The 144,179-nt window shown below is 42.3% G+C and overlaps 1 protein-coding gene across 1 annotated transcript; it reads right to left on the bottom strand.

Moving 5' to 3' along the window:
• Positions 1–25,992: 25,992 nt before the first annotated feature.
• Positions 25,993–95,904, bottom strand: FHL3 (four and a half LIM domains 3). Its single transcript, XM_063454955.1, has 6 exons — positions 95,710–95,904; positions 44,207–44,379; positions 42,426–42,600; positions 33,685–33,854; positions 32,950–33,136; positions 25,993–27,258 (listed from the first exon to the last, which is right to left on the bottom strand). Exons 2-6 carry the CDS (start codon positions 44,360–44,362, stop codon positions 27,107–27,109), a joined length of 840 nt encoding a protein of 279 aa, XP_063311025.1. The 5' UTR covers positions 44,363–44,379; positions 95,710–95,904; the 3' UTR covers positions 25,993–27,106.
• Positions 95,905–144,179: the final 48,275 nt, after the last annotated feature.

Raw genomic sequence — 144,179 nt, 5'->3', positions numbered from 1 at the left:
TGGGGGGCATCGGAGACACTAGACCAGGCATGCACACACGCCTAGCTGTCCCTGGACATCAGTGCCAATACACTCCCATGCGCATGAGCACCATAGTCCGACAGACACTGGGACACAAAGGGGGACACGGGTCTCGCTCATGAGGCCAAGGAGCCCCACAGCCAACAGGACACTCGAAGTGCTCATCACCAGACACCACCGCACACCTTTCTCCCCAAGGTCACACTCCACTGAGGGCTCCTTTAACACTTAGGAACCAAGAACCATAAAACTACACCCGATTCTGATATACTCATGTTGTTTGTATTTTGCTGCTTTTACTGTTATCACTGCTATGTTTTAACTACTTTGTTTCTCGTGATGCATCCTTCCTCTTAGTGTACGTGCAGACCATACCATGGACGGCGCCCAACAACACACCCAGGACGATACAGACAGCGGACAGACAGATGCCTCTTAGACGCCACAAGTACATAACCACGACATGGCGGCACCGACCCACCACACTCGAACCTCCACAAGATGTGTGAAATGACGGAACCGACAGAAACACCAGAGACATGGACCGACCACCACCTACCAAGGTACACACACTAGCATTAGAACTGCCTGCTGGCGACTCTACTAGAGAGACCGCCAACCCCTGACGACACTACACCTCGCGGGCAAGACTACCCACCGATCGGATAGACGCTCACCCCCGCTTACTGCTGGCCACGATATAAGTCCTCTACCCTCTTACCCCCACCTCTCTGATTTCTCCAGTCCTCCCTCCCCACCTATCCTTCCCTTGGATAAGGGACCAGACACCTACCTCCCTCCCCCCCCCCTCCACCTCTCAGCCCAACGGCCTGGGACTGCTCGGGTGCGCGGCCCCCATTCACCGGCGCTCCCTACCCCCATCCCATACCATATAGGTACAACACCGACACAATGCCCACACACTTACGATGCGTATCCATCAACGCCAAAGGGCTGAACTCACCCACCAAGAGACACAGCATACTAAGGTGGGCACACAAACAGAACATAGACATCCTACTCATACAGGAAACCCACTTTACAGCCCGCCGCGCCTTTCCCCTGACAAATAGGTACTACACGAAAAGCTATTTGGCCCCCTCACCAGACTCCAAAACAAAGGGTGTAGCTATCATCCTGAGAGCCAACTGCCCCCTCTCAGACGTGGTTTGTAACAGGGACCCATCTACGCTCCCACGACACCAGACGCCTCATTCTGGCAACACCTGTCAACACACCTCAACACCTACTCCAATGCTCGTCTCATAATAGGGGGGACTGCAATGCAGTCCACACCCCTGCCATTGACAGGACATCCACCAAAGCCACGCGCACCCGCCCATCACAAACCGACACTCTGTTCCACCAATTCCTGACATCACGAAACCTTATTGACATATGGAGGGCGCAACACCCAACCACAAGAGACTTCACGTTCTATTCCCACCCGCACGGCACGTATTCCCGTATAGACCACTTTCTAGTGACCCCCAACCTAGTACCCCAGGTGACCAAATCGGAAATAGGCTCCATATCAAGGTCCGACCATGCGGAAATAGCCATTACCCTGACCCTACCGACGATACACAAGCAATGGACATGGAGGCTGAACCCTCTCCTCCTACATGATAAACTAATTAAAGATCAAACTACCAAAGATTAAAAGATTATTTTGACCTAAACGCACAGGCAGACACCACACCCGCAATAATATGGGCCGCTCATAAAGTGGTCATCAGAGGCACTCTCATCAGCTTAGCTACCCACAAGAAAAAACATGCACAGCAGCAAATTACCGAAGCGATGACAGAACTCCGCCGCCTAGAAACCCTACACAAAAAGACTCCTCACCCCACTACGCTAACTAAACTAACAGCAATAAGGGACCTGCTCAAAAGCCTCACACAGAAAGACACCGCTAAAGCCTTGATGTGGCTAAAACGCACATACTATGAGAAAGGGAACAAGGCGGACACCATGCTGGCCCGCCGCCTCAAGCAACGAATGGCTACCAAACAGATCTCGGCTATACGCTGTCAGGATCGGGACAGGGATCCAACACGCAGGGTACAAAGAGTGGAAAGGTACGTATACCGGGCCTTAGAATGGCCGGACTAACGTACCGAGAGTAATAGAGAATAGTCAGAGACAAGCCGAGGTCGAGGGAACGAGAAGACAGATAAGCGAGAGACAAGCCGGGTCAAGGGATAACAGAGAAGCAGGGTAGTACAACAAGCCGAGTCAAAACCAAATAGAGCAAACTAGAATACCAGAGCACTGAGTGACTAGACAAGCTAGAACCACGACAGGGCAATGAGCTGAAGAGAGAAGTAAGCTTAAATACCCTGGCTCTGGATGGTAATCACGCCTCTGACAAGTGCCGATTGGATATCGGACACTTGAGTGACAGGTCGCTCGTGATAGCGTCATGACGTCACGTATTGAGCGTCTTGCTAGAAAAGGATGTGGATTCCTCGCGGCCGGTGTTTAAGTGGCTGGATGGACCGCGAGGAACGGAGGAAACAGCTCGCCTGGACGGATAAACCACCAAGTCTCTACCTCCCTTAGAGGTAGAGACCTCAGGTACCCTGACAGTACCCCCCCTCTCAGATACGCCCACCGGGCGGAAGAAACCGGGGCGAGATGGGAAGCGGAGGTGAAATGCTCTGCGAAGGCGAGAAGCATGAACGTCCTCCTGAGGTACCCAACTCCTCTCCTCAGGACCATATCCCCTCCAGTTGACCAGATATTGCAATTTTCCCCTTGAAATTCTGGAATCAACGATGGAGCTTACCTCGTACTCCTCCCGACCCTCCACCTGAACAGGACGAGGCGAGGAGACCTTAGAGGAGAATTTGTTGCAAATAAGGGGTTTCAACAAGGAGACATGAAAGGAGTTAGGAATGCGTAAGGCAGGTGGCAGAGCAAGGCGATACGCAACCGGATTGATACGAGTGAGAACCCTGTAAGGGCCTATGTAGCGAGGAGCAAATTTCATAGATGGAACTTTTAGTCGAATATTCTTAGTACTTAGCCATACCCTATCCCCAGGAACAAAAACAGGAGCCGCTCTTCTATGCTTGTCAGCGTGTTTCTTGAACAACGAGGAACTATGTAACAGAATTTGCCGAGTCTGATCCCATAATTTCTTCAGGTTGGCGACATGATCATCAACCGACGGTATCCCCTGAGAAGAGGAAACCGAAGGAAAAATCGAGGGATGAAAGCCATAGTTCATGAAGAAAGGGCTAGAGCGAGTTGAATCGCAAACAAGGTTATTGTGTGCGAACTCCGCCCAAGGAATCAGACCGACCCAATCGTCCTGGTGTTCGGAAACAAAGCAACGCAGATACTGTTCGATCTTTTGATTGGTACGTTCAGCAGCTCCGTTAGACTGAGGGTGATAGGCCGAGGAGAAGTTCAATTTGATGCCCATTTGAGAACAAAAGGATCTCCAGAAACGTGAGACAAATTGAGAGCCTCTATCAGAAACAATCTCCGAAGGAATCCCATGTAGGCGAAAAACCTCTCTTGCAAAAATCTCCGCCAATTCAGGAGAAGTCGGAAGTTTAGGTAATGGCACGAAATGGGCCATCTTAGTAAATCTATCCACTACCGTGAGAATAACAGTCTGTCTCTTGGAAGCAGGCAAATCAACGATAAAGTCTATGGACAAACAGGACCAAGGTTTCTCAGGAATGTCCAAGGGGTGTAACAGGCCACATGGAGATGCATGAGGTAGTTTAGTCTTGGCACAAGTTTCACAAGCTGCAACGAACTCCTCAATATCTTTCCGGAGTGAAGGCCACCAGAAATCCTTGGATATCAAAGAGTATGTCTTGCGAATACCAGGATGACCAGCTATTTTACTTTCGTGAAAACACTGTAAGAGCTCCAGTTGAAGTTCAGGAGGAACAAAGTTTCTTCCCTCAGGAGTGTCTCCGGGAGCTAGATGTTGTGACTTCAAGATCTGGTCAAGTAGCGGAGAATGAATTTTGAGACTGGTATTAGCAATAATATTGCATTTGGGTACAATGGAGGACATAAGTGGTTCAACTGAAGCAGAGGGCTCATATTGGCGAGATAGCGCATCGGCTTTAGAATTCTTTGACCCAGGTCTGTAAGTCAGAACGTAATTGAAATGGGTAAGAAACAACGACCAACGAGCCTGCCTGGAGGACAACCGCTTAGCCTCTCCGATATAAGACAAATTTTTGTGGTCAGTTAGAATGGTAACAGGATGTAATGTACCTTCCAATAAATGTCTCCACTCTTTCAAAGCCTTGATAACCGCTAGTAATTCTCTGTCACCAATGTCATATCTGCTTTCAGTACCGGTCAATTTTTTAGAGAAAAATCCACATGGATGTAATGGTTTATCAACCCCCAACCTTTGAGATAGGACAGCACCTAAACCAGTCTCTGATGCGTCTACCTCAAGTAGAAAAGGCAGAGAAGTGTCGGGGTGAACTAAAATTGGAGCGGAAGCGAAAAGCTCCTTGAGAGTTTTGAACGCAAGGAGAGCTTCAGTAGTCCAATTCTTAGTATCAGCCCCCTGTTTGGTCATATTAGTGATAGGTGCGATAATGGAAGAATAGCCCTTAATAAAGCGCCTGTAATAATTAGAAAAACCAATAAATCTCTGTATGGCTTTAAGACCTTTGGGTAAAGGCCACTCTAGAATGGATTGGAGCTTATCCGGATCCATCTTAAATCCCTCCCCAGAGATCACATAGCCGAGAAAGGTTACCTGGGTTTGATCAAAGCTACATTTCTCCAACTTGCAGTACAAGCCATGCTGGAGAAGCTTGTGCAAAACCCTCCTGACTTGCTTGTGATGAGTCTCAATCTCACTAGAATGAATGAGTATATCATCTAGGTATACAATGACGCAATCTTGCTGAAATTCCCTAAGAACCTCGTTTATCAGATCCTGGAATACAGCTGGCGCGTTGCATAACCCAAAAGGCATAACAGTATATTCATAGTGACCATATCGAGTATTGAATGCCGTCATCCACTCATGTCCCTGCTGGATTCTCACCAAGTTATATGCCCCTCTGAGGTCTAACTTGGTGAAAATTGTAGAGCCCTTCAAACGATCGAAGAGTTCGGTGATCAAGGGAATCGGGTAGGCATTTTTAATGGTTATCTTATTCAAGCCTCGATAATCAATACAAGGTCTCAAAGAACCATCTTTCTTTTTAACAAAAAAAAATCCAGCCCCGGCAGGGGAGGAGGACCTCCTGATGAATCCCTTGTCTAAATTCTCGTGAATATACTCCTCTAGAACTGAGTTCTCTTTTGTAGATAACGGGTATACATGACCTCTGGGAGGCATGGTACCAGGGAGTAGGTTAATTTTGCAATCAAAGGACCTGTGTGGGGGTAAGGTATCGGCTTTCTTTTTGTCAAATACTGCCTTTAAATCTAGATACTGAGGCGGAATTTGTGTCTCTGTAGGATTGTCAGAGGTATTCGAAGTATTGGTTAATCCGAGAGGTAAGACCTTCCGCAAGCATTTTTCTTGACAATTCTCTCCCCACGAAACTATCTCCCCTGACTCCCAATTAATAATAGGGTTGTGTCTCCTCAACCAGGAGTACCCCAGGACTATGGGAATAGACGGAGAAGAAATGAGCATTAAGGATATATCCTCTTTATGTAGGATGCCAACAGTTAAGTTAATCGGTATGGTCTCATGGAAAATAACAGGCTCAAGTAACGGTCTACCATCGATGGCCTCAACAGCCAGTGGTGTCTCTTTTAACTGGGATGGGATAGCATGCTTGGCAACAAAACCCTGATCTATAAAGCTCTCAGCAGCTCCAGAATCGATTAGTGCCATAGTCTTTACTACTCCCTTCTCCCACCTCAAAGAAACGGGTAACAGAAGCCTGAACTCTTTGTAATTGCGAATAGAGGACAAAGTAGAAACACCCAAGGCCTGTCCTCTAGAGAAACTTAGGTGCGAGCGTTTCCCGAACGATTAGGACAATTTAGGCGTAAATGTCCTCTGACTCCACAATACATACATAAACCCTCCCTTCTTCTGTACTGTCTCTCTCTCTCTGTGAGATGAGTACTGCCTATCTGCATAGGTTCAGAAATACGTAAGTCCTCGAACTCAGAATTTTGAAAGGTAGGCGCTAGTTTAAAGGAGGGTCTACGGGTCCTATCTCGAGTGTTCTGCCTCTCTCTTATGCGTTCATCAATACGAGATATAAAAGAAATTAAATCCTCCAAATTCTCAGGGAGTTCTCTAGTAGCGACTTCGTCAAGAATTACATCTGATAACCCATTCAGAAACACATCTATATAAGCCTGTTCGTTCCACTTAACTTCTGCCGCCAAGGACCTGAACTCTAGTGCATAGTCCACAAGTGTTCGATTGTCCTGTCTAAGGCGCAACAGTAATCTAGCTGCATTGACCTTTCTACCAGGAGGGTCAAAAGTTCTTCTAAACGCAGCTACAAAGGCATTATAATTATAGACTAGTGGATTATCATTCTCCCATAAAGGATTGGCCCATCTCAGAGCTCTCTCAATGAGTAAAGTAATAACAAATCCAACCTTCGCTCTATCTGTAGGATAAGAGCGGGGTTGTAATTCGAAATGGATGCTAATCTGGTTCAGAAAACCACGGCACTTCTCCGGTGACCCGCCATAATGTACTGGTGGGGTAATACGGGAAGAAGCACCTACAGTGGCTACCTCTAGACCTGAGACTGCAGGAGAAATAGAAGGAGTACGTGTCTCCTCAGGTGGGTTACTAGCCCGAGACAAAAGTGCCTGTAGTGCTAGAGCCATCTGATCCATCCTATGCTCCATGGCGTCAAACCTGGGATCAGAAGAACCAAGCTGACTGTTTGTACCTGCAGGATCCATTGGCCCTGTCGTAATGTCAGGATCGGGACAGGGATCCAACACGCAGGGTACAAAGAGTGGAAAGGTACGTATACCGGGCCTTAGAATGGCCGGACTAACGTACCGAGAGTAATAGAGAATAGTCAGAGACAAGCCGAGGTCGAGGGAACGAGAAGACAGATAAGCGAGAGACAAGCCGGGTCAAGGGATAACAGAGAAGCAGGGTAGTACAACAAGCCGAGTCAAAACCAAATAGAGCAAACTAGAATACCAGAGCACTGAGTGACTAGACAAGCTAGAACCACGACAGGGCAATGAGCTGAAGAGAGAAGTAAGCTTAAATACCCTGGCTCTGGATGGTAATCACGCCTCTGACAAGTGCCGATTGGATATCGGACACTTGAGTGACAGGTCGCTCGTGATAGCGTCATGACGTCACGTATTGAGCGTCTTGCTAGAAAAGGATGTGGATTCCTCGCGGCCGGTGTTTAAGTGGCTGGATGGACCGCGAGGAACGGAGGAAACAGCTCGCCTGGACGGATAAACCACCAAGTCTCTACCTCCCTTAGAGGTAGAGACCTCAGGTACCCTGACATACGCACCTCAGGGGGCAACATTAGCGATTGTCCAACACAAATCGGCAACATCTTCCAAGATTACTACACCAACCTATATAACCACACCCACCAAACCCAAATCGACGTAGAGTCCCTACACACCCGCATAGACGAGTTCCTACAGCACGTGGCACTGCCATCTATGACCCAGGAGGCTAAAGCCGCCATGGGTCAGGAGGTCACGGTGGAGGAGATGGCGCGGGCTCTCGGATCCTTTAAACCCAACAAGAGTCCGGGCCCTGATGGCTACTCAGCCCTATACTATAAGGAATTTAGCCCTCTCCTACTACCCCATCTATGTAAAGTATTTAACGCCACGCTAAGGGGGGAGACCCTCCCACCCGACATGACTAGCGCACACATCTGCCTCTTACCAAAACCCGGAAAGGACCATCTGGAACCCTCTCACTATAGGCCAATCTCCCTACTTAACGTCGATCTTAAACTCATGACTCATACACCCAGATCAGGTGGGATTTATCCCGCATAGACAGGCGGCGGATAACACACGACGAGCCATAGACCTCATATGGCTCGCTAACCATAGACGAATCCCCACGGCAGTAATCTCACTCGACGCCGAAAAGGCTTTCGATCGCCTAACGTGGCCGTTCCTACATCAAACCCTAACACACATAGGACTACCGCCAGAATTCACTTCATTCTTAACTGCGGTCTACCACGCCCCTCAAGGAGCACTCCTACTACCTAACATACCACCCCCCCGCTTCTCCATCACTAATGGCACGCGCCAGGGTTGCCCTCTGTCGCCCCTGTTGTTTGCCCTCTCCTTGGAGCCCTTACTCCAAACGGTGCGCGCCAGCGCGGAAGTAGAGGGGATCACAGTAAGAGATGAAACATTCAAGATCTCGGCGTACGCCGATGATATCCTATTGACTCTGACCAACCCAGTACACTCACTAGGGCCCTTCCTAACCATAGTACGAGAATACTCTGAAATCTCGGGCTACAAACTTAACTTAAACAAATCCGAACTGCTCCCTATACAACTAGACCCCGCTACACTAGAAAGGATCCGCCACACATTCCCGCTCCGGATCTGCCACTCGGCAATCTCCTACCTGGGAATTCAACTACCAGCGGATGTTTCATCCCTATACGCCACAAACTACACCCCCATACTACGCAAAGCACATGAAGACCTGATTAAATGGAAACCCCTAGGGATATCATGGATAGGACGCGTGACCTCCATTAAGATGAACCTATTACCCAGGTTCCTCTACCTCTTTCAAACCCTCCCAATCCCACTGCACAAACCAGACTTTAAAACCCTCCAGTCGGACATCGACGCGTTCATATGGAACGGACGCAAACCTAGGGTACGCAGGAGCACGCTATATGTCCCCAAGAAAACCGGAGGCCTAGGCCTACCGAACTTCCTACACTACCACACAGCAGCTCACCTAGCGCAGATTCAGCACTGGCATGTACCACCTGGAAAGAAAAGATGGGTGGACTTAGAACACCTGATCTTCGGACGGGACCACCCGTCCCTATACATGTGGACACCCAGACCACATAGACCCCTACCACCACCGACGGCACCGGCGATCACTCACGCATTAGACCTATGGGATAAGACGAAGGACAAATATGATCTATCATCTTTCCTCTCCCCGATGACCCCGATTTGGAGGAACAGACTGTTCCCCCCGGGACTCACCCCCGCACACTTTGCCAAGTTTGAACAAAGAGACATCTCTAGAATAGGGCACCTCTACCAGGGTAACGACACCATTCAATTCACGGACATTAGCGAATCCTCATCCCTAACGACGTTCGATTATTTCCGCTACATCCAACTACGTAGCTTTGCAGCAACACCAAGCATCAAGCAGGCAGGGACAGCCCCGTTCACCAAATTTGAACGTGACTGCACGATCCACCCAAACAGAAAAGGCCAAATTTCAGACCTATACCTGACCATTGCCAACCACCCCACACAACGATCCCTTCCATACACGGCAGCATGGGAGAAGGACCTAGGCCCACCGACAGAACCGACAGATTGGTCGGACATCTGGGAAGCAACGGCCTCTGTCTCTATATGCGTAACACACGCGGAGCAAGCATATAAAATGCTATTTCGGTGGTACCTCACACCACAACGCCTAGCCTCCATGCGCCAGACACCATCTAACACATGCTGGAAGCTATGCGGGGAAACGGGGACGTTCCTCCATTGCTGGTGGACGTGTCCGAAACTCCGACCGCTCTGGCACAGCACCACCCAATTAATCACTAAACTGCTTCACAAACCATGCCCGGCGGACCCCTGGGCCCTGTTGCTATCCAAACCCATAGACACATTCACGAGATCGGAAAACAAGCTAATCGCCAAAATTGCGCTAGATACCCGCAGGGCAATAGCAGAGCTGTGGTCCACGACCCGTATCCCATCACAAGACATGATAACAAGAAAGATAGTTGAGAACTCGCAAATGGATAAACTGACAGCACAGCTCCGAGACACCCCCAAACATTACCACAAAGTCTGGGACCCATGGCTAGAAGGTGACACAACCATCCCCTGGTAGCCTGCCCATGTCGACAGGGTACCAGCCAAAAATTTGACAGACACCTAACTCACTAACACATGACTTTCGCATCAGGTACACCGCGATTCCCACATCCAACTCCATATGCCCCATACCCTCCCCCGGCCGAGGGGTGGGGGAGCCGTGCCCGAGCGGTCCTCAGGCTGTACCCTCAACCTCAACCCTAACCCCCCAAGGCCAAGTTACCTACGTGAACACCAGCCAACCGGACTCACCTCTTCACCCCAGCCATCCACAACACAAGCAGAAGCCACGCATACCCATGGCACAGGGAATCACATGGATAACCACTCCACTAACACATACAAAGACGAACCTGACATAAAGGGCCCTATACCGGAACTCACTAGATAGAACACAAAGAAACCATCCCCGTCCCCCACCCCACGTACCAGGAGTCGGACGGATCAGACATCAAGATCCACAACTGGATGACCTTCGCAACCCACCCCCGATACCCATAACACACACCGCCAACGTTGGTGTTCAAACATACACGACTTGCAGACACAACTCTGAACAAAACCACCCAGAGCAAATTGACAGATCGTGACTAAACAGCAACTAGGACGAGACGATACGTTCTTACCCCAGCTGGACACCTGATCCAAATAGACTCCCCCCCCCTCCCGACCCAGACAAGTCCTCACACCGAGGCGACACAGATAAATCTAAAAGCAGACCTACGTCTAACATAGGAGCAACGAGATGACTCTGTAGGGCTAATCGGTGTCAAATTGCCAACATATACTATTGAACTGCATTTCTCTGTGGCGTACCCTGCGATGGTACGAATTGAAAGGATGGCACTGCTATACCCCATCCCCACCCCCCCCTCTTATTTTCTGTACCCCCCCCCTAAACATTGGAATATATGCAAAACCGACAAATAAAGAATGAAAAAAAAAAAAACGGGTGGGACACCATCGATATATGGACTCTCACAGTCAACAAGCAACCGTCCGCTAAATTGCTTACGGTTGGTTCTATGAATCTACACACTTATTCAAGGTGCGCAAAATTCTGAAGAACTTTCCATCAGCGGCCACATTTCTGCATGTGGTACGGGACATGTTGATGGGGGAGGTTGGTTTGGGCTGCATGGCGGCCTGTTTGCCTCTGTTCTGTTGCTCAAATTTAGAGTTTCACTGCAGGGGGTGGTCCCAAAGAGGGAAGTGGGCAAGTTACGCCTGATACACCTCCTGTCCTACAAGGGTCATTCAGTTAATGCGGACATTGACCGGGAGCTCTGCTCTGTGTCCTACACTACATTTGATAGGGCGGCGGACATGGTCAGGAAGGCGCCTGGGGTGCTGTTGGCCAAATTGGATATTAAGGCAGCATTTCGGTTGGTTGCTGATTTGAAGGGGAGTTTTATGTCAATCTTTGTTTGCCGATGGGTTGTTCCACCTCCTGTGCCTATTTCGAGAATTTCAGTACTTTTCTGGAATGGATGGTTAGGGTGGAGTCTGAGTGCAATTGCCTGGTCCATTACGATTTCTTGTGTGTGGGTTCAAGCTCCTCAGGGGATTGCTTGCATGTCCTGCGGATGATGCGGTGGGTAGCTCAATCTTTTGGGGTTCCGTTGGCTGAGAAGACGACAGAGGGTGTCTTGCCACAGTTTTTGTGTTTGGATATTGATACGGTGCAAGGGATGTGCAGATTGCCGGCAGACAAGTTCCGGGTCTTGATGGAGGTGCTGGGAAACGTGTTACTGGCCAAGAAGATCACACTTTGGCAGATGCAGTCGCTGATTGGGAAGCTTAATTTCGCATGCAGGATTATTCCTCTCAAAGGCCACGGCGGGCATCCGGGATGGACATCAATTCCTGAGAGTATGGCAGGCCGTGAGAGTGGATTTGCTGGTGCGGTCCTGGCCGCAGGGTGGGAGCTGTATATGGATGCCTCGGGTAGCATGGGGTTCGGGGCATATTTTCGGGGGAAATGGTGCATGGTGCAGTGGCCTGAGGGTTGGCGGGCTTCCAGTTTCATCAGGAACTGTTCCCACATTGGTGGTTGTGCTCTCTGGTGTTCCAGGCAACACTATCTGCCCAGTGGGTCACCTCTCTGGGTATCTGCCAGGGTGCCTGGTAGAGCAAGGGTCCTTGGATACAGCCTGGTAGTCAAGGCTACAACTGTCAAGTCAGTTTCCAACTTTCCAAAAATCAGTGTTTAGTGAATATACACCTATACCTGACTCTCACAGGTGTTTCCTAAATCAATAGACTGAATCTGACCTTTAGACTAGCTTACATTTGCCATTCCTCTTTCCAGAGTAGAGTAAATAACATGTCATTTTACTTGGCTTGCATGGAACACCCAAGATTACTTTAGAATGTAATGAAAAATTCTTTATTTTTGATGTGCATGAATACATGGATAATGCTCATGTACGTTAAATAAGGCAGTATAGAAAGTTTTATCCAGCATGTAAGACACTAGTCTGCACATTGCAATGGGGGTACTAGGAAGAAATAAAGCAAAATAATGGAGCATAACAGTTGCATTGGGTGCCTAGTAATTGGGGAGACAAGCTAAACTCTGATCTGATCAGCAACATGAATTTACCGCCCCCATAGGGTCCTCTTTGTGGATGGGACAGTATATATATATATATATCAATATCATCAGAGATTAGTAGAAAGGCATAATAAAACATTAAGATGTGAAATCCAACAATAAAAAAGGTAGTCAGTATCCCCACAGTTCTCTGCAGGGTAGATATGCTTGGCATAGAGAGAACCACATGAGGTCCCACTCCTCAGTCGATGCCTGTTCGGGGCAGGATACAGTCCCTCAGTATGATGCTGTAGGGTGCGGCTCTCCCACTCTCTTCCATGCTGGGTGTTGGGGGTAGGTGAGTGTCCTGCTTCTTGTTGTGAGTGGGTCAGTTGTACCCTCTGTCTCCATACCGGCTACAGGCCTTGAGGGGTGCCCGAGCTCCAAGGGTCTTCCACTGCTGGTGATGTACTATCAGGCAGGTGCTGCCAGGAGGCTGTAGTGTTTGGGTCTGAGGCCCCTATTGACAGCGCTGTGTGTGGAATTGCACTAGTACCGCGGAAGTCTGTGCGTTGCGGAGCTGTTGTTCACTGCGCCCTCTTGTTTTGCCTCCTTCTGGGCTTTGTCTCCTTGGGAAAGCCTTGGGGGAGCTTTATCAATAGGGATTGCCGGACGGGGTCACTCCAGAAATCTGCTGCTCATTTGGCAGGAGGAGTAAGTCTTTGTGCGCCAAGCTTCGCCCAGAACTGCTGGCATATGAGGTCAAAGGCTGCGAAGAGCGTATTCATGGTTGTTGGACGGTAGCAGCAGCCATCTTTAACTGTTGAGTGTCAACACCCGACCGCTGGGACTTTGCTTCAATTGATGTGGCTGGTTAGAAGATACGGTGTGCTTATGGTGGCTGGGATATCCCCCCCTCCCCCCGCACTCCCCCCGGTTCAGCAGGGGGGGAGGGCAGGGATGCAAGGCTAGAATTTTTTTACGCAAGGCGACCCGCAGGACAGGAGAGAGGCCGCCTCTTTTGCTGAGCAACTCCATCAGGCCCGGTTGAGATTGCTGTTAACAGCATGAGTTAGCTCCGCACAAACCCCCCACACCTGTTCATGGGTCAGGAGGGTCTCAGTTTGGATGGTTTCGGCAGGCTGGTGGGCATAAATCCCGCTTAAATTGGCAGTTGAGCCCGGAGCGTGTGTTAAACACGACCAGTCGCCATGAGGTTCAGGCCCCGCTCCCTGTCCTTTTATTTTAAGTAAGACAGTTTCCTTCCAGTAACCTTACCCTGTAACCAACCCTGAGCCAAGGGTCAACACTACTATTTTTATGTAAGATGATCAATGTGATGAGTGGAAGAAGATGCCGCAAATTGTGGATAAAGAAAGATTCAGCCTCTGCCATTTTCTGTTATAAATCTATGTCTACTTCAGGCAACGTGGCCCCTATTTTTTCCCTAGGTGTAACATACAAACTGAGAATATGTGGTCAAATAAAAAACAAACAAACAGAGATACTTTAATATAGAGAATAGACTAGATTATATTTAGATGTCATAAACAGAAATGCAGTAGTGGCACTTCAAAAATTGCAGACAGGCAGAGTACACAGATTCACACTACTGATGTGAAACTAATAATGAATTTATGAACTTGCCTCTCCTGTCTGCCCTGCCCCCATTACTGAATAAAAACATCACATGTACATCACATGTATATTTTGGCAGGTACATGCAATTTCTTGAGAATTTATACAAGGCGGGGACTGCCTTTTCTCCTTGCCTTTTTAGCAGCTAAAGTTTCATCAATACTTCAAATGGATCCTCACATCTTCATTGCCTCTCAAATTGGGGATGAATGTGGCACAATTATTAAAAGAAAACTATTTCCGAATGCTTTATGCATCCCTTTGTTTTTAACTGAGTAGAAAGTTAAAAAAAATACTTTGGGGAGGGGGAAGGCGTAAAAATTAGGCACTGCTTTTTTGTCTGTCATGAAACTATCCATCTGTTTTCACTCATCCTATTGTCCCCTTGTTCTTAATATAAAATATTTTTAAGACAAATAAACATTCTATTGCTTATTGCCAGACTCCAATTACTAGTAGTTCAGCAGTGTCGCCTCTCCCCAGAATCATCCATAAACATCAACGGGAAATAGTGAAATGATTTTCTATTTTTACTGGTTTGTTTATAAAGACATCATATATTTAGCAATGCTGAGCAATATGGAGGAAAGTCCAGGCAAAAATTAGGTCATAGTTTAAATAAAATATGTGATCCATGAAACAACTACTCTATAATGGTCACAGAAAAGCAAACAATTCTCTGTTATGAATTTGAATTATGGTACGCTATCACATATCAAACAGGGTGTGAAATTTACCAAGAGGGAGTGAAAAAATGGACCTGTGATTTATATATATATATATATATATATATATATATATATATATATATATATATATATATACACATATACACAAACACATTTGTTTTACCTTTCTTAGGCAACAATGAGTTAACACAGTTTCCCAGCAGGCATTCAGGATAATTTTGAACAGCGCTTCCACTGAGCAGGCATGGTGCTGCAAATGCACATGACATGGGATAAAATCCAGATGTGTCCCACACTCCCTCCCCACCCTCAACCCCAGCCCTTTAGAAATCTTGTTTCATTTCCTTTTTTGGCTAAAACCTCAGAGCTCCCAATCCATTTCAGGGGCACCCTGTAGTCTGTTTGTAATAATCTCAGAGTTGTGTTAATAGACCTTTGTTTAAGACCTTTGTTTAACTCCATTGAATTGTTGTCCGCTCCTGGAGCACAGCATTTTGACTCAACTAAAAGTTTGTGACCTAAAATAACTGAAATAGCAAAAATGTGTTCCATAACAGCCAATAAAGCATACGCTTCACTGACAAAAGTGTAGTAAATGGAAAACTTAAAGGGACTCTCCAGTGCCAGGAAAACAAATCTGTTTTAATAACCCTGCAGTGCCCCCTGGCTCCCACCCCCCATCCTATGTTGCTGAAGAGGTTAAAATCCCTTCAGTGACTTACCTGAATCCAGTGCTGATGTCCCTCAGCGCTGGGTCAGGCTCCGCCCAACCTCCTAATGGCCGCACGCGTGCATTAGACCGCCCCATAGGAAAGCATTATTCAATGCTTTCCTGCTAGGATTTCGGTGACGCTGGAGGTCATCATGCATAGCGTGAGGATGTCCAGCGTCCTTTAAAACACTTTTTGTGTTCTATGAACACGGAAGACCCTCTAGTGGCTGTCTGATAGACATCCACTAGAGGAGGACTTAACCCTGCAAGGTAATTATTGCAGTTTATAAAAACTGCAATAATTATACTTGCAGGATTAAGGGTGATGAGAGTTGGCACCCAGACCACGCCAATGGGCACAAGTGATCTGGGTGCCTGGAGTGTCCTTTTTATGGGTTACTCCAAGCATCATAACCCTGTCAGCTCATATATTGATTATCATACCAGGAGGAGCCTGGCCCAGTTCCCTGGTATCGTGGCAAACTGTTTAGCTATATTCCATTCAATGACAATAGTAGTGTTTATTTATGAATGAAAGGATCATTCCTAGCACTGTAGTGTGTCTAGTCACCTTTTAGTTAACCATCCACTCCCCCAAGGTTTAAAAGGTATTTTTCTTACCTTTTATCCCACATTGGGCTGCTCTCTCCGCAACTCTCTGCAATCCTTATGACCTCAGCCAATCCAATGCTTTCCCATAGAAGGCCTGTGCATATATCACCACCTTGCGCCAATCAAATGCTCTCTAGATACATTTGAATGAGAACCGTGTCTGACTCGGTTCTCACAGGGGAAGCACCTCTAGTGGCTGTCTCTATGAACTATCTGATTGAACATAGCAGAGTTTCACTTGGCCGTTTCTGTGGAGCGACTCTAGTAGCTGTCAGTATTTAAAGCCTGCAAATAAACATTGCAGAATGCCAATGGTTTACATTGCAGGGTTATAATGAGATGGACATTGGCATGAAGTCGTCTGGGTTCCCACAGTGTCCCTTTATCCAGGGCCTGCCTTAGGGGTGTCCGAGCTATGCAGCCACACAGGGCACCGTGGACCAGGGGGCGCCATGTGGCCGACACAGCTTGCACATGACCTGTGTCAGGGGAGCTAAAACAGGTACCCAGCCAGAGGATTTCATTATTCTCTACCTATATAAAAAAAAAAATTGAAGCAGGGCTTACCAGTAGGTGGGGCGGGGCTTATGGCGAGGCAGAGGCAGGGCTAATACCTACCCAAAGCCCCTGGTAACTGCTGCACAGGAAGAGGGAAGAAGGAAGGAGTCCCTGCTTCCCTAACAACCAACTGCATCAACTCCCCCTTCCAGCCATTCTGGAAAGAGGTGTGTGTGTGTGTGTGAGAGACTGCCTGTGTGTGACCGTTTGTGTGTGTGTGTGTGTGTGACTGTCTGCCTGTGTGACTGTCTTTCTGACTGCTTGCCTGTGTGTCTGCCTGCCTGTGTGTGTGTGTGTGTATGACTGTCTGTCTGTGTGTGACTGTCTGCCTGTGTGTGTGTGTGTGTGTGACTGTCTGTCTGTGTGACTGCCTGTGTGTGTGACTGTCTGTGTGACTGCCTGTGTGTGACTATTTGCCTGTGTGTGTGTGACTGACTGCCTGCCTGTGTGTGTGTTTGTGTGTGTCAATGTGTCTGTGTGACTGCCTTCCTATGTGTGTGACTGTCTGCCTGTCTGTGTGTGACTGTCTGCCTGTCTGTGTGTGACTGTCCGCCTGTGTGTGTGTGTGTGTGTGTGTGTGTGTGTGAGACTGTCTGCCTGTGTGTGTGACTGTCTGCATGTGTATGTGACTTTCTGCCTGTGTGTAACAGTCTGCCTGTGTGTGTGTGTGTGTGTGACTGTCTGCCTGTGTGTGTGACTGTCTGCCTGTGTGGACATCCAATTGTGTGTGCTGCTGTAGCTGTGCCGTTGTGTTTGCCTGTGCCTGTATGTGTGACTATCTGCCTTTAACTGAGTGTGTGTACTTGAGTGCGTGCGTGAGTGTCTGCATGCCTGTAACCGAGTGTGTATGACTGTCTGCTTGTAATGAAGTATGTGTGACTGTCTGCTTTTGACTGTGTGCCTGTAACTGTTTGTGATTGTGTGCCTGCAACTGTGTGTGACTGTCAGCCTGTAACTGAGCATGTGTGACTGTCTGCCTGTAACTGTGTGTGTGTGACTAGCTGCCTGTAAATGAGCGTGTCTGACTGTCTGCTTGTAATTGTTTGTGTGACTGTCTGCATGTGCCTGTGTGTGTGACTGCAACTTGGTGGGGGCGCAGTGAAGACTTTTCACACTGGGCGCCTAATGGCCTAAGGCCGGCCCTGCCCTTATCTAATTATGATGAATTGAAACTAAATTAGAAAACTTAAGGTTGAACTCATTCAATTTATAGTTAACACACTGATTAGTTGTGTCATTTAGTTATACTTTTTGTTAAAAGCAGAAAACCTTTCATATGGGTCAGGTGCATGTGTATATTTTTCTCCCAGTTTCTAATGTTAATTAATGGACAAAGTGAGAATAATATCTTATTCAAAGTCCTCATTTGTTTTTCAATTGTAAAAAAAGTATTTACCGGTCTGAAATGGCCTTGTAGGCAAGAGTTTAGTATAATATTGCAAAATTTCTATATTGCAGTGAGTGCTTTCCATTAAAAAGTTACAAAATCCTACAAATAATGACTGCAAATTAATAAACTGATTACGTGACTGGCTCAGCCTGCAAGATCTTAACATGTTCCTTTACATTTTTTTCATTTTTGTGTCGTCTCTCTCAATACTTGATGTATCCTGAAGGCCTTTTCATGTAACTGACTTTATTTTGGACAGGTAGCCAAATTAAGCTTGAAAAAAATAATTTGCAGAAAGTATTAGGGAGTGAGAACCCAGGGTGTCTATACACTTAACCAGTGTACCAGAATGCAGCATTATTAATGATATAACAGGTTGCTGTTATAGACGAATTTGCACACTTGCTGGTATTTCTTTGATATTGTTTTGTTCTTTGACAATATACCAATTTATTCGTGTTTTGCATACATTTTTTGCACAAATGAATTGGTATATTGTCAAGGAACTATATATACTCACATACTATTATATCAACAATTATTATTAATATTATAATAATATAATTATAAAGCGCCAACAAGTTTAAAGGGATAAACCAGACGTGGACCCCTTGCTCACGGTGCCTAGGGAGATATCAGCTATGCCTCACTGATGATGCCTAACAAGGCTGAAACGATCGTCTGGGGTTGCTGTGTCTCTCGTGCAGAGGGAACTTGCTGGCATTTCGGAACTGGACCGCCCCTATGGGTGGGAGGGACCAGTCTGATATGTTTCAGAGATGTTCTCTCTGTAATGGCACAAGATGAGCTAAAACCAGCTTGAGAACTGAGCGGGGACCCACCGAAGGGCAGGCTATTTCAGCTGCTGCCCGTTCTCAGTATTCTCTTGCGGCCCATTTTTTTTACTCTAAAGCGCCAACAGGTTCTGTAGCGCTGTACAATGGGTGGACTAATAGACATGTATTTGTAACCAGACAAGTTTGACGCACACAGGGATTGAGGGCCCTGCACAAAGGCAGAATTTAATTCTTCACTGTGAGGGGTAAGATGTGCTGCCTAATTGCCAGCTCAAGATTAAAGGAAGATTAAAGAAACTGCAGAAAGAAAAATATTTTGGACAAATTAAATGAAAGCTCTTGGTCAAAACCAATATAAATTGAAAAATATAAAATTCAGTATCATTGAGAATAGCCCGTACTGCAGTTACATTTACAATCCATACTGAATGTGATTTTTTTTTTAAGGTTGCTATGGCTGGACCTGTTATTTAGATCAGAGTTAGGCAACCTTTTGCACCCATTATGTTGTGGACTACATCTACCCTGATGCTTTGCCAGCATTATGGCTGAAAAAAGTATTATAACTAATCCACAACTTCTGGAGTGGCAAGATTGGCTACCCCTGATCTAGATTATTAGAGGTCTCTAGCAAATCATGTCAGTGAATCTGGGACACAAACTACAACTTGGGATCCATAAAATAACATCACTCAGCAATTCTGTTATCATGTATCTTTATGTGTTCTGTAAGGAATCACTTGAAGGTGTGTTTTATTACCATTGCAAGACTCACTTGCATCTTACAAATCATTCCACTTTTGTGGAATTAATGGGAGCTTCATGCTCCTGTACCACTTCTCTCCTATTTGAAGAAGATTTTTTTTTTCCTTCAAGTTGTTTAACACACTCAGAGTTAGACGCTTTTATCCTGACTTTCTGTGTAGTCTATTCAGAATCCTAATCCCAGGTACAGTTTTGAGTTTAAAATGAATCATCTTTATCAGTTCCATTAACTGGCTGAGAGTTGGACCTTGACAGACTGATGTCCACATTCATCATGCAGTAAATAATCTGTCAAATAGTTGCAATACTTATAGTTGCAATAGTTTTTTCTTTACAATGCCTCTGAGGCCCGGACTGGCCATCATGTATGCCCAATGGTCTGCGATGGCCATAGGCCAAGGCCGGCATGGGAGATCAAAGGATCAATGGCTTAAACCATTTGACTCCTTACTCTGTGAGGGCACCACATGCCTGGATTGTTCCTTTAAAAATAATCTACCAGTTCCTCTTCCGAGATTAGGCTCTGGATCCGCTCCTGACACACACAAATATACTACACACACTCTATAACCCCTGCACTTACACAAACACACTACTCACTCTCCAAGCCACCTATATACACACACTACACCATCTGCACATACTTACATTTGTATTACAGTCTGTATCCCCTATATACACACTACAACCCCCACACGTACACTCACAAACACTACACAAACTCTATACTGCCTATGAACACACACTACACCCCATGCACACACACACTCTATACCTCTATATATACACAATACGCCCCCTGTACTTACACATAACATACTATACACACACTCTGTACCCCCTATAAACACACTACACCCCCGATGCACACATACACACACTATATCCCCTATATATACACACTGTACACCTCCTATGCACACACTATACCCCTATACACACACTATAGCCCCTATATGTACATTACCGCACCTATAAATACCTGCACTAACACCCCTATATTCATACACACACAATGCCCCTGAAGCCCCTAGATACACACACAGTACAGCCCTTACATACACACACAGCACCTCTTAGGCCCACACACTTTACAGGCTATATAAACATGCACACACACGATTCACAGCCCAGAAACACACACACTACAGCCACTAGCACACATAGTACACAACAAACAGACCCCTTTACACACTACAACACAAACCACATAACATAATAAATGAATATCAAAAAGAGGGGAAGTTAATATAAATTATACCATTATGTCTGCATTACTATCTTTGCAAATATATGCAAAATATCTGGTGCTGTGTCACACAATGTCTCAGTGGATGGTTGCAGTTCTGTCACAGCCTATAAATGTGTCTGTTGATGTCCTGGAAATACAGTCATAACCTACACATATACAACCTAAACGATAAAAGCGTTACTTGTACTATGCGTAGTTTTTCTAATGGGAATTGTTCCAAGAGTAATTGTTCTATCAGTAATTGTTCTTAGAGGAATTGTTCTGTGGGTTGTTTTATTGGCAGGTGTTCTTTGAGTTGGTTATTAAGTTCTAACTCACTTCCATTAAACAGAAAACCTTGTCACAGCATATTTTTGTTTCGCAACTTCAAAAAGTAGTAAAAGGATATAAGTTCATATTGCAGTTCTGTGTACATATCTTTTTAGATTTTGTTCTCATACCATGTTCCCTCATTTCGGTTGTATTTCATGCAATTGTTAGCTTAAACCAAGGTAGACCATTAGGTAGGTTCTAATTAATGTTTTCCCATGGTGGTTAAACAAACATGCTTAGTTTTTTTGCTTTGTTTGTGATGTGCTAATTATGATGACTAAAACACCAAATAAAGGTGATCAGGATAAATAGTGTCAATGTATCTGTATATAAAAAGATACACAGTAGTTACAAATATGCGCGTTTCCAAAGGTAACACATGGAAAAAGGACAATCAAGTGTTTTAAATAGCATAAAAAAGTGCTACAAAACAATACACCAAGGAAAGTAGTAGGTGAACTTATCTTGCATGTAAACAACTTTTTAGCAACTTTTTAACTATGCTTCGAGATAGCAAATAAGATATCATAGTATATTACCGTTTATTACAAAACACTGGTTTTAGTGTCTTTCATCCTGCCCCTCAAGGCTTGGATCATTGTAAGCACTTCCATCTTTGGTCAAAGAATCCCCTCATCACTCTTCTCAGAATAAGCTCAGCAAATCCGATGCTTTCTCATAGGAAAGCATTCAGAGGTTATAGCTCATGCACTGCAAAACACTGGCTCAATGTTAATGCTATGGGGAGTGCTCAGTGACTCCATGTAGAGCATGGAAACAATGAATGTAGGTGTGGCAGCACTGAAATAGGAAGCAACTCTAGTGGCCGTTTGAGTAACTGAACTTAGAGGAGATACTAGGCCAGAATGTAAACACTGCCTTGTCTCTGAAAACGCAGTACTTTCATTAAAAAGCCTGCAGGGACAGGCTATAGACACCAGAACCACTACATTATCACTACCACTACATTATGCTGCTTACTACTTCATCCCTTTCATTAATAAAAATCAGTGTGTATGGGCTGGGTGCCCTTGTAGCGTACTCTGTTGAAGTTAGGGAATCTCATGTTTCTGTTGCAACTCACATACACAAGATACAATGCCAAGGTAGTCATAATCCACAGAAATAGTTTATTACATAAAATTTAAGGAACATTTAAAAGACTGCAAACATTAGACAGGAGTATAAACATGACATAAACAGACAAAAATGCCTAAGGTACACGATACTTAATCACTCTATCCGAAACCTAGCAAACTCTGATATGCCCGCATCAAAGTCTGTAAAATAATATTTTTTACAATGAAATAGAATATATATTTTTTTTTTTGGGGGGGGGGGGGGGGGGGAAACAAAACAAAACATGCATTATATAATAATGTGTGGAGATACTGAATATCCAGCAACATTCTGAAATGTGCTGCTTTGTAATATGCTGCAAGTCCCAACAGCTGGAAATTGTTAAAAATAGTTATATTGTGAAAGTTTAGCTGCTACAATATATTATGATGAAAAGTAAGGATATGGAAAGCTTGTGTTAAAATCATAACTTCTGATCACGAGAATCTATATAAAGCCATAGTCTAAGATAGGATTCTTAACATCTGACATTTGTTTAAAGTCTGCACGTATATTCGATTTGCAATTATATTTAATACGTTTTCTTTTACTATCAGGGATGTTCACTAAACTCCAATTTTAGTGAATTGAATCCCGCAAAAATAGTTGTGCTGTAAATATTCACCAGTTCAGCTCATCAAAGCTTTATTATTTCACTTAAATGTTAAAATTTGGATTTAATTTGCTAAAATTTGAAGAACCTCGCCTACACGTGAAATAAAAAATCTTTTTGCATCTTTTTTTTGTGCTTAATGTCACAGTTTGGTTGTAAAATCACCCTTGCCCTGCCCTTCTTTGTTTAGTAAACCTATCATCAGATGAATGGTAAGGCAACAGTGTACAGTTTAACCAATGGTAATCGTAAACCAGTAATACTAAAAGGCTTAATGATTCCAAATTGTGATACAGAAAAAGCAAAATTGGTAAAATAAAAAAAGTCTCAATGTTGGTTAATAAAGATGCATGGGTCATACCTATTTTGTTCTTCTGAAGGAAATTCTTTAAGAATTCCCAGATTCATCATATTGTGGCAAAAACAATATTTCCCTTGACAGCTATTTAAAAAAACAAACAAAAAAAAAACAGTAAAGTAAATGATGTAATCTTGCAGAATTATTCAAAACACAAACTATGTTTTTTCTAAGTAATTTTAGTTGATTCAAAAACAAATATTTTTTCTGTGTGGGGTGTGTGAATGTTTAGAAAAATATAAAAGAGATATGTTACATATACATATACCGTAATTATAAATGAGGATAAATGAAGATGAATATACTAAACAATTTTACTAAAAATAAACAAAAAACAGTATTTAAACTTTAAAGTATAGAGCATTATTTCAATGTAGCAATACATATTTCAACACATATGGTAAAACCTATTAGCGAAACGTATTCACTAGACTGCAAATATTGTAAAGCGCTACAGAATCTGTTGGCACTATATAAATGGAGATAATAATAACTGGGAACGGTGAGAAATTGACCAGAGATCTTCAAAAAGTCAAGAGGGAAATATGTATTTCAAGAAATTTTTCAATAGTTACCTGACTAAAATTAGCAATTCCCCTGTAACCCTACCTACACAATGATTGGTTTAGTGAGTAACTACCATAAATAAACATTTTTGAGATCCCCTTGTCTACACAGTTTTAGTGGTACTGGGACAGTACATAATTCCCACAGGGTATATCTAATTCAAACTACATATCGCAAATAAAATGGTGTGCAATTTGCTGACCACCTATTGGTGACATCCCTTAATAGCTTCATGTATAAATGAATTATCCTGCATTGTTGAATTTAGTTTAGCATGTAATAGAGTGGCTATATCACATATTTAGCCTGTCAATTATGGAACATTTATTTTCTTTACCCATTTTGTATTAGCACGCGAGTAAAAAGTGAAAATTTGGTCATCTTTGTCTGGAAACACAAGGTACAGTTAGATATGGCCAACGACAAGCACATCTTAAAACATTCCCTTGACTTTAAAACAGCACTGTAACTTCTAAAGTTTGGACATTTTTTACAAAGTGGCAGATCTTATGACTTTAATTACCCAAAAGATGAATATACAATAGTGCAAATCTGCAGTCTATAAAAATTCCTACATGATCTTCCATACACCTTCTCTCGTGTTATGAGGTACCAGCTCCAATCAGCCATCAGGAATAACAGCTGATGGTAAATGTCAATATATGGGAAGGATAAGCTAAGTAATGCTCCACCATTTTCCATCTATTGCATGAGTATTATCAATGTTCGCCATATTGCATGTGGTAACACAGGTGAAAAGTGTCCTTGTTTGCCAAATGCTTATAATGTTAGGTTTCGTCAATGATTTCAATCAGATGAACAATGGAAGTATGCGATTAAGGACATTAAATTTCAACTTTATTAAAGAAGATGATGATGTAATTGATTCTAGTATAATTTCCTCATGCGTATTCATTAAAGATTCATTCCATGAAGCATAACCACTGCTTAGGAGCTTTGGGCAGTATTGTAGCGAGTGGAGGCAAACCCCAGTTAAAAAGTAAAAATGTTCAGGGAGCTAGACCTGATTGAATAGCCTGCATAATGGCCTATTTAACTACTTAAAACAATCTCACTGAAGCCTAACGACTTCTTAACTACAAATCTTAGCATACTTAATACTCACTACGAGTGTCCTATTAATTACCTTACTAGTAGCATTTACTCTGCTATAACCACGCTAGATGAACGGCTAGCAAATGCTTGTGAATCTTAAAAGGTCTCAGGGACCCACTGTTCAGCAATGTCTGACAATCCTGATGCATAACTTAACCTATTTTTCTATTTTTATCTTGTCTCAAGCGTTGAACATTCCTCTAAGCTACAGCGCATGCAGTTGACCCCTCATGTTAATATATTAAAAATGTGCAAAGTACCTAAATACCCCAATGTTATTAATGTCATTAAAACGTATGTGGAATGCCGTCGGGGTACCACACATTCACTGTTATACCTTCATGCACTACAAAAATAAAGAATTTAAAAAAAAAAAAAAAAAGTAAAAATGTTCTAAAGTGGTTTGACGCCTTACTTTTGGGAGTGGGGGGCAGAACACACCCTACACCATAACCACTACAGTGTGATATAGTGGTTATGGTGCATGGAGTGTTCTTGTAAATCAGTAATTGAGGAGAACTGACAAAGTAATTGAAAAGTTTAAGCCAAAATAGATAAGCAGGAAAAAAGTCTGGAGATTTTAAAATGTTTACATATCTGCTAATATGGTCTAAAATATGTGATCCCCATTTCAAGTGTATACAAATTTAGTGTAAACGTTATGCAAAACGAAGGCAATCATTTTTAAATAATGTCCTTTAGCTCACTTGAGCGTAAGGACATATTTATATAACACCAATCCACTTTATCACCTATGAGGCCTTGCTTATAACTCCCATTTCAAACAAACACATTGCACTTCACAATGTTCTGGCCGTAACTGAAGTGCAATTTTCATTTTCCTATATAATAATTATTCCTATTGTGAAGACAGAGTATAACTTATTTTCGAGCAGTAAAACAATGTGTTCCCACCAGAGATAGATTTTTATTTTTAATATAAATTGATGAATATTTTTCCAGATGTATTCTATAATGTAGTCTATATTAAGCATAGTTCTGGAAACTCGTTTGAATATTTATTTTATTCTATGCTGCTAGATCAAGCCATTTGGTACCCAGAAATGCTACTCTGCTTTCTATTGAACTGGTAAAACCTTGACTCCGTTACATAACAAATACACTTGTTCACTTTATACAATAGTTACCGAAATGAAGTAGACAATTTTACAGTTGAAATATGGTTGTTGAGAAAAAAAAATAAAAACATTAATTCTCACCAAAGATATTTGTTACATATAAGATGTCCTTTTATTTGCCAAAACTCCAGTTATAAAATGCTGTTGCTCACTATGAATCTAGAAGAGAAATCTGTTCCCACCACTATTTTGATATCATATTTTGTCTTTCAACAGATGCCAAGGAGTGCCATAGATGTGCCAGGTAACGCAAAACAAAGAGGAAAGAAAAAATGCAGACAACACCTGAATAGAGATACAATTTCACAGAAAGTTGCTTCCACGTCTGGAAAGCCTAGATATTAATTAGTCCTTAATAGAACTTTTTGTGAAATGTAAACTTAGAATCTCTTATAATTCCACTAATCCTTAGAGAAATATTGTGCCTTTAACACTGACTTTGAAGTTCACTGAGCATATTTATAGAGGACAAAAAGGGCTGAGGCATCTAACGTGATAATTTCATTAATAACTTTAGAAAAATATTTTTTTTTATCCTTTCAGTGTGAAAGGATTTTTTTAATACTCAGGATAACATGCCTATAATTTCTGATTTGCGGTATTTTAGCAGCACAGGCATCCTTTGCGTAACACTTAGCTTGACTTAACAATAAAATAGAGAAATACACACGGATAATGATGAGGAGCCAAAGCCATAGAGATATAAAATTGTTGTGCAAAATCTAAAAGCCTGTTATAATAAAGGAAATATCTTGGTTTTTGATTTGCTTCATGCTGTGGTTTCTGACAAGGATATTTGTAGCGTACTGCTCCACAAATCTTTGCAGAAAGCCAGACAAATGGATATGCCCTAGTGCAGGTAAATATTGATAGATTTGCAAGTTTAAAGGTCGCTGTTACAGCCTCGGCACAGAATGTCCTCATTGTCCGGGATAAATCCCTTGCCAACAAGAGATGTAGAGCAGCGTGAGCAGTTAAAGCAACTATGATGCCAATGTCGGTCTTCAAAGGACACATACTTGCCACCCCCGAAACCTGAAAGAACAAAAATAAATTACGTTAGAGCACAAAATGATTGCATCCCAAATCTCAATTTTTTAAACAAAACCTTTTGATATCAAAGAGCATTTTGTAACAATCTCATGTGTAAGCTACTGTTTCTTAAAAATAAGCTGCCATTTTGGAGCAGGAATTAATTAGAACAAATCAAAATGCAGCCTATTATGAAAGAATATTCACAACTGGGTTTATTTCCATTTTTAATTTGTCTATTAATAAATTAGAAGGAACAAAGATAAAGTGCATCTTTCAAATGTGTGGTAGAAATAACTTATTCACTGCATGCACTGTAGTAGTTAGGGGGCCAGAAGTCCCCTGGTACCTCCGTTGTAAGCAGTCAAAACATTTTAGAACGGTTTGATTTCGTTTGCTGATACTTGTCTTAACTACTTTCTATGGAGAGTCAGAAGCTCTCTATATTATTTAATTATTTATATAGCTCCAGCAAATTCTGTAGCGCTGTACTATCTGAGCTAAGTCAGTGATGCAGTGCTCAGATCACTGAATAAGAACAATCAGCTGGCATTCTCAGCCAATGAGCTAGCACGCATCTTCAGAGCTTAATTTAGGCAAGCTAACAGAATCTCTTGCTTAGGAGAGTAGGAACTAGTTCTAAAACAGTTTGACTATTACAATGCAAAAGGGGGGTGGAGTGACAGGGCATTCCTCATATCATAAACACTACAGCGCGCTGTGTTGTTATAGTGCTTGGAGTGTTTCTTTGATTTTTATATCCAAGGCCTCTAACATGTTGAGGAATTAATTTACTGATCCATTTCAATTAAGTACAGAAAATATTAAGTTAAACAAAAATACACCCGTCTATATCAAAGTGCTAAGTATTTGGAAAAACTGGGTTGAATTAAATTTTAAAACATGAGCACACAGAGTCTCAAGAGGAGATCCTGCACAATCTATAAATAAAGACATTATTGTGGGCCAGATTGGAAAGCTGCCAGTTGCATTCTTACTGCCTTTCAAAAAAAGAACATTATTTGAATATGTGTCAGTGAAATCCCTAAACCTTTCCCGTCACCGTTTCTGAGTTGTGTGCATACATTAAAAGTATGCATTCGTATGGTTCAAAGCCTGGATGAATTTTAAAGGGACTTGAGTAAAATGTAAATAGCATTTCAATAATATGCAATTTAGAGGAGAAAAAAAAAGTTAAAACTATGCATATATAGTAGACATTTGGCTTCTACCAAGTCAAGATAGTTGCCAGGATTAAGAATTGTGGCACCAAAGATATATACCGGTATATGTAAAGGCTTGGCCTGCAGTTGTGGGAGGGGCATGGTACCTATTTAAACCCCCCTACTCACCTTCCTCCGTCCCGTCCGTTTTCTTAGCGACTCGCATGTCGTTACCTCCCCCTCTTACCTGGTCCTCGTGGCTCCATTGCCTGGCCTGCTGCTTCCCTGCTGCTCGTTTTTATTCGCGGTCCTCCTGGGCTCTGCACTGGCATTTACCATTATCTTCCTGCTTGCTGGTGTCTCGGGGTGCAGGTGGAGATGTATTTGCAGGTACTGCTTGTCGTCGGCACAGCACCGTCGCGGAAGCATGGTGTGGGTGTTTGGGGCTTGCTGTCGACTTGCTGTACGTCTCTTTCCGGCATTGTTGGCTGACGGCCCCCCTTGCTGCCCGCGGTGCTGTCGCTTGTGCACTTATGCACTCACTTGCGGTCGTGCATCCATGTGGCCATACTAATGCGTGTTGGGTGCAGTTAGGAGAACAGGTAGGAACCCATATATAGGTCAAACTATTCAGGGCCAGTATACAATATATTTCTGCTTAACTTAATTTTGCACAGGAGTGCGCAGCAGCCCCTTTACCTATACTTGTGCATGGTTCATGGGTCACACTTTGCCCTAGATAACCTCCCAGGAACGTTTAGCTGGGTGTGTTTTTTCATGTTTTAATATCATGTGCTTAAATGGCGACTGCCTACCACTATATAAGTGCTACTTTAATTTCACTATAGTTCACAGTTTAGTGAATAATCCCCTTGGTGTCTCCACTGCCTTTTCCTTTTAACACTGTATGTTTAAGAACAGTATGCTCTGACTCTAATATTATTATTTATAGTACGCCATACTAATTTACCCCCCACCCCCCCCAGATAGAATAAATAGATATAATATAAAAAATAATACTGGTATTATTTAATCTATATCTTTATTAAAATTATAAAATAAAAAAATAAAAAAGTGGGGATGTATCTCGTTCATGTTCCCTTCCCTGCTGTTCTGATACGCAGTCTTAAACTACGTAGTTGCTGCTAATAAACGGTCTGACCCGGGTTTACCTTTGGGTTTTCATTTCTATGCTTGGCTGGGCCACGTCTGCCCGCCATACCCATGCTGCATTATTTTCCTGAAGGAGCGTTATGTTTTTGTTGCCGGTCGTTTGTTCTGGCCCTTATGAGCCCGGTGGGGCATGCGTTTTCTGTTCCTGTTTTTTCCATGTATACTCTCTACAGCCTGTCCACCTGGACTCCGACGGGCTCACTCTGCCCTCCTGTCAGGTCGGACCTACGTTTCTTACTCGTACCCCACCCCCTATTTCTTTTCGCTGACACAGTATGTTCCCTCTCTCACTCATTACCCTCCCCTCTTAGTTAGCTGTTGCTGGCTATCAGGGTCCTAGGTGTCCACTAGTGGTAATTCCCCCTGGCTTCTTTGCCTTAGGTTAGTGGTCCCGCGAGGCCAACACCCATCCTCACACTTGGAGGTACTACGCCCCTCGGGCCAAATCATAGTTAGTCGCCTCGCATTGTGGCAACAGGAGGGCCTCACCTGTCACTCCCATTCTATCTTATGTTTAACTGTCACCGAGAGGCCGACACCCCACCACAATGTTCAGTGGCCACGTTATCCCCTGGCGCCAATGCATAGATAGAGCCTCTCACGCCGCTTGGCATCTAGCAGGGCCTCACATGTCACCAAACCTAGTTTTTAATTGTTTCGCCTTTTTGGCTTTAGCTAGTATGCCAGCACTCCCGCACACGCTCGCACTTGGTCTCGTGACCCCTGTGGGGTTTACACCACCACGATTTCTGTTGCCTACTGCCGAGCTCATTCCTTTCAGCCTGTCCGCTTGGACTCAGACATGCTTACTCTGCTTTCTGTTACGATCGGCCCTGCGGTATTTCCTCGTTCACCCTCACGTTTTTCGATACATGTTCAGCACATCCGTCCTCTCTCACACTACCTTCCCTCCCCTCTTATTTAGCTGTGGCTGTCTGTCAGGGTCTTAGGCTCCACTAGTTGGTAATTACCCCCTGGCTTCTTTGCCTTAGATTAGTGGTCCCGTGAGGCCAACACCCATCCACATACTCTGAGGTACTACGCCCCTCGGGCCAAATCATAGTTAGTCGCCTCGCATTGTGGCATAGGGAGGGCCTCACCTGTCACTCCCATTCTATCTTATGTCTACCTGTCACCGAGAGGCCAACACCCCGCCACAACGTTCAGTGGCCACGTTATCCCCTTGCGCCAACTCATAGATAGAGCCTTTCACGCCGCTTGGCCTCGAGCAGGGCCTCACCTGTCACCAAACCCAGTTTTTAATTGCTTCGCCTTTTGGCATTAGCTAGTATGCCAGCACACACACACACACATTGGGTCACTTATGCGCTGCCTATTCGTCTCATTTTCTAGCAGGTCTCCGCTGCTAGGCGTTGGCGTGGTATTGTCCGCCCGGGCTCTCTGGTATGGTCTGGTACCCATCACGCTGTGGTGCTTGCGGCTACTCTGTTTCGCCTCCTGGTTGTCTTCGCTGCCGTCGTCTATGGGACATGCTGGATGGCAGTTTGGGGTAACTGGCATCTGCCACTTTGGCTGGTTCTGATCCAGACTTCCTGCACCTTTCGGGGGCCCAGCCACGGGCTGCCAGCGTGGTTAGCTCGTGGTCATCATCTTTCACATCTGGCTTTTTCCACTGCTCGCAGTTCATGTGTTCGGGCCTTCTTCCCCTTTGAGGCTCCTTCTTCGCATATGCAGATACCGTTTCTGTAGCTATGTTGTCTGCATTTTGGTTTCGTTTTTTGTTGTTTTTTTTCTTTTGCCACCTCTACTTGCATCAACTCTACAAATCCGGTACACAACTCCACATGTTGTACTGGTTTACCATTCATACGCAGTTTCATGTCCTCATACCAGACTATTTAGCATACTCAAGGCGTTTCAGGTTCCAGGAAATTTCAAATTTACAGATTTCACATCGTCATCCAAGTATCTCATTCCCTATCAGACTTAAATGCCTGTCACTACGAACCGGGCATCAACCTTTAATGTAGGGCAATAACTGCTTGATCCAAGGAAAATCTGACTGCCATTCTGGGGTCAAGAAGGAATTGGCAGCGCTTCAAACTGGGTTTTTCGCCTTCTTTTGTATCAATCGTTTAAACATAAATGTGAGGAAGGCTGTATTTGATGGCCACTAGTCACTTTAACTTTGTAATCTAGTTGTTGAGCTGCTATTCCAGCTTCCAAAGTTTCTTGGGTCTCACATACTTTCCCCCAGCCACCACGTCCTCCTTGCAGCATTATCTTAGGAAGTCTCACCTATTCATGCAGTCTATTGATCACCTTCTCTCCCCCACATTTAGTCTACCCTAGGGGGACAATACGTTTAATATACCTTGCTTCCCCTGGCACAATTAAGAGTGCCGGTTAAAGTGCTGGGCAACTATTTCCTCGCTCGGCATTTATCATACAGCTAGGCAATTAGGTTTTGTTGATTGTTTTTAATTTCTGACCCATTTTTTGCCCTCTTTTATAACAGGCCTACCACGTCGTCGGTTCCGGCACACCTCAACCGACTTATTTCCCTTTTACTTCCTATACGGCCTTATTTGCCCCTCACACAAATGTAAAGGCTTGGCCTGCAGTTGAGGGAGGGGCATGGTACCTATTTACCTTCACCTTCCTCCATCCCGTACATTTTCTTAGCGACTCGCATGTCCCCACCCTCCACTCCCTCTATCTATACTTTCATTACACCTCATGGGTGGGCCCTCTTTTATAACAGGCCTACCACGCCGTCGGTTCCGGCACACCTCAACCAACTTATTTCTCTTTTACTTCCTATACGGCCTTATTTGCCCCTCACACAAATATATATATATATATATATTATATATCTTTGGTGCCACAATTCTTAATCCTGGCAACTATCTTGACTTGGTAGAAGCCAAATGTCTACTACCAGGAGGCAGATCTTTTTAATTTATGCAAAATTGTAAGTGAAGCTAAAGGACATATAAGAGCATCTAATGATGTCATAATAGCCAATAAATGCTTAAGCGTTGATTTGGGGAATTGATCGTACACAGAATGCAGGGCCAGCACCATAGTTTTACAATAAACAAGTGTGCTACTAGAGCCATAGAAATCTATGACAGGAATATATATAAGGTTCTCCAGCGGCCTACATATCTTCCCCCTGTTTTCTTCCTCTTTGGCTCCACAGTGTGAGGAAGGTTCAGCTGGGCGGCCGGTGATAGGCTTATAGAGTTGGCTGATGCTCTCACCCAATCACAGGCTGCCCATTATGATAAATAGTACATTAATAGGGGGTTCACCATCTGGCTCCATTTGAAAATCCTTTGGCTTTGTATCTAATATATTGTCTTCCATCTAGGAGTACCCTGCAGAAACATACCTGTGATTGGTTTAATACACCCAGCACATTTTTTGGCATACAGGTTTCCAAAGCATTTGATGCAGTATGGCTTCTCATCCTGGGAAGTGAATTGTTGCCCAGCCAGCTGGGTTTTACATCCAGTGCAGACAAAGCATTCCTTGTGCCATGGCTCATCCCGGTAAGTGATTCCTCCTTTTGTCAATGACTGCAGAGAACAGATAGAAGATATATTGGACACTAAGCAGACAATCATTGTTGGTAATCACCATGAGAATTTAATTACTTTAAATTTAAGTACTTCTGAATTAAATATATAGTCTTGCACCGTACCATCTCCGCTTTTATCAGTTCCATGAAACTACTACCACTTCTTGTTTATAGGATAATAAGTCATTACTACCCTTAAAGCTTTACAGAATTAATATTTAAAGATTATGTAGTCATCCAAAATATAACCATAGAAGTGCCAAATTATTTTCATAATGCATACTGTGCAAAAACACAAAAGAAAAAAATAAAGCAAGGCAAGTACAAACCCAAAGATCATGGTATGTAATCTCTCTGGCACTTGATCATTTAATAATTATAGTTATATTTTTCTTGATGCATTGTTTTGAATTGGAAGAGGGAGCAGTAATAAAGAACAGCTAATGTACCTGATACATATAGAGAATCATCACAATAAAAAGCTTTAATTTAAATCATCAAATTGAAATGATTTTGAATAGTCAACGTTAAGTTGGTTCACATTACCTTTTTGCAATGTGTGCAGCGTGGGGCAAACTTGCTCTCATAGCACGGAATGCAATAGTGAGCTTGATTCTCTGGGATGAAAGAACGAGAGCCAATGGGTTGCTTACAGCTATTGCATATAAAGCAGTGTTCATGCCAAGTCTGCCCATTGTATTCCAATTTGCGGGAACCTACAGAGAGAACACATGTCTGATTAAAGACCAATGCAAGATTACTGTAATGGCCTGTATGAGTTTACTTATAGGGTGCCAACAAAGTGTTTGACTTTATGAAAAGGAATGCAAACATATAATAAAGAAGGAACAACTATAATTCAAATTAACTAAAATATAGACACAGAACCACACAAAAAACTATTTAACAAAGAGAATCATTACATCCAAAGCAGTTCTGATATTGTTTCCTTGTGCATTCACTCAATATTACTGTCTAGTTTTAATGAAAACCAATGAAGCAGCATATCTCTTAGTCCTAAAAGTGTGGAGAACAAATTTCCCTTAGAGGAACACTCCAACATTAAAACCAATATTCGGTTTCACTGTTTGGAATGTTATTTTAACCTTCCAAATGCCAGGTGCCAAATTCCTCCCATGAAAGTTGACTTGTTGCTGCTCAGTTACTCCCTTTGGAGACTGTCAATAACAAAAGTCTCCCCTTCCTGTCCAGAAACAATTGCAATAAATGTGTCAATTAAAAGTGAGGTCCTCCCAATAGAGTGCTTCTTATAGGAAAGCACTGACCCGGAAGCGCCTCTAGTGGCTGTCTGGTAGACAGACAGTTGAGGTGGCGTTAACCCTGTAAGGTAATGATTGCAGTTTATCAATAACTGCAATAATGTACCAATCAAATGTGAGGTCCTCCCAATAGAGTGCTTCTTATAGGTAAGCAATGACTAAAGCTTTCCTATTAAAGAGCTTAACTTCCACTTGAACACTCATTCAAGCATAATAAAAACCAGGAAGCATTCCTAGTTGTCAGCTTGATTGACAGGGGTATTCCCATATTGGTTTAAATCAATTTATAAATTGCTGATTTCCCTTGACATCGGCATTTCTATGAATTGGAACAAGAGGGATGTGCTTTCGGGTGTGAAGAATCCTTTTAACCCCTTAAGGACCAAACTTCTGGAATAAAGGGGTTAAGGGGTTAAGGAAGACATATAAATGTAAACTTTGCATTGTGCTAGATCGGTAAACTTTTCAGCAAATGTATCAATTAAAATGTATACCCAACTAAATGATAGCTACCATCATAGATGCAATTTGAAGTGTGCCCCTGCCCACCTTTGGTGCTGAAATGGTTTTTTAAAAAAAAACTTTTGTAACTAACCTGATTACAGCGCCGATGTCCCTCGGCACTGGCCAGGCTCCCGCTCCGCTGATGCCAGTTGACGTCAGTGACCTAATGTGCATGCGCGGCAAGCGCCGCTATCATGTTAGGACCACCCCATATGAAAGCATTAAATCAATGTTTTAGCTGACGCTGGATGTCCTCATGCAATGCGTGAGGACATCCAGCGTCCTTTAGCAGACAAAAGTCCAGATAGGACCCGGAAGTGTCTCTAGTGGCTGTCTGGTAGTCAGACATTAAAGGTGTTGTTAACCCTGCCAGGTTATTATTGCAGTTTATCAATAACTCCAATAATTACAATTTCATGGTAAAGGGGACAATTGGACTACACCAAGACCACTTTAATTAGATTAAGTGATCTGGATGCCTATAGTGTCATCCATTAATGCCAAACACATAGGAGGGTTTATTTGCTAACCTTAGTTTATTTAAGAACAACTGATTTATATAAAATAAAAATTAAATTAAAAAAAAATGTATAAGTACAGTACTTTTAGAAACAAAAGCTTCTGGGCCATTTGATGCTCAGACGTAAAAGCTCTAGGTAGCCTGAGACCACTTTATGTTTTAACACAATATTGTTTAAAGGCAGGACAGGACTGGGCATGGATAATGAAGGGGTATAGTAAAGAACTTCAGATCGTTGGTGATTATGTGCTGCAGGAGGTTTGGAGTGTCTTAAAAAGCAGAAGCATTTGTAAGTACTATGCAGCATTTAATGAAAAATACAATGGCACTGCTGAGAAGTTGTAATTTAGGATGAAATGCCTGCTTGAAAGACAGTCTTTCTTTTAAGGAAGTAAGTATTCCATTGTATAATTTGGATTGCAGATCTAGTGCAGTGGTAGGCAACCTTTGGCATTTCAAATGTTGTGGACTACATCTCCCATAATGCTCTTACAGCCAATCATCAGGGGAGACAGTATTTTCCTTTTAGGAATGCTGGCCAATCATCAGGAGACAGTGTTCTCTTTTTAGGAAATCAACGCATAACTAAGTGAACTAAAGAGGACTTATTTATAATCAAAGATAAAAGAAACTTGGGAGCAAAAAAAACCAAACTTTTAAATGTTTCAATATTTGATCATAAATATGTCACATGGTTACTTATAGAGACATCCAAGAAGTTATAAATGTGCCCCATAACCCGTTGTGGTTGGGTTGGGTTGGTTTACTTTGCATTGGCTCAGATCACTAACTAAAAACTCATGTTTGCAAAGATTTTGCAAGCGATGGGTAGTTAAGCATCACATGTTCTTTTATGTCGTCAGTGCAATTTATTTTTATAGTTCCACTGAGTTAAGCTATAAAAAAACATGAATTGTGACACACAGAAGTGCGGTATTTTTAATGTTATTTATTTTTCTTTTTTTCCCCTCTCCGCTTGATGTTCTATGAACTCACTATCCAGGCAAACAAAATTATCTGTTTTCTAGGAAAATCCCACATGGACTTACAGTATTTTAAATATTTATAGCTCAGAGAATCCTTTAATCCCACTTCTTCTGTCCCGAGAAGACTTTTCAGTAATTCAGATCAGCACTACCGCCAACGGAAACAAAAGACTGGTATAGCTAAATCTACTGTCAGGATGAGGAGTGGCAAAATGTACTGTATGAGATCTAAAACATAACCTCAAGTCAAATGCTACCAAAATTAAACGGACACTCTGAGGACAAAATAACTTTTGCCTTAATTTGTTTTGGTGCACAGAAACTTTCTCTGCAGTCTGGCAATAGTAAGATTTGTTTCCATTTGGCCATAAATACATACTCTAGTGGATGTCAGACTAGTCACTAGAGGCACTTCCTCAATGGGGACTTTTTAATCACATTCAGTGACCTCATGGACAGCATGCGCAGTTCCTGCTTCTGATTGGTTCAGTGTGCCGATTGCCCCATGCCCAGTAGGTCTGTGTGAAGCATTGGACTGGATCGGAGATCATACGAATGCAAGAAGAGGAGCATACTTTGAAAGTTAAGAAATGCTAACATTAACCCCTTATGGACACAACTTCTGAAATAAAAGGGAATCATGACGGAATATTTCCGTCATTTATCCTTAAGGGGTTAAAGACAAATATATATTATTCTTAATATCATTTTCAAAGTCTACTGTTAGCATTGTATCCTACTGATACCATACCTGCATTGTGGGGCTTAATTGCCCATTGCTTGATAGCATCAGCTAATCACTCTGAGCCAATGAGCTAGTCCCTGCACTGCCAGGCTTATCACATACAGGGAGTATCCCTCTCTCCAGTGGATGAAGTGGAGGTTTGGAGCAGAACCTGTCAAACCCAAGGTAAGAAGTGGAACCATTCAAAATGGTTTCATTACTTGCCATGGGAGTTGCTAGGGCACTGCTGGCACTATAACCCCTACAGTACACTGAACAATAGGGATCAGTTAAAAAACACAGGAATGTGGTGAATTTGCAGAAAACTAGCACAATGTACATCAAATAAAAAAAAAAAAATGGCTACCCAGCAAGTTTTTCTGCAAGTCATAAAATTATATAACTTACAATTACTTTTATGAAATGTGTTACTGTCTTGGACTTCTTACTTTTATATTTTTGTGGTTGCATTATTGACATTCAAGAATAAAACTTGTAAAAGAAGACCTTTGCATTATATCAACCTACAATGTTATAATCACGCATAAGGGCACTGAAGCTTAATTCACTATGCACAGAATTGTAATTGTAAAACTAAATTGCAAAATTTAAAGGGACACTAACAGCACCCAGACCACTTCCATCTCATTGAAGTGGCCTGGGTGCAGTGCCCTTGCCCACTAAACCTTGCAATGTTAACTATGGCAGTTCCTGAGAAACTGCCACTGCAGAGTAAACTTCTCCTCTAGTGGCTTTGCATGAGGATGTCAAGCATCGTCAAAAACCCAATAGGAAAGCATTGATTCAATGCACACGCATTAAGTTTCAGAATTGCCGTGATGTCAACAGAGGGACATTGGCTCTTGAATTAGGTAAGGGAAAAAGGCTTATTAACTATTTACAGTCAGGTCCATAAATATTGGGACATCGACACAATTCTAATCTTTTTGGCTCTATACACCAACACAATGGGTTTGAAATGAAACAAACAAGATGTGCTTTAACTGCAGACTTTCAGCTTTAATGTTAGGGTATTTACATCCAAATCATGTGAACGGTGTAGGAATTACAACAATTTGTATATGTGCCTCCCACTTTTGAAATCAAACTTTCACTTTTTAATACATGGTTGCAAATCCTTTGCAGTCAATTACAGCTTGAAGTCTGGAACGCATAGACATCACCAGCCGCTGGGTTTCATCTCTGGTGATGCTCTGCCAGGCCTCTACTGCAACTGTCTTCAGTTCCTGCTTGTTCTTGGGGCATTTTTCCTTCAGTTTTGTCTTCATCAAGTGAAATGCATGCTCAATCGGATTCAGGTCAGGTGATTGACTTGGCCATTGCATAACATTCCACTTCTTTCCCTTAAAAAAAACCTCTTTGCTTGCTTTTGCAGTATGCTTCGGGTCATTGTACATCTGCACTGTGAAGCGCCATCCAATGAGTTCTGAAGCATTTGGCTAAATATGAGCAGATAATATTGCCCGAAACACTTCAGAAATCATCCTGCTGCTTTTGTCAGCGGTCACATCATCAATAAATACAAGAGAACCAGTTCCATTGGCAGCCATACATGCCCACGCCATGACACTACCACCACCATGCTTCACTGATGAGGTGGTATGCTTTGGATCATGAGCAGTTCCTTTCCTTCTCCATACTCTTCTCTTCCCATCACTCTGGTACAAGTTGATCTTTGTCTCATCTGTCCATAGGATGTTGTTCCAGAACTGTGAAGGCTTTTTTAGATGTTGTTTGGCAAACTCTAATCTGGCCTTCCTGTTTCTGAGGCTCACCAATGGTTTACATCTTGTGGTGAACCCTCTGTATTCACTCTGGTGAAGTCTTCTCTTGATTGTTGACTTTGACACACATACACCTACCTCCTGGAGAGTGTTCTTGATCTGGCCAACTGTTGTGAAGGGTGTTTTCTTCACCAGGGAAAGAATTCTTCGGTCATCCACCACAGTTGTTTTCCGTGGTCTTCCGGGTATTTTGGTGTTGTGTTCTTTCTTTTTGAGGATGTTCCAAACAGTTGATTTGGCCACACCTATTGTTTTTGCTATCTCTCTGATGGTTTTGTTTTGTTTTTTCAGCCTAATGATGGCTTGCTTCACTGATAGTGACAGCTCTTTGGATCTCATATTGAGAGTTGACAGCAACAGATTCCAAATGCAAATAGCACACTCGAAATGAACTCTGGACCTTTTATCTGCTCCTCGTAAATGGGATAATGAGGGAATAACACACACCTGGCCATGGAACAAACTGTTGTAATTCCTACACTGTTCACCTAATTTGGATGTAAATACCCTCAAACTAAAGCTGAAAGTCTGCAGTTAAAGCACATCTTGTGCATTTCATTTCAAATCCATTGTGGTGGCGTATAGAGCCAAAAAGATTAGAATTGTGTCGATGTCCCAATATTTATGGACCTGACTGTATATCCTGCCAATGGATGCAGAGGGACACTATAGTTTTAGGAATGCAGTTTTGGATTCCTAACACTATAATGTTCCTATAAGCCAAAATAACCATGTGATTGTTTTGCACATCACTTTTTCTGGTCCAAATTGTGCAATTCAAGATTTCAATTTACTTGAAATCTGTGTTTAGTGAATTAACTCCTGAACACAGAGCTGGCACAACTGTAAGGCGGCACAGGCAGCTCCCTTATGGTTCACCGTCCCAAGGGCCACAATATCCAGGTGACCTGCAGGGCTGGTGAAAAGAATTTTGGGTACATAGGCGAAGATGCATTTTTCCGCCCCCACCCCCCCAAAAACATCTTCACCTGTGCCTCTTAACCTCCCTTTTGTGTTTCTTATCCCGTCTTTAAATATCTGTGTGTCTCCTATCTCTCCTCTTTGTATGACTCTTACATCCTCCCACATTTTGTGTGTCTTACTCCTCCCAGACCCTATGTGTGACTCCTTTTCTCCCAGCCCCTTTGTGTCTTTTACTCTTCCCAGCTCCTTTGTGTGTGTCTCTTTCCTTCTCAAGCCCCGCTGTGTGTTTTTCACATTCAGCCCCTCTCCCCGTCCCTTAATGGTCCCCTCTCTTCTCTGCCCCTTACTGTTCCTTTCCCTTCTCTCCTGCTTTCCCTGTCCCTAAGTGTTCCTCTCCCCTCCCCCCTCTGTTCCCTGTTGCTTAGTGTTCCTCTCCCCCCTCCCTCCTTTTCCTGTACCACAGGGTATCTCTCCCCTCCTCTCCCTGTCCCTTGGTGCGCCACCCACCCCGATAGTGGTCCCCTCCCCTTCCTGGTGTGCCTCCTACCTTTCTTGTAGCATGGCTGAGCGGTGCGAATCCCGGTACAGTGAGCTTTTCCTGTCAGTCCTGCCAGGAACAGGAAACAGAAGTCCCTGTACCACGGTACACTCCGCTTGGCCACGCTACAGTCAGGGGTGTATAAACACTGACAGTCACACACACTCAATGACAAACACAGACGTATCTGACAGCCAGACTCACTTATCTGACACACTCATTCATTGACAGACACTCACACGCACACTGACAGACACACAAATACTGACAGACTCATTGACAAACACACACACACTCACATGCCCACACAGACACACATACTCACATGCACACAGACACACACACCGACAGTCACAGACACACACACAAACTCACAGACACACATACTCACATGCACACACACACACTGACAGACACACATACTCACACACAAACTCACAGACACACATACTCACACACACACATACTCACAGACACACACACACAAACTCACAGACACACAAACTCACAGACACACATACTCACAGACACACATACTCACAGACACACACACACACACTCACAGTAATAAATAATGTAAATTTAATTTACATTTCCCACCCAGCCTCTTTACCTGGAGAGCTGGCGTGGGTCTCTCATTGGTGGTCCAGTGGGGCTGCTGGGAGGCGTCCGGCTGAACTGGATTGCGAGGTGGCGAGGGAGGTCTGATCTCTCTGACCGGCTCCCTCGCAGGCTGTTTTCTGATGCCGCGGGAGCCGGAATATGACGTCATATTCCGGCTCCCGCGGCATCAGAAAACAGCCTGCGAGGGAGCCGGTCAGAGAGATCAAAGCTCTCTCGCCACCTCGCAATCAAGCTCAGCTGGACGCCGCGCCGGGGATCCAGGAGGTGACCTGGCAGGAGAGAGCACTTCCCTCCTGCCGGTCACTGGAATTTTGCGCCCCCAGAGCCGGTGCGCCCTAAGGCGGCCGCCTGTGCCGCCTTATGGATGCGCCGGCCCTGGTGACCTGCATGAGGGGAGCGCACAGCACAGTGCTCCCCCTCCTCCTGTCAGTTACTTAATGCAGTGTTGCCATGTGGACTGCGGTAGAGGATCTTCTGTATCCTCTACCCGGTCTGACAGGAAATTGCTTGCTGAGAGCACCGAACAGCTTCCTGTCAGTCAGGATAGAGGAAACAGAAGATCCTCTACTACAGCCCGTCCGGCCATGCTTCAAGGAGTTAAGCAGACAGGCACACCAAGGTGGTGAAAGGGAAAAGGGATGGAGCTGGAGGGGAACAGACGTACAAAGAGACAAGGTGCTCGGGATGACAACAAAGTTAAGGTTCTGGAAGGGAGAAAGAGAAGAAATATAGAGAGGGGCTGGGTGAGCGAGGCACAGAGAGGGGCAATGAGGCACATAAAAGAGTTTGGTGAGAAAGAGACACACAGAGGAGCTGGGGGGAAGTGACAGACAAATGAGCTTGTTGTGAGAAAGTGACAAGGGCTGGGGAGGAGACAGAGACACACAAAGGGGCTGGGGGGCATGAGAGACACACAAAGGGGCTTGAGGAAAGTAAGAGACACAAAGGGGAAATGGAGGATAAGATACACTAAAAGGAGGGTTAAGACACAAAAGGGGGGGGTAAGATTCACTAAAGGGAATACGAAATTCAAAAGGGGGATTAAGAGACACAGTATGATGTGCTTTTGTGCTTAAATGGTAATATCAGTACAAATGTTATTTTTTTTTTTTTTTTTAAACTGCAACATTTTGTACACAACACATGAAGCCAAAATCAAGATTGCAGACAACCATAGTATCTCACAAATTGGGCACTTTCGTAAGCTTAACTTTATGCATTTCTGTAACAAATATGTCAAGCAATAATTATATATATACATTTTTTTTTATATATATATTTTTTTAAAATTTTGCCATAGTGATATATGTTAGTTGGATGATTGTTATGCTTCATATAAAGACTGATAACATGTATACACCTCAGACTGAGTTTCTCAATACCTGGCATGACGGTTTTCTCACAACTGACACACTTGGAGGAGAATTCACTGCAGTAACAGTCATTACACAGGAGTTCATCGTCCTGGCACGTGAAGGGCTCATCTGCCAGAGAGTGGTCACAGCGGAAGCAACGGAAGCAGTTCTCATGATAATGCCGATTTTCATAGTATAATTCCTGTGGGGTGTAAGGAAAATATTGCTTTTACAGTGTGATGTAAACCTGCAAAAATATTAATACTCAGCAGTTTAATATGGTTTAGGAATTTGCATTTATATCTTGTACAGTGCAGGTCAAATCAGTAAATACCAGAAACACACACACACATACACACACATACACAATCCCTTAAACAATGACATATGCTTGAAGACTCCCTATCAAATAAAATGGCAATAAATACTGAAAATCCTAAATCTTATTTGTTTGTTAAGTTTAGATCTACAAGATAAACAAGAACCAGACTAGCTTGACAGGCATTGTAAATAATATCCTCAAAAGCGTTACCCACCCCCAAACAGCAGCAACAGAACTGGAAGACTCACCCAGAGGAGAAATATTTTGTATCTGAGTCACACTACTTACACCCACTGTGGCAATATCTAGTTTCAGTACACAATGTAGGCAGCTGCTGGCCTAGGTTTTTTTTTTTCTCAAAGCAGTTCAGCAATGCCTTACAAGTCAGTCTGTCTACTAGAGCTATACAAGGAATCTCTTTACCCAGGTTCATATGAAAAACAAAAGATCATATTTTTTAAAGAGACACTAACCACAATGGCTTGGAAGGCATAGGTGACAAGCCATTTAAATTCAATTTTAAAAAAAAAAGTTTTTTTTTTTTTTTTTTTTTAAATCAATCTTGCTACTTGTGGTATTTTAATGAAAAAAAAATGACCTTCTCACTAGTAAGTGAGCATGCAATACTAAGTACAAAGCACAGTGAACAGTGAAGTTCAATCACCACTACAACTTTAAGGCCTTATTCCACAAAGCAGCTAACAGAAAGAAAACCACTTCCTTTCCATTTCTCTCTGCAACTTTACCGTCTAATTCGACAAAGCAACTAACAGAAAGAACGCCACTTCATTTCCACTAAGCACTAGTTCCTTTTAATTTTATAGCATGCTTTTCAAGCTGTTTGACATCACACTCAATCACTATGTCTGATCTCCCCATTTTAACCTTTAGATTGTAAGCTTATGGGCTATCTAGCAAAGTACTCTGTCTAAATGATCATCAGGGGCTAGATCTTCACTCACTGGCAGGGCCCTCTTTACCTTTTGTATTGGTCTGTTTCTATTGTACTGCCTTTTTCCTTCCAATTGTACAGCGCAGTGTGAAATATGTTAATATGTTGCTGCTTTATAACTGCCAGTAATAATAGTAATAATAATAATAATAAGACAAAAAAATGCAGCCTAATGAGGAAGTGAAATTATCTCAATAAGAGGATGCAAGCTGAATTTTTGGTGTTCGGGTACCAATCTGGAGGGATTGCAATCACAGCCTCCTAGGACCATGACAACTAAATTCAGATGTAGGTTATGGCGCTTGAAATGTACATTAAGCACAATTCTAGTAAAAAGTAATAAAAAAAGATTGATTAAAAAATACAAGGTGTATAACAGATAAAGTACAATGCTTCTTGACGGATATATCATTTATAGCACTTGAGGTTCCTTCTCTATCAAACAAATAAATATATATTTTCATGCCTGTGTTAACACTGGTCACATGCTATGCCCACTCAAAATTTTAAATGACAGGATAGAGATGTACATACCCGAGCATCATGGCCAATCAGTTCTTTGCACTCATCACATGTGTTAGCAAACAGGTTGTCATAGCATGGAATGCAATAAGGGCCCTCGTCCATCTGGATGTATTTTCTTCCATACAGGGACTCCTTGCAGCTTTCACAGTCAAAAGGATCACTCATGATTCTTCAGAGAGTTTCTGTAGAAAAAAGCAGTTACATCATGAAACATATCCAATGGTGTGAAAAACAAAATGGTAGGAGATACATTAGCTCTCTTGAGTGGTGAGTACCACCACCACACTATTAACTCCTTCAATATCCAAATCACTTAGAAACATTTATATTTTTATGTATTTTGCATTATGAAATCTAGTCCATAAAGACTCACATACCCTCATTTATAGTCATGTTACGATTGCCAGACTGTGATGCCTTCCAACCATCCCAATCACAGCAGGACAATCTCAATTTTAGGGACCTGTCTCGCCATCCCAAATTTATTCCCTGGTGTTCTGGACTTGGGGACACCAGGAAACTGTCCTTAAAAAGTGTGCTTGCGCTACACTCAGGGCTTTAGGACCCTGGAGACAGCACTGAAGTCTGCAGTCAGTGCTTAATTGACAGACAGTTTGGCCTGGATTTGAGCTGACCTGTCCCCTTTCTGGTTATGCCCCCCTCTTTTGGATGGAACAAATTACACAATCACATTACCTTCCTGCCCCTTTTACCCTCCTGCCACCTGTGTCCCGCTTCTTGGGACGCCGATATTGGAAGGTATTGTCTTTAAAGGAACTAATTTCTGTGCCAGAAGCACTAGTCACTAATATAGTGCCTGTGATTCCTTGCTGATATTGTCAGCTCACTCAATGTGCTCACTCAATGTTTTCAAACTATATAGGAAGTTTCAGTCAGCCATATTATTTCTACAGTCAGGGAGAGGAGGGGGAGTGAATGAACTCTACAATTTCAGCAATACTTTAGTAGTTCAGAGATTGATAAAGATTGCTATAGCATTTTTGAATACATTTATATTAGAAATATATAATTTAACTGTATTTACTGCATGTGGACATTATGCTCAAATACAGATATTCGTTTTACATTTTGCTGCCTTTTTTAGTGCGCTATACTGCTACAAATGCCTTTAGGTGCTTTGCAAATACCTACTAAAAGTGAAGTATTTGAACCCTTTTGTTTAGCTTTTTTCATCATATCTACTCTATGTGAGAAAAAAATGCATATTTGCTTTTATACTAACATTTCAGGACAAATATCTCAAGATAAAGTGCACTGAACACAGTTTTTTTTTTTGAATGAGTTTTTAAAAAGATATTTTATCCCTAAATAAAATTTTAAGCCCTTCATGCATTCCTAATCATTTTCTTCGGTTTGACTACTTGCACGGGTGGGGTAACAGGGTACTCCTGAGACCATAACCACAACAGCATGCTGTACATGTTCCTTTAAGCTACATATTTATTCAGTACACATACAAAATGACATAAATCCTAGGCAGTTCTCTTACAGGCTAGTAAAGAAACAGAGACATTTCTTGTTAAAACTCTTGCAGAGAGAGTGGTACACCCTTTATCTACTCATCATTCAGCTACTCCAACAGAAAAAGGCCTATCTTCCTAGTTCCCAATTAAAAAATGTATGTGCTGCAACTGTGGTAAAGTAAGGGTAAAAGTAAGGGTTCAGTCCATCTAAAAGCACTTTAACAGCAATCAGGGTATGATCAGCCCTGATTAGTTGCCTTGCGGGGCAGCTGGTAACATCTGCTCTCCAAATAATATGTCCCTGTTATATTCAGACATGTCTTCTGTGATGCTAGCTGTGTCACCTGTCAGCCCCACACCTACCTACTCCCTCTTCTGATTTCCAAACTTTGAAGGTCTGCATTAGTACATCCAGAGGCGTAACTAGAAACTACAGGGTCCCGGTGCAATAATTGCCCTGCCCCACCCTAGCCCCTCCATTTGTATAATATAACACATACAGATACAAGCGCGGACACACATGCTAATGCACAGCCACACAGAATGACACTTCTATAGATACAAACACTGACACACATACAGATACACAGACACACACGCTAGTACACATACACACATACAGACAGATACACATATAGACACATGCAGATGCACTTAGAATGACACGCATACAGATACAAACAGTGACACACATACAGATACATAAGGGCACACACTGACACACATGCAGACAAACAGATACACATACAGGCACATGTGCAGAAAAACAGACACTCACTCAAATGCAGATTCACAGACACACTTAATGACAAACATCGGGTGGCCCCAAGAGCACAAGGCCCCAGTGGTTGTTCCGCAAACAGGGCCGCAGCACAATCTCGGCGGGCACCGCGTTCGCAGGGGGCAGCTAGGCCCCCTGGAGTGACGGGGCCGGTCGCAGCTGCAACCGCTGCAACCTCGGTAGTTCTGCCAGTGAGTACATCTTAAAATTATTTTAATATTAATTTCAGCATAAATCGTGGGTTTCTTGCTCACCTAAAATAAACATTTGTGATAAGTGTATACTTTTATTCAATGAACCAAGAACCAATTGCGTTCCGACATAATTACAAAAATTCCATGACATCTCACTAAAGCACGTGAATTTAAACACAGTTCATCTTTACAGTCATTTATTAATGGGCTTTCTTCAGGCAACAGCCATCAGAATGTTACATCACATCCTGCATTCTGATCCTTTAACATCATATTACCTTTCAAAAAACCTTTTTAGCTGTCTGAGGCACTTCAGCAATGCACAATTTAAGCACTTGGTTGAACTTACTGATTCAATTAGGTCCCTTTCCAAAATCCAAGGAAATGAATGAATAGTAACCCATTACCATAGCAAATGTAGTTTACTGTTACTGCCGGAGGGATAAAAATAGTTGCATCATTTTGGGGTCAAGCCACATCAGCTCTGTCAAAAACACTTGGATTTAATTGGTAAAGGATTAATTGTGAACAAACAAGTTCATTTCAAACCATAGGCTCTTCCACCTGGCACTTACAGCTGCAACTTCTTACAAAGTACAACATCAGGGAAGATCTAGGAATTTCTGTTTTAGAACACTCCAGGCACCATAACCACTCCAGCTCTTAGCTCGGGTGAGCTAACAGAAGCTAAGTGCAGGAGTTTCCATCTGAAGAGAAGGAGGCGACCAGCTTATCACAGATAATTTGTCAAACCATTCTTAAATGTTTTGACAACTAACCTTGGGATGGTTCCAGGTCACTCCTGGCAACACAATCACTTCCCCCGGACTTAGAAAGTTCCATTAACTTCAACGTGTCGATGAAGGCAGCCCTTTCTCAATGAACCATTGTTACTTATTTTCAATCAGTACAGACAAGTAGCATTAACAAACACAGGTTTGATTCATTGTAGCCATATCATTGATGGCTGAGTTACTCATACAAACGTCTGGGAAAGCAATATATCTTCAGAGAATTATATCTCATATGCACTGCTGTTGTTCAAACACAACTTTTCCTTATCAGAGTTCATATCCCAGGTGTGACGCTGGAACCCATCTCGTCTCACCCTTTCCATCCCCATTAGATCAACAAGCAAAACGCAGAGAAAGAGAGAAAATAGGAAAACAATACCAGAGATATCAAAACTGTTCAGGAAATATTAACCAAACAGCTTTCTTTTGGGCTACTGACCATGAAATCTGAAATAACTACAGACTGAGAACTCATTCAGGACAGACATTTCATAGTTTAGGATTAGACGTTTCAATAACGCCAAAACACAGAGAGGTACAAACTGCAATTGCTTCATTGGAACCACAAAATATTTAAGCTCAAAACTGGATTTTTAAAGTTTTAAAGAGAAACTACCATCCAAACATTATTTTCTGTTATTTTCATAAACAAATGGATGGACTGAAACATACTAATAGAGATAGTTGGTATAAAGTAGCATAGAAAAATAAGAGGTTGAAATATTTTTTTTTGCATCCACAAAAAAATTTAAATAAATAAAAAAAAATCCTTATTTAAATGTGTGTGCATTTCTCTTGCGAAGATCCTTAAAAGTGTCAATTTAAATATTTGCTTTAGGTAATGTGGAATTTCTGAGTGTAAATATAAATTTTGAAGATTTCGTTTCTAAGCTTGTACTGCACCTGCATGGCCAATTTACCTACAATTTGCTATCAAACACTCACAGCTTGTTCCTCTCTTCTCACACCCATACCATATTTTCTTTCACAAGCAGGAGACCACCTAGAAGGATAGACACCAGCAGAAAATAGACCTACTGAGTGGCAACCTCTCTATATTTGGATGATTTGAAGGACAAAATAGCCTACTGATACAGGGCAACCAAGGCCCATCTTTTGCCGTCAGGCATTTAATAAGAGTATTGGCTATGACCCACTACATGGCAGACTGGACCTATGGAACTGGAGTCTTGTCATGTTAGTGAGACACTAGGTAACTGCTGTTAACATCTACCGCCTTCAGAGAAAAAAGGAGTACAATTTTAACTTGTTTTAAAACATGACTCTTGATTTAAAATCATGTTAGATACCCGATCCCCCCCCCCCCCCCCCCCTGGACCGGAGGGGGTTATCCCAGTACCACCTGGGGGCCCAGCGACTACAAAGCACAAAGGACTTACCAGTCCCCCAGGTTACTTCTCCACAACGACCTAAAATGGCGACTGAGGAGGAGAACACACAGATTCCAGCATGGGAAGCACGATTCAATGAAGCCTTCGACAGAATCTGTACGGCGTTCTGGCGCCGGATTGAATCCCGTGCAGCACAGCCACAGCCACCGCTGCAGCCGGAGACCAGGCATCAGCAGACAACCCGAACCGTCCAGCAACCCCTCAGCCTGGAAACAGACCAAGCGCACGGCTCTAGTGTACCAACAGGCCGCATCGCCCACGTGGAAGACGCTGCCGCTGTGACTGCTTACCCTTCATCTGAGCTGGGAGCTCAACAGGAGGAAATCCTCCGTAGCCTGCCATACACCCAGGGAGACCAGGCTCTGGCAGATCCCTGGGCCCACGATCCTGGTGATGGGATCAATGGCAACCGGGCAAGAGCACCCACTAAGGCCTCAGGCCGAAGACAGGCGGCCCCTGGACGCAGTGACACCACGGCACTGGAGCGCGGCACCCGACAAAGGGACAACCTGGCCACGCTGAGACACTGAGTTGGTGGATTGATGGTGCAGGCCTTTACAATGACCTGGGGCCGGCAGGTGGCCGCTGCATACCCCTATTCTACTGCCCCAAGGGACGATCTCCTAACCGAGGGGACCAACAGACCCCGAAGGGGCATCGGCTGACACATATCAATTTGCCTGAAAGACCGGATAAGACACTCCCGGTTGCAGGCCCTGTGCACCCCACCACACGGCGGCACACTCGACAAGCAGTGGGCCCTAACCGAATGGACAAACCCCAACTGCTACCCGATAACTTTAAATCTTAAGCGCATCACAAACGCTGCCATACATGCCAGAGACTCAACCCAATTGGCGAGGACTTTCTAACCGTGTAATGGACCGTAACACTGAGCTACTCACAAGCGATCCCTGAGCCTGATACAGACACGGTGCGGCCTCAACTCACGTGGACATCTACACGTTCCCCACTCTCTGGATTTCCCCACGGATAGATGTCTCTCCTTACCTGCCTCAGATGCGCTGCTTGTGCAAGCTCACACCGGGACTCAAGAGTCTATTTACAAGTTTTGATTTTATATCTTTCTCATACTATAAGCTTAGTGGGAACCACATAGCACATAATTGATAGTTGATCACTTGCCTCACTGAAACTCTTATATTAAATGTGAATACTATGACCAGTGCAGCGTAACAGAAATAGTAGTTTCAGTGGTTAATATACAGGCTCCTTAAACTACTGTCTTATCCTCAGACAGACCATTACCAACCTATTGTGTCTCTCAATTTATAATGTTTAATAGTGTTTTCCACTTTTGTTACACGGAGGCTTCATAATAGCTTAGACATGTCTCTCTATTCAACCCAGATTGTCTTACAAGTCTGATAGCAATAACACTCAGTGAGTTATCCTCGCACTTCATAGCCTGTATTTAAAGATGTTAAAGTTTTTGACATGTTTGCCTTGCATGAATCTCTCATACTATAAAACTCTGCAGATAGCCTGTCTTCTCTAACTCCTTAAAATGTGCTATTGTTCTGATAATGCTAACCCATATGTTATTATAAAAACTGTGCAGACTAATCTACATGCTACCTAATGGTTAAATATTTGTTTATATGCTTGTCAAGCTGTTGGGGCATGGCGAGACCGCTTGTTATATTTTCATGCACGCAAAAATAAAGAATAAAAAAAATAAAAAAAATAAATCATGTTAGATTCTTGTAAATCACAATCTACTGTAAACCAAGTTAAATCTTCAAGTAAAATGATTTGATCCACATATGTATTTTTAATGTAATATCAAACTTGTTGTAAGTTGTATGTAAAATAATTTTAAAATGACTATAAATACAGAGGCTCTACTAAAATCTGAAGATCATGCCCCCCATAAATTGTACTGTATTATTTTACTGCAGCTAACATTTGGTTATGTGAAGGTTAATACATACTCCTAGATTCATCAATCTTTGCAGAGAGGTTTCTCATATGTGAGAGGATCCCCTGGCTTTAAGTTTCTGATTTCTCAGAGAACGACTACAACAATCCTTTCTGGGATGGAAACAGTTACACACAATGAAATCATCAAGGCTTTACTTGCGTGCAGTTACCTTGCTGCCAAATATGAGTTCATTCTAAAACAAAATGTAAAATGTACAAGAAAACATCCATTCTAAGGCTCATCAAGTTGAAAAATAGTTTTAACTGCTTTCTCATTGTTAACCTTTTCTCAGCGTGAAGCTATTATAACTATACAGTATAAATATATGATATATAATGTATATATATTGTTACTTATAAAGTGCCAACAAATTCTGCAGCGCTGTACAATAGGTAGACTAACGACAAATGTTTGCAACAGGATGAGTTGGATGCACAGAAACAGAGGTATAATATATTTTTTAAAACATACCGGTAATCACATTATGTGTAAGATATATTAATAAAAATAACTATAACTATATATATATATATATATACACAGTTGCAAGAAAAAGTATGTGAACCCTTTGGAATGATATGGATTTCTGCACAAATTGGTCATAAAATGTGATCTGATCATCATCTAAGTCACAACAATAGACAATCACAGTCTGCCATGTTTTTATTGAACACACCATGTAAACATATTTAGAGTGCTGAAGCACTCTCTGTATGCTCCATGTACCTGATGCACAGTGCAATCATTTCTAATGATGCATTTGAGATGTTTTGCAAGAAGACAGATCCCTGGTATCCCCAAACGCGTGACATTAGAGAACAAAATTGGGCTAGCGGGACAGGACCCTGAAACCAGGACTGTACCACCAATAGTGGGACTGAAATTATAAAAACAATAACAATATGTATAAATGAAGAAAATTATAAAATAAATCCTTTATTGCATTAAAATAAATCATCTCTGACAATAGATTCTAATGAAACTACTCTGCTTATGACGCCTCCTGTTGATCTGACAAATAGGATACAGTTAACAAATTATTTGGAAAACACAAGTTCAATTACATGTCAAAATCAAATGGTATTTACATTTTCTGAAAAATAATTCATCAAAAAGAAATATGTTCTTGGCATATTATTGTCAATCTGTTTTTACATTTAGTAACAGATCATTCACATCATAGGTTTTCTGTAGATTTGAGAAGTTTGAAGAAATAACAAAATCCCATGCTTTTAAACAATGAACCTCTTCTGTCTGTATTTTGAGCCAGTGCCAAATCAAAAAGTTTGCAGTCTGCAGTTAATCCACTCATGTAATGATCACGACCAAAAGGCCATGAAAACAATTATATCACAGCCGAGTGCTTTAGTCAAACATTGGTGCATATTAAGGAAGCATCTGTTGCTTTGTCTTTTAAAGTTTTTCCAGAAAAAAAAATCTTCAAACTTGAGTTAAAAAAAAATATATAGTTTTCCTAATTAAGTTGTTGAATATTAGTTGGCCCACAACAACCTAAAACTATCTTATCTATAACTTTTTAACAACTTGTACTGCATTGCCTTATATAGTCCTGATTTCACAACGATGTGCAGTTTGTTGAGACCACAGTTAGAACAAAACAAAATGTAATTATTTCTATGTAACGAAGCCTTGCCGCTTCAATCAAATGCTAGAATCAGCAGTATTGTATTGATAAACCGAGTTTTACTCAGTTGTGTGAGGGGCAAATAAGGCCGTATAGGAAAGGGGGAAATAAGACGTCGTGGTAGGCCTGTAATAAAAGAGGGCCCACCCATGAGGTGTAATGAAAAGTATAAATTAGAGGGAGTGGAGGGTGGGGACATGCGAATCGCTAAAAATACGTACCGGAAGGAGGAAGGTGAGTAGGGGGTTTAAGTAGGGAACAAGCCCCTCCCACAACTGTAGGCCAAGCCTTTACATTTATGCAGGCACAAAACAGCATTTTTTTTACATTAAAGGGTTACAAATACAAGACCCAGTGTTGAAATGGTCAGAGTGACGTTAGTGTTTCTTTAAGTTCAACTACTCTTAAATTTTGAATTCTCACTTTAGTAATTAAGCCTGTTGGTGTTGGGCTTTTCAAGGCACAGAAACCAGGGAGCAATGCAAACCAAAATGAAAACCTCACTTAGAAAACCCACCAAAATTGACGGTTAAAATGAAGCGAGTGTAGAAACGTAAAAATGGCTTTAGTACATAGTGACATGACAAGTCTAATGATACACTTGTGCTGAACTGACACAAGGGAACAGACTTTGTATGGCACCCGGAATTTGCAATCAAGTGGTTTTGGTGCTTGGAGTGTTCCTTGCTTTCTAGATCCCAAGTACTTTACACATCACTGTATGTGCCACATCCTCCATTCCTTGATAAAACCAGGATGGATGAAAAGGACTCACTGGAGTATGAGCACATACACATAAACACAATGGAGGGCACCATCTATAGTTGGTTTAATTAAAATTGTACCTAAAAACTAGCAAAAGTGCAAATTTTGAGCCAATTTAAAAGGCTCTAACTCAAGTGAGTGCAAAGTGTCTTGTGGTAATTAATCATACATTATTACACTAGATTATGTAGATTTTCAATTTTGTGTTTGAGCCATTTCCTTTTAGAAGAAATCAGCAAAGAATTTTTCACTTTTAAAGTTTTAAAGAGGTATATGCTGGAAGCTGTGAACTAAGCCATATTGGAGGGGGTGGTATGCAATCCCTGCTGGGTTGGATATACTACTAAATATGATTTTCATTAAATATAAATACACAAGTGAACTTTAAATATATATAGATGAGGGTACTAGCAAGTTAACCATTTGCATACTTGTCGGGTGAACTGCTGTCACGTTTTGGTGTTATACCACTATGTTTTGCTTGTTGTTTTATCGAGCACTATCTCTGGTAGAAATATTCTGAAACAACTTTAACATATTTTATCGATGTACAGCATATTTCTCTATATTATGTGCGTGCCTTTGAAACAAAGATAATTAGCATGTTCAAAATGAGGTCACCCTCTAGTAATTAAATTTAACTGACATTTTAAACAGGTTTAAACAGCTTGTTTAATGAGCCAGTTGTCGAAAGTGTAAACTCTGTGGGCAGAGATGCAGAAGCAATATAATATAGTCTTTTCTCGTTTTCAAAATAAACAATGAGATCACACATCTAACATGATCAGTCAGGTTTCATGTCTTGGTTAGATATCTGATTATTTTGCTCAGTCACTGACAAAGAAGGATCCCAAAACATTTAATTTGTGTTATAAAGATTACACAAAAGATTCCAGAGAACTATTGTGTAATCCACAAATATTATAATATTATAGAGAACTAAACAGCTGTGAAACAGATTCCCTGCCTCCACTACCATCTCCCAAGAGCTGTAAGTTCTTCTGCCATTGAGCTAAACCCTGCATTGAAAGGAAAAGGTAATGTAAATTCCCTCTGTGGAACTTCTGGCTCTAGGATAATGGTAGTGCAAAACCAGCACAGCATAGGGAAAAAGATGAGTAAAAAACACCACCTTTCCTTTCTATAGGCCAGGAAAGGTGTTTTAACACCTTTTTCCCCCTACGCTGTGCTGGTTTTGCCGTGGCTGGCCCCACCACCATGGCGGAGATCATAGGTCTTTATGATCTCAGCCAATCCATTGCTTATCCATAGGAAAGCATCTGGAGGCTATTGCAAATAACGCTATGCTAATCAGCAACAAGCATCTCTATGGGGAACATTCAACATTGAACATAGGTTCTGCACAGTGTGCATCACTGGACTAGGAAGCACCTCTAATGGCAGTCTGAGTGACTGTCACTAGAGGTGTAACTAGGCAGCAATGTAAACACTGCCTTTTTTTCAGAAAAGATTGTGTTTAGGGCTCAGCCTCAAGGGTGAAGCTATAGATACTAGAAGTGCTAAAATAAACTGTAGTGGCTCTGGTGACTATAGTGCCCCTTTAAGTATTGCAACATACACACACATCATATACAAAATAGATTGATATACCTACATCAACTGTAGCACACAATCCCTAGTTTTGTCAGATGTGAGAAGTAAGATGTAAGCAAACACAATTTGTGGAACGTAATTCATAAAGCAGAAAAAACACTTGTGAGATAAAGTGAGCAAGCCTGACTGCAATCGGATTTAGCAAAAGTCTCTGGTAAAAAAAAAAAAAAGAAAAAAATCACAAAGGTTCATTTGAAAGGAGTAAGAAAAGAGCAATGTTGTGGTCTTTACGCATGGCCTGACAGTCTTTGATATGGATTTGGGCACAAGTTCATAAGACAGGCAACTGGAAAGAGAACTGAGGCAGGAGATAAAATGATTTAAGATAATTTAAGATAAGAGATTTTAGTTATGCAGGCAAATAGGTCAAACTGTTTTTCTCTGCTGTGGAGAATATATCCCTAGAATTGCAGAAAATGACTTAATATCTTTATGTTTAAGGTAAGAACATAGGGGTATTCGTTGAGATCTGAGGATAGGGGATCCCATAACCATCAACTAAATAGTATTTTTCATGGTAAGGGTAGTTAAGATGCTAAGTTTAGTGACATAAAATATTTAGTTAAACAGAGAAAATATCTTTAAAACCAGTTTTGATTATAAAAAAATACAGTATTGCATACCTATCAACATCTTAAATGGACAAAGAGGGACACTTTATAATTTTAGAGGTGTGAGTGGGGGTATGGCCAGGTGACTGGGCTGTTCTAAGAAAGTTTAGATTACGTACTAATAACAATTTATGAAATTAAAATGTAAATAAGAACAATATGTATTATTTACACAGACTGATTAACACATTTATTGTAGTTTAAAGACACATTACTGTGTTATTGCTGTGGAGCTCTGTTATACATTCAGACACACCAACAATATGAAGCTTCTAGAAAAGAGGGATATTGGGATAGAAAAGTAGGACAGAGGGATTTGGGATTAAAAGATGGATTGTCTAAATAGGGAAACACTTGGGAGGAATTGTATGATACCATTTAAACACAGTTAACATGTTTAAACAGGGAATGCATTTTTACCATCAGAGTAAACAATTAGTCTTTTTTTGTTCCAAAACCCCATATATAGAAGTGGCAATGGCAATATGAGGTACACTGTAGGCACCCAGGCCACTTCAGCTCATTGAAGTGGTCTGGGTGCTGTGACCCTTTTGCACGTAGTGCTGCAATGTAAAACAGTGCAGTTCCAGAGAACTGCAATGTTTACATTGCAGCGTTGTCTGCCCTCTGTGGCTGTCTAACAGACAGCCACTAGAGGGCTTCTGGAATCAAAACGGACTTTTGGTCCATGTTCTGATGCTGAATGTCCTCACGGACCTCCAGCGTCAGATTTTCCCCATAGGAAAGCATTGAATAATGCTTTCCTATGGGGAAGTCTAATGTGCGCGCGTCCATTGCCGCACTCGCATTAGGTCTCCCCCGCCGGCTGAAGTCAGCGGAGGAGGTGCGTGGGCAGGGGCATAAAGCGAAAAAACATATAGCCATTGGCAGATGCTGTAGCTAAAACTAGAACAAAGAATGGATCACAGCAGGGCTTTTCATTATTCCATAGCAGGGAATTAGGAGTATGGCATGATGAGGCAGAGTGGTAGTTAGGACACTAACTCAATGCTACGACAGGAAGTAGCAGTAGGACACTTTGAATTGACAAATTGTCAGGCTGATATTTCAGGTTCTGCCACCATTGGGTCTTTTTGGCTACTAGAGTATCCTCAAGGAAGGAGACAGTTATCAAAGTAAACTGGAGCTAGGATTCTCATTAACCCCTTAAGGACACATGACATGTGTGACATGTCATGATTCCCTTTTATTCCAGAAGTTTGGTCCTTAAGGGGTTAAGCCAGAAATTTTCAGGAGTGAATCAGACTGGAAGCCAGTAAAGAAATTCTAATTCATACAGACCAGGCAAATGCAGACAGCTGAGTAAAGGTAACTGGATACCTGTCTGAAAGCAGTACGAAGAGGTACAATTCTAAAATCACATTGGAAAGTAGACAAATCAAGTTCAGGTAAAATCAAAGTGTCAGCATGTGAGAAAGCAGGCATTTATTGATACAATTATTTTTATACAAAAGTAGCAACTGAATCGTTTACTATGGACTTAAGGACATGGCAAACCTGCAACATCTAGTACCTGCAAGTGATCAGTTTTTTCTGTTGGATAAACTATAGAAAGAACACTGATGCTTATCTTAAGCCTAACAGAAACATTTCCCCAAGCCTCTACGGCCAAAGTTCTATACAGATAATACTGTTCGGGGGCTTCTCATTGCTATAAATAATCCAGACTCCAAAATTTAGATCAGGTAAATTCAGCTTTATAAAATAGCATTTGTTTTTTAAAATAGACAGTCCAATCATATCTTATGATATTGTGTATATTTGATTTGTTCACATCATACCAGATGTATGACATTTTCAATGTAAATACTTACCTATGGCATGTCCCCTGCAATTTTCTATTTTAAAGTTGTATTTCCAAATATACTGGATGTCATTGTGATAAAGTTCTATATTGCAATTAATTCTCTTGCACAAACAGAAAGGACTAAAGATGGCTCAGCCCAATGTAATTAAAAGTTTGCATGTAGGGATGCCCGTAGCCCTAATCCCATGGTTACCAGGGGGAGCTGGAAGAATGCACCCATATATGTATAAGCCACTATACATGTCTGGTACAGGATAGCAGGAAGCAGCGGCCTTACTTCCTACCCATCGCCACTCCTTCCTTTGACACACAATGCTGATTTTAAACCGGGGCCTCGACCCTAGCGCTTTCCAAGCCCTCTTCCCAGACTCATTGCCCAGACTCCACCCCGAGACGGGACTGATATCTCTCCCAAACATTTTAGGGGAATCAACCCCAATCTTTCTACAGATATTCAAATACAAACAGCTGACTAGCTATATCAAGACCCTACCACAGGGGCAGGTGCTGAAACGCACCCCCACACTATTCAAACAGACATGTATGAATCCGGAGTCGCTCCCACACAGAGTGTCCTTCCTCTACTCAATGCTGCAAATGCTCATCCCAATAGAGTCCCCAAAATTTATGGGTAAATGGGAAACGGCCTTGAACCGCAGGTTTGGCGAAGGGGAGTGGGATAAAATATGCTACCTAACACACTGCTGTTTAGTCTTCAGCAAAAATCAGGAGACAGCTTACAAATTGCTTACAAACTGGTATCGCACCCCGACATGTTGCACTGGATGAACCCGGATCACCCCGCGCAGTGCTGGAGATGTGATGCCAGGGTGGGGACGCCTTTGCATATATGGTGGGAGTGCGATAAGATACAACCTTTCTGGAGGGGGATATACGGCATGTTATAGGAGTTTACTGACCAGCCGCCCCCCTTCGACCCTGCTTCAATGCTCCTACACCACACAACCATACCGAGCACTAGATATATAAAAAAAAAAAAATCACAATTAGGATCCTGAATGTAGCGAAACAGATAATCCCCCAATATTGGAAAAACAAAGACATACCCACACTGGAAAAATGGTTCACCCAGATGGACGACTTGAGGACCATAGAGGACCTACACATGAAGTCCACAGACAAAACACAAAAATACCTAGAGAAGGAGCAGGAGAAGGGTTTGCTGGCAAACTCCAATACTAGGATGACGCTTCTTACCACACCTTCCCGCACTAAGGGGGTCAACATCCCTACCCTGACAAGTTCAGATAATGGCAATCCCCACCCTCTCTCTTTCCATCCCTACTATCCCACCTTTTTTCCCTATCCCCGATGTAACGGATCGCCTGGCACCCCGACTTGGTACCTCCGTTAATGGATGCTCCTAGTGCTTCCTGAGGACTCCAAGCACCCTGGCAGACACCACAATCACCGAATCCGAGAAACCTTTTAAATTCTCCCAAGCATATGAATGCTGTAGACCATTGAATAGGAACCATACGAATAGGCTTGTACTCCTAGCAGTCAACTGGAACAGCATGCAATAAATCCTTCCCCCCAATAATGAGACGACACATCACTTTGAGGGTAAAACAGGAACTCAGGACTGGCTCATCCAGCCTGGCTTTTATTTCCAACTCACACATACAGGCCACACCCAGGGGGAGGCATAAAAGAACCAATGACATAGATGTTACCTCCCACACATCCCCTCCCCTTAGTGTGACACATAATCCCATTATGCATACAGTGTAAAATATACTTTTACACAACTTTCATAACTTTAAAACCATACATCACATTCACATAAAAATACATATCCACAATCAATCCATTCAGTGGAACAACATATTAAAAAATGGCATGGATCCGGCCAGGGGTTCAAAAGTTAGTAAAGTATCTTTTATTCCCCCTGGCTCAAACAGTAAAAGTAAAACATCCCCACAATGCATCCTGGCTTCCTCCCTTCTGCCCTGGAGTTAATTGGAGAAGTAATCCAATTACCCAGGACTAAAGGCAGACTCCATTAACCACATGGTTGCAAAACAACATAAAACACTTTAAAATACATAAAGTCACATTTACACATAACACACAGACATTTCACCTATCCCCAGATAGCTGGGATCTGCACGCACAAAACTACCGAATAGCGCGCAGATCCTACTCACACAGTACAATTGCCATGGAGCTAAAGTATTTCCCATAGTCTTTCATTATATGAATAGGCTCCATGGTATGGCTATCTGGGGTATCACATTCCCATAAAGTCTGGTCCATAGTCCAAAGGCAAGAGGCGGGCAATCAGCCCCCTCCAAGGACACGTGGCGAGGTCGGTTTCGCCACACTTCTCCCCTTTACCCCCCAGACTAACAGGGTATCTGACCTCCTGCCGGTCAGTGCCCTGGTTAGTCCAGCAACCCACCCATGAAGCACAAACAGCAGTACCTCCCACCCACAATAACCAGTTACTACACCTGGGTGAGGGAGAATCTTGTCCAGGTTCAGGTGCCTCACCACGGCTGTGTGGGGGACTGGTAGGCTGCCTTGGTAGGTTGCTGAGGGGGCAGAGACCAGCGGTACTCTGTCCTGTTGCCAGCACTACCACGGGAGTAGTCTGGTTGGAGCCTGGTTGCTGGAGACCGACTGTCTCCCCTTGAGTTACACCGCTCTGCTGCTGGAGACCGACTGTCTCCCCTTGAGTTACACAGCTCTGCTGCTGGAGACCGACTGTCTCCCCTTTAGTTACACAGCTCTGCTGCTGGAGACAGACTGTCTCCCCTTTAAATACACCGCTCTGCTGCTGGAGACCGACTGTCTCCCCTTGAGTTACACCGCTCTGCTGCTGGAGACCGACTGTCTCCCCTTGAGTTACACCGCTCTGCTGCTGGAGACCGACTGTCTCCCCTTGAGTTACACAACTCTGCTGCTGGAGACCGACTGTCTCCCCTTTAGTTACACAGCTCTGCTGCTGGAGACAGACTGTCTCCCCTTTGGCTAAACAGCCCTGTTGTGGGGGGGCAGGACCGACCGTCCCTACCCCCTGTGCTGGAAGTGCAGAGACCACGGTCCCATCTGCACAGGTGTGGGGCTTACAGTCTCCCCCTGGTACATTAAGCTGCCGCTGGGGAGAGGTGGTAACCAGCTCCTCTCCCATTAGAACACTCTGCCGCTGGGGAATGGAGACTGGGCTCTCTATTCCCTGTACATTAATGATCCGCCGCTGGGGAGAGGTGGTAACAATCTCCTCTCCCATGCATACTTCCCGTCTCTGCGGAGGGAGACCGACTGTCTCTCCTCCCAGCACAGAGTCCTGCTGTGGGGGAAAGGGGGATGGGCTCTCTATTCCCTGCTGGATACTCTGCCGCTGGGAAATGGAGACCGGGCTCCCAATTCCCAACAAATCACACTGCCGCTGGGGAGGGAGGACGGCTCCTTCAGCTCCCTGTAACTTGGGCGCAGAGACCACGGTCCCATCTGCGCTGGTGTGGGGCTTACGGTCTCCCCTTGGTGGGTTAGGCTGCCGCTGGAGAGAGGGTGTAACAAGCTCCTCTCTCTGAACTGTAACCTGCCGCTGGGGATCTGGGCCGACTGCCCAGCATCCCTGTAGGGCCAGTAGAGAGACCTCGATCCCATCTCCACCTGCCATCTGTGGGTCTCTCCAGGACCAGTCTATGAGGTCTGGTTCTGCTTGTCGGGTAGGTTGGAGCTGCACGAAGCTGAGCAGGTGTTGGTAGTCCTGCTCCAGCTCCCACTCCCTTGTTACCAGGTGGGTCATGTCTTTGCTCACCTCGCATTCGTCAGCCCAGACATACATGCCCATCCGGTAGTCGTAGATGTCCCAAAACCTAGACCCCTCCGTGCTGCCAAGATCAATGTCGTCCTCCAAGGCATCCCATAATAAACCCGGGCCATCATAATCATCCCCCTCCGGTAAGTCGTGCTCGGCCGTCCAGGGGGTAAGTCGAATGGTATGCCACCAGAGGGCCTGGTATGCGTTGTCTAGCCAGATCTCTCGCCATACCAGGGTCTCTAGTCTTGTCACCCACTCATCCAGGGGCTGCTCTCCCAATAGATACATGCGCATCGCCACACGCTTCTGTAGCCGCTGCTCATCACTGGGGAGACTCTCACCTCGCCGCCACTGGGCGTCTTCCAGGGCATCATACCAGACTTCCTTTCTGTCTGCATCCCTGTAGTCCGCGGCCGCCTCCTCCTCCTCATCATGGAACGCTGTCCAAAAACTAGCTGATTCCATCCTGCTGTAGCCAGGGGCGCTGTACGGATACTAGCGTTGCCCTCAATTTGTAATTCCAAACGTTACCAGTGTCTCTGAGCTGCTTCTCCTCGCACTAGGACGCCATCCCACCGCTGCCACCAATGTAACGGATCGCCTGGCACCCCGACTTGGTACCTCCGTTAATGGATGCTCCTAGTGCTTCCTGAGGACTCCAAGCACCCTGGCAGACACCACAATCACCGAATCCGAGAAACCTTTTAAATTCTCCCAAGCATATGAATGCTGTAGACCATTGAATAGGAACCATACGAATAGGCTTGTACTCCTAGCAGTCAACTGGAACAGCATGCAATAAATCCTTCCCCCCAATAATGAGACGACACATCACTTTGAGGGTAAAACAGGAACTCAGGACTGGCTCATCCAGCCTGGCTTTTATTTCCAACTCACACATACAGGCCACACCCAGGGGGAGGCATAAAAGAACCAATGACATAGATGTTACCTCCCACACATCCCCTCCCCTTAGTGTGACACATAATCCCATTATGCATACAGTGTAAAATATACTTTTACACAACTTTCATAACTTTAAAACCATACATCACATTCACATAAAAATACATATCCACAATCAATCCATTCAGGGGAACAACATATTAAAAAATGGCATGGATCCGGCCAGGGGTTCAAAAGTTAGTAAAGTATCTTTTATTCCCCCTGGCTCAAACAGTAAAAGTAAAACATCCCCACAATGCATCCTGGCTTCCTCCCTTCTGCCCTGGAGTTAATTGGAGAAGTAATCCAATTACCCAGGACTAAAGGCAGACTCCATTAACCACATGGTTGCAAAACAACATAAAACACTTTAAAATACATAAAGTCACATTTACACATAACACACAGACATTTCACCTATCCCCAGATAGCTGGGATCTGCACGCACAAAACTACCGAATAGCGCGCAGATCCTACTCACACAGTACAATTGCCATGGAGCTAAAGTCTTTCCCATAGTCTTTCATTATATGAATAGGCTCCATGGTATGGCTATCTGGGGTATCACATTCCCATAAAGTCTGGTCCATAGTCCAAAGGCAAGAGGCGGGCAATCAGCCCCCTCCAAGGACACGTGGCGAGGTCGGTTTCGCCACACCCGATACTTGTCAGACAGAATTATTGTACATGCCCCTGACAAATATTCGTAAGATGCTAACATATGTGACTCTTCGTTAACACAAGTTTAATGACTCAAAGGACCTGGACATCCAGCATGTGATATACTATGCTATAAAATAGAGACCTGCGCATCTCGAGAGTTGGTTTTAACTTGACACATCTGACAAGTTCATTATTTTTTCACAAATCAAATATTTATTATACAGATGTTGCTGAACTACAACTCTCATGATTCTATTAATGAAATAGATAGGCTGAGAATCATGGGAGTTGTAGTTCAGCAACATCTGGAGGGCCGGAGTTTGGGGAAGCCTGCCTTAGAGAATATTGAGGAGGCCATGCTTGGTTGAGAAACCACAACCCTTTCCTTGCCATTATCAGAGTAATGGAAAAGCTTGAGGGTTTACCATAAACAAATGGAACTCATAGATAAGTGTCTTTTTTTTGCTGCTATTCTTTTCAAATTTTTGGAGTATTATTTACAAAATGCATTTTAAAAGGAGTCAACATCTTCCTGGAATGCCCCCTATTAAATATCTATTTAGTTTTATACAAAGACATAATAAAATGCCTTTAGGGCATTTTATTAGGACTTCGTAAAGGGTGTTATTACAATGACTTATGAGTCACAGTTTATGAAGAAATAAACAATACTCTATAAAATCCTAATGCGAAAAAGACATTAGCATTTTTGAACAGAAATAAACTTCTACTTGGAGCCTATTTACATACAAAACTCTCCATATAAAGCCTGTGTTTACAACTCAGAACTGACATGCTTGGCAGACCTGCAATTTGGATGAGGGTTGGGGGGCAGCAGGCTCGTCGTCTTGTGCACAAGACCGTCGGGGTTATTCACTAAAGTAAGAATTGTCAGGAATTCAAAGTGAAAATGTAAGGCAAAGTAGCTGAACTGAACCCATCGCTGACTTTGAGAATGTTTCAGGTTTGACTACTGTGGCTTTAAATTAGAATTTTACTTTGAATACCTAATAATTATCACTTTGGTAATTAACCCTGCTCGACTCAACTAGGATCATGGGTAGTGTGTCAGGCCACTAAGGGATACTGTGTCAAAGCACATGCATGCCAGGATGACAATCATGGCTTCCCAAATGCGAAATTGTTGCAAAAATCACTCATGCATGAGGTTAAATGCCCTGTACGTTATGGCAAGAGCAGCATGAAAGCGTTTAAACATGTGCTCATGAGGCAATTTAAAACAGTCCTTCCAACACAGAGTAACTAAGCCTGTCTGCATCACATGAAGATGTTGTATGACTTGACAAGTGTCCTCATGTGTCACATTGTATGACTTGACAAGTCTGTCTGTGATCAAATCTCCAAAGTTGCTGATCTTCAAGGCTGTCAGTGCTCCAAAGAACTGCACAGTCCAGTTGCTATCTGAAATGTAACTGTTTAGTTGCCTTCACAGCAAACACAGACAGACTGCCACAGGGATGGTGTTAACAGATTCAGGCCTCCTTTAAAGAGGAACTGTTATTTCCCTAGATTTTTTTTTTTTAATATTCTGTTTTCTCATTCATTATATATAATAAATACATGTTTGTGATGTCTGGAAAAAAAAATAGAAATTTACATCGTTCATATGTGGTATCGTGAACTGAACAGCTCCCAAATATTAGATGAAGAGAGCTTCATACGACATATAGTAAATAAGGTGTTAATTTCCCTTTGCAACTGTTCATTGCAGAGAATACACAATAATTTTGTTTAATGGGCCATCTGAGAATAGATGCTTTCACAATGAAATGGTTCATCCTGAAACAGAAAAATACGGTTACGAACCATATACAGGAAGTGGGGTCCTGAATCAGCAGCACACTTCCTGTATGTAAAATGTAAAGAAAAAACATTGCTTTTTCATGCAGATCCATATCTACTTTAGAAGCAAAACAATTGAAGTAGGGGTTATTTCCCTTAAAATATGTCCAGAGTATTTTTTAGATATAAACTTCTACAAAGAGGTATTTACGTTTTGTATACACACTGCCTCCCTGAATTGTGTCTCCCTCGTCTTCTTGAGACAATGTATCTATGACACTGGGGTGGTAACAAGGCAGGATACATTTTAAATGTATATCCGTTAAGATAATGATTGAGGATGACATAATAATCTTTGAATTCTGAGCTAAAAGAAATGCCATCTATAAACACATTGGACCATAAAATGGAGCTATTGTATACATGCAACATACCGGTACATATTTAGACTTACTAAATTATAATGAAATAATATAAAACCGTATCTTTTTTTTCCTGCCTCACTGTGCTGGTTCCACAAGTAATAACATCCAAACTCCATGATACTATTATTCAGTAGTACATTCTGACCCTGTTTATTCACAACTGCACTGTGCTGTGGCATGGAACACTGTTGGTTGGACATAACCATTAATATGCAAAACACTATATGGACTCCAGCTGTTTAAATGCCAATTTAACATCTGGCTAAGATGTAAGAACAAATCTGCTTATTATTATAGCACAGGCTTTCACAACCAGGGTGCAAAACCAGAAGCCTGTCTTTTCTAATTTGTTGGGCTATACCCGTTTTTACATTCTGCAAGATGCGCCACTATGCTTCACATAAAATATAAAACAAAGAAGGGGTGATACAAGCCAAGTTTAATTACAGAAAAGGACATTCTTAAAGGGACACTATAGTCACCCAGACCACTTCATCTCATTAAAGTGATCTGGGTGCAGTGTCCTGTTAACCCCGCAATGTAAAATATTGCATTTTTTAAAAAACATGACAGACATTAGAGATGCTTCAACTGCACTTAGTGAGTAAAACTTGGTTATGGGAAAGTTTGAATGCGAACGGCGCTCACTATGCATTGCGTATTTAGTCGTGGACTATGTGGAGCAAATATTGGATTGGACATCAGCGGAGGAGGATATGCCTCCTTTGAAACAGTGCTGTGGGGGTCTCGACGCTGGAACAAGGTATGTAAAATCATTCTTTCTTTTTTTTATTGCACTAGGGTGAGGGGGGGGGGGAGAGCAGGGAGACCAGACAGGAACACTATAGAGTTAGAAAAAAGATTTGTATTCCTAACGCTATAGTGTTATTTTAAACAAAAGTATGACAGGTTAAGTCGAAATTTTTATTTCCTTAGGAATACATTGGACTGAGAATGGTTAAAGCATGTTGTTGTTATATGTGCTGCAAATAGACGGATGTCCCTTTTTAACAAGGTAATATTTAATGAAAAGCCGCACTTGCAAAGCATTCACACCACCTATCACCATAGCTGATATTCCGACGGTTTAATAAACTCTCTTTTACTTAGCCAGAGTACACGCACATTCTGCCAGCAAAATATTTTACTTGGATATCTATAGAGCTTCTTGTTGTAGCTGCAGATTTTACTTATTATGCCTGCAGCGCTTGCAAATCACAGGACACAGCAGTTACAGTTTAACCTGTTTGTGTCAGGAATGCAACAAAGCTAAGCAATAATCCATATATTAGTTGCCGAGGGATAGCTCAGCAGTTAGTGCTCCAACTACCATGTGTCAAGAGATACATTTTTGAAAACTAGTAACGTCAGTTCAGTCTTCCAAAGTAAGCATTAATAAAATAGGTAACAACATCTAGATGCCAAGGAGTGCTTGGGAACCAGTGAAAGGTAAAGGCACATCTTCCTGGTTAAATCCTTTAAAAGTATGATTCATTTGTTTTATAATTCAATAAAACATTATACATTATAAATCTGTAATCATTTTAGATAGGCACGAATCTTGTAAAATCTAGAAGCATAATGTAGGTGGGGTCTGTGTGGGTGTGGGAGAATACACGCATTAGTAGAAATTTGTACACAGTGGACTGCACCATAACATTTTCAAGGTTACCGCCTACACTCAATGAGTCTGACAAGTTAAGCAACACTCCGCTGAGAAAAACCACAACAAAAACATGCAGATATACCCCACAACAAGGTATATCTGACTCTTGTCTGGAGCCTTTGAAAGCCCTTTCCTTTTTCCCGGAACAAACTTTTAGTCTGTGCCAAGGCAATGACCCATTCAAAAGCCTCAGATTTTCAGCATAAGGCTTATAAATTTTGAGACCAGCCAAGGAGTCAGTGGAAGGAAGGACACAGCGCTAAAATGAGCCTTGTGAAATGCATGTGTGTTTAAAGGCTGTTCATTCTGTGGAGCTAACAGAAGCTTTGGTCTGATTGATAGCTATGCAGCCATTTTTGCAGTGATTTATAAGTTCTGGTTTCAAAAATAAATGTAACATAGAATTTTGTTTTAAAGCTATCAATCCATGTATCATTATTCATTCTTCATCGAAACAATCAGACTTCACCAAGAATGTATATGCATTTTAGCAGGGCCCTTATCCCCTTCCTATATATAATTGGTGCACTAATAGACAATAATAATAACAATGATAACCCATACATTTCACCTGTATGTTCATTCCAAATTGAAAGCTAAGGCAAAACTAGCTGAGCTGAAAAAATTCTCCAATACAGCCATAGTCAAAAATTCTCTGTTTCGGGGGGGGGGCGGAGCCAGCGCCTGAGCGAGCAAGTCGCACCACTCGACAGCTCCGTGCTCGATACCCGCTAAGCCATTTAATTCAGCGGCCGAAACACACCCCGAGACCCAAAAAACGGTCCATTGACCCCGCACACCATGGGGAAGAAGGCGAAGAAGAGCCGAGCCGATCTGGATCCCGGCTCCCAGGATATAAGTTCTTTTATGCGCCAAGCGCAAAGACACACGCCCGCCAAGATGGCGCCGCAGGAGGCCTATACCTCCCAATCCTCAGACAAGGAAAGTATACCGGGCTTTAAGCCCACTCCCGGGAAGCTACAAACCCAACCTCTGCCGCCACAAGACCTAGGGGATGCGGCCCCAGCAACAAAGGCCGACATCAAGGCACTAGTGGCGGAAATCAAAGCGCTGTTCGACGCAGATATGGCACAAGTGAGAGGTGAGGTCTCGACACTCAATAGCCGTGTGGTGTCCATTGAAGAGTCCCTTAAAGGCACCAGGGTGGCACAAGCGGCCACAGATGCAACGCTGGGATCCCTGCAAAAACAATGTACCACGTTGACAGCCCTAATGGCAAGCATGGAGGACAAAGCCAAAGCAAGGAATCTGAGGATCCGTGGAGTTCCTGAAACGGTTACTACTGTGGAACTGCCACACTATTGCAGGAGGCTCATAGCCATGTTGCTAGTCCCAAAGCAGGCAAAACAAGCAGGTATGGACTCATGCTTTCGCCTCCCTAAAGCGAACAAGGCACCCCAGGAAGCTCCTGGGGACGTGCTCATTAAGTTTGTACGGGACTCAGACCGAGGGGCCCTAATGGGAGCTGCAAAAGGCTCACCTACAGTTACATTTGAGGGTGACACCCTAACACTATACAGGGACTTATCCAGGCAGACTCTCATGTGGCGCAGATCACTTCGTCCTGTTACCATGCAGCTAAGAGAGAATTCCATCACCTACAAATGGGGCCCACACCGCCTTATGACGGAACGTGCAGGAAAGCAGTTATCCATGTCACACATCAATGAGGCATCTACCTTCTTGCAGTCGTTAGGACTTTCGGTGCCGACAGCACCAGCGGGCGCCCGCCCAATATGGAACATGGAAGACATCACCCAGTTCGCCCCCAGAGCAGTGACACCGAAGGTGACAGGCTCCTTAACCTGAGACTCTTCTAGTGGACATACCACCTACAATTGGACTCCGCTACACCCTATTGCAAACCCGCAAGGAGGACTCGCAGTCTAAACTGTTTATAATTGATGACTATGTGTGTATAATGTGTTTATGGTTTAGTTTACACAGTTTATTTTTTCTTTAAATATGAAACCTAGACTACTCGCGTATCGCTGATAGCATGGAAAGTCTTAAATTGATCGCAACTGGCTCCGAAAGCAACTAGCCGGTAATCATGTGCAAGATGACACTCCCCCCCCCCTGACCACAACTACTCCCCCCCTCCCCCCTCCACCCCATCCTGCCCCTCCCTGACCAACCTAGAGCTCGCACGCAAAAGTAATCCTGGCATCCTACACCCGAGCTCCTATAGCTGGGTACAAGCGCCCTCCAAGATCGCAGCACCGAATCAAACTGCCTAGCAAGTGGGGGTTTAGAAGCCCACGTCAAAAATTAAAAACGGGTTGACTAGCAAAGGTGCAAATATTTTAAATATGTTGAGTTTCTGCTAAATGTGTTAAGTGCAAATGGATTATATGCAGTTGTATTATATACATATGTTCCTCTATACACACCTGATGTAAAACAAGTTCGAATTACTGCAAACCTACAAAAATAAAGAATTTCAAAAAAAAATAAAAAAATAATTCTCTGTTTTATCCTCAATTTTTCCATTCGGATTTAATTTGCAAAAAGTTTAGTGAATAATCCCAGCAGTAGAAAAACGAGAGCCTGGCCATAAAACAAGGAGCAACACCTGGACGAAAATAAGTAGCCAGACTACGCCTTCTGGTTTCACTGTCCATTAAATTCTGTATGTCTATGTTGTAACTGGTTTCTGTTCTGGTACAACAGCAGTTAAAACTATTTTAACAGCCTCGTAGGCAACTCTGTCTGCTGGTAAGAGGTAAAGCAGCAATTAGTCAGCTGTGTGTGTATATAATAATCTCAGAGGTATGTCAGATTCAGCTAACCTGTCCTCAGGTCATGTATGATCAACAGCTGCAAGTGACACAGGAACATAAGCTAGGAATCAGTCAACATCTTTGTATTCAAGGTAAGGTGAGAAAACAGAATAATTACCATTGATCTACCTTGGCTCTATCTGAGATCTTGTGCGCTCTCTTTAGGCATCACTTATAGCTGTCAGAACCTGGCCTCCAGATAAAGGAACTCGCACATCTCACCCCTGCTAGGGTGATTTTCACACAGTAATAACAGCTATATTATTAGCATCTTTACTGCCAGAGGGATCTATAATGCACAGTGTATGGCAGCCATTGTATGGGTCAGTAACCTAAATGCAGTTAGCCACATGACTGCCTCTAATCCATTTACAGCGAACATCCCTTAAGTGAATACTAGATACAGACAATTAGACACAGTTCTTTATTAACAAACCTCCACATTTCAAAGACCAAAGGGTGTGAATAGATTAGTTTCCCAGCAGAGCTGCTTAAAACAATACAATACATAAAATGAGCAAGCTTTTTAAAGTAGCTCATTGTTCGGTATATTAAAGGGGCAATGTAAGCAATATAAGCACGACAGCTCATTGTAGTCCATTGTCCAATGATGCTTTCAAGCTGCATGACAAAAACTTGGCATCCAAAACCAGTCCCTCTGCAGCCGCAGGGAAAAACAGCACTCAGTGCTCACAACCAATCATTGTTGTCCCAAGGATGAACAGTATTATGCAGCTAATGCAGACATTTATCTGCAACTTAACCAAAGTAGATAACCAACCAGTCACTGGGCTCTCAATTCTTTGGGAAAGCACTAGTTTTAATCAAACATCTCAAAAGAGACTTATAAGGACATAATCATTACAGTGGGTAGTAGTAATTATTGTGATTTTAGCAAAGATAGCACAAACATTATATAGTCGGGTAGCAGGTAAAAATGGATTTCAATTTTTAAAGAAACACTGTGAGTACCATAACCACTACAACATGCTGTAGTGGGTATAGTGCCATGTGTGCCCTGGCACCATTGTAAGTAGTTTGTTCTAGAATGGCTTGACGTCTTTCCCATACCTGATAACGAGAGAAATCTCAATATATCCTTCCTGGTAAAATATTTTATAAATAAATAAAAGTCCTAAGCTCTGTAGTGCTGGGCTACCTCACGGCTGAGAGTGTCAACTGATCACGCTCAGCCATGAGCTAAGACCTGCACTGCCGGATACTAGCTCTCTAGCTGATGTAGATGAGGTGGAGCATGACAGCCCCAAAGTAAAAAGTCAACGTGTGTTGTAATGGTTATGTTGCTTGGACTGTTCCTTTAACTGGAAATAATATATAATATTCTTACAATAATCTCTATTTTGCATTTTTCTGTAACCGCCCACTCTCCCTTTCTATATATAATAAACAACCCATACATATATTTTACACAAAAAGAAACTATACTAATCTCTCCTGAGGCAGAAACATAAACATATAATTTGCTTGACATTCATTTACAAATATTAAGCAAAACACATATACGTTTCCCTACACACAGAAATCTATTTTTCAGAAAAGAAATGAAAAACAAAACAATTATATTTCATTATGCCTCACATGCAACACACCAAAAAAAAAAATAAAAAAAAAATAAAATAAAAAAAAAATGCAGAAAAGACTGTCTGAAAAGTAAGGGAAGTGTATAAGTTTGTGGAATGTGTTAATAATGTACATGTAGACCAAACAGACGTTAAGCGGATTGCATTTCACATGTATGAAGTCAGTGTTAAGAAAAATGTGATTACGCATTGGAAAATAAAAATGTGGAGAGAAAATGAAATATAAGAGCTATTTAAGAGGGATTGCATGTTAACAGTGGATGAATCACTGAAAGTCAGGATTATTTATGGCAGGTGGGGTGGATGCTACTTCCCCACCCCCACACATGAATGCCACATTGACAGAACAGCTGTGGAGAATAGAAAATGGCTGCTCTATCGCTGATCAGTAGACACTAAAATTCGGTGTGTGTGTGTCAGGACAGGAAAGTGTGTCATGCTTGCAGGGTCACATGGAGACAGTTTCAATGGTTTTTGTGGTAGCTAGTGTCTTATTCACAGTTACTGAAGCAAATAAATAGGTAAATAGAACGAGAGGGATTTTTGTTCCAGAATACATAGTCTTCTACAGGTTAAGCAACTGGTAGCTATCCAACAGTTGACTCACAAGAACCCACAGTCTGATAAGGATGATGTGAAATGTAGTTAAGCATCAGTAGTAGAGGATTAATATAATTATTTCAAACAAATAAATCATACAGGTTATTTTCTAGAATGAACTTGTAAAAAAGCATGCAAATGTGACTTGCTTTGATATAATTTGTATCAGAAGTGTATGACTGAGCCTTTAATATCGCTCTAATATAATATAAACTTCACTCTGGCTCAGCCCTCTTAAAGGCATATTACAGCTGGTATGCTAGTTTAGATAATTGGGTAACATTATTCAATTTAAATGTTTCCTAACTTTGAATGGAATATTAATAATTGTATCAATGTCAGTTCCCCTGATACAATGAGATGTGTTTTTATTTTCAACAATTTCCCATTGTATAAATATTATTGCCTAATTAATATCACTGATTGAATTAACTTTAAAACAATGTACACCACTGCCAGGTACAAACCAATGGTGATCCTGATGTATAAACAGGTGGCAATTTTTTTTCTCTTAATAAATAAATAAATACAGTATTTCTAATGAACATTTTTTTTCTTGATAAAACTATGTTATTCTTTTAATACTGTCATGCAGTTACATATTTACCAGAATTATAAAATAAAGCTTCAATAAGGAGTTCTCTCTAAACACTACACTTAATAAAATGGATATATAGTTTGAGATTATCCATTGCTTTTGACATAAATATTTACAGAGTGATTTTTTTAAAACTCAGAATGAATAGAGATTGTGACAAACGCTCCTTCCCATGTACTTTTGCCACGGACTCCTGGAGGAGTGTGGAAGCTTGCCTGCTGCCCACCAACTTTGGTCCAGGTTATTGCGGCCACAGGAGCTCCCAAGAGTTGACCTATTATAGGCATAGGACCACGTGTGCGGCCAGTCAAAATTTTAACACGGTGGCGTTTGCCCTACACTGCATGGATCTGAGCGCTATTTGGAAAACTTGTGCACCCCAATCAGTGCTATTTAAAGATGTATTATTTGTGGGGTTATTTAATGTTTGTTTTGTGGTACTTTTATGTTTTTGTATTTTTGTGTTTGGCTCTCTGTTCCTGGGATATAATTAGCTTACCAATCTTTAACGCAATTATCTCCCAGGCCCAGAGATTCCTGGGAGGGGCTTGTGCTGTATACAATGGAGACCCCTTGCTATTTATGTGTATGAACTATGTGTCTGGGAGGGGAAGGGCTATAATCACTGCTCAGCATCTTGTTCCAGTTCATGGAGGATTCGGCGGGGAAAGTCCTTGTAAGGACTAGAGCTCCCAGGACTGTGTGTCGTCCAGTCCCTGGGAAGGAATAGAGCTAGTCCCCTATTCTGTTCTAGGACGGAGAGGCTCCAGGAGGACCCCAGTCAAGCCACGTGACTGGGGCAGAAGCGCTGAGCTGGTACCAGCTAGGAAGCGGTCCTTGGCGGAGGTATCCAGCTGGGGTACAGAGTAAATTGAATTTGGAGAGATTCCAGAAAAATAACTTTTTTTTTTCTCTGAAGCTTCTTGGTCTAGAAGATATAATGACTCATTAAATAAATGAATCAAATTAAATAAAAATGTATCTAACCTTTCACCAGTTAGCAGATCTTACCTTGCTAAAAATTTACATTAATAACAAGCAAGAGATTAAAAACTTGATTTAGAATAAGTATTATTAATATAAAATACATATGACTGTTACAGAGAGATCAGATAAGCTGATTTTGCAGTTAACAGTGCTTGGTGCAGTAGGAGGGTGGATGAGTACACTCTGAACTCTAGCTGTGTCATGATAAACACAATGACATCACTGACCACAAGATGAAGCCAGACTATGTATTCATGTCTCTATAATACCATGTTTGAGTACCACTAGTCTAGCAACAGACAAAGTACAGACGCCCTCACAGCCAGCAGATGCATTTAATTACAGACTATGTCCATCCCCCCCAAAAAAACAAAAAATGAGACCTCTTTCAAGAAGCATACCGGTACTCTGAATATCTTCTAAAAAAAAAAAGTTATGCTGCAAACAAAAAACAATATTCAAATATTTTGTGGAAAACTGTCCATCCATCATATAGTCATATCCACATACAGTTTTTACAATTGTATCATTATCTTTGATCATCCCTGTCCCTATCCAGTTTTAACTTAATTTAGCGCCACCTTTTTCTCGGACATAAAAATATCTGTTTATAAAAGCACAAAGTAATAAATAATCACTTCATATTTTCGATTATCAGTTTGGTCCTGGGAAGTATGGGTAGCAAATTAAACATTTTTTTAAAACAATGTCTGAGTCAGCATTTTAACCTTTTTGGGGTTGTATGATCTGGCAGTAGCTTTAAGTTTACCACCAGCTCTAAGTCCTGATGAAGTACATATACTAGCAGCTCCCTTCAAACCACAAACCTCAGATGGTTTCCACTTTCTAAGGAACAAAGCATTTTTGTAGGGTGAGGTAACAAGTTACTATTGCATCCTTCCACCACAACCTTGTGAAATGCGAGGCTCCAGTTGTGATGAAGGGACCTCCTGGAAATGTGCAGGCTCAGCAAGAACAGGAACAAGTAGGGAAGTTTAATTTCTTCAGGGTTCGGACATAAGTTTTACAGGTGCAAGATCTTTAAGATTTATTTCACTGACAGAATTTACATTTAACTCTGGTATGCCAAATGCATGGAATAGTGTCAACCACAGACATAATAAATGTGTCGTGGAATCACTATCATAACAAGTCTAGTAATCAGGCCCAAATAGCCATACTGAAATCATAGCTGACGTGGGAATTTTTACATTTGGCTGTTTTGCCCTAATAGTTTTAATTTAGTTTGAATATAGTTTTAATTAACCATTTTAGTGAAATAATTTATGTATCTCCTCAGGCCTTCATGGTCAATCTAAGGACACCCAGTCGGCCGTCTTAAAGGCATCTTAATCAGTGACTTGAAGTGGTCATGGTGGTAGGAATATGTATGCGCAGTGTTTCTGCTTGAAACACTGCCCATACTGTGATATATGTTCTGGGCTGCCTAATGTCAATTCTGTGCATTAATTACATCTGTTGGCAGTGCACGCTGCACAATGATACCAGACGTAGAATCTTGCCCCTGCAGGTAGAAGCTAGCTCTCCCCTCACATCCCGCTCCATGCTCATTGTTTGCTTTAGTTTTCAAATTCGCTCTCGCTTGGAGTGCGCGCTTGAGCTCTGAGTCAGCTAAATGGTCCAATTACAGGCTTCTGATGTCTGGATTGGACCTGGAAGAGCAGAGCCAGGAGCTTTGCCCAATGCAGGATTTCAGGTGACTAAAACTTTTTTTTAAATAGGTTTTACTGCGAAATTGAGCGGGTGGACCTTCCCTATTGTGCCTAGTAGGGCATATTATATAACTATCAGTTATAGTTATAGGGTCTCAAAAGGGTTATAGTAACCCTTTAACTTATTCCATACTGTATTGATGGTGTGATGCAATAATAGTTTATATGCACCTTCCAAGCAAGAAGGTGCACAACACATTGTTTAGGATTGCTTCATTTTATACAAAACAGCCCTGGTGTATGCTTTTAATTGTTCAAACACATGTGCTTACCTTACAGCAACAGCACCTCTTCATTGCACATACTTGAAATTCCTGATTCCTATGCAGATGGTGAGCTTTAAATGCCCTGACTGTTTTTTACAGACCTTTTCATTGTCCACATCTTGCTCATTGCTCAAGGGGTTAAATGGTTCCACAACATTTCCCTAGCCTGACTAAGAGATTACCAATAATTTGACAAATCTAAATATTACAAAGCCTGTCAAGGTATACATTTTTGCTTTCAATTAAAGCCAAGATTCGTCAGCTCTTCTAAAAGATTTCCTCTTTTAACCCTTCCTCCAGCCTCTACAATTTAAAGGAAAAGAGAAGACGATAGAGGAAATGAAAATCCCTGCAGAGAAGGGACCTATATATTCGGAAACACATGCATTTCTACCACAATGCTTAAAGAATATAAATAGATTTACACTGCCGCTCAGTGCTTCAAATAACCTCTTTGATCCCAGGTTCAGACAAGCGTTCTTATTTCTTGCAAAATAGATTTGTTACATAGTCTACAATTGTTTTCTATAGATTTAAGAGCTTTTTCACCAAACAATGACTTCTTATGTGTTGTCAACTGCCATCAGTTGGGTCACATTTATAGTGCAATAACGAAGATAGACATATTTCCACTTGGCGAATTTAGCCTAAATAATGTATGTAAATTGTATACTCTCCACAACACACTGTTTGTAAGCATACTATTTAGGGTAGTTAAAACCCAAAGCAAGTGTTTATTGACTACAGCAAGGATTTGTTTTCTCAGTTCAGTAGTGTTAAATCTACTCAATTAAAAAAAAAAAGATTTTCTTGGTCTCTCTGATACTCAACGAGGAAGATTTATTACATGGTCATAATCAAAATGGGGTACAAAGTTCTAGAAGTAAAGAAATTACATATCTAATGTACCTGTTGACTGTGCTGCTAACCACAATGATTACTCCACATTTCAGAACATGTCACTTTTATAAATCTGTTAACAACTGATGTATGTATGTGACTTGCTTTATTACATACACATTACTTAAAAGAAACAAAAAAACAAACAAAAACTGAAAACTCTGTAACCAACTTGTTTTTAGTGAAAAGACAACTTTGAAGTTTTTCGCATGACAGCTATTGCAACTCGTACTGGGCAAGTTGATTGCAAAGTCAGTGCAACTTGACCTTTTGTGGATATACAATGGGTTGACTAGCTATGTTGATAATAAACCTAGTCTGAATAAAATACTATGTTTGAATAAAGTCAGACCCAATCGCAAGGTAGCCCAACTGAACAGCAAAGAAGAATAACCCACATATAATATGATTTACAGACAAATTGATAGAGTATTTGCACTTTTCATTACCATCCACTTGTTGAAATACAAAAATTTAGCAGTCTAGAAAAGTTCTATGATCTTGTCATATGGAAGAAAAGCTAAATATCCAGGCACACCTGAGGTTTCTTCTAAAAGGCAGTCTTTTTATTTGGAACAAGAAAGTGGAGACAACGTTTTGGCTCCTGTCTGAGCCTTTATCAAGACTTGATTGTAACGGACCGCCTGGCACCCCGACTGGGTGCCTCCGCCAATCGCTGCTTCCTAGTGCTTACCGAGTACCACAAGCACCGCACCAGACACTATCAGTACTATAGTCCCCACTTCCAGCTTGGATGGGGTCTCGCTGTCCTCCACCCACCCTGGACCAAAGACCAGGATCCAGCTTCCAGTGGGTAGACCTCTCTTCCATAAGAGTGTAGCAATATGCTTTTAAAAGAGTAAGTGATTGTATTCCCAGGGGAGTATAGTGATATAGCAATCCCCAGAGTGATACAGCCATCCCCCCCTCCCCCCCCCCCCCCCCCCCCCCCCACACACACACACACACATGAGATGAGACTCTATGTGGAGGGTAAGCAGGAATTTGATTATTGGCAGCCACAAATGGCCTTACATGCAGGTCCCCAGGCTATTACATTGGCTCTCAGGTCCAGGACACTCCCACATAAACAAGATAATCCCTCCTCTGTGCCAGGGAGATTATTGAGTCAGGCACTGGATTAAACTCAAGTATCTCCAGGCACAGAAAACAATTTTTTACAAAACCCCAAAAATACATTCAACCCCTTAAGGACCAAACTTCTGGAATAAAGGGGTTAAACACACAAAAGTTACATCCCCCGATCTGGGCGATCAACATATCCAAAAATCACCCAGATCAGTTCAGGGGTTCAGGAATTTCCTGGAAGTCACAATTTGACCGACCGCAAGAATGGTCCCATGCCCAAAACAGTTCCAGAAAATCAGGGTTTGCAGTCGGTCTAGTTCAGTAGTTTAAAAACCGAACAAACTGCCGAACATAGTCAATGTTTTTACCCTGGAGTTTGTTCACCTTTTTCGTGGGAACGTTTCCACCAAACAGTGTCCTTCTAAGTTGTGTGCGTATGATCTTGGTAGTCCAGCGGTGTTAGGGAGTTTCAGTGTCCGAAAACAGTTCCATGAACTCGACGACCAAACATCGCTGCCTGCATTTACGGGTACAAGATGGCCGCCACCGAGTGGTCGTTCATGCAAACTCAGCCACCCAGACGAACACTTAGAACACTGCGGTGGAAAGTGTTACAAACTGCCAATTAGGCTTAACAAGCTCCCAGGTGGTCTCTGGTTCGTGCGCCTGTTCGGTTCCCGAACCAAATATAAAGTCACACGAACCAAGTCTGTTCACATAGTTTTTAAAGGGCCCATAGTCTTTCGGCAGGTGGCTGGCAAGCAGGCCCCTCCAAGAACATGTGGCAAAGGCATTTCTGCCAACCTTGATATTTATCTTTTTCTTACATTTGATGTAACCAGGGGATTGGCCCACCCTTTCTGGAGCACTCTGCAGAGTGTATTCCCTTTTTTAGTGTGTGCATTATAATCTTGTTTTCTTGCAAACAAACATAATTGTATCACGTGATGCCCATTTCGCATACAGTTCTTCAAATTACCCAATACAGCAGCTCTGTCATATGGTTTAGTGAGGACTATTGTAAAGTGCAACATGAGCAGTTGTTTAAATTTGTACTTGGTGCACTTGTGATGCATTACACAGTTAATACCATACACAAACACTTCAATAGGGCCATGGGTATTTGTGATCTGACATGAAACTCCCCATTTATTGATTCTAATTATGTCATGGTCGTGCCTGTGTCCGACAGCCTATTCCCAATCACAGACCTACAGAAATTGGCGTGCATGATTTTTAGATCAACCATCAGTGACTAAATATTCTTGGACCAAATATAAAATCAAGTTCTAACATTTGTACATACCAGTCTTGCCACATATTCAGATTTGAAAATATTAGAAAGTGACAACCACCAAAATGAAATATACATAATTTCTTTGCCTTGGGGGGAAAAAAAGGGAGAAAATAGGGAAAGTTGCAACTTGAACAAACCACTAAACCAAAAAAAGTAAATGATAAAATATGTGAAATCGTTTTTCAAATATCTATTTGGTTTGGTAAAATGACTCCGTGTATTACAGAGCCTTGGAAAAAGTGACTGTGTCACTGACTTAAAAAGTAATTAAATCTAGTTGTAAAGACTTGATTGGGAGGGTTTTATGATATGTAGTCTTAGTATTAAAACTGTCAGTAACTGCAATTATAAATGGCTTTGTTTGCAAAGCAATTATGGGGTAATCCATTAGTTTATATTAAATTGCTGATGCAGCTGAATACAGTGTTTTTACAGCAATAAATATGCAGAGTTATGATGCAGACTAGTTTCATGTTATTTGTATGGTATATGTTTTAATATATGAATATGATTTAATGCTTGCAATTATATAATAAGACTACATAGTTATAGTAAGTCTAGCGTTTGGGTGTAGCCCGCAGATAAATTACATGTTTTAATAATTTATTTATTTTTTACACTAACTTTATTTAACCAGTTAATGGTATTGAAATTGCATACTTCTTTTTGCAGTATCTTCAGTATAGCAAATCTCAAAAAGGGGGGCAAAAAAATAAGGTTAGGAAATAAAAATTACTTTATTTCACACATTTCTTCACTAAGGCCAATTGGACCTGGAACTAAAGTACTCTTGTTGGACGGAAAGCCATTAACGCAGCTGTGCCCCCTTTAACCCCTTAAAGACCAAACTTCTGGAATAAAATGGAATCATGACATGTCACACATGTCATGTGTCCTTAAGGGGTTAATATTGCCATAAATTCTGAAGACAATGCATTTTTAATAAGCACAGTCTCATATACATTAGTGCCTGTCCAGCATTGGATGACCTGCTCAGCATAAATAATGTCAGGGTTAATCCAAAAAGTGTGAGTTATTTGGAATTCAAAGCAAATTTAGGCTAGGCTAGCAGTTTGGCTACTGTGGCCTAAAATTAGATATTTAGTTTGAATTCCTGACATGTAACCACTTCAGTTTATAACCCTGTGGCTGTTTGGCGAGGTCGCCATCATTCCTAGCCTTGATCCAATTAGCTGTTTGTACCCAAAGCATTACATACTAGAAATCTTTTTCAGCTGCTTTGAACGAATCAAATGCCCGTTAAACAAATCGATTTTTGTTTGACAATAGATTAACATGCATTTGATTCATTCAACACAGCTAAAAAGTATTTGCGTACAATTCTATATATACACAGAGATTAGCAAAGCACAGCAGTCTAACGTTTTCCAGGAAGTTCTCTGCAACCAGAGCTTCCACACGATCCTTAGCTAGATAATAGAAGGGTGAAGGATGGTGTGCAAGACTTGATTTCCAAATGTGGAAATTTTCACTCAAACACTTTAAATATTTTGTCACATTACTGCCAAAGGAACACACTAAACACCATAACCAGTACAGCAAGATGTAGTGGTTTTGGTACCAGGAGTACACTGGCACCTGGAAATTAATGTCAGTGCAAGGCATAGCTTAGCTTACCAGCTGAGCGCAAACAGCTGATGCTCTCAGCCAATGAGTTGGCCCTACACTGCAGGTTTTCACTCCTAAGAGGAGCTCCCAGCAGCAAAAGAAAGAGGCAGAGCGTAGCACTCTGCGGATCCCATGTAAGGTGTCAAACCATTAACAGATGGTTTGACTACTTACATGGAGTGGCATGGTTGCCAGGGTATTCCTGGAACTATAACTGCAGTGGTTAGGGTGATTGATGTGTTCTATTAAATATTATTGCAGTGCTTAAAAAATATATATTTTTTATAATACACACCAATCGCAAGCATATAATTTTATTATATTCCTAGCATGAAGTACTGTATATATTTTCAAAACCATTTTTAAACTGCAATATAGACATGCAAAACAAAATATATTAAGCTCTTAATTAGTAGAAACAAAGAAATGTAGTGTGTGTTTGTGTGTGTGCCAGATATTTAGGTGAATGTCAAATCGTTTTTTCTTCTACCAAAATTAGATTGCAAGCTTCACAGGATTAGGGCAGCAACAACCTAAGCTTGTAGCAGTACCACTTATAACAGAAATATTATTATGCGGACATGTGAGACAGAACTGGGAGTCTGGGATTTCCTGAGGTAATTGTCCTTGCGGCAATTATAATTCCCTTCCACCTGCTGTCTTATGTTATTTTAGGAAGTCCTTGTCTGCAGACTTATAGCTATCATTCCTCATCCCACAGCAAACAGGATACACCTGTACACTTCTTTCACTCTATGCAGTCAGCGCAGTCTGGCGATAACCTGACCAATGTTTTTAGCCATTATGACACTCAACATTTTCTCCACTGACGTCTTGGCAATATTGAAGTGTATTACAAGAAACTAAATGGAGCTAAGCCATAAACTACACCAACAAAAGCACATGGAACAGATCTAGATTTGGATGCCATGAGCTGTATAGGTTATGGTAAGTAGAACACCCCTTTTTAATATAGTGCAGACCGTGTCTTTCAGAAAACTGTACAGTGTTTTCAGAAATGAACAACAGATGTAACTTAATGTACTGCCCTATTCTGTCAGCATGAATGGAACACACCTTGTTTGCAGAACAAAAGTTATTACAGATAAACAGCAGCAAGTACAGTCCTGTATTGTGCCATGCTTGTAAAAACATAAGAATGTACTAGATTTGTGCTGGTCAATTTATGAAGAGAGAAACTGTTTGTTGTAATGTCAGGTTCTGACGAGTGTTGGATATAAAATAGTTCATGATATTCCACAATGTGTTTACATTAAGGCACAGTTTATTGGAGCAAATACAATGAGGTTTATTCAAAACACCTAATTAAAGGGACACTATAGGCACGAGAGCAACTTTAGCTTAATGAAGCAGTTTTAGTGTATAGATCAGGGGTAGGCAACCTATGGCACTTGTGTTATGCACGGCACTCGAGGTGTCTTTGCACGGCACTCAAGGCTGCTAGAGCCAAACAGGCTCTGGCCTATCAAGAGTCTCAGTGAAACTTCAGATATCTGCTAATACGAAAAGGTGGTGAAGGACAATCCTCAATTTATTCATTGCAGCACGTAGAGGAAGTGATCTCAGAGCACTTCCTCCCAGCACTTGTGAATGGGAGTCCACTCCAGAGTAGAGCAGTCCACAGCTGCTATTGCAGCTCCTGCCCTTGATTTGTACCTGACAAGCCTGGTCCCAACTGGAACCCAGGGAAGCCACCCACACTGCTAGATATACACAGAAAGGCAGAATAACCCTCCCCTCATACAAATAATACGAACAGCCCACACACAAACATACACACAATCCCAACAAACTCAACCACTAACAATCCACACACATGCACACAAGCCCACATGCAGCCTCTCACATGCAATACCACAAACAGCCCCTCACATACACACAATGTGACATATTCATCCAAACACACAATTCCACAAGCAGCCCCCATACACAGCCCAGATTCAGAAGTATCATACACAACACCAAAAAACTACTTGTGAACATATACAATGTAATAGCTCATATATGCACAAATACAACAATACAAAGCAACTGCAGTATAAATAACACAAGCAGAATACGGCACCATACACACCTCAATTTAAAAAATAAGACCGGCACGCTACGGGACATAACAATCTTATTTGCGCACAATGCTGCTAAAAGGTTGCCTACCCCTGGTGTAGATCATGCTCAGTGAGCAGGGAGACTACAGGGGCATGATCTATACACCAAAACAGCTTCATTAAGCTAGAGTTGGTTTGGTGCCAATAATGTCCCTTTAAATGGAATTGAGAAAAATTTTTTTGAAAAAGTATAGACTACAATGGCCATGATTTGAGCATAGCCCAGATGGAAGGAGTAGAACTGTGTTCGCCAAGTGCCCTTTCCCACTTGCACTACAGCTACAGGAGCTGGAAATTCACTTGGTTGAAAAGGTATGCTGTGGATTGTGAAGGCATATGGATTGACACAGGCGTGACTGGGACACGTGTAGGTAAAGAGAAAGATGGTACTGGTATTTGCAATAACTAAAAAGGTAGTGAGTACTGGAGGAAATAAATTATGAGGGTATGTTTGCTGTTTTTGCTGTTAAAAAAGGTATTGGGCATAAGAAGCACTTTCTGTAGAAATGGCTTCAGGAAAGTGAGGTTTTAGTTGGCCAGCATTTTTTCCTTGAACCTAAGCAGCATTTAGTTTTATTTTTCACACCTCACAGCAATTATTTGCTAAATAGCGGGTATAATCAGGGGTGGGTAACCTTTGGCCCTCCAGATGTTTTGGACTACATCTCCCTTGACGCTTTGCAAGCATTATGGCTGTAAGAGCATTATGGGAAATGTAGTCCAAATTATCTGGAGGGCTGACGGTTCCCCATCCTGGTATAAATAAGCATGATATTGAAGCAACTGGAAAGTAACTGTCCCCCTTCCCCTTTAATATATATATACAATGTATACATCTGTGATGCAAAAAAGGCCAATAATATTAATAAGTGGAATGCCCTATTCAAAAAGAAAGGTGATAAATAGTGAAAAAAAAAACATCAGACTTTATCATTGAAGCCACAAAAACTTCAGAAAAATCAGCCCCACACTGATAAATCTCCCCAAATAGTCTATTTTCCTCTGTCGGCTAGTATTATTTTTACCCTGCTCTGACTGTTGAACTTCAGTGATTTATTCCCAGGCCTATCTCTGCTGATTCCCTTATATGAAAGATCCACGGTTACAAGCATAACAATAATGTAATGCTCCAGACATACATCAATGCCTTAGTTTTACTACAGTGTAATGTTACAGACAGCAAACAAAGAATATCTGCCCTTGGGTCACCTCTGGTTTAGTTTAGCTGCCTAATTTTGGTGAACAACGCAATAAATACTGCCAGCTGTTTAAAGACTTCAGCCCCTGACATTTCTCTGCTGCAGCTCCTAGCAGGGCCTCTGTATTAGAAGACAAAAAAATAACTTGCTGTGGCTTTTATCGCAGCCGGGAGAAATAAACGTAATATATAATCAATGTACGGATTGAGCACATGGTTGTAATCTTTATTTAGCCATAAATTCCTTTGCAATTCAGCTAAAACAATGTTTTAATCAATCAGTTCAGTGATATTTTTAGTTTAGTTTTAATAAGTCTGATAAGTATGATTTTATCTGAAAATGTATAACTACATATTTTCCTGCTACCATAGACTATATAATAGTGCTGCTAGTGCACAGTTTTTGGTATTTTTTATAAAACATTATTGTTCAATTTCTTCCCTGACTTCTAAAATATCAGAGACTTTTCAATTGACGGGTAGAGCCAATAGGTACCTGCAAGCCTATCTTCTAAATGATATTAACTCCTTTAACAACCCTGGATTCAGGACACGTGGGGTGGGGAGGAGACCATGGCTAGCTCCTATGAGTCTTGCATTGCACAGGAAGAGGGATGGATGTTTTTATATAGTTCCCTATCTCACTGCCAAGATGGAGATGAAGAGATGGAGGCAAGAGTGGGAAAGCTAAACATGGGATTCTTAAAAGTTGTTTTCCTTGAAGAAACATATTATTGCCATCTAGCTCTTTCAGTGTACACACATATACACACATATAGACAGGGAGATATATTTTTGGCACTTAGTATTACAAATTAGCGCACTGTAAAGTTGTACAGCGCTACGGAATATGCTGGCGCTAAATAAATAATAAAATAATAATAATAACCTCAACAAGAGTCATTGTTCAAGACTTTCTTTAATCACTGCACTGGACATAGGTTGTCATGAAGCAAAACGGTAAAATGTAAACAGTAACATCACCTGGCATAGAAGAAATGAGAAGAAATTATCCCTAGCTAATGCCAAATGTAGCATTACCCTTAGTTATATATATAACTTTTAACTGGAAAACTAACCTGCACCATTAGCTTTACTTAAATAATTATTTTACAACAAAGGTGTAGGCTCCATCCCTGAATGCCTGCAAGGAGAAGATAGTTTTCCTCTCCCACCCAACAGGCGCTCCATTCCGTCTCTCTCTGCTAATTGTATTTTTAAAAATACATTACACTCTCTCTGTACTGGCTCAGATTGTGTGTGTGTGCGCTCTGAGTCATTGAAATGGTGCAATCACAGGCTTCTCTATTAGTAGCCTGCGATTAGACAACATGCGTCCCATGTGATGTCAGAGGGAGGCTTGGAAGTCAGCGCCGGGAGCTTACACCCGGTGCTAGATTCCAGGTAACTAAAAACTTTCTTTTTGCAGGTTATTCTCCAAACAGGGAGGGAGGAGAGACACACATATATCATATTGACAAATAGGGCACATTATACCACAAAGCTTTAACATCCCAGCTATTATCCCTTCCCGTTGAGCTGAAGTGGTCTGGGTGACTATAGTGTCCCTTTAACATTCTCAATTTAAAAATCACCCTCAAAACCTCTAGAAAAAAACATGCCTCACTCTCGAATTTACCTCAGAAACAGCCATCTAAGTCTTCTACAACATATTATAAAATACAATAATATTCTCAGGGATCATTAGAGCTACATAAAAGCAATTTCAAATGCACCCATTCTGTAACGAGTAAAGTTCTGGAGAAGGTGTTGTATGAGTTTTTTTGGTCTTTTGTTAGAGGAATGCAGCTTGTAAAAGAATTTTCAAGAAAACAGATTTCAAATGCTGACAGGGAGGAATAATGTATGTCCGTAACATTACAGCTTAAAATAATTTTTGGTATAGGTTATTCTTCACATGGGAGACCTTGTGCTGAGCTCAGCTCTATGGGGAACCACAGTACCTCTGCCAAATCAGCTGTCTCCAGATAAGATGTGGTAGGCTGGAGTGAATTCACAGGCCATTAGTCAAAATTAGTAAGTTGCAAATAAGTCATGCACAAAGGAATCTTTACTGGAAAAAAAGACAAAATAGAAAGCAAGCTGCACAAAAAAAGTTACTGCTGAATTAAATCTGCAATTTTCATCCCTATATATATACACTGTTACAGATAGCCACTAGAACATGGAAAATGGAGATAATTCTTAAGGTACATTCACATTTTTCGAACTATATTAATGTAGTGTACAGTGTGTTTCTTCTTGCTTAATTTATCTCTAGCAATGATATCTAACTGAAACTGGGTGGTTCTTACTACAGCTGACTTTTCGCCTTCGGAAACAGTCCAGTGAGGTCTGCCAGTACATACCTAGTGATTGTTATCTCACGTTACGTATGTCCCCAACTAAAAGAACGTGCAGCAAAAGAGTTTCTTTAAAAAAAAACAACAACTTTTTTTTTTTTTTTTTTTTAAAACACTTTGTCTTAGTATACAATTTAAGTCCATTGCAACAGTTCTCAACATAGTCTACAAATACCTACTATGATTCAGTTTTTTTTCCCTTTGGAAGAGCATTGGATAATCACTAAATCCTAGACTATTGTAAGTCCTTGTAAACTGAATAAGAGAACACTAATCTATGGAGAAAATTCAGATTGAATTCTCCACAATCAGACTCATGGCATGACGCATCTCTCTGTGGAATATGTTTTACTCTGTCACTATGAGCAGCCAAATGTAAATCATTTGACTTACAAGAGTTCTAATGTGCCAAGAAGAAATAAGGAAAGGAAAAAATATATCACTTAACACAGGGCTTGACAAATTTGTTTGGAATCTAGGAGCCAGCTAAAAGAGGCAGATTTTTTTGTTTAATTTACGAGAAATATACAATTCTTAAAAGTACACTATAGTCACCAGAACCACTACAGTTTAATGAAGTTGTTCTGGTGCCTGTAGCCTGTCTCTGTAGCCTTTTCAATATAAAAAGGCAGGGTTTACATTGCTGCCTAGTAACACCTCTAGTGACAGTCACTCAGACACCACTAGAGTCCTGCATGGAGGTGCTGAATGTTACATATAGAAAACATGCACAATATCCTCCCAAAGCTTTTCTATAGGAAAGCATTGGTTAAAGATTGATTATCTCACCGATGAAGGCAGGGAAAACCGCGTAAAACTGGCATGGCATGGGACAGTAGGTGAGTAAAAACACCTCTCTCGTGATCGGAGGGGTGACACAAGAAGACACACACTGACGGAGAGAGACTCGCACAAACACTGACGGAGAGAGATAGACAGACACTGACGGAGGGAAACACACACATACTGACTGGGAGAGACACACACACACATACTGAGAGAGAGAGACACACACACACTGACAGAGCGAGACACACACACTGACAGAGAGAGAGACACACACACACACACAGACAAACACACACTTTCCTTTTAAATTTGAATCCACCCAGCCTCCCTACCTTTGGGAGAGCTGAGTGGACTTTCCCTGGGGTCCAGTGGGGCTGCTCGCTCATCCTGCGTATGAGGGAGCAGTGATCTTCAAGCGGCTCCTCTCTTCTCTCTGTAGTGATGCCGGGAGCCAGAATTACGTCATAGTCTGGCTCCCAGCATCATTAAACAGCGCGAGGGAGCAGAGGGGAGCCACTTGAAGATCACTGATCCCTGGCACGCTGCCTTAGCCGACCACAGCGATGCTCCCCAGGGCGGCCGCCTCCATGTTCCCCAGGGCGGCCGCCTCCATGTTCCCCAGGGCGGCCGCCTGCACACTACTCCGGGCAGCCGCCTGCATGCTCCCTGAGCCGGCAGTCCAGCTCCTCAGGGCGACCAGCCAGCTCCATTGTTCCCCCATCCTGCCTTTAGCTAAAGGGCTTTAAATCCTAGGCGCTAGGGCAAAATTTCTAGTTGCAATGGCAACAGTTTCATAAAGAATTCCAAGACTCCTAAGTGATACACCTAGGTTTTTGCACAAAATCATTGATCTTTCCACGTTGGTATAAAATATTTAGCTGTTTGCAAACCCTACAACAATGGCTTGGTACACAACCACAGTATAAAGTGTCACCATAGAGACTAAGCACACTTGCTTCCAAACAAAGCATGTATTTCTTATTTGCCATAAAGTCCAGAGTGGGGCAAGACATCAGTGAACCCAGATAATCTCCACGAGGTAGATCCTTTAGAGTACTTGGTTTAATAGTGCAATGTGCAACATGGTACAAAAAGTATCGAAACTGACTCACATATGACAAAGAATCCGGATAAAAGGATGCTAAGAGCGCATGCGAACCCAAGGGGAGGGAGGCGGGCGGTAGGGAGAATTTCTCCCAGATTTTGAAAGGAGGGAGGAAAAGGACAGCTTTTCCACTTGCAAGCAGAGCTGACAACACATCAAATACTCAGAGAATTGACCATAGGCAGCCCAGAACAGAGTTTGGGTGCAACTAGCTCCCAGCACATAATTAAAAATAACTCTAGATGTGCAGTGTTTCAAGCCTCACATAGAGACTCCTACCACCATGACCACTTCAACTCACTGAAGTAACCCTAAACACCATGATATGCTTAAAATTAAAAGGCCTTTCCTGATGCCTCTCTGAAATGTGTGCAATATAAAAGAAAAAAAAAAAAAAAAAAAGAATTATGAGATAGACCGCTACACAATCTTGCCTGAAGCCTTTAATATCTACTTACATTTGTAAAGTTTGTGGTTTGGCCATGATTTTTTTTTTTTTTTTTTACATGACTACCATCTGCATGTTGCTGGACAAGACATGAAAAGTGCTGTCTAGAGTATGTCAAATGTAACCATTCTAGAGGGAAATCGGCAAATTACTTAATTAATCAATCAATCAATAAGGGTATTACCACTATGATTGAATACATAAAGAGGAAGAAGCATTCTTGTGTTTTGTTCTTTTTTCCCTTCTGTTTACCCCATAACTGTTTTTGCACTAACATCGAACGCAATCTTGTTCTGGAATTGCCTGGCATCTGATGCAAATGTATGTGTGTTGACCATGTATATGCACCCAATGGGAATCCAAGGAAAAGGCACCTACATAGGTTTTTGAAAAGACTGATGTGCCAGTCATACAGAACTGATGTTATGTTTACTTCTAAGTACCTTGTGTACCCATCTGCTTATATTCTTTTATTCAGCAGTGTTTACTGGAGTGAGGGAAAATAACCGCTACCAAAAAAAGACGACCGTTCATTTTTAATTGAATGGTTTAGCTTTGATAGTATATTAATTCAATCAGATCCTGACAGCACTTTTCAAGTACAAGATATTTGTGTAATAAAATGATCAATATAGATACCTTATACACTCATGATAGTAAATGGGAAGTTCTTTCGAAAAGCTGTCAACCATAAAGGCTTCTCCTAGAAGTGAAACTAGAGCTCTGCGTAGTCAGATAAGAAGACTGGGCAGATAAAGGAGATAACGGCACACTAACTCTATAAACAGAGGGCTTTGTGGGAATAGGGCATCAGACCATAGTGGTCAAAATTCCAATACTAATATATAAACTTTAAAATATTATTATTTATAATAAATATTAAAGTTTTAAACCAGGAAAGGTACATTTAGCTTATAAAACACAAATTTTCACTATTTTGTAAACTTACCCTATGTGTATATTGCTGGTAAAGGAGATTAATAAACTGTAGGAATTTAAGACTGCTTGTTATAAATTGATCACTATTACGAATAACAAAACGGATAATACCGGTAAATTTAGAGCACCTGGGTGTTTACAGCAGGTAGGGAAAGGGTTGTGTGCTACAATTATAAACCCATAAACTAGAAAACAATACTCAATAGAATTAAAACAAATGCACTATAATAAGATGAGGTTCTCACCCAAATCAATTGTTTCAGTGACCGCTTTTTGCAAGGTAAGCAGATTTGTCATGATCTGTTTAGTAGTTCAGATACCCTTTTTTTGGGGGGGGGGGGGGAGGGGGGATTTTAGAATGAAAAGTCAAAATACTGGCATCAAAGCATGATTTTTTTTTTTTTTTTTATATTCTACTTGTATATTGCAAACCTAGATGACAAAGACACACATGTACAACTAATGGCTATAGAAAAAGCCCTGAATGAGTGTTATAAACCCCCTGGACAAAGGGTAACTGTTGGGAAGATCCATCTGTACATTCTAACTGCAGCTCATCACATAGTCATTGACAACCTTATGACATGGAAGTGATAAGAACTACATATGTGCAATATGGAAGTGCTGAATCCAGCATAAGGCACTACAGCACAAACACAGTTTTGACTGAAAAGGAAATGGGACGGGGGAGATAATAACAACCACGGGGTCTTCCTCTAGCAAGGATATTGTCAGCTATAAATGACTTCCTCACTGTGCACTAATCAGTATTATCACACTACAAAAAACAAGCCTATAAAGAAAAAGTCATCAGGCTAGATTTAGAGGTCAAGTCAGCTGACCTAGTTATACACAGATCATTTCTTTGCATGACACTCAGGAGGAAGTGCATTGTTACTTGTTAATTTATTTTTCATTTCCATTTCATCTGAAACACAAAACAGGGACGTGACAAAATATTGACATCCACAAAAAACAGAATGCACCCAAATATTACTACAATAACTTAATTACTAAAACCCCTTAGACAATGTTTTGCAGAATGAGATTGCCAAAATAAAAGTCAAATCTTCATCTATCAAATCAAAAATGTTTTTATTTAACTTGACATAAATTGCATAGGTTTAAAAAAACAGTGCCATATTTCTGCCTAGGTCTTTCTTCTAGGTGCTAAAGGTATACTATCTGGTCAATGTATTGTTTTTTATTAGGCATCCAATATTTAACATGTTATGAGAATGTAGAATAGCAGCCAACACATTGATAAAAGAGTGCTTGTCTCCACCCTCATTTGTCCCCAACTACAATTTGCTTTTCACAATATGGTTACAAGTATTTTTTTTTACTTTAGGACAAGTGTATGGATATTAAAGAACACTATAGGCACCCAGACCACTTCAGCTCATTTAAGTGATTTGGGTGCCTACCAGACAGCCACCAGAGGCGTTTCTGAATGCTAAGGTGACTTTTAATCGCCTACTGACGCTGGGCGTACTCACGCTATGCATGAGAACATTCAGCGTCACCCAAAACCCCATAGGAAAACCTTTAATCAATTTAAATTTTCCTATGGGGTTGTCCTAATGTGAGCATGGCACTGGCTGCGCATTAGGTCACTGATGTCAGCCGACGTCGGGGGAGGATGAACGAAAGTAGAGCCTCCCCCAGCACAGACGAACATTAGTGCTGGATTCAGGTAAGTGACAAAAGGGGGTGAGGAGGGCACTATAGGCTAGGAATACAATGTTTCCATTCAAATAAGTAAGTGTAACGTGTGGTAAAATAACTATCCTGGGCCTATCTGACATTGTTGGTAGCTATATAAAATTATGCTGGGGGTCTTTTTTATTTTCTTTATAATTGCAGACTCACAAAATAATTCTGTTGAACACACTATATGAATGTATTTTCTAATCTGAGACTGTAGATTTGCTGAGCTAGGTGGATATTTGTTTTGTTATACACCGCATTTCATCTGTATTTGTGCAGATTGGGTGATCGTATGAATTCCTGAACTCCAAGTCAAATTGTAGCTGAATCACAAATCAAACGATATGCTCAATGGACGAGCATGTTCCTTTGATTAGTGATTCTTTGGAGCCCAAAAACATTGATGACAGCAAGTGCTGGTTTTATTCTCGGATCAGATTTTTTACTGCTTCTCCTTGTTTTCTCTCTATTGGTTATTTTTCCCACTTGAGCTGTGAATTAAATGGCCATAACATATTATTTATATATTTTGCAGTACACTGATTGGTCCATTTTCTCACCCATTTGGTTTGTTTTTCCTAAAAAACTTTTTTATTAAGAAAATTCAGACAAGCCGTCCAAAAATCTGCAGCCCCTAAAAATCTTTTCTTTTCAGTCGAAGTGCACAACTTTAGTGTGTATACAGAGAGAGACATGTGTCCTACATAACTGAGATTGGCCAGCACTCTGTAATACAGATGTTTTAAATAAGGATTCATGTCTAACCCATCCTCCCACCAGAGTGTGCACTGGAAGCATTTTCAGTGTTGCATGTAGATAAATTGTATAGACATTGCCACACACGCTTCCTGCTCTAATCAATTTCCTGTCTTACCATCCATGCACACCAGGCTATACTGAGAAGAGAAAGCTAAATAAGCACTGAGGTGACAGAGACCTTTTAATGGTTATATGTGCATAGGTAGAAATGGTGAGCCTTGCACTATGGGATTTATTATGTGCATGCAATAAAGGAATATACAAGGTGTTTTTATTCTAGGGCTTAGTATAGTAATCACTTACTTAGCGGTTGGTGAATAACCCCTATAATGGTTTATGAGCTGTTTTTATTCTTTACTTATCTCTGAACAAAGGATATTTCTAGCTTTGTAGGTACAGATAAAGTTCATGAAATCCTCACTAGCTGGTGAGGATACCATAATGTGATGTCATACCAATGAAAAGCTTTCTGTAATAGTGATGCAAACATTAAAAAATGAACAGGTAATTGGTCTGTTCTATTGAACACAGATAGTTTTCTCTCTGGAAGTTCCATTTTGTCTAACTCTTCACCCGTAAAAAAGACAAGCAACAATGGAAAGATGGTGAAATGGGTGACCCCTGAAATATTTCTATACACCATACCTAATATGTCTACTCCTGAATTTTTATTTTTTTCATTACATGCATTGTTTTCAAGTAATGTGCTTTTTACTCCCATTATCCTGTACAGCAAGCATGACAAACTCGTGGCCCACAATGAATATATTTGTGGCCCAGCGAGCCATGAGTTTGACATGCTTACTATACAGTATATTTTGTTACCCCCTGTAAAGTAATGTCATTCATTTATCACTAGTTCATGTTCCAGTCCATCAAACAGCCCTCTCTGTGGTGTCCTTGATGGGTGGAGGGTGTATCAATGCGCAGATAACTGAGGGCTGGATAAGCATGCCCCTCTGTGGTGTTACTCAATGACTTCATAAACAAGGTTGGCAGATGGGCTGAAATATGAAATGGTAGCAAATGGTTGACATATTAACAATATGCGACAAAACTTCAATATCTGTAGTACGGCCTTTAAAAGAAAAAAAAAGGATACTAACTGATCCACATGCATGAAATATGACACATGAGGACATTGGAATGTTGGGCCATTATAAAAGATAATAAATCAAAAAGACTGTTTGATAAGATTGGAGCGCCACTGTAATGGCAGCAGCATATTTCACAATGACTACATGACAAAAAGTGTATTTTTATAGAGTGCCTGTTTGGGCCGATTTCAAAACATGGGCCTGGAGCTGCATTAGTCTAGCATTGGGTACAAGTCATGATACAATAGGATACATTTTAGAGGAGGTACCGGTAAGTAATAAAGAGTTGTATAGACATGGAGATATAATATCCTAATACATTGAAAACCCAAGTGAATGCAGCCCCATTCTGGTTTTAAAGGCAGTCTTTCTAGAGCAATACATATCTAAGTTATATATATACTTATACATATTTGACCTTGTCTATAAGTTTTTATTTTAAAGATTAGCTAATATTCAGGCAAAACTGCCTCCTAAATGCATACGGGTGGATAGACTAACTCACCTCGCCTCACCTCTTTAGATAACTGTTTGACACCAATTTAAAGTATTCTAATCAATGCACTTAATGAGTGAGGAGATAAGCGTTATAGGAATTGTAGACTCATTGTGTGAGCATTCTACATAGCACTCTCAGACATTCGTTCTGTCCAGTTTGAAGGAAACTTACATTGATATGTAGATGTGTTAATTCTATATAATCAATGCAGCTTAAGAGGGAGCAGTCTCCATTTGGTCTGGTGAGATCTTTGTTTGCTTATAAAACTCCTATATGGTTTGACAAAAAACTGAAAGGTGGCTTTCACAGACTCTAGACAACATAACCACTACACCGAGTTGTTGTTTGGAGTACCCGTTTCAAATTTTTTATTTTTAATAAATCTTTTCTTTTAAAAAAACATTTTAAACGCAAAGCTTAGTTGGGGAAAATAACAATGTCATGTCCCACGAATTTATGGGTATAGTAAAGTAAAATGTATTTCTTGACTATACAAACAGTCTGCTTATAACAGAAATGCTGGAGAAATGATTCACGGCAAAGGCAAGATGGATGTTTGGTAATTGTAGGGCCTGAAATAAGTGACATAGACTTATTCTTGTCAGTAATACCAGTAAAGTTATGAAAATAAATAATTAAGTGTGTTTTGGCAGCTTTCAATTATTACATGTGTAGTGCATTCCCTTTAAGATGGGCAGAGCTCCCCCTGTAGATATCTTTTTAAAATTTAATTCAATATACTCACGAATACTAATTAACCTCCTCTTTGCACCTGAAATTGGCAGCCATTCTACAAAGAAAGGATTACTGGTCACGCTCAAATCTATATAACAGATCTAATGCAGCAAAGTGCAACAGTAAACATAGGCTATGGCGGTAGGACAGATCTATTTCTGTTTCCCAGATTCTGGCGATGTTCCCGTATTAAAAAAAAAAAACACTTCATATTTTTTCTCATGAAGTCTACTGTCAAAAATAAGAAGTGTAACAGATCTAAATAATACTCTCTGCCATTTCTACTGGCAGATTCTTCCATTATTTCTGTACAATACTTCTTAGAGTCTTGCAACATGCATGCGTACGTCACATATACGTCAATGGGTGACGACTTTTATTTCTCTTAAAAAAAAACATATTGGAGGAGAGTTGTCACGATCTGAAAGTGGTGCAAGATTGTAAATGAGGAGTCATTACCAATTAAATTTACCTGAAGGTTTCACTGGTTTCCATGACTGCTTTAAAACATTTAGAATTTTTCACCGCTTTTTAAGATCACAGTTTTTTTATAAATCTCCCGGCTATAGGTATACTCTAGATTGTAAACTCTTTCAAGCATCAAGCTAATTTGCCTGTAACCTTTTGTAATTTTCTGACATTTAATTTCCCCCTTTATAATATTGTAAAGCGCTGTGGAATATGTTGGCACTATATACATTCCAATAATAATAAGCTATTTATAATTCATTGGTGAAAGATGCAAGACATAAAGGCTAGCTGCCATCAAAGCTGTAAAAGGGAGTGGAATGTAGTGACTAAAGGCTATTAATAATGTCTATGTATTCAATATAATGCACTTAAACAGTTAACACTGCTTATGAAAACAGCCTCCAGCAGGGTAGATGTTCATTGCAGCTTTGTACAAGGGATTTTTGAATTGTTACAATGGAGGCATATATAAACAGAGGGCAACAAGATCAATATTAAAAAGCAGAGTAGTTATGGTCATTTAGATACGACTTAATTAAATATATGGCAAGCAGAGCAATCCTGCAGTTTATACTGGTTTAGAATGTCTGGTGTAAGCATATTCTAATTAATCCAGTGTTTTTTGATTTTTATATGTCTGCTCACTTAATCCTAGTATCATTTTAAAAAGTAATGTTTAAATCAAGTGTACAATATTGTAAAGATTGGAGCCAATAAAGCAAGAGGCCTAAAGTTTGAGCTATGGACCTTTTAATATGTTAAACTCGCTTGCGGTAGGCAGTGGGAAATTTGTCGCAGACCGCTGTATTATTTTGTATATTCAATATTGTATATTTTTAAGTAGATATGTTAATTTCCAGGGCTCTGCTTTTAAACCCACAGTTTACTAACAACAAAAATTAAGGATAATTACAGACTGAAGAAATCAAAGATCTCAGTGGAAAACATACTTAGTGAGACTATAAACACTTTGATTAATATTTACATCTAAAAATCTGCTGTTCCAAACAGACTCAAATTATGTGCTTTGAAGTAGAAAAAAAACACGTTTTTCACCACCCCCCAGACATATTCACTTAAATCTGCTAAAATGTGATCCAAAATAGCATGATTGATATAAATGAGCATGTATTGTTTGTACTGTAAGTCAATTCATAGGATAAATGCTATATTTTATAGCTTGAAAATACACAGATTGTATGTTTTCTTCAAACAAAGGGGGAACAAAAAAAAGCAAACAAGAGGGGGGAAAAAAGAGTTAGCCTAAGTGTGCAGAAGGAATGAGCAAGTACACTGGGTGGTTTACAGACAGCTAAACAATGATGTAAAATACATTCTATAAAACAAAAGAACAATGCATTCCACCTTCTGTATTTCAGATGGTAACAATAGAGAACTTACCTTTTTTTTCTGTGAGCTTTGATCCAAATGTTAATCCCGAAGACACAGAAGCTTCTTCTGGGAGGAAAATGATATCAGATGGGGATAAGTTTGTTCAGAGCAGAGAGCAGCGTGTAAATGAACTACTGTAGCAATCTGATCTGTTACTCACAGAGGAAATGACTAAGACAGAGGACTTGCCCTAATTCCTAAGGTACGGCTATATTAGCATACAGAGGCCCCAGCCCACTGCACTGCAAGCTATGTGACATGGGCGGGCAGTGGGGAGTCACAGTGACCACACTGGTACCTGAAAACACACAGCTCTGTAACAGTTTCACAGCCTTAGGCGTGGGGGAAGCTGCTTTGTAATTTGGGCTAGGTTACACGGACTGAAAAGGCAATCACTGATAAAGCAAGAAACAAACCCCAGACCTTTCACTATGGCGAGAGTTTAGTCACTAGTGTCAACAACGTGGTTTTAACAATTATAGTTTGATACATTTGTTATGCTTAGAGCTCCTTTTTTTTTTTTTTTTTTTGCTGTATTATAGGAATGCTGCACATGGCACAGTTTATACATAGTAGTTTTTACTGTGGTTTCAGATGATGGCAGATGGTCAAGAATAAGCAAATCTCTCAGGTTATTTACTAAGATGCGAATTGTGGAGAATTTGGAGTGTATTAATACATTCTACTGGCCATTAGTTAGTGAATTCGCCCTGCGGAGTAGAAATTCACCCCTGATGAGTGTATTATGGACTCTCCAGACTTGCAGTTGTCAGTAACCTTTAAAACCCTTACAATATTACTATAATATTTGTAAAAAGTGCAAGCCCACCATATTCTGCACTACAATGCAACTGAGGCAATACAGGCACACACGTACTGGTACAAAAGCAGAAAAGTCGAACATTTAAAGCAATTTTATACAATGTACTTAGAAAAAGCTTACTCTCTAAAGGTAATAATGTCGGTTTATGTTGGATATGCAGCTATCTATACTAGAAAAATGTTTTGAGATACTCTTTTTATTAGCGATGTTGTATTGCATATATTTATTATATATAACAATTTTCAATAAAAATATTTGAAAAGAAAATGCATGATGCCTGATTTTACTGTGTTTAGTATTTCTTATTTTTTAGTATTTTTTCTTTAGGAGTGAAAGGGGCATGTCAGTGACACTTTTACTGACACAGTGGTAACATGACTGATTTAAAAAAAAAAGAAGCTGACTAACCAATCAGGAACCTCCAAGCACCAAGGGATGTGGAAAATATTGCACAATTTATAAACTGACTTACTTTGAGGATTCCCATGCTTCTCAGGGACACCAGTGTAGTATTCTGGTACCTTTACTATCATTACTATTATTGCAAAGTAAAGTGTTATATCCAATAAATAATATTGCAAAACAAAATGAAAAGCACTAACTGATAACTAGATTAATTGATACATTTAAAAATGTGGGGTGATGGTGAAGCGCTATATATTGAATAAAATATAGGAAATGGAAATAATATTAGAAAAAAGTGGATATACCTGAATAAAACCTCTTTCTTGCAACCTTAAAGGACCACTCTAGTGCCAGGAAAACATACTCATTTTCCTGGCACTAGAGTGCCCTGAGGGTGCCCCCACCCTCAGGGACCCACTCCCGCCCGGCTCTGGAAAGGGGAAAGTGTTTAAAACTTACCTTTTTCCAGCGGTGGGCGGAGAGCTCTCCTCCTCCGATCCTCCTCTTCTCCTCCCCGTCGGCTGAATGCGCACGCGTGGCACGAGCTGCGCGCGCATTCAGCCGGTCACATAGGAAAGCATTCATAATGCTTTCCTATGGACGCTTGCGTGCTCTCACTGTGAAAATCACAGTGAGAATCACGCAAGCGCCTCTAGCGGCTGTCAGTGAGACAGCCACTAGAGGAAATAGGGGAAGGCTTAACCCATTCACAAACATAGCAGTTTCTCTGAAACTGCTATGTTTATGAAAAAATGGGTTAACCCTAGAAGGACCTGGCACCCAGACCACTTCATTAAGCTGAAGTGGTCTGGGTGCCTAGAGTGGTCCTTTAACCTTGATATAAGATTCCTTGAAAGTATAAACACAAAAAATATCTCATAGTATAAAACTGTATTATACACGGTAAAATATATGCATAAAATCTATCCCACTCACACTTTCTAGAGCCAAAAGATTTTAGCTCAGTTCTGGCGCCTGTAGGGTCCGTAAAGGCGACCCTCTCCCTTCTTGGGAACCTTTGTTCTTCCTTTTTCAATCTAAGATATAGAACATATATAGTGCAGTACCTTTGATAAAGAGACACATTCAGAAATTAGAGGAGAGATGCCTAAATCTATAACTCACAAAAGAAACCCTGATCCAGAAATTCCAAGAGATAATATCTCTGGAAGATTAAGAGAAAATAAACCATACCATTTTAACCATAGGAATTACTATGAACAACGTCCATATAGAAACTGGAATTATAAACCCAAACCAAAATACCCACAATATAAATATAATGATAGATATCAAGAAAATAAGACTTACTATGAAAGAGAGAGATATGAAAGGAGACCTAGATATGAGAGAGAGAGACAAGAAAGAAAAACAGAATACAGAAATGAAGTAAGAGAAAAAACACCCTATAACCGACCCACAGAATATAGGAAAGAAGAACCTTTGGCCACTAGGAATCGCTTCCAAGTCCTGGATGAATTTGAAGACCAGGATTTTTGGAGAAGCAGGGGAAAAGACAGACACAAAAGGGAAGATTTAAGCACTATGACACCTTACAAGAGAAGGAGGGATTCAAGCATAGAGGCACTAGAGGAGGAAAATATGTCAAAAAAAGGAAAAAGGGAGAAACCACTGAGAAACCAATAGAAATGAGAGGTATCTACAACTTAAGTCAAAAAGTATTAACAGAACATCACAAAAAGGTATTAACCAAAGGACTTAAATTTGCCCCGAACAAACCATTAAACCAATTCGAATTTTATATTGATTTAAATAAATTTAAAAGAAACCTATGTTTAAAAAAATATTTTGCAAAAAACCCTATAGAGCACCAATTAAATGATGAGGACAAATCAAGACATACAAGGCTAAAAGAGAAATCCCAATTTTACCCCAAACAGATGATTTCAGAGAAAATGGTGACATTTGAAACGATGGTTATGACTGAGATTAAAAAACTGGAGAAAAAAGATAATTTCAGCCATAACCTGACCTCTCAAGAAAGAAAAGCCCTAAAAGATTTGAAAACAGATCTAAACCTAGTGATTAAACCAGCAGACAAGGGAGGGGGAACAGTCCTTATGTCTAAAGAATTCTATGAGAAGGAGGCTGGCAGAATACTCGCAGATGACACTACCTATAAAAAGTTAAATTTTAATCCTGGAGATGAGATGATTTTAAAGTTTCAAGAGTTTTTAAAGAAAGGTTTAGAATTGAATATATTAAATGAAAAAGAATTTAACTTTTAAAACATCAAGTACCCCAAAACTCCTGTGTTTTATTTTCTTCCCAAAGTTCACAAAGATGTTAACAACCCCCCAGGTAGACCCATAGTGGCAGGGATAGACTCTATATCTAGCCGACTGTCACATTATGTGGATCTACATCTCCAACCCCTAGTAAAGAATACAATTTCCTATATAAAGGACACTATTACGGTTTTAAATCTTTTAAATAAATGTATTTGGAAAAATAACTATATTCTAGTTACAAGTGATGTAGCAGCACTTTATAGCAATATTCCCCATAAATATGGATACAATGCAGTAAAACATCACTTAAATAATTTTTCAGATTTAACCGAGATGAAAATGGAATTTATTTTAGAAGGGATTGAATTAATTTTAAATAACAATTTTTTCTGGTACGGGGAGGAATTTTACTTACAGATTAATGGAACGGCCATGGGGACCAAATTTGCCCCCAGCTATGCAAATCTGTTTATGGCCCATTGGGAAGACACTTTCATTTATGGCCCACATAGCTGGAGGGACAATTTGGTCACCTATGGCCGTTACATTGATGATATCTTCTTTATTTGGAAGGGAGAAGAAAAAGACCTCAGGGAATTTTTAAACTTTTTGAATTTTAACACATGGGGGATTAAACTCACAAGTAATTGGAGTAAAACAGAAGTTGTATTTTTAGATCTTTTAATATATATAGAGGAAAATACCATCAAAACTAAGAATCATTTTAAAACCGTAGAAGCAAACAGTTATATAGAAAGAGAGAGTTGCCATTTTTCACCCTGGCTGGAAAATGCCCCGAAGGGCCAGTTTTTAAGAATCCGGCGGAACTGCACTGATCTTAATGTTTTTAAAATCCAATCAGATAAAATTAAACTTGACTTTTTAGAGAAGGGATACGAAGAACAAAAATTAGAAAAAGCCAGAGAAGAAGTGAAGGGAGTAGAAAGAAACAGCCTTTTAAAATATAAGGAGAAAGATGAAAATGAAATACAAGATATCCCCTTCATATGCAATTACAGTACAGATAACTTTAAAGTAAGAAAGACAATCTCCAAATTCTGGCCAATCTTATTACAGGACCCCATTGCAAAAACATTTCTTCCAGATAAACCTAGGTTCATACATAGAGGGGTAAATAACCTACGCACCACCCTAACATCAAGTTTCATAAAAAAGAAAAAAAGAATAGAGAATTCCTTTTTTAATTCCGAAAAAGGATTCTTTGGCTGTGGCCAATGCCTGGCCTGTAAAAGATCTATGAATAAAAAAAGACACATAAAATCCTTCACAAACAAAGATGGTGCAGAATATCCCATCAAAGACCTTTTAACTTGTCACTCGAATAACCTGATTTATGCACTCATATGCCCGTGTGGCTTATTTTATGTGGGCAAAACCACCAGAGCCTTACACATCAGAATAGAGGAACATGGGCGGAATATTACAAAAGGATTCGAGAATCATAGTGTCTCTTTACACTACAAATCTGTTCATAACTGCGAGTTTAAAAACACGAGATTCCTAGGTATAAAAAAAGTAGAAAAAGACTGGAGAGGAGGCAATTTCGATACAAAAATGAGCAAACAAGAAATGGAGTGGATTTTTAAATTAAATACTCTCATCCCAAACGGGCTGAATGCAGATTTTGAGATGTGCCATTTTCTCAAATAGACCTATAACTTTTTTGTCCCTCCCAACTTCATTTACTATATTATGGACTCTTTTATATAGACGGATTTTTATGTATATACATACACTACTGGGTCTTATAGCCATATTTTTAGCAATTTATTAAGTCTTACAGCACTCTACTAGTCAAGTCCACCTTTTTAGATGACATAATTTCTCTATATCAATAACTTCTCACCTTTGACTGATTCACATCCTATGGATTAATAGCTTCTCAACTATGACCGACTATTCTAAGTCTCACCCTTATTTATGCAGAGCATTTTAAGCGGTTTATTTTGGGTAGTTTTAGCACTATATAATTTTAACTAAATCCTAAGCACCTTAAGTGGTTTGTTTTAATATATATGTATTTGTGCCCATTTTATTTGTATAATTTTAGTGTTATTACCTTTTAAGAAAACGACATTTTAGCACCTGAAATGATTTACTTTTACTTACGATGAATTCCTCTTATGCCTAGCATTTATCCATTTCCAGTACTATATAATTTTAAGAAAAATAAATGTGAAGTAGTTCTAGGGGCTTATTTCGATTGAATGCTTGCAACTTTTAGTATAAAACTTGTAACACTGATCTAAAGATCTATAGATCAATGTAAGTCATATAGAGAAAAAGAGAGCACGTCTGAACTTTTACGGGATATTTTCTCCCTCTCTTCTTTCATAATCATGCCGACCCGGAAATACCCGTGAATGAACCGCAAGCTGAAACGCACGCAAAACCGTAAAGACGTCATACCGGAAGTGACGAACACGGAAGCAAACACGAGAGAGAGGCTTGACGCGCAGGGCATCACGGTCACCATGGTGATAGCCCGCGAAAGTGTAAAGCCCATACAGCAACAATTAGAAGAAGAAGAAGGGTATAAAAGCAGGAACTGGTCCAAGGATCTTCAACAAAGACTTTTTTCGATCCAGCTGAGGAAGCCAATTTGGCAAAACGCGTCCTGGAATATGAAAAGACTGTAATTATTGGACTTTTTTGATTTTGCCTATATAGTTATATTTGTATAGATATTGTTTTATACTTTTAAATATTTTCTTAAAGTGATAGTTTAATAAATATTTTTACCAAGACACTATTTGGCAAAAAATTTCTTCCTGCTACAAGAAAGAAGGATTGTGGTCCTTAACCACATATGCTGTCCCATTGAGCCTGGATTGAGGGCTCTGGGTTTGTGAGTACCCCACCTTATACTTTACACATTTCAAGAAATTATTATCAAAGGTACTGCACTATATATGTTCTATATCTTAGATTGAAAAAGGAAGAACAAAGGTTCCCAAGAAGGGAGAGGGTCGCCTTTACGGACCCTACAGGCGCCAGAACTGAGCTAAAATCTTTTGGCTCTAGAAAGTGTGAGTGGGATAGATTTTATGCATATATTTTACCGTGTATAATACAGTTTTATACTATGAGATATTTTTTGTGTTTATACTTTCAAGGAATCTTATATCAAGGTTAAGGTTGCAAGAAAGAGGTTTTATTCAGGTATATCCACTTTTTTCTAATATTATTTCCATTTCCTATATTTTATTCAATATATAGCGCTTCACCATCACCCCACATTTTTATTCGTTTGTTTTAAAGATAAGATTTTGGTGTTACAGCAGCTTGAAGTATATCACATTACACCTAATTGGTATATATGATCTTTGGTGTTTCACATTAGCGCTGGTACATCCCCCCCTTTTCGATAATTGATACATTTGTTTATTTTTATTTCTTAATCTGCAGCTTTTGCAAAATTAAAAAAAGATGACTAAAGTGCTTTAGGGGTCTGGAGTGTTCCTTTAAAGGTGCACAATAGCATTATGAATACAGACGTGTATTCCAAACGCAATAGTGTCTTGGTACCTATCTAGGTGTCCCCCCACCATGTGAGGGCTTTAGTATAACTTACCTTTCCGTACATGCTGCGCTAGTCTCCTCACAACCACACTGCTTCTTTGGTTGAGATGTTAAGATCACTGGCAATCTAATCTTCCCCATAGGAAAGCATGGGAGGCTTGCGCAATTGTGTAGCAAAACGTTGCGCTGCTCCAATCAAATATTGCTTTATGACAGGGCTCGACAAATCCCAAGCGCCAGGTCACCATGGCTACTACTTTTTGTCCTGGCGACTGGGATTTGCTGGCCCATTTAGCCCCTGAGGTGGTCGACTGCCTCTCAGTGCAGGCGGCCGGCCAGGTCATAAAGAGCATTGGCTTATGTGTGGTCGGTGTCAGGGTACCTGGAGTCTCTACCTCTGAGAGAGGTAGAGACTTAGAAGGTTATCCGTCCGGACGCCATGTCTCCTCGGTCTCCCGCGGTTCACTCGGTCTTGCTAACGCCGGCCGCGAGGGAGTCACTTCCTTTTATAACAGAAGGACCGGAGGTAGACGTCATGACGCTAACCCGAAACATCCTGCCACTCAAATCTCGGGAGACGAATCAGGACTCGCCGGAGGCGTGTCCCCTCTCCCTAGCCAGGATACTTAACGCTGGTTCTCTCATTCACTCATTGCCCTGTCGTGGTTCTAGTCCGCCTAGTCACACAGTGCTTTATTATTCACTTGTCTTTTCGTTCTGACCCGGCTTTGTTGTTTACTCTCCTGCCTTTCTGTTATCCTTGACCCGGCTTGTCTCTCGCTTACCTGTCCTCTGTTATCCTCGACCTCGGCTTGTCTTTGTCCATTCTATTGTAGTTATACGTTAGTCCGGCCATTCTAAGGACCGGTATACGTATCAGCTGCTCTTTGTACTCTGCGTGTTGGATCCCTGACCCGATCCTGACATTACGACAGGGCCATGGATTCTGCAGGTACAAATTGTCAGCTTGGTTCTCCTGATCCTAGGTTTGACGCCATGGATCATAGGATGGATCAGATGGCTCTAGCACTACAGGCGCTGCTGTCTCGCCCTATTAATCCACCTGAGGAGAGCCGTAACACTTCTGCTTCTTCTGTGGGTTCGGGGTTAGAGGTAGCTACTGTAGGTGCTTCTTCCCAAGTTACCCCACCTGTACGTTATGCTGGTTCTCCTGAGAGGTGTCGTGGCTTTTTGAACCAGATCAGTATTCATTTCGAGCTACAGCCCCGTTCATACCCTACTGATAGGGCAAAGGTGGGATTTATTATTACCTTACTCATTGAGAAAGCTCTGAGATGGGCGAATCCGTTGTGGGAGAATGATAATCCATTAGTCTATAACTATAATTCCTTTGTAGCTGCTTTTAAAAGAACTTTTGACCCTCCTGGCAGGAAGGCCAATGCAGCCAGATTACTGTTGCGCCTTAGACAAGACAACCAAACACTTGTGGATTATGCACTAGAGTTCAGGTCTTTGGCGGCAGAGGTAAAATGGAATGAACAGGCCTATATAGACGTATTCTTAAATGGATTATCTGATGTAATACTTGATGAGGTAGCGACAAGAGAACTTCCCGAGAATCTGGAGGACTTAATTTCCTTTATCTCTCGTATTGACGAACGTCTAAGGGAGAGACAGAATACTCGAGATAGAACCGCTAAATCTTTCTCTAGACTAGTACCATCATTTCAAGTTTCTGAAACCAAAGATCCACAGGTTTCAGAACCTATACAGTTGGGCCTTACTCGTCTCTCAGAGGAGGAGAGACAGTACAGGAAAAGAGAGGGACTTTGTATGTATTGTGGGTTCAGAGGTCATGTACGTTTGAGCTGTCCCAGCCGTCCGGGAAACGCTCGCACCTAAGTTTCTCTAGAGGACAGACCTTGGGTGTTTCGATTTTGTCCTCTACTCATAACTACAAAGAACATAGACTCCTATTACCGGTCTCTTTAACTTGGGAGAAGGGAACTTTAGAAACTATGGCATTGATAGACTCCGGCGCTGCTGAGAGTTTTATCGACCAAAAGTTTCTCACTAAACACACTATCCCATCCCAGTTAAGGAAGACACCCTTGGCTGTTGAAGCCATTGATGGTAGACCTTTAGTTGAGCCTGTGATTTCCCGGGAGACCACACCTCTTTACTTAACTACTGGTATTCTACACAAGGAGGAAATATCCCTACTACTCATTTCATCCCCTTCTGTTCCCATAGTCCTGGGATACTCCTGGCTTAAGAAACATAACCCCGTTATAGATTGGAGATCAGGGGAAATAGTTTCATGGGGCCAGAATTGTCAAGAGAGTTGTTTAAAGAAAGTGTCACCTCTTTGTAGTGTCAACTCACTTAATAACGCTACTGACTCTACCAAAGTACAGATACCGTCCTTGTATCAAGATTTAAAGGCAGTTTTTGACAAAAGAAAGGCTGATACCTTACCACCACATAGGCCTTTTGATTGCAAAATTAATTTACTTTCTGGTACCATGCCCCCCAGGGGTCATGTATACCCTTTGTCCACGAATGAAAACTTAGTTCTAGAAGAGTATATTCGTGAAAACCTAGACAAGGGGTTCATTAGAAGATCCTCCTCCCCTGCTGGGGCTGGATTCTTTTTTGTTAAAAAGAAGGATGGTTCTTTAAGACCTTGCATTGACTACCGGGGTCTTAACAAGATAACCATCAGAAATGTTTATCCGATTCCCTTGATCACCGAGCTTTTTGACCGATTAAAAAGTTCTAAAATTTTCACTAAGTTAGACCTTAGAGGTGCTTATAATTTGGTGAGAATCCACGACGGTGACGAGTGGAAAACTGCATTCAATACTCGATATGGGCACTATGAGTATACTGTAATGCCTTTTGGTCTCTGCAATGCTCCGGCAGTATTTCAGGACCTTATTAATGAGGTTCTTAGGGAGTTTCAAGATGACTGTGTAATTGTATACCTTGATGATATTCTTATACATTCCAGGGATATTGAGACTCACCACAGACAAGTCAGGAGGGTTTTACACAAACTTCTTCAGCATGGCTTGTACTGCAAACTAGAGAAATGCAGCTTTGACCAATCCCAAACTACGTTTCTTGGTTATGTGATTTCTGGGGAAGGGTTTGAAATGGATCCGGAGAAGCTCCAATCCATATTAGACTGGCCTTTACCTCAGGGTCTCAAGGCTATCCAGAGATTCATTGGTTTCTCTAATTACTACAGACGTTTCATTAAGGGATACTCCTCTATCATTGCTCCCATCACCAACATGACCAAACAAGGGGCTGAGACTAAGAATTGGTCTACTGAAGCTCTTCGGGCTTTTGAGACACTCAAAGAGCTGTTTGCTTCCGCACCAATTTTAGTTCACCCTGATACTACTCTACCTTTCCTACTCGAAGTTGACGCTTCTGAGACAGGTATAGGTGCTGTTCTGTCCCAAAGGTTGGGGGTAGATAAACCATTACATCCTTGTGGATACTTTTCCAAAAAATTGTCCGGTACTGAAAGCAGATATGACATTGGTGACAGGGAACTACTAGCGGTTATAATGGCCTTGAAGGAGTGGAGACATTTATTGGAGGGTACTTTGCATCCTGTTACTATTTTGACAGATCATAAAAACTTATCCTATATTGGGGAGGCTAAACGACTATCATCTAGACAGGTTCGTTGGTCCATATTTCTCACTCACTTCAACTACGTACTCACATATAGGCCAGGTTCTAAGAATTCTAAAGCCGACGCCTTATCTCGCCAATATGAACCTGCTGCCGTATCTGAGCCGGTTTTGTCCTCTATAGTACCCAAGTGTAACATTATCGCTAACACTACTCTCAAAGTTCATTCCCCGCTACTTGATCAGATAAGGAACTTGCAGCATCTGGCACCTAGACTGACTCCGGCTTCCAGACTTTTCGTTCCTCCTGAACTTCAATTGGAGCTCTTACAGTGTCTTCACGAGAGTAAGGTGGCTGGTCATCCGGGTGTTCGCAAGACGTATTCTTTGATCTCCAAGGATTTCTGGTGGCCGTCGTTACGGAAGGATATTAAGGATTTTATCGGGGTTTGTGTGGTCTGTACTAAAACCAAACTACCGCATACGCTTCCTTGTGGCCTTCTACAACCGCTGGAGATTCCTGACAAACCTTGGTCCTGTGTGGCAATGGACTTTATTGTGGATCTGCCGGTTTCTAAAAAGCACACTGTTATCCTCACCGTAGTCGATAGGTTTACCAAGATGGCACATTTCGTACCTTTGCCTAAACTCCCGACTTCTCCTGAATTGGCGGAGGTCTTTGCCAAAGAGATTTTTCGTTTGCATGGGATTCCTTCGGAGATCACTTCTGATAGAGGCTCTCAATTTGTTTCACGTTTTTGGAGGTCGTTCTGTTCTCAATTAGGCATCAAATTGAATTTTTCGTCCGCCTATCATCCTCAGTCTAACGGAGCTGCTGAACGAACTAACCAGAAGATTGAGCAATACTTACGTTGTTTTGTTTCCGAACACCAGGACGATTGGGTCGGTTTGATTCCTTGGGCAGAGTTTGCGCACAACAATCTCGTTTGTGACTCCACGCATTCAAGTCCCTTCTTCATGAACTATGGCTTTCATCCATCCATTCTTCCCCCGGTTTCTCCTTCCCAAGGAGTGCCGTCGGTTGATGTCCATGTGGCCAATTTGAGGAAGTTGTGGGATCAGACTCGACAGATTCTTCTACACAATTCTGTACTGGTAAAGAAACATGCTGACAAACGTAGAAGGGCGGCTCCGAATTTTGTTCCGGGCGATAGAGTGTGGTTGAGCACTAGGAATATTCGTCTTAAAGTTCCTTCCATGAAATTCGCTCCTCGTTATATTGGTCCCTACAGGATCTTGACTCGAATTAACCCAGTGGCATATCGTCTAGCTCTTCCAGCTACTTTACGCATCCCGAACTCCTTTCACGTGTCATTGTTGAAACCTCTAATCTGTAACAGATTCTCCTCCACAATCGCCCCTCCGCGCCCTGTTCAGGTGGAGGGTCAGGAGGAATATGAGGTTAACTCCATTATTGATTCTCGTGTCTCCCGGGGACGAGTACAATATTTAGTTGACTGGAAGGGATATGGTCCTGAGGAGAGGAGTTGGGTACCACAAGAGGATGTTCATGCTCCCCGTCTTCGCAGGGCATTTCACTCCCGCTTTCCATCTCGCCCCGGCTCCTTCCGCCCGGTGGGCGTATCTGAGGGGGGGGGGTACTGTCAGGGTACCTGGAGTCTCTACCTCTGAGAGAGGTAGAGACTTAGAAGGTTATCCGTCCGGACGCCATGTCTCCTCGGTCTCCCGCGGTTCACTCGGTCTTGCTAACGCCGGCCGCGAGGGAGTCACTTCCTTTTATAACAGAAGGACCGGAGGTAGACGTCATGACGCTAACCCGAAACATCCTGCCACTCAAATCTCGGGAGACGAATCAGGACTCGCCGGAGGCGTGTCCCCTCTCCCTAGCCAGGATACTTAACGCTGGTTCTCTCATTCACTCATTGCCCTGTCGTGGTTCTAGTCCGCCTAGTCACACAGTGCTTTATTATTCACTTGTCTTTTGGTTCTGACCCGGCTTTGTTGTTTACTCTCCTGCCTTTCTGTTATCCTTGACCCGGCTTGTCTCTCGCTTACCTGTCCTCTGTTATCCTCGACCTCGGCTTGTCTTTGTCCATTCTATTGTAGTTATACGTTAGTCCGGCCATTCTAAGGACCGGTATACGTATCAGCTGCTCTTTGTACTCTGCGTGTTGGATCCCTGACCCGATCCTGACAGTCGGCCAGTCAGCTCAGGTAGAGCATGGGCATGCAGTCTGTCGACCTGCTGAGGGAGAGCATTGCCATGCATGTGTAGCCGGTAGGCCAGTCAGCTGAGGGAAAGCATTGCCGTACGGGCGGTCGGCCGGCCTGCTGAGGGAGAGGGTGGGTGGGCGTTTGGATGGGCGGGAGTCTCCTGGAAGATTGAGCCAAATGGGCAGGCGCGTGGGGGAGCTGTAACCTCCCTGCTCTGCTCCCTCGCGTGCCCTTGAGTAATGTCGGCAGCCGGAATATGACGTCATTCTGGCCCCGGCATCACTAAACAGCGTTCTATGGAGCAGAGCAGGGAGATGACTGAAGCCCCACTAGACCACAGAGAAAGCCTAACTACTCAAGCTCTCCCAAATGCATTTCTATGGGGAATGTTCAGCTCCTCCACGCAGAGCATGGAGACGCTAAACGTAGGTGCTGCGCACTGTACAGCACTGACCCAGGATGCACTCTAGAGGCCGTCTGAGTGACTGTCACTAGAAGTGTTACTAAGCAACAATGAAAATACTGCCTTTTTCTGAAAAGGCAGGGTTTACATGGAAAAGTGTGCAGGGACAGGTTATAGACACAAGAACAACTACATTAAGCTGTAGTGGTTCTGGTGACTATAAGGTCCCTTTAAGAATGGCATATTTTACATTGAAAAGCCTGGCTCCTAACTTTATTTGCTGGCTCCTAGATTCCAAGCAAATTTGTCAAGCCATGCTCTATGAGATGCATTTGACCTATAACTAAGTTTAACCTGGTTATAGCAGAGGAAGTTCCTCTAGTGTCTATATATCATGAAGATATGTGTTGGCATCCTCTCCGGTTAGAGGGCTCCCTCCCGCTGCTGGCGTGGCGGATGTCAGGGGACCCTGGGAGGTCCAGAGCGTTTCGGACACTACTAGATGCCTACTGGCAGCGGCATGGGCTCCCGGCACTAGACGCTAGACGGGCATATGGGTCAGCTTGACGAGCTTGGACTGGTTGGTGCCTGGCTTGGGACATGGATCCCGTTTCAGCTCCTGTAACTGCTGTTCCTGTTTTGGACTCTGTGTATAGTTTTGCATCTTCAGAAAGAGGGAAATGGAAGGGAAGTGCTGCCTATTATACCTGTGCAGGGAGGGGCCTATGTCACTGTATGTTCATTGTTTTTTAATTCTGTTTATATCCTTTGCAGCTATTGGTGGACAGTAAAGAAAGGGATATGCAATATGAGCCTCCATGTCTTTAATAAAATCATGACTTTTCGTCATGTAATAGCAAAATCATGCAATTGTAGCCTATAATAAATAGCTGAGGAATTTGTACTTCAGTAGCAGAACCCAATACAAGAGCCAACCTGAAATGGACTAATAAATGTTATTAAAATGTCATACCATTCAGGAATTAGAATATGTCAAACAGAAACACTAATTCCTCAAACTACAGCCACTATATTCTTCAAATACATGTATTGTCCAGTCACGGCTGGATCCGCCCACAATCCACCCCCTTGACTGAGATCATCAAACTTGATGATCTTAGCCAATACAATGTTTTCCCATGGGAAGGCATTGAGAGGCTAACGCACATGCGCAAAAAACACTACTCTGTGTCAATCAGCATCTCCTTATCAATCACTGCATCTCTATTGGGAAAGTTCAGCGGCTCCATGCAGATAGTGGAGACTATGATCGTCTGTGCTTCATATTGTTCAGCCCAGGAAGCACCTCTAGTGGCCATTTCTGAAGAGGCAGTGTTTATATTAAAATGCCTGCAGAAACAAGCCATAGACACCAGAACAACTACATTAAGCTGTAGTTGTTCTAGTGACTTTAGTGTCCCTTTTAACTCCTTAAGTACACATGACGGAAATATTCTGTGATGATTCCCTTTTATTCCAGAAGTTGTGTCTTTAGGGGGTTAATTTCATAGATGATGTAGTGTCATGAAGCTGTCTGAGTAGTATACACAAGAAGATCCTGCACTCTCGTATACAATCCAGGTGCTCCAGGCCCAGGGTTGGCAAATCCCAATTTAGCAGATATGAGGAAAGTCAGGTCCAGGCACTCTGGACTTCTTGGAATAAAAGAGCAACGTTTCGGCCTGCACAGACAAAGGTTTCTGTGCAAGCCGAAACGTTGCTCCATTGTTCCAGTAAATCTGCTTTTTGCAATATCCTGAGTGCCTGGACCTGACGTTCTTCACATGAAGCTGTCTGAGTGCTTCTTTAACATATTATTTAGTGTCTATAACCCCAACAAAACCTTCCTCACATCTGCTTATCTAATGATAATGTTGTGGTGGTGTTGTAGAATTATTAGACCCCTTATAACCTATAACCATTATTAGGGCCGTTGTAAACTATATAATCCTTACTGGGCCCCTTTAATACTATATTCTCATATTCAGCTCTCAGGCCTCATAGTTTAAGCTTTACAAGATTCCTTTGTTCGTAGAAACAGCATGTCAGCAGAAAATGCTAGAATCTTCTGATTAAATGAAACACTGTAGCAGATAGTCTTGATAGAATGTATAATTGCTAAAGAAGCCTTGAGATGCTAACCTTGAAAAGACTAAGGTACCAGCTACTCCTTATGGAGAGCTGCCAAGCCCCCCTCCCATCGAGTAAAGCTCCCTCGTGCTTAGCAAAATGGAGCCGAAACCTGTAGGAGCTAATCATGACGTTAGTTATGACATAAGACGTAACACCCAACAGGGAGGGCATTTGACTGACCACTTTACACCTTAGCCAATTGACAATGTTTTCTTGCTTTTTATCTTGATTTTTACAATGATGTAATTTTGCCTTTAAAAGGGCTTGCAAGCCTGCTTTTTAACAGATGCCAATAAATCTCCTGAAGTGCTTTTAACCTGAACTCCGTGTGTCAGTGTGAATTTACTTCTGCGTATACGCAATTTAAACATCTCTAATTTGGGGGGGGCGTGGCTAACCGCCGAACGAGATGGCTGCTCTGTGAACTCGCTCCGGCACAAGGGCTCCCTAAAACCGGCTATATACACTGCTGAACCCGTTCAGACACACGCTAACCCGGCCCAAACACTTACCGCCGCGATGGCCAGCTCCAAAACAAAAAAATCTACCGCAAAAGCAGAAAGACTGCTCTTCTTCAGCCAAAAATCGCAGCCTGCTCTTGAGACCGCGCAGGCAGTTACACAAGATGGCGCCGAAGACTCCGACACCACGATGCCTCACACAGACCGGGAGACCTCCCAGCCTGCTGCATGCCTCACACAAAGGTATTTTGAACAAGCTATGGAGAGCATGGCTTCAAAACTAATTAATAGCTGGCAAACAACTGCAGAACAGATCAGGGCAGATGTGAGGGACCTCTCAGCAAGAACTACTCTGGTGGAGCAGCACTGTGAAAACCTCTCCTCTGCGCATGGGGATATATCACAACAATTACAAGCCTTGCAATGCCAAATGTCGCAAATGGAGACAAGGATGGCGGATCAGGAAGACAGAGCTAGGAGGAACAACTTGCGTCTGCGGGGCGTACCGGAGACCATCCTTCCTGATGACCTCCCGGTCTATGTACAGAGCCTGCTCCGCGCTTATGCCCCAGATATCCCGACTGACATGCTGCTCGTCGACAGAGTTCACCGGGTCGCAAAACCAAACCACTTACCTGATTCCATACCCCGTGACGTCCTCTTGCGGGCACACTACTACCATATCAAAGAGCTTATTCTCCGAACACACCGCAGCAAAGCTGGCAACCATGAAGACTTCCCCTCAGTACGCATCATGGCGGACATCTCAGCGGCCACCCTTCGGCGCAGACGAGATTTCCTTCAGATCACCACGGAGCTACGAACCCACGGCATCCGCTACAGGTGGGGCTTCCCCACGAAGATTATACTTACCAAGAATGGGAAGACGTTCCTGATACGGAACCCTGATGAAGGAAAGCATTTGCTCGCCAGCTGGGATCTCCAAAATGTCCCTATCGCGGGAAAGCAGCCAAATTCCCCTGGGTCAAGCCGCAAAACTAATAGAGACTGAATTCTCTACACATGAACCTAGGAACTGATTATATATCTGAGGACAGACCACTGCAAGTATTGATATATGTACATCACTGTTATGTTGTTATATATATGTTCAAATAAGGTGACACTCGTGAAACTCACAATTTTACCCCAATGATCGAAGCATGGAAGCGAAGTGTATACGCTGCAGCCTGCTCCCCTGACCCGTATGCCGTATAATAAATCATGTCACAGGTGTCTATATCCCCCTGCGAGTGACCCTATGGGGCACACCTATGTTATGCCGTCAGGTTTAATTCATATATCAGATGCACATACTGCCAACACCCCTGCTGTTAGCACTTGTATAGATCCCCCACTGAGTACTACCCTGTGGGCACTAACGAACCCCCTATGTGGACATGCCTAGGCGCCCATCGCTGATGCGATTGTAACCAGGGACCTCAGGCCTACACACTTTAAAACGGCCCCCCATGTTGTATGGACATCGGGATAGATGACAATTGCATGACTAGCTGTAAAGCGTACACCTCAGGGCTGCACTCCGCTGTTGCCACCACCACGCGTACGTTGCTGATAACTAGCTAATCAGGTTATAGTATAAATACCCGGCATGCTTCCTTTATATCGTTAATAAGACCTAGGCAAGATCTACCCCAGACCGTGCTCATGGGGTAAACGGGATTAATGGCTCACTGTTACACTTATGGCCACAGGATTTCATGATGAAATTGTGTAATGTTATCACCGTGCTTTCTATGTCACCACCACAGAAATGTATACTGATATGGTTATTGCTTGCATACCTCCTGCACTTAGGATAATATGGTTCTAAAAATGTTCAAATGTTATAATGTTTATGTTTCTACCTTCAGCTGACGGTTCAGCTTCTGCAACCATTACAATTGGAGCCCGATTAGCCACCCACTTGGAAGACAATTTCCAAACCCCCAAGGTACGACTACGGTACCAGACCTATAGGTCACTTGTACATACCCTCTACTCTCTTCCCTCTCCTCCCCACTCCCTACACTCCCCTGACGAATAGTTACCACTGGCAGTTTAGCCCCTCCCTTATCGGAGACACATCACTGTACCACACTTGCTAACAAGCACAATACCGATACCATGCTCATTTACTCACATAACACCAAAGGCCTCAATACCCCCCACAAACGAAGACTACTTTTGGAGGACGTGAAGCGCATCAAGGCAGACATAGTCTGTGTGCAGGAAACTCACTTTGTCACTAATCGCATCCCTACGTTCGCTACAAGGGACTTCCCGATACAATACCATGCAACACATTCCTCGAAATCCAGAGGGGTCTCAATTCTCTTCCACAACTCCCTAACGGTGGAACCTCTCCGTGTCCAGATTGACAGCCAAGGCAGATTTGTAATCTTGCAATGCATAATCAATAACAACCCGATCCTCCTTGTATGCCTCTATAGCCCCAATGATCACCAGCGCGATTTTCTGCACAAAGTCCTTATCAAAACAATGCCTGAGGTAACAACACCCGTAATTATTTGTGGAGACCTGAACCACACCATGGACTCACGAATAGACTCCACGATACCCCGTGATTCCACTAGACATCTTACACTGAAAAATACAAACAAAGCCCTAGTAAAACTAACACAAGAATATGGCCTCTATGACGTATGGCGGACCATGCACCCCGCTGCTAGAGAATACACGTTCTTCTCGCAACCACACAAAACATACTCCCGGATTGATCATATACTTGTCTCTGGCACACTACTCCCACAAATAGAAGACTGTACAATTGGCAACATAGTATGGTCCGATCATGCGCCAGTGACATTATCCATGCACAACAAATATCAACACAGAGGAAAACCACCATGGCGTCTCAATGACACTCTGCTCTGTGACAAATCATTCACAACTAAATTGGGTGAAGACCTAGAAAATTACTTCCGACTAAATGATACACCGGACACCTCAATACTATCCACCTGGCAGGCCCATAAACCGGTTATTAGAGGCCTCCTAATTAGCCGAGCATCCTTTCTCCACCGCCAACGCCACCAGTCCTACATAGACTTACTTAAGAACTTGAGGGATGTGACTGCAAAGCACCTCCTGCACCCTTCAGAAGTACTTGCAGAGTCCATTCAAGACATCACTAAACAACTCAATGTTCGGGCGCTTGAAAAGACAGCCTATATCCTCAATAAACTAAAATTAACTTCCTACACCCAAGGCAATAGAGCAGGAAAACACCTAGCCCTCATGCTCCGGCGACGACAGGCGCAATCCAAAATCCCATACCTAATTAACCATGCAGGTACCAAAATCCATAATCCACAAGACATCAATGATACAATGGCGGACTTTTACCACTCCCTTTATAATCTCAAAACAGACCCATCACTCCACCAACCTGAATCACAAGAGATAGATGACTTTCTCTCATCGACACAGTTACCCACCCTCACGACAGAACAACAGTCCTCTCTCACGAATCCCATAACATTAGCTGAAATTACAGACACTATCAACTCCCTCCCTCTAGGAAAGTCCCCAGGCCCAGACGGACTGACTAACCTCTACTATAAACAGTTTGCCTCCTACATTTCCCCCTATTTACAGAGACTTTTCCACCATGCTCTACTGACGGGGAAACTGCCAAAGGAGATGCTAATGGCACATGTTGCCACCCTCCCTAAACCGGGGAAGCCACCCAACCAATGCCAAAATCTAAGGCCTATATCTCTGTTAAATACAGATGTTAAAATACTGGCGAAAATCTTTTCAAACAGACTAACGCACATAATTCCCACAATCATAGGTGATGACCAGGTGGGCTTTGTGGGGGGCCGACAGGGGGCAGATGGCACCAGGAAAACCCTAAATCTAATATACAAAATGCAACGTAACCAACTAGCTGGGGTCTTCCTCTCATTAGATGCAGAAAAGGCCTTTGATAGGCTACACTGGCCATTTCTACTGGCGGTCCTAAAAAAATTCCATTTCCCCGACCAGTTCCTATCACTAGTGAAAGCTCTGTACTCCTCGCCAACGGCCCGGGTAGTGAACGGGGGCTTCATCTCCAAACCATTTGACATCTCCAATGGCTCTAGGCAGGGATGCCCGCTCTCCCCGCTGTTATACATTCTAGCACTAGAACCCCTCGCCCATCTTATACGCAAACACCCGGCCATTCATGGGGTCAAAGTGGAGGGAAGGGAATACAAGATGTCCCTGTTTGCAGATGACATTCTCCTCACCCTCGTGAACCCACACATCTCCCTACCAAACTTTCACAAGATCCTCTCCCAATATAGTAAATGCTCTTATTATAAACTAAACCTCACTAAGACCCTAGCAATGGGCATAAACATTTCGCACACAGATCTGACGACCCTGCAAAGAGACTTTGCTTATGACTGGAGGAAGGACCACATCAAATTCTTAGGAATCAAATTTACTCCCAAGACGACCGCACTATACAAAACAAACTATATTACGCTGAAGACAGAAATCCAGAATACCCTACAAGGATGGAAAGGCAAATACATCTCGTGGACAGGCCGCATAGCATCGGTGAAGATGGTAATCATGCCGAAGATCCAATACCTATTCCGAACCCTCCCAATCCAACTACCGAAAGCCTACCTAGCAGACCTACAAAAGTCCCTGAATGACTACATCTGGGACTACAAAAAGCCAAGAGTGGCCAAAGCGACGCTATACAGGCCACCAATCCATGGTGGCATGGGCCTCCCCGACGTCATAGGGTACTACAGGGCTGCACTCATAGCCCCCTTAGTGACAATCTCCCACCGACAGGAACTAACCCAGTGGGCTGAAATAGAAAAGAACCACGCCCACGGGCTGTCTCTCACGACCCTCGCATGGCTACCGAAATCACACAGGCCAAAGCCCTCGGAACTCCTGCCCACGACTGCACTGACCCTCTCAGTTTGGGACGCACACAGGAATAAAATGGGACCAATTACAACACTCAATCCAGCACTGCCATTGGATGCATTCCAAGTCCTTATACCAGACTTCAATCACGCCCTTTGGAAAAGACATGGCATATACACCCTCTCCCAAATCATGCGAGATAACAAACTTAAACCACTACCAGACCTCCAAACTGAATTCCTACTATCGGGCACAGCAACCTTTCCCTATAGACAACTAAGATCCTGGATACTTGCCCAACCAACACCTACATCATCGCACCCAATAAACGCATACTGGACGACAATTCTCAATATTTGCATGAGACTGAAACCTGCAACGAAGCTTATCTCCATAATATATGCCTCAGATCACACACGCATGCTGATCAAACCGCCCTCCTTCGTAAAGGCATGGGAACAGGACATAGGTCGTAAACTTACCACAGAACATTGGCAAACCATCTACCGCGCCAACAAACGTATGACCCTTTCTACTACTCATATGGAACTGTCTCGCAAAATATTGTACAGATGGTACCTAGTACCCACAAGGCTAAAACACAGTGTTCCAGGCACAACAGATACTTGCTGGAGATGCACAACGAATAAAGGGACCATGATCCACATCTGGTGGACTTGCCCATCTCTCCAACACTTCTGGACCCAAACACTAACACTAATAACTCAATGCACAGGAGTACGCCTACCAAGCACGCCAGAAACACTTTTGCTCCTACTACTTCCACAGGCACCACACATGCACATACGATACTTACTATATCACATTGTCATAGCAGCCCTTGCTACCATTAGCAGGCGATGGAAACACACTGCCCCCCCCACACTCCACCAATGCATAACAGCAATTGAATATACCAAAACATACGAACTTCTGGCGAGAAAAACGCAACGGGGTAAACCCTACTGGGTTGAAGCATGGAACCAATGGGACATTACCAAACCAAGGCCCGCACCAAACCAGTCAGCCAGCCAAACTGGCACCGCCCGAACATTCCCTCAAAAGTAGGCACCCCATACTGCCATAATAGTATGCCTACATAACGCACTCACGGAGGACCCTCGGGTGCAAATTTGTTGAGACACCCAAGCCTACATGTTACCCTCGACCCTACCTACCATACACGCCTGATGAAAACAGGCCTACCTCCCGCCTCTCTTCATAGCACTACGCCCACCAACTACTCCACCTGTAGAGAAACCCCCAACAGCACCCCTCCCAGGGCCCAAGATACCGAGCCCTACCATGATTCTTATACGTTTTTATGTGTCCTTATATGTCTCAAAGCGTACTGCTTCACCTGCCCAGTTAAATATGTGACATGTTGAATCCCTGTAAGCGGATATTGATGCTTAATGTTGCTTCACATTACCCATCTCATACTGATCCATGTACCAATTCCTTCCTTTCTGTATCCAATTCCCCACGATTCTGCCGTGTGACAATGTGTAATCCGAGCTATGGTTACTAGACGATTCGTTATGTTATGCACCATGCTATCTGTGAAACCAGGAATATATTATGCTAACTCCAAACCAAAGTAATTCATGTATCCCACTGATTACCTTATGCAAATCACTGACCCCCCCCCCCTCTTCCCTTCTGTATCCCATCCCTGCCCACTTTATACTGTAAAAATAAAAATTGTCAAATTCAAAAATAAACATCTCTAATTTGGACAGGAACAGATAGTCATTCAAACTTCTTTGTTTGCTTAAAAGATTACGTTATCAGCTGGCGCCCAACGTGGGGCCTGGGTTATGCCCTGCTAGGGCAGCCGTCCGAGAAAGACGTGGAGCAGGTGAATCCTGGGGGAAGGAAGGAGATTGATCACCTCTGAATACACGGTTGAGTCTGCAGCACCCCGGTATGTTCCAGCCCCTGTGATTGACCTGCCCCAGCGTCTGTGATCGGCTGCCAAGAGGTCATCAAAGACAGGTAATATCTTGCCCAGAGACCCCACACCTTACTTGTTGATATTTACTTTTACCTGCACATACTGACTATCTGTTGCCTGAGTGTGCTCTTACTGATTTGTCCTTATTTTAGTGCCCGGGTAGTTCTATTTGTTTATTTGCCTGTTTACCCCTTTTAGGTACCACGTGGCTATGGTAGTAAGGAAAAAGGGGGGTGGATCTGTGGAAGTTTTCCTGGGGATCTTCTGTCTGCCTGTTTTCCTCTTTTAGGTGCCGAGTAGCTACGGCAGTAAGGAAAAAGAGGGGGGTAATCTGTGGAGGGGTGTAGACTCACTGCCTCCTGGGGGTTTCCCATAAGTGTCACTTTGACTGCTAGCCTCATTGGACATCACTTTACTCTGCTTGTTGTGGGCAGAGAGGTGGAACACTGCAGCCTCGAGCGCTGACGCTGGGTGTTCCAGTTTAACTTTTGTGGCAGGTGGATTCAGGCTGGTATTGCTGTCTCCATCACCACGTGGTAGTGGTACTTGCGGGTGGGTCTGCAGGTGTACTACGGGATTGAGTTAGGTGGCTTTTGCCACACGTGTAAGGAAAGGGATTTTTATTAACCCTGTTTGAACTGTTGAACTTATTTGAACTGTGATGCATGCACTGTATTTACACTGAAATGTTGTTTTAATTGTCTGTCACACAGATTCCTGTGTTCACTTTTATCTTACTCTCTGTACTATTTACACTTTCCCCTCCTGTTTCTCTTTCTCTGATGAGAGAAGTGATTGGTCACACACTTCTTGCCACGCTCCAATCCTTGGGTAGACGGAATCAGTGACTAGTCTACGTTTTGGGAAGACGTACGTTGGAATTTATTCTTGCGTAGCAGTCGAGCATTGTAGACATTATCTTTCAATATCTCTTTCTCTCTGTCTCTGTCTCTGTCTCTGTCACTGTCTCTGTCTCTCTGTCTCTCTGTCTCTCTCTCTCTCTCTCCCTCCCTCTCTCTGTCTCTCTCTGTCTCTCTCTCTCTGTCTCTCTCTCTCTCCCTCCCTCTCTCTCTGTCTCTCTCTCTCTCTGTCGCTGTCTCTCTCTCTCTCTCCCTCCCTCTCTCTGTCTCTGTCTCTCTCTCTCTCTCTCTCCCTGTCTCTGTCTCTCTCTCTCTCTCTCTCCCTGTCTCTGTCTCTCCCTCTCTCTGTCTCTGTCTCTCTCTCTCTCCCTCCCTCTCTCTGTCTCTCTCTCTCTCTCTCTCTCTGTCTCCCTCCCTCTCTCTGTCTCTGTCTCTCTCTCTCTCTCTCTCTCTCTCTCTCCCTCTCTCTGTCTCTCTCTCTCCCTCCCTCTCTCTGTCTCTCTCTCTCTCTCTCTGTCTCCCTCCCTCTCTCTGTCTCTGTCTCTCTGTCTCTCTCTCTCTCCCTGTCCCTGTCTCTGTCTGTCTCTCTCTCTCTCTCTCTCCCTCTCTCTGTCTCTGTCTCTCTCTCTCTCTCTCTCTCTCTCTGTCTCTCTCTCTCTCTCTGCCTCTGTCTCTCTCTATATCTGGGACGCCTTATATAGAGGATATGGGACAGAAATTAGGAAAGCCCAGTAAGGGGTGGTTCGCGTGTGATTTTGTAGAGGATAGAGAAGGTGAAGAGATGGTTAAGAAGGTTGATAAGATTGCTAAAGTGTGTGGAATTACCGTACCTCCGTGCGGTAGATTGCAGCCAGAGAGCTGGCGTAAGTTACTGACAGAAAAGAAAGGAAAGCTTACAGATTATGACTTAATCCGGACAGCTGAGGCTTGGTACCGGGTGGCAAAGGCTATTCAGCAAGAGGGATGGATTGAGGAAGAGGTTGATCATAAAGGTGTAAAAATGTTTGTGTACTACAAAAACTTTGTTTCAGGGAAGCTCTCCCAGCCAGCACTTAGTTATGATGCACACGAGGTGACCCCTCCCAGCATCACTTCAGCAATGAGTGAAAAGCTATTGACCATAGCTCCCGCTCCTAGTCCCCTCTCTGCCACTGCCCCCGTTTACCCAGTCCTGAATGCTGATGGATCCATATTTTCCCCACCATCAGTCCCGCAACTCCCATCATCCTCATCCAACCCTTCACCCCGTCCATCTCCCTCCAGCCCCTTCCACCCAGTTCTGTCTTTTGACTGTACGGCAGAGACATGGTTAAATCTCATGCATGCAGTCCCCCTCCCTCTCTCTCCTTCTCCCTCTCTCCCCCCCTCTCTCTCTCTCCCCCTCCCTCTCTTGCTTTCTGGTCTCCGTATGGAGATTTAGGGGGGGGGGAATGTGGAAGTTTTATGTTCCGTAGAGTTATTCAGAAACTACTGATAAGAATTAGCAATGGAATTTTTGCTAGAAAATATTCTAATTGTGTATTTTGTTATTTACATAGAAGTTGATAGGATGGTTAAGTAGTGATGTGTCGTATAAGAGGTTTCTAGGGTTTGTATATTGTTATTGTTGTTGCCATTTATATGACGCCAACAGATTCCGTAGCGCTTTATATATATATATTTTGTGTTTTGTGATAAGGCAGTGAGGATCGTGGGGGAGACTAGCTCACAAGAATGCCTTCCACCTTTCTGAGGCTGTATTTCCTTTCGCGGTGCAAAGTATTTTCTCCAAGACTGGTGTATAAGATAGGGAGTCGGGGATGTAGCTCAGTGTTGATTACGAAGGTTAGGAATGAATCTGATGCAAGAATAGAGAATTATTTTGGAGTTAAATGTAAAGGCAAGTGTGATTTGTTGCAATACTATGCAATGTGGATAGAGGGAATTGTCACGTCTAAACATTTGTTATGAAGGAACACAACTGCAGATTTCTTATAGTTTGAATATTTATTATAAAAAGTAAAAGGTATTGACTTTAATTCCAATTACAGGTACTGTAGCTTTAATTAGTAAACGATAACTGAAGTCCACAATTACAGGCACTGTAGCTTTAAGTAGTAAACGATAACTGAAGTCCACAATTATAGGCACTGTAGCTTTAAGTAGTAAACGATAACTGAAGTCCACAATTATAGGCACTGTAGCTTTAAGTAGTAAACGATAACTGAAGTCCACAATTATAGGCACTGTAGCTTTAAGTAGTAAACGATAACTGAAGTCCACAATTACAGGCACTGTAGCTTTAAGTAGTAAACGATAACTGAAGTCCACAATTATAGGCACTGTAGCTTTAAGTAGTAAACGATAACTGAAGTCCACAATTACAGGCACTGTAGCTTTAAGTAGTAAACGATAACTGAAGTCCACAATTACAGGCACTGTAGCTTTAAGTAGTAAACGGTAGTAATTAGTAGACACTGAATCAGAAAGAGTCTCTTAGTAGTATTAATGAATTAGGTGATAAGAAGTTACAATAGCTGTTCCATAGACTTTAACTGAAGCAAGACAGATGCAGCTAACTGAGATAAAGTATGAGTTGAAGTTAGCTGTAACGGGTTTGTTTTATCGAAGGACTTTGGAGACAGGAAATAACAGCTTTGAGATGCAACGCTTATCACAGAGGTTTTACTTAGCTTCCGGCACATAGAACACTGGTTCCCGAGATCTCCTCAGAGGCGGTTATCCTGGATGGAGAGCGTTCAGCTTTAGTCGTGGATGAGGAGAGGTGAAGGGAACTTGAAGTCTTCCAGTCCGGTCCGGTAACAGAGGGCTTTCACAACGATGTTGTAGCCGGTTCGTGAGTACGGAACGTAGTTCAATAATCCAGCGTCGATCAGCTGGTGCGGTCGGATTAAATAGGGAGACCGTGTCATAAAGGTGTGTGGCTAAGCTCCGTGGAACCAGGAAGTAAGAGGATACCATAGTTAAGGCATGACAGTACCTCCTCCATAATGAGCAACCTATGGGTGCTATTGACTTGGTTTAGAAGGGTAACGCTTGTGAAATTTGGAAATCAATTTGTCAGCATGAACGACAGAGGAGTTTTCCCATGAATCTTCATCAATTCCATATCCTTTCCATCTGATGAGGTATTGTAAAGAGCCACGATGGATCCTTGAATCCAGTATACTTTGAATTTCGTATTCTTCTTCACCCTGGACCAATATGGGATCAGGAGAAGTAGTGACATTTCTTTGGAAAGGGTCAGGATGATGAGGCTTTAGCAAGGACACATGGAAAACAGGATGTAGCTTCAAAGTAGGTGGAAGTTTCAATTTAACAACATTACGGTTGATAACCGATATTATTGGAAAAGGACCAAGAAAAAGGGAACTTAACTTCTTTGATGGACGGTTTGTAGAGATGTTCTTTGAGGAAAGCCAGACAAGATCACCGATTTTATAAGAGGGTGAAGGTTGTCTTTTTGTATCAAAAAACTTCTTTTGATTGGAGGAGGCCAATTCTAGATTTTCATGCAATTTCTTGAATAAAGAGGACATATGAGAGATTTGATTCGAATCGGAGAGATTAGATGAAGAAACTGTCTGAGCAGGAAATGAGGAAGGATGAAATCCATAAGTGGATAGAAATTGAGTCATTTTGCTGCTGGTATGAAAAGAGTTATTGTATGCGAATTCTGCCATGGGTAACCATGTTATCCAATCGTCTTGTAAGTGAGAGCAATAACAGCGTAGATATTGTTCTAAGCATTGGTTGACTCTTTCAGTTTGTCCATCTGTTTGAGGATGATATGCAGATGATAGTTTACGTTGGATATGAAGAGTAGCACATAATGCATTCCAGAATTTGGAGGTAAATTGAGTTCCTCGGTCTGAGATGATTTCGTCTGGCAGTCCATGAAGTTTAACTATGTTGTCAAGAAATATTTTCGAAAGTTCAGAGGATGAGGGTAACTTCTTTAACCCCTTAAGGACCAAACTTCTGGAATAAAAGGGACCCATGACATGTCACATATGTCATGTGTCCTTAAGGGGTTAAAGGAATAAAATGAGACAATTTCGTGAAGCGGTCTACTACCACTAAAATGGTGGTATGATGATGAGAAGGAGGTAGTTCCACCAAGAAGTCCATAGAAATGGATTGCCAAGGTCGTTCAGGAATCGGTAAATTCAATAATTGACCGAATGGTTGATGATGGACATGTTTGGATCTTTGGCATACAGAACAAGATTTGACATAAGATTCAATAGTTTGGTCTTGACGAGGCCACCAATAGTATCTTTTAGACAATTCAAAGGTCTTTTTTATACCTGGATGACCTGCCAGAGGAGAATCATGAATAAATTCGAGTACTTTAATTCTGAAAGAGGGAGGTACGTAAATCCGGTCTTTGAAATAGTAGAGACCGTTTTTCTTGGATAATTTAATTGATTTAGGAAGTTCAAGAGCATCTTCATTGAGATCTTTAATGTCGTCAATAAGAGAAGATAAAATTCCAATGACTGTAGGTGGAGGAGGTTCAAATATAGTGTTTTTGTGGATCCTGGAAAGGGCATCTGCCTTTTTGTTTCTAGACCCAGGTCTAAAGACGATTTGGAAGTTGAACCGGGAAAAAAAGAGATTCCATCTTACTTGTCGAGCAGACAGTGTTTTATTGGAGTGAAGATATTCGAGATTTTTATGGTCAGTATATACGATTAAAGAGTTCTGAGCACCTTCAAGAAGGTGTCTCCAGGTTTCTAAAGCCACTTTGATACTTAATAATTCTTTTTCCCCTGTAGGATAATTCTTTTCGGCAGGGGATAATGATCGTGAGAAGAAGGCGACAGGATGAAGAGGTTCCTGAGGAGTTTTATGTTGAGAAAGGACAGCTCCAATTGCAATTTCCGAAGCATCCGTTTCAAGGACATAAAGATATGAAGGATTTGGAAGTTGAAGAACAGGAGCTGTTGTAAACTTTCTCTTTAATTCATTGAAGGCAGTTTGAGCCTTCTCGTTCCAATTGAAGGGATGTTTTTTACTGTTCAGTTGATTGAGTGGGTGAGCTATCTCAGAGTAGTTTTTAATAAATTTTCTGTAGAAGTTGGCGAACCCTAGAAATCGCTGTAATTCTTTTACTGTAGAGGGAACAGGCCAGTTGATGATACAATCGACTTTTGAATTATCCATACTTATTGAATGAGGGGAAATAACATAACCTAAAAAGGTTATTTCTTTGACGTGAAAAATACATTTTTCGGGTTTAGCGAATAGTTTGTGAGTTCTGAGTCTGGATAACACCCATCTGACATGTTTTCTATGTTCATCAGGAGTGTTGGAGTATATGAGAATATCATCTAAATAAATGATGACACAGACGTCCAATAGGTCTCTAAAGATATCATTTATGAAATGTTGAAAAGTTGCAGGGGCGTTACAGAGGCCAAAAGGCATCACCAGATATTCAAAGAGGCCATATCTTGTTCGGAAAGCAGTTTTCCATTCATCATTAGCCTTTATCCTGATGAGATTATATGCCCCGCGAAGGTCAAGCTTAGTGTAGATGGTAGCAGTTTTCAATCGTTCAACCAGTTCATTGATGAGGGGAAGAGGATAACGATTTTTAACTGTTATTTTGTTTAAGGCTCTGTAATCAATGATAGGACGTATAGTCTGGTCTTTGTTTCTCACAAAAACATACTTGAGGCAGCAGGTGAACTAGAGGGTCTAATGAACCCTTTCCGTAGGTTTTCATCTAGATATTCTTTGAGAATTTGCAATTCAGCCTCAGAGAGAGGGTAGATGTGCCCAAAAGGTACTGGGGCACCAGGTATGAGGTCTATAGGACAATCGTAGGAACGATGAGGTGGGAGCGTTTCAGCTTCTTTTTTACTGAATACGTCTGAAAAGTCTGAATAACAAGAAGGTATAGTTGGTTCTTTGGAGATCTGAAGAATAGGAATTTGCTGTAAACATGTTTCTTTACAATAATGTGAGTTAAAGGTTAGAGAGAAAGGAGACCAAGAAATTTGAGGGTTGTGGTTCCTTAACCAGTTGATCCCTATTATAACGGGATAGAGAGGTGATGGAATAACATCAAATACTAGAAATTCAGTATGAATATGATTGGTGGTTACCTTTAGAGGGATGGTTTCATGAAGAATCGTTCCCGAGGAGATAAGGGAGCCGTCAATCACTTTAATAGGAACAGAAACGGTTTTTCGAACACAAGGAATTTTATTCTTTGTTACAAAGGTTGAATCGATGAATACTCCATTTGCACCAGAATCGATGATAGCTTCAGTCATAATTCTCACCTTATCCCACTGTAGTATGAGAGATATAGGAGTGAACTGAGTGGTTGGTGTAGAAGGGAGTGCACTGAAGATCGCAGAGGTATAGGCTTGCCTACCGGCCTTTGTCCGTTTTAATAAGGGACAATCAGAAACTAAATGATCTTGAGAAGCACAATACATACATAGGTTTAATTGACGTCTTCGGTTCTTCTCTTCAGGAGTGAGAGGACTTCTTATTACCCCTATTTCCATAGGTTCACTTGGTAAGGAAGTCTTTTCAGGAGCTTTTGAGGGAGTGAAAGGTTTGCGGTCTTTAGAATGTAAGAGGGCTTTTTCGGCCTTTCTTTCTCTTAATCTTCTGTCAATGCTGATTGATAAGTGAATTAGAGCGTTCAAAGTAGTAGGGAGTTCTGTTCTAGATAGTTCGTCTTTTACAGCTTCAGATAAACCAATTCGAAATTGGTTGCGCAATGTGATGTCATTCCATTGCGTTTCTACTGCCCATCTTTTAAATTCAGCAATGTAATCTTCAACGGGTCTATGTCTTTGCTGTAGTGTTCTGATTGTTAAATCAGCTGTTGCTTGTTTGTTAGGATCTTCATAGAGAAGAGACATGGCTTCAAAAAATTCATCCAGTGAGTCTAAGATGGGGTCATCGTTTTCCAAAAAGGAATGGGTCCATGACATAGGTTCGCCTCTTAGAAAGGAAATAACCGAACAAACTTTAGTTCTTTCTGTAGGATAAGATCTAGGTTTCAAAGCAATTAATAGTTTGCAAGAGTTGAGGAACTCCCTGTATTTAGAACGATCTCCAGAGAACTTTTCAGGGTTACATACCGCAGGATCGCTAGCCGAGTGCAGAATGGTATGAGGAGTATGAGTTTGTAAATCTCTGACATAAGTGAGAATTCTTTCGTTAGTAACTTGCAGGTCTTGCACACCTTGGGCTAGTGTATCAACTCTTTGATTCAGCGTAGTTATCGTAGAATCGAAATCTGCTGGATCCATTACAATGGCTGGATTATTCTGTCACGTCTAAACATTTGTTATGAAGGAACACAACTGCAGATTTCTTATAGTTTGAATATTTATTATAAAAAGTAAAAGGTATTGACTTTAATTCCAATTACAGGTACTGTAGCTTTAATTAGTAAACGATAACTGAAGTCCACAATTACAGGCACTGTAGCTTTAAGTAGTAAACGATAACTGAAGTCCACAATTATAGGCACTGTAGCTTTAAGTAGTAAACGATAACTGAAGTCCACAATTATAGGCACTGTAGCTTTAAGTAGTAAACGATAACTGAAGTCCACAATTATAGGCACTGTAGCTTTAAGTAGTAAACGATAACTGAAGTCCACAATTATAGGCACTGTAGCTTTAAGTAGTAAACGATAACTGAAGTCCACAATTACAGGCACTGTAGCTTTAAGTAGTAAACGATAACTGAAGTCCACAATTACAGGCACTGTAGCTTTAAGTAGTAAACGGTAGTAATTAGTAGACACTGAATCAGAAAGAGTCTCTTAGTAGTATTAATGAATTAGGTGATAAGAAGTTACAATAGCTGTTCCATAGACTTTAACTGAAGCAAGACAGATGCAGCTAACTGAGATAAAGTATGAGTTGAAGTTAGCTGTAACAGGTTTGTTTTATCGAAGGACTTTGGAGACAGGAAATAACAGCTTTGAGATGCAACGCTTATCACAGAGGTTTTACTTAGCTTCCGGCACATAGAACACTGGTTCCCGAGATCTCCTCAGAGGCGGTTATCCTGGATGGAGAGCGTTCAGCTTTAGTCGTGGATGAGGAGAGGTGAAGGGAACTTGAAGTCTTCCAGTCCGGTCCGGTAACAGAGGGCTTTCACAACGATGTTGTAGCCGGTTCGTGAGTACGGAACGTAGTTCAATAATCCAGCGTCGATCAGCTGGTGCGGTCGGATTAAATAGGGAGACCGTGTCATAAAGGTGTGTGGCTAAGCTCCGTGGAACCAGGAAGTAAGAGGATACCATAGTTAAGGCATGACAGGAATATGCAAAGTTGTTAAGTTAGTATGTGAAGTGATTAATGGCTGTAGGTAAATTGGTTGAATTCCGTGAGTTTATTTTGCATCATGCTATCTTAAAGTACATGTTTCCAGAGAGTCTGTTCATAGTTTAGTATTTCATTTTTGCAGAACAGAATGTTGCTCCTCTGATTTATTTTATTAGGCTATAATATAGTAATATAGTGTAATGTTGAAACGCCCTAAAAGAAAATGACCCTTTTGGCCGCAGGCTTCAGGGAGGTGAGGCCCCTGTAATGTAGGTCACCTTTAACCCAACACAAGCCAGTACACTGATGAAGTCACTCCCTGACCCTGAAAAACAGCCCATGCCCTTCTACAGAGCAATAGTTCAGATCCAGCAAACTTACTCTGCCGCTTGGCGAGACTTACTGAGCCTTTGTGCCATTAAAGCTGGGGATGCCTACTGGCCTAGCATTGCCCGCCACCTCTGTACTAACTGGTTAGTCAGTGACACAGATTATATGTCCGGTATTGAGTTCTGTGACCAACTGAAGACCTGGGCTAAGGATAAGCTTGCTGATTTAGCAGCAGGCCTTAACGACATTATTCAGGAAAAAGGTGAAACTGTAGAAAGATTTCACGCTAGACTTTTCCAAGTGTTCACTGACCTAGGGTTTGAGCTCAGTAATAAGATACACGCAGGGCCGGCCTTAGGCATTTAGACGCCCTGTGCGAAAAATCTTCACAGCGCCCCCCCCCGTCATCCATGTATGCTGTAATGTTTGTGTTGTCTGTGTATGTGATAGTAGGTGTGATGACGGTGTGTGATATGTATGTTATGTGTGATATTTGTAATGGGTGTATTAACAGTGTGTGATATGCGTGTATTGGTTGTATGTGACACACACACACAGAGTCAGACGGCCATACACACACACAGGAAGACAGTCATACACACACACAGACACACAAAGGCAGACAGTCTCACACACACACAGGCAGACAGTCAGTCATACACACAGACACAGACAGTAATACACACACACAGAGGCAGACAGTCATACACACACACACACACACACACACGTAGACAGTCATACACACAGACAAACACGCAGACAGTCATACACACAGGCAGACAGTCATACACACAGACACACACAGGCAGACAGTCATACACACAGACACACACAGGCAGACAGCCATACACACAGAGGCAGACAGCCATACACACAGAGGCAGTCATACACACAGAAGCAGTCATACACACAATCACACACACAGAGGCAGACAGTAATACACACAGACACACACACAGAGGCAGACAGTAATACACACAGACACACAGTGGCAGTCATACACACACACAGACACACACAGGCAGACAGTCAGTCATACACACAGACACAGACAGTAATACTACACAGACACACAGTAATACACACAGACACACACAGTCATACACACAGACACACACAGAGGCAGACAGTCATACACACACACACAGACACACACAGGCAGACATTCATACACACACACAGGCAGACAGTCATACACACACACACACACACACACAGACACACACAGGCAGACAGTCATAAACACACACACAGACACACACAGGCAGACAGTCATACACACACACACAGGCAGACAGTCATACACACAGACACACAGAGGCAGACAGTCATACACACACAGACAGTAATTAACACAGGCAGAGAGTCACACTCACCTGACAATCCCTGTGGAGTTCATTGTGGAGGCAGTGCAGCTCCTGGTGACTGTTTGGTGGGGAAGCAGGGACTCCTTCCTGCTTCCCCTGCAGCAGTTTTCCGGCGCTTTTAGCTCCGCCCCCGCCGCACGGTAAGCTCCGCCCCCGCTGCAAATTTGAAAAAAAAAAATATATATATATTTTTTTTTTAAATCCCGGCCGGCTGTGCGGCCGCACGGCGCCCCCTGCTCCATGGCGCCCTGTGCGGCCGCACAGCTCGCACAGCTCGCACAGCTCGCACACCCCTAAGGCCGGCCCTGGATACACGCTCAGATGCTTTCCGGCGCCTTTGTCCAAGGCATCAAGGACTCTATACGTAAGAGTATTATCGCTGCCCGCCCAGAGTATAGAGTGGTTCCCCTTGATAAGCTGCTCCTAGTTGCCAGAGGCTTAGAAGCCGCACAGGTTCCAAGGAGGCCATTAGCCACTGTCACTTTACCCATTGAAGGCCACCTCACCACATTCCTTGTTGATACAGGTGCAGCCCGAAGTGTTCTGCGAGAACAAGACCTGCCTGATTCTTCCTTTCTGTCCAATATCGATGTCTCCTGTGTGGGAGTGGATGGTCTTCCAAGACAAAGTCCATTAACTACTCCTTTGCGGGTTGGCAGCTGCCCTAGTCTACTTGCCCGTTTTGTGGTGTCATCCACATGTCCCATTAACCTGTTAGGTGCTGTTGTACTTTCCCGCCTGCAGGCATCAATCACTTTCACACCTGATGGCCAAGTGGAATTGTCTTCGGCCCTGTCTGACTCAGATACCTCAGCCTTGTGTTCCTTACCCCTGATGCTTCATCTAGAGACACCACAGGGTTATGCAGAAGGCATGAGAGAAAATTTTCCTGCATCCTTAATGAACAGTGTCCCTAAGACTTTATGGTCCTCAGGCCCAGAGGACATAGGCCATCTGAAAGTCCCACCAGTGATGGTCAAGCTTATCCCAGGGGCAAAGCTACCAAGAAAGTCCCAATACCCATTGAAACCTGCCCAGGCGGCAGCCATTTCCAAACAAGTCCAGGCATTACTTGAAAAAGGGGCTCTTGTTAAATGTGAATCTCCATGTAATACTCCTTTATTTCCTGTGAAAAAGAAGACACCCAAAGGTGAACCAGAGAAGTACCGAATGGTCCAGGACCTCAGAGCAGTAAATGAGGCAACAGTCCTGGACACCCCAATTGTGCCAAATCCGCACACACTCCTCTCTGGCGTTCCACCTTCTGCCAAATGCTTCACAGTGATTGACCTGGCCAATGCATTCTTCAGTGTTCCCCTGGAACCAAGCTGTCAATACCTGTTTGCCTTCACACATGAAAAACAACAATATACATGGACTGTTATGCCCCAAGGGGCACAGAATTCCCCAAGCCAGTTTGCAAAAGCAATGAGTATCATCCTTGACCCCTGGCAGTCTGACCATCCAGAGGTTGTCCTACTCCAATATGTAGATGACTTGCTCCTTTGTGGAGATGATGTTCCCATGACAGAAAAATGCTCTCTGGATCTCCTCCGTTATCTTGCAGATCAAGGATGCAAGGCGTCTCTCATCAAACTTCAATTCTGTCAACCTACTGTGATCTTACTAGGCCACTGCCTGTCACATGGCACCAGACACCTCACACGTGACCGTGTCAGAGCAGTGTTGGCCATTCCACCTCCAAAGAGCACAAAGTCCCTACATGCTTTCCTAGGCCTCATCTCATACTGCAGAGCCTGGATCCCTGAGGCCTCTCTGCTCATACAACCCTTGTATGACGCTCTCAAATCAGACCCCTTCTGCCTGTCACCAGAGGCACTTGACAACTTCTACACTCTTCAGCGAGCAATTGCCTCTGCCCCTGCTCTTGGCCTACCAAATTATGACAAACCTTTCAAATTGTTTGTGTCCGAAAGACAAGGCCATGCTACGGGAGTCCTCACTCAACCACATGGACCTGGCGGACGTCAGAGGCCTATTGGATTCTTCTCCTGTCAACTGGATATCGTAGCCAGAGGCACCCCCTCCTGCCTCCGTGCTGTCTTTGCAGCTCAAGAACTTATTGAATGTACTGGGGACCTGGTTCTTGGTCACCCTCTTACTGTTTTGGCACCTCATGACATTTCTGCAATAATTAACTAGGTCCAAAATAAGCACGTCACAGCTGCCAGACACCTTCGACTCCAGTGTCGCCTCCTATTGCCTGACAATGTCACCCTCCAAAGATGCCAGGTTTTAAACCCGTCCACTCTTCTGCCACTCCCTGAGGGGGGTACCTATTATGGATTCATCATGGACGAAGGATATGTCCTGCTCCTTACACACACCCTGGCAAAACTGCTCCCCAATTTGCCTCCCTGTGACGGGCCTGAGTATGCTTTCTGCACCATGTGGTACAAACCAACCATCAACCCTGAACCTCGCTATGAGGATTAACTTTTTCACTTGGTTGAGATAACACTCACCTTACAGGACTTCTACTATGATACTGAAGGTAACAGCATGACTTTAGTCCAACTGCCACATGAACTTAAACATCTGTACCATCATTGGGACACAGCTATTCCACACGTCCCTGTAACCAAGTCAAAGACTAAGTCATGGGGTGATCTTGGGCCCATGGCAAAACTATGGGCCACCATGGATGATTCACAACTTCAAGAGATAGGTGTTGCCAAGTATGCATCAACTGAACGTGAACCTGTAAGAGCATGGCCACGTTACTTTCTGGAAGAAGAATTTGAAGACCTGGTCATACAGCATGACTATGACCCAGAAACCCCCCATGACTGCTTTGAACAGATGAAAGTGGAAACCACACATCTACCAACTGTGCATGAGGATCCACTAACAGATCCTGACATCACCCTGTTTGTGGATGGCTCCAGATATGCTGATGAAGAAGGAAAATATCATACAGGATATGCCGTCACCACAACAGATGAAATTATTGAGTCATCATCACTACCTTCAACAAAGTCTGCACAAGAAGCTGAATTACAAGCTCTAACTTCAGCATGCAAGATTTCTGAAGGAAAGCGCGCCAATATCTACACAGACTCAAGATAGGCACTGGGAGTGGCTCATGACTTCGGAGTAATTTGGAAAACAAGAGGATTTCTTACCACTGCCGGTACACCAGTCAAGCACAGTTTTGCAATCAAGGAGCTGATGGATGCCCTCCTACTTCCAGAAGAAGTGGCTGTTTTGAAGATAAAAGCACATGGGAAGTTGGACTCAGATGAAGCAAAGGGCAACCATCTAGCTGATCAAGCTGCAAAGCAAGCTGCAAGAGGACCACAGGAAGTGGAAAGAAGAGTGTCCGGAAATGAAGAAATTCCAAGAAATGAAGAAATTCCAAGAAATGAAGAAACTCCAATATTCACTCTGCAGACTCTTCCAACCGACCTAAAGATCTTACAAGAACAACAGGCTACAGTAGCCCCTGAGGAAATACAGAAATGGAAGAAGAAAGGAGCAGTCCTAAAAGATGGAGTATATTACAACAACCTCAGATTCTGTCTCCCTAAGAGTTTGTACCCAGCAGTTGTTCAATGGGCACATGGCCCTGCACACTTATCAAAAGATCTGATGAATGCTCTTGTACAAAAGTACTACGAAGCTCCTGGAATTACCACGCTAACCAATAACTACTGTAAAGCTTGTGTCATCTGTGCCAAATGTAATCCTGGGAAAACAGCTAAAGTCCCCTCGAAGCACCTGGCTAAGCCCATGTATCCATTCCAAAGAATCCAGATAGATCATATCCAGATGCCAAAGAGCGGCAATTACGAATATGCACTAGTGATAGTGGACATGTTCTCAGGCTGGCCAGAAGCCTACCCAGTGATTAACATTACCACCAAAACAACAGCACGACGTCTACTTACAGAAATTGTGTGTAGATTCGGATTGCCGGAAGTCATTGAAAGTGACCAAGGTCCGGCCTTCAGAGCATCAGTTGCCAAAGAAATTTGGACTGCTCTAGGAGTGACTCTTGCTTTCCACACCCCTTACCACCCACAGAGTAGTGGTAAGGTGGAGCGTATGAATGGTACCTTGAAAACTAGAATGCTAAAAATGTCACAAGAAACAAAAATGCCCTAGCCAGAAAGCTTGTCAATAGCCCTGTTCAGTGTCAGACATACACCCAGGGGAAAGCCCTCATTGTCCCCGTATGAGGTTCTATTTGGTACTGCACCCAGGCTAGGTTGCTATTTTCCCCAACAACTACAGCTTCAGACTGATGTTTTAGTAGATTATGTGACTGAACTTGCAAGTGCCTTAAACAAAATCCATGCCCAAGTTTTCTCTTCAATTCCAGATCCTGATTCTGACACAGGCAACCACAGTCTGCTACCCGGTGATTGGATCCTAGTCAAGAAATTTGTGCGAAAACACACTCTGGAACCAAGATTTGAGGGACCATTCCAGGTTCTCCTGATCACTGCTACCTCTGTCAAGCTGGCTGGTAGGCCACATTGGATTCACGCCTCCCATTGCAAGAAGACTCTCGCTCCAGAGGAAGCTAATTCCGCACAACCATGTACTTCTGGTACCTAATCCCCTTGGTCTCCTTAAAGCACAGCAGGTGGCCATCACTAAAGATGCTAGTGGGTACACCTTCTGGTATAATTCATCATGTACCCGTGTGGCCACCTTTACCTTTGATTACTGTGATATTGTAGATTGCCCATTTCCTAAATCACAGTTTCAAGCCATTTATAAAGATATACCACAAGCAAAAGACCCCTACATTTGTGTAGTTGACGAACAGTGGGGGCACGATTGTAACCATTGGGGGGCGGCGGGATGGAATACCGGGCCTGCCTGGGGTTACAAACCAGAAAGTGCTTTATCAAAAGTAGATGATCATGGCAGATCCCTCCTCCAAAGAATGACTTTGAGAAAGCCTGGAGGAAGTACACCTATGAAGTTAATGTTAAATATTGAACATCCTGGCCCAGAGGATGCTGGCCAATATGTAATGGGAATGTACTGGAGAAGGGGTTCCTATAATAAACTAGGACATTTCTACCTCAATGATATGTGTCACTCTCCAGAGTGGCAAGGAGCTGTACATATGGTCCCAAACCCGCTGAAACCACATATCCAGTCCTTTAAGGACATGATGGCCATTGCTAACCCCACTTTTGAAGACACCATGGCCGCTGAAACTGGATTTAATGACATTAATTTGTGGTTAGAGTGGATGAGATACAATGCCAACAAGCATAATAGAACCGCATGTTATGTGTGTGGTGGTGCCCGACCTCATCTTGGCACCGTTCCCCTAATCCTCCCTTTAGAAATAGAAGAGTGTTTCTTGAGCCTTTTTGCCTACCGCTATGATTTTAATAGATCCTAATAGATCCTTTAATAGATCCTAGTAGGAAGTGTTAAACCCCCAGATGGAATTACAATTTATAAAGGTAATTACACTTGCTACACCATGTACGATGGGATCGGTAAATTTATGGGTAACTTTTCCAAAGATTATTGTGCTACCTACAGAACTGTTCCTGTGCACCTATTACAACACCATACTAGGTCACTAGGAGATATTTACTGGTTGTGTGGGGATTTACAATTAAGGTCTAGACTGGAGTCTGAGTGGTGGGGAGAGTGTACCTTAGTTAAAGTCATCATGCCCATCCACATTATTTCTGATAATCACCCTGACACTCATGATCCAACACATATTTCAGCCAGAGTCAAACGTGAAACCCCAGTAAAAGGCAGTTTTGACCCACATGTTTACATAGATTCCATTGGGGTACCTAGGGGGGTACCTAATGAATTTAAAGCTAGAGATGAAGTTGCAGTGGGGTTTGAATCACTCTTCACTATAGTCACTGCCAATAAGAACCTTAACTGGATAAATTATATCTATTACAACCAACAACGCTTTGTTAACTATACCAGGGATGCCCTCCAGGGTTTAGCCGAACAATTACAAGCCACATCCGAAATGACCTTCCAGAACAGACTGGCCTTAGACATGATCTTAGCCGAGAAGGGGGGCGTATGTAAAATACTACCCGACACCATGACTTGTTGCACTTACATTCCAGAAAACACAGGCCCTAATGGTAAGGTAACTTTGGCCATAGAAAAATTAAATAAACTCTCAGAAGAGTTAAAAAGGAATTCTGGGGTGACAGATCCCTGGGAAAAATGGTTTGGTTGGATGACTGGTTGGCAAAAAGCTTTAGTTCATATTGGTATGGCTCTACTAATTTTTCTTTTTATTTTTGCTCTTCTCGTTTGTTGTGTCCTCCCATGCCTCAGAAAATTCCTACAGAAGACTGTAGACCAAACGACACCAACCTTTACTCATCTGGAAATTGGTGATCAAGATCTCACATCGCCCTGCATTCCGCTACAAACTCTTCTCTATGACGACGAAGTGCAGAAATTCTAGGGAGGGACAGCTAAGGGACAGCTTCCGTCTGTATGGGTTAGTCTACCGTGTGGAGAAGTGGTGGACAAGCCACCGTGGGATACCCATGGGAGTGAAGCGTTCGAGAGCCGTACTGACGGATGAGTTGCAGCCTACTAGGGTCAGATTAGGGATAGACTTGCACTTTGCACTAACACCAAAGTAGCGGACATGGGGTTTTATATGTCTTTGGGCTAACAAATCTTCTGATATTAACAAATAAAGTTTATCCTTTTTAGCAATTAACACTCTATAGGGGGGACTGTTGTAGAATTATTAGACCCCTTATAACCTATAACCATTATTAGGCCCCTTATAAACTATATAATCCTTACTGGGCCCCTTTAATACTATATTCTCATATTCAGCTCTCAGGCCTCATAGTTTAAGCTTTACAAGATTCCTTTGTTCGTAGAAACAGCATGTCAGCAGAAAATGCTAGAATCTTCTGATTAAATGAAACACTGTAGCAGATAGTCTTGATAGAATGTATAATTGCTAAAGAAGCCTTGAGATGCTAACCTTGAAAAGACTAAGGTACCAGCTACTCCTTATGGAGAGCTGCCAAGCCCCCCTCCCATCGAGTAAAGCTGCCTCGTGCTTAGCAAAATGGAGCCGAAACCTGTAGGAGCTAATCATGACGTTAGTTATGACATAAGACGTAACACCCAACAGGGAAGGCATTTGACTGACCACTTTACACATTAGCCAATTGACAATGTTTTCTTGCTTTTTATCTTGATTTTTACAATGATGTAATTTTGCCTTTAAAAGGGCTTGCAAGCCTGCTTTTTAACAGATGCCAATAAATCTCCTGAAGTGCTTTTAACCTGAACTCCGTGTGTCAGTGTGAATTTACTTCTGCGTATACGCAATTTAAACATCTCTAATTTGGACAGGAACAGATAGTCATTCAAACTTCTTTGTTTGCTTAAAAGATTACGTTATCAGTGGGACCTTAAAATTGTAATTGCTCTCTCTCTTCCCTACAGCGATGGTCCTTGTTTTTATTGCAGCAAACCAATTCATGAAATTCAACCAAACCTTTCTCAGTCAGTTCCTGAAAATTGCATGATTTTGCTATTACATGACGAAAAGTCATGATTTTATTAAAGACACGGAGGCGAGTATTGCATTACCCTTTCTTTACTGTCCACCAATAGCAGCAAAGGATATAAACAGAGTGAAAAAAACAATGAACATACAGTAACATAGGCCCCTCCCCTCTCAGATCCCAGTATAATAGGCAGCACTTCCCTTCCATTTGCCTCTTTCTGAAGGTGCAACACTATACACAAAGTCCATAACATGAACGGTAATATAGTCCAACAAGAAACCAAGGACATAGAAACTGCAAGCCACGAAAAGGATCATCACATCCAAAAACAGGGATGTATAACTGGATAACTTCCAACCGAACTTCATTCGCAGTGAACGATTCACACATGTTGAAGCCAAATACTCTGCAGGATCGGTTTAGGCTGTGGAGATATAAAGAACAGGAGCCCAGGGGTTAGACCAGTACTGGAGACTGATATCAAGGCCAGACAGAGCAATGTCCCACCAATAACTGCAGTGACAAAACCATATAGACCCAAATTGAAATAGTTATATATTCAAATCCCAATCGACACAGGCCCCACTTACCATACCAAGCAATACACTACCTGTCATCCAGATCTCGAAATAAACTGGGGGGGAAAAACAAGCGAAACATAACATGGGTAGTCAAAAAGGGTGGGACAATACTCGCCTCCGTGTCTTTAACAAAATCATGACTTTTCGTCATGTAATAGCAAAATCATGCAATTTTATCACAAGACACGGAGGCTCATATTGCAAGTTTAAAGCCTATCGACTACTGCCTCAACCGTATGAGGAACCGGTCTAAAGTAGAATTTCCGGAAAACCGATTCCTTCGACCAGTCAGCAATCTTCATGAGATCCTCCAGGCGTGCCCCTGAAGCCATCATTGAAGATGCCGAGGCCCCCCTGACAGAGTGTGCGCCAAAAAGCGCAGTATCAATACCGGCTTGAGAGAGTAGCCATTTAACCCAGCGCGACAAAGTAGTGCTAGTGACGGGGTTAAACGGAGGCCGGATAGATAAAAATAGATGGGGAGAGGATGCAGCCCGGTGTAGTCTGGTGCGATCCTCATATTCGCGTAGGCAGGCCACCGGACATAGCGCCGGTGTAGAGGGGAAACTCGGATAAGATATAGCTTTAATAGACGTTTTGGAGTGTCTGCTGATATTAAATGTGACACCCTCAGGGGTATAAGATCTGGCATCAAAGTCCAGAGCACTGACATCCGAGACCCTTTTGCAGGAGATGATACAAAACAAACAGACCAACTTGGCTGATAGCTGTCGAAGGGAGAGAGCAGAATTAGTGGGCCAAGAAGTAAGGAAGGATAATACCACCGATACATCCCAGGTCGCGGTGTAGCGTGGCTTGGGCGGTCGGGATAGGCGAGCACCTTTGAGGAGCCGACACACCAGGGGGTGCTGACCCGCTGGGCAGCCATCGAACCCTTGATGCGCTGAGGAAATGGCTGACCTATATAGGTTGATGGTCCTGTAGGCCTTACCTGCTTCAAAGAGGGAAGTCAGGAATTGCAGGACCGTAGCTACAGGGGCCGAAGCGGGATCCATGTCCCTAGCCAGGCACCAGCCAGCCCAAGCTTGCCAAGCTGACCCATATGCCCGTCTAGTGCCGGGAGCCCATGCCTCCGCCAGCAGGCGTCTAGTAGTGTCCGAAACTCCCTGGACCTCCCAAGGTCCCCTGAAATCCGCCACGCCAGAAGCGGCAGGGAACCTTCCAACAGGAGGGGTTGGCAATACCCCAACGGGTCCAGTAGAAGTTCCCGGGAGGACCGCAACAGCCTGGGATAATCTACCATCATCCCGAGAAGTTGGGGAAACCAAGATTGTGTTTCCCAAAACGGGGTTACTAGGACCAGCTCGGCTACGTGTCTGTAGGTGTGAACAAGGGTGCGAGGGATCATGGAGAATGGGGGAAAGGCGTATAGGAGGCCCCCGTTCCAGTCCTGCAGGAAGGCGTCCACTGCCTCCGCCGCCGGGTCCGGCCGCCAGCTGAAGAACCGTGGGAGTTGGGTGTTGAGCCGGGACGCGAATAGGTCTATAGCAAAAGGGCCCCATAGAGACGATAAACTGGGGAACACGTTCGTGTCCAATTTCCAGTCGCTGGCGTCCGATAGATATCGTGAACTCCAGTCCGCCTGGACGTTGTGTAGACCTGGAAGGTATTCTGCTCAGACTACCAGGTTCCGGTCTAAGCAAAAGCCCCAAAAGTCTTTTGCCAGCCGGGCCAGAACCGCAGACTGAGTACCGCCCAAGTGGTTGACATACCTCACCGCGGAGACATTGTCCATACGGAGGCAGATGCACATATGAGCATGGTCCCTCGCGAAGCTGCGGATCGCAAAGGAGCCCGCCAAGAGTTCCAATGCGTTGATGTGGAGTCGGGATTCGGATTCCGACCAGCGACCCCCTGTCGCCACACCCTCGCAATGAGCCCCCCAGCCATGGAGGCTCGCATCTGAGTCGATGGTGAATTCCGGCATGGAACGAAAGATTGCCCTGCCAATTTTGGAGGTACTTGGATACATGGTCCGCCGGGAGCCACTCCGCCGACCTCGGATGGTGTAGCTCATCCGGGCCGAAGAGAGGTTCGCCCAATGGATCCAAGAGGGCGGACCCCGCGGTAGCAGGGTGAGGCGCCCCCGTGTCGCCTCCAGACGTCTCCGCCTGAGCAGAGGGAAGGAGGGCAAGGCCTCGCTCAGTGGAATCAACATCAGAGTCATCAGGGATGGGCCTGTCTATCAGAGTGGGTGGTGTGTCTGTAGTGACAGGGAGTATCTATCTCCTCAGAGGGTGGGGAGCTGGAAGGCATCGCGGGTTTGGGCATAATGCAAGATGCACACTATTCCTATTACCTAAGACTAAAAAGGTAGTAAGGGTTAGTCACCCAAACTATGAGAGCACTGAACAAAAGGAGAGATCTCACCAGGGTCCAGACCAGTGACACACACAACGAGGTAGGCAGAGAGACAGGAAATCAGAAAATGGCCGCCGAGAATCTCGCGAGATTCGCGGCAAAAGAAAACGGGAATTCGTCAGAAAACAGGCGAACGTGTGGTAAAATAGATGAATTTGTGTGAATAGAATAGGTGAATGGGGAAAACATACGAATGAGCAAAACTCACGAACAAATTAGTCGAACGCGGCATATAGGCGAATGATGCTATAAAAAAGGGGGTATAGGCTCAGCGCTAGGTGGTCTAAAGGAGAAGAGAAAAGAGAGAAGCTGCAACCTATGGGTATGAGGTTCCCTCTAAAGTCCTCAATTAAGAATGTGGAAAAAACAAAATAATAGGTCGCGCTGTACAGAAATAATACAATTTAAAGGTAAAATGAGAAATATAAAATATAAAATAGATAGAAATTTTACTCACATATAGATATACACTAAAATAAATATAAGAAAAAACGTAATAGTCCCAATATGTGGTGGATTCCAAAAGGCTGATGGAAACTTGATACTGTAGTCAAAATAGAACGCTGGGTCTTCTATGGTATAGGCAATCTTGGTTCAATGATGGGCATGCAAAATAGAAAGACAGGGAGACTCCAATAGTGCAGACTGTATTGGCATAAGTAAAATAAACTGAAATAGGTGTAGGGGAGGTATTTCACTCACCTATGCAAGAGCATGTACTTGCTCAAGTGTAATCAGCATTCAGAATGATGCTATAAACCGGTAAAACTAACGAACGGCATGTGTTAGAAAATGAATTTAGCCGAACAACGAGATTCATGTACCAAAACAGCCTAATAGAACAGAGAAAAAACGAGGAGCAAATGGCGTCCAAGTACAGGGGAAGACAGGGTAGGGTAAGAGACTGAAAGGAGGTAAAGCAAACAGAGATAAAGGGCAATTAGCTCACAGAGGAGGTCTGGAACCCTGGGAGGCAATAAATATAGACATATGTAGAAATAAGCAACATAAATAAAAACGGGAAAAAAAATTCTGGAGAGAAAACACTGAATAATATTGAACATATCAACAGAGAATAAACAATGGAGTAATAAAAGGCAAATAGTAAAATCAAGAGAAATAAATCACAGGATAATAAAATAATCTGAGAGACAAAATGTGAGTTGTTACTTATCTTTGGAGCAGCAAAGAAAGAGGGAAATGGAAGGGAAGTGCTGCCTATTATACTGGGACCTGAGAGGGGAGGGGCCTATGTTCATTGTTTTTTTCACTCTGTTTATATCCTTTGCTGCTATTGGTGGACAGTAAAGAAAGGGTAATGCAATATGAGCCTCCGTGTCTTGTGATAAAATTCTCAATTGTGCTACTTTGAAAGTTAACAGGACAAAATGTAGACTTATCCTAACATCAGTTACATATATCATTCACAACCACTTTCATAATTTTGGTCAAAGAAGGGTTTTGTGAAGTTTTAAATAATGTTAAATGTTGGTGTTAAAATAATACCACAAAGTGATCAAGATGCCTCTGTGTAGCAGCAACCATTTTCAATCAATCTATATTTATAGATGCTTTCTTTAATACAATTTCCTCTTATTTTTTATTTTTTGTTGTCAGAAAGCATTGGGAAATGTTGCCATATCTCGGTAATCTTTCTACACGCCTTGTAATCTGTCTCTTGATAGGGTGAAAAGAAACACAAAGAAGATATCTCCATCATCAGAGAATCTTGCTAACTTTACACCACAATGGATAGAACCAGAGGCTAATTTAACTTCTCCAGGGCCAATTAAATATAAGGACTGTCATTAAAACTTTATTATTATTATTATTGGCATTTATATAGCGCCAACAGATTCCATAGCGCTTTAGACATTATCTATGTAAGGGAGATGTACCTGTGAATAAATATTTTTGAGCCCCTACAGAACCGCATGGGCTTTGATAATATTGTGCAGATCTGATCCCTTGTAAAATTCACAGCATGGTTAGAAAGCAGGAAAACATGTTTAACGACACTACCAGGATATTTTCAGCAATCTCTATCTGTCTGTCACTAAGGAAATCCCACTAAGGCCAGTGGTGATGTCACTCCCAGGGAATTCCCAAGGTTCTACATACAGGCATTACAATGGAACAGTGCAGTTATTTTGGTTGATCAGCACAGAGCCACTAAATGTGTGCTCACTGGACTGAACTGGTAGACTTAGCCAAGTCTGTCTCTTCCTAATACTGTGCAATGTTTATTTTTATTATTTGAGGCATAAAATATCAGCACTGCATGACAGAAAACCATTTAATTTGGTGTGAAAGGGCCCACTTCCAATCCCTATTTTCACTGCAGGAGCAACCGCTAACATAATGCTTCTTGTTTGTTGTTTATATTGACGTCCATGTTTATCCAACACTTGAAAGGACACTCCACTACCAAATCAAATAAATAACTCTGTTTTGTTGATATACTTCCAATGAAAACATGCATGCATTTAATTACACAATTTGTTTTTATTAGGGGTATATCTAAAAATAGCTCACAAAAACTGCAGATCTCTTGTCTGAACCCTTTGCAAGCCCTACCCTTCTTTCCCAGCCCAGACGTTCTGTGGCTGTCCAATCACATACTTCCCAATGCAGCTTTGCAAGACAGGTTCTATGGGCAATTGCCTGGCTCTTCAGTTTAGTTCGACTGAAATGGAAAGAACAGATTTCTGATTGACAGCCAGGGGGTGTAACAAGGTTCATTTTTAAAAGTGCCAATTTCTATTTAAATCTGCACTTTGTAAAATGTAGAAAAATACATACTCTTTACACATAAACTGCTTTAGAATTGTGGAGTGTTTCTTTAACAAATTTTATTACAATATAATCATTTATTTATTTTAGGTATGTCAATAAAAAAAACTAAACTATTTATATGATAAAATTGAATAAAGAAATATTAAATAAAAAAAAAAACTAACCTAAATTATTCAGTAGCATTATACAATGTGAGCGCATTGATGAACACAAAATAAAAATTGTCAAATTAAAAAATATATACTTGGGGGACGGAGCTAACAGGGGAACAGAGAGGACGCATTTCTCTGTGCTCTGTGCATACACCGATGAAAACGAGTATTAGGGTGGAATTTGTGCTCAGATTAGGACACACAACCTACAGCAGTCATTGCAGGAGAACATGGTTCAAAAAAACCAAAAAATCGAAAACTGTATAGGGCCATCCAGTAGAGACATAGGAGATCTGCTGCGGAGCGCCCACCAGCCCGCATGGATCAAGATGGCGCTGCCTGACGACCTTTCCTCATACTCACTATCAACCCGGGTGACGGGGCATCACCTAAACCACAACAGCAGCACAAAGCCGACTGTGAAAGCAGGAGATCCTGTCACAGCGGAGCTGCTACAACAAATGCTGGCTGAGCTGCGCAAGAATATCGCAGCTGACATGGCCTACCACAAGGGTGCCATTGAGACTGCCACCTCCATGATAACAATGCTGGAGGCCTCCTCAAGCACCCTTGACACCAGAGTAGCAGTGGTGGAACAACAGGTGGCAGACCTCCAGCAACAGCACCTTGTTACCGCTGACAGGCTAGACGCACTAAAGGACCAGCGACGGAGGTACAACCTCAAGGTGCGGGGTGTCCCCGAGTCAGTAAGCCTAGCAGACTTACCCTTCTTCATTAGACGCCAATTCACAGCCCTCCTGCCGCCTAAACAGGCAAAATCTCTGAGGCTGGACAGCATGTTCTGGGTCCAAAGCTGACAAAGGCATCAGCTGACCTCATTATCCGCTTCCAAGCACTCCAGGACAGGTCCCTGGTACTCTCAGCCCTTCGAGGAAAACCCCCTCTGAAGTTTGAGGTCTCCTACCTGTCTGTGTTCCCAGATCTCACAAAGAGCACCCTCATATAGCGAAAGGCTCTACAACTGCAACTGCAGCTCCTGTGCATGAGAGAGATTACATACAGATGGGTATCCCACGAGCATTCGTTTTCGCACATGAAGGAACTGTGTATTGAGCACACAGCCTTCCAGAGCTCGAGTTGCGATTTCACGTCACGTGTATCCTGGTACCTCCGATGCTGACTAGAGTGGGCCTGTCCCAACTTAACCCAGCTACCATACATGAGTTCACACCACGATCACCACAACGAGCCCTGACGGCCAAGCCGCCGACCTGAGGGACTGAGTCCAGAAATACTGAGTTACTCAACTATATAGAGGACTCCTTTTTTCACCATCACTACACGTTCAACCTTCAAACCATAGGAAAAAGTTAACGTTATGCAGCTATGTAATGTTTTATTTGTTATTATCTTACCTTTTATTTGTTTAAAGACCACAACTTATGCCACTACTATGGTTCATACTCCAGGAGCTAGTAAGCTACTCTTTATATCATATCATGCTCTACATACTCTCCACCAAGAGGCTT

Source organism: Pelobates fuscus, chromosome 1 (assembly GCF_036172605.1).
Source record: "Pelobates fuscus isolate aPelFus1 chromosome 1, aPelFus1.pri, whole genome shotgun sequence".
Taxonomy (NCBI): Eukaryota; Metazoa; Chordata; class Amphibia; order Anura; family Pelobatidae; genus Pelobates; species Pelobates fuscus.
This window is presented reverse-complemented; position numbering and strand designations above follow the sequence as displayed.

Excerpts from the sequence above, each read along its gene's own strand:
- FHL3 (XM_063454955.1), bottom strand. The coding sequence starts at position 44,362 with ATGAGTGATCCTTTTGACTGTGAAAGCTGCAAGGAGTCCCTGTATGGA. Across the intron at positions 33,855-42,425 it reads TGAGAAAACCGTCATGCCAG|GTTCCCGCAAATTGGAATAC; the intron begins GTATTGAGAAAC and ends TTCTCTCTGTAG. Across the intron at positions 27,259-32,949 it reads GTGTATTAAACCAATCACAG|GTTTCGGGGGTGGCAAGTAT; the intron begins GTATGTTTCTGC and ends TTGTTCTTTCAG.